Below are 105,000 nucleotides of genomic sequence, written 5' to 3' on the forward strand. Positions count from 1 at the left end.
AGCGCCTGTGTTTTCCATCACTACCCTCCATCATAACCACACTGTCTTTCTGCTGAGTACATTGCCCACCAGTCACTGGAGGTGAACATAATCGCACATTTAAAGAGCAGCAGTTGAAAAGAAATCAACAAATGGAAATGTGTATCATTTTGTTTCGTTGTTTAACAGCTTAATTTAGAGATAAGAGTAACGGCAGTTGTAGACTGCTTTCCTCTGGGAGAACAGCGCCACCGTCTGGAATCCCAGGGTTTGCTCAAATTTAGGTTTGTGTGGCGTGGTAGGTAGAAAACCTGAGGTTTTGCTTTTGTTTTAATTAGCATTTATTGATTTCAAGTTTTGGAAAAATGAGTTTTTTATTAGTTGAAACTTTTTTCATCCTGAGAGGTTCATGAATTTTTTTTGTCAGGCTAAAAATAACAATTGTCCTCTCCCCAAAACAGATCTGGGAACTTTGGATCTTTGAGAAATCGACTGTAATGGTACCAAATACTCACATGATTTCCATTATAGTTCATCTTATTATAAAATTAATATTTCCATAGGGGTTGATTTTGTATTTATTTTGTGTGTAATTTTGTATTTTGTATATTTCTTGACTGTGTTTTCTTCAAAACTGCTTGACTTTTAACTGGATGTGTAATCAGTTTGATGTTTTGATTTTTTTTTTTCTAGTCTAGTGATTAAGTAAGGTTCACAAGGGAAAAAAATAAAATCAGTCCCCTGAAACTGAAAATTTTGCCAAAAGAAAAATTTAAGCACTGCAAAAATTTAAGCACATAAAACATAAAACATCATTACTATACATAAGTTCATTGGACCACCAAAATATGGCACATATATATGCATACATGTGGATCTAATATGGCTCCAAACAATAGTAAAACTGCCCACCATTATGCAAAATTATGCAAATCCTAAGCCCTTCTGAAATTGAAAGCATTATATAATATTTGCAAAAATCCTTGTTAGGTTTATGAATGAACAAAACAACTTATCAAAAAAAAAAAAAGGCATTCAACACTGAACAATCGCTTTTCTTGTATTGTATTAGGATGTTTTAATCAATGGCCTTCTTGCCATTGTTTCTCATAATCACTCTTAACACTCTAAAGTTCCATTCAGTGGCCAAAATCAGTCTCATCCTACACTGAGCCATGTGCTCCCTCTGAAGTGGAGCCAAGAACAATTGTTTCCTGGAAACAAAGGGCCCAGCCTCTCCACTGTGTCAAAGGAACAGGCCAGCGGAGCATTCGCAGAGGGTCCACTAGGTCAAGCACCATTAGAGTAATAATGATAGGGAGAAAAGATTACCAAAAGATGGTAAGAGCAGAATTGCCAATTCAGAACACGTGCACAGGATGCATTTTGATAATGCTGAAATTGGACCATAGAGTTTAAAAATTAGATAAAGTTTGTAAATTACATAGTTCCCATCAATCCTCCTGTTACATTGTTTCAGTCTTCAGTGTTCCTCTTCAATGTTACCAATCCACTCGGCAACATTTTTCCCCTCACTATCACTGAAACTATACTAGACCTACAAGGCTCCCTGCTCAACATGGGTCCTTTCTATTCATCCATCTCATTAGAACATAATGAAGTAGGCATGATTGTTTTTTCCATGTTACAGACTGAAGAACAAAGAGACTAAATAGATTTTCCCTGAACCACAGAGTTATTCATTTAAAGTTGTGGTGCTTTTCCTCTGATGTGAATGACAGGTCACTGTGGCCTTTGATGTTGGGTACCACTTTGCATCTTATTATTGTTTAAATGCAAGAATCTTCTAAATAATGACCAAAACCATTTTGTAAGCCTCCACTGCCATACCTACTAGTTTTGGTTTTGCATAGTCATGTTTAAATTGCTCTTTCTTCAAAAGTCATTCAGTTTCTAAAAACTACTTATTAAAAATCAACTATGTAGTTTACAAACTATAATCTAATTTTTAAACTCTATGGTCCAATTTCAGCATTATCAAAATGCATCCTGTGCACGTGTTCTGAACTAGCAATTCTGCTCTTACCATCTTTTGGTAATCTTTTCTCCCTATCATTATTACTCTAATGGTGCTTAACCTAGTGGACCCGATGTTGTTCATTTCATCACGGTTTTCAAAAACAAAATGCAAAAAAAAAAAAAAATTAATGCTCATAGGGGACTCCTATAAGAAATTACAGCTTACCAGGGGATGAAGTGTTACACTGTTATTAAAAAGAACAAGTTGGACCTATATGCATTCATATTATCTAAGCACGTTATGAAATAAAAGGGCAATGTGCTTGAGCGATACTAAAATGTTTCTATTTATGTGAAACCTAAACTTTACATGACTACCTGCATATTGTCAAACACTTTCGGGTAGGCATCTCTGGAGGACAGAGGGGCACAGACTGATTTCAGCGTTTACTCTTGGGCTGTGTAACTGTTTATAGTCTTGCTATCTTATTTGTCAAGTGAAATGGAGCCTAATGGTAAAGGAAGGAAAAACTATCCTTCTACAAGCTAAGCATTGACCTAAAGCAAATATGCATAAGTTGTTTTCCCTTTCCGCTGTCACCCAGGAAACTGGCTCTTGGTGTAGCAGGTGAGCTAGGTAGCCATGCCAGCGGCCAGCTAGGCAGGAATTTAAAAGCTGTGAGCAGGACGATTTCAAGTAAAACAAGGAAAGCATGTCTCTGCAGGGTGGGTGAGAAGGTCCAAGTTCAGCACTGGTCAGTGAGGTGTTCGCCTGGAGGCAGTGCATGGCAGTTTGGGAACCAGATTCTCAGCCTGAACTCCTGTGTTCCTGAATGGCTCCTCCAGGAAGGACTTGCCACAGGAACCCAGCTATCTCAGTTTCTTTCTGGACAAGCTGGGGGTAGTAACTAAATCACAGAGTGAATGGTGAGAGCTAAATGAATTCACATCCATCAGCATATGATATTTATATCCCTATCTAATATTTACTGTCATGCTTCAATTGAACGGGGGAAAGGTAAATTATTTTTACAATAGAATGATAACCCGGTGGTGATGGCCCATGCCTTTAATCCCAGCACTCGGGGAGGCAGAGGCAGGCAGAGCTCTGGGAGTTCGAGGCCAGCCTGGTCTACAGACTGAATTCCAGGACAGCCAGAGCTGTTATACAGAGAAGCCCTGTCTTGAAGAAACAAAAACAAAAATAAAACAAACAAAAGAATGATAATCATTCAGAACTTAGCAGAAATACATTAGTGTTCTATTCTATCCCTTCTGACAAAGTAAGTGGCAGGTGTATCATAGGTCTAAATAGTAATAACAATAATAATAATAATAATAATAATAATAATAATAATAATAACAACAACAACAAAGGAGATAGCATGGAACATTACATGATATAGGGGAAAAACAAGTAGATCCATCTATAATTCTAGATGTGAAAGGTCCCTTTCTAAACATGGCCGCAGACACCAAGATCTCAAGATGACTCATCAAATGCATTTAAAAAAAAACCCTTAGCTCACACCCTTCCCCCACCATGAAAATTCAAAACAATTAATGAGGAAATAATGGATTGAATGCCTAGTGAAAGAAATGTAAATGGCCATGAGTGCTAGCACACAGTCCTCAGTCAAGTGCTGAGGGCAGGGGCAGCCCCACAGCCTCGGGGTGGGCATTGCTCATGGGGTAGTGATAACGGGTGTTGCAGTGGGAGAATATTTCCTGGAGGATTTGGCAGCATGTTTTCCAACCTTTTAAAAAATACATATGTGCCTTTGGGCCCAGCAATTCCATCCTAGGAAAAAAGTATCTGTTAAGTGCAGAATCTAAGAAAGCAATCCCCAAGTTGTCTTCATGGAAGAGAAAATGGATGTAACCTAAACACTTACTAGTGGGAAGTTTATGAGACATTCAGAGAAGACACGCCATGTAAAGTCCTGGTGCCAATTTGCTTAATCATATGGAAAGTGACAACGTTTATTTGAAATGGGAACAGTCAGGTGGCAAAATACAGTGATTAATATGACTTTGTACTATTAAAATATTTGTTGAATGTGGGCACAGAAAAAGGACTAAAATAATATATATTAGTGAATGAAAAAAGAAATAAAAAAGGGGAACATGACTACTCTTAGGTATGGATGGTGGAGGAGGTGATTTATTATAGATATGAGGGAGAACATAGCCAGAGGCAGAGACATCTGGGAGAGGCCACAGTGGGCATGACCAGCAGACTGAGCAGGGCCATGTGAGGAGAGGGGATAAGGGAAAGGGGAGAGGTAAGAGGAGAGAGCCAGGAGACCAGGAGGCCAAGAGGCCAGAAAGATAAAAGGGTAAAAAGAACCTGCATAGCCCAAATGTCTGGATTCTAGAGGGAGGAGCCCCTGGGGGAAGGACAGCCCAGCTCCTGGGCTGGAGAGTTCAGGGCAGAGGTGGGGTATGCCAGCCATACCCTGTAACATGTAGGGACTCAGGGATGCTGGGAGAACCTGGCAGCCTGGTCCTCTTTGAAATGTTAAGTGGGTGCCTCAGTCATTTGTCCCAGGTTTGAGACCTAACAATTAGTAAATGTTTTCTTTAACAGTTTCCCAGGGATTTTTGCTTTGTTTTTAAGGAATTTCCATATATCCCATATTTTATAGTGGTTGTGTAATCCTCTTACAGCTTTTAGAGGTTTCCATTGAAGAAACGAAGAAAGGACACCAGTGTGGTGTGTTCTCCTCGTCTCTGACGGCATTTAGACCTAGCGGCTGCTTGAATGTGTTTGGCGGACAAGAAAGGGAATGTAGAACGGGCAAGAAAAGCTATTTTTATTATAAATGTAAACACTTGCTACGCATATTTAACCTCTCAAGGCTAATTTAAATATAACCGTCCTGGTGATTTTTCTTTTCTGCTGAGATGCAGCAGGAAAGTGTTTACAGTTTCCTTAATCATCAGGTTTTTTAAAGGTTGCTGACTGGGACGATGATATTTTTGAATGTTCCATAAATAGGTGCACGAACTATACACCATACACGGTAAGGCTCTCTCCTTCAAGGCACAGCACTCATTTTTATACACCTATTCTGTGCCAGGCAGAGAGAGGACTGAATGCGTGAAGCATGCTCTCTCCCCTTAGAAGGTTTACTTTTCCGTGGAGTAAACACAGGGCACAGTTAACGCTGGTGTCCTGAAGGGATGGGTGTGAATCATGGGGGTATGAAGAAAGCCTGTCTAAGGAGCCAGGCAGAAGGCTCGGAGGCTACCTTAGCAGGGAGGCTTTTGAACTGGGCTTAGAGAGATGGAAACATTTGGGTCCAAAGGGGTAGGAGAAAAAGGACAAAACGTATTATGCTGCAAGATGTAATAAAAGAAGAAAGTCAGAGGGCAAACACACGCTGGCTGCAGTACTCAAAGACGCATTTATTTTTAGACTGAAATAGCTAAAAATTGTAATTTTACATTTCACAATATAAACAAAAACCGAAAAAAAAAAATCCCACTTCTCCCTCCAAAACTATTCTCTTTAGGAAGGTGGGGAGAGGCTTTCCCTGTCATGCCACTAAAAACCACTCAGGCACAGCACTGTGCTCTTCGGTGAAACAGAAAAAATAATACAAAACTGATTACAAGAAAGCTCCGCCCATCACAACTGTCTGGCGGAGTCGTGCCAAGCAGAATGGGCACCGGCATGGGACTGGTAGGAGACTTCATCATTGGAAGCGCTGGCATCATAGCCTTGTAGCTTACCGTGAGTGGCCTCACTTCAGGAGCAAGCACCGTGGGCATCGTCCCAGGAAGTGGAGGGGAGAGTTTTCAGAGATCTCTGAGGGGAACCCCACGAGCCTCCTGAGAATGGTCTAGAAGTCCCATCGCAGGCACCAGCTGGACAGACCCTGTGGTTAGAATGTGTTGTGTACTCTCTGTGGTTGGTCATGACACTGACATTTAGAGAAAGGACTTTGGAAGAATGGGGGGGGGCACTCTTTCCTACAGAACAATTTCTTTGATTTTGAACAGAAGGAAAAAGGGTCATGGACATTATTCAGGATGACCCCTACCCCCACTAACACCTTCACCAAACAAAATGACCAAAACACAAACAACAGCAATCAGGAACACAAAACCAAACAGGATTTTATTTGTCCAATTCAGACCTGTAACATCGTCAGGACTTTCTTGGTATACCACTTAAATGTCACCCATGCCAGTCATGGGCTGAGTAATCAGGGATATGCTAGCCATCAGGCAGGCATGGACTCCATTAAAAAAAAATCTCTAAGGGAAAGATCCAGGTATAGGTCATTATTTGATCATCAGAAGCATCTCTGAAAGCTTTGAATGGAGTGCAGATCTTTCCCCCACGTCTTTCCAACCTGACAGAATTCCCCAGAAAAGGAAGTCAGGGTTCAAACTCAAGGAAGGGATCTGGAGGCAGGAACTGAAGCAGAGTCCATGGAGGGGCGCTGCTCATCGGCTTTCTCCCCATGGTTTGCTCAGTTTGTTTTCCTTGTCATCACAGGACCACCTGCTTAGGGGATGGCAACACCCACAGTGGGCAGGGACTTCCCACATCAATCATTAACCAAGAAAATGCCCTATGGACTCTCCTACAGGCAATCTGATGGAGGCGTTTTCTCAGCGGAGGTTCCTCTTCCCAGATAACTCTAGCTTGGCTCAAGCTGACAAAACCAAACTCAAGTAGGACACCTAGCGATATCTCCTGGAAAGAAGCAGCCACCATTTTAGGGAGCTCTCTCTCTCTCTCTCTCTCTCTCTCTCTCTCTGTTTCTCTCTCTCTCTGTTTCTCTCTCTCTCTCTCTCTCTCCCCCCCCCCTCTCTCTCTCACTTTCTCTTTCTCTTTCTAACTATCCTCTAACTCTCCCCCATCCTGTTTCTGAGATCAATACCAATTCCTGTTCGGGAGGGGGCAATGAGCTCTCTAGCTGCGAAGGGGGTGGTGTTCAGGAGGTGTTGATCCAAGGTAGAGGACTTCTATGCAGAAGGCTCTTGGGGCTGCTTTAGGAGACTGTGGGAAAGTTCAAGCCAGCGTGGCACCTGGGGCTTCCTCTGCAAGACCATCTGTAGTCTGGTAGTTTGGATGCACTGACCTCATCTGCCACTTGCTTATAGCCAGAACGCTACTGTTGGAGGAATTTCCCAGTTGACGGAAGGTGTCCTGAGCCCAGGGGTTGAGATCATTACTTTTTCTTTGTGAGTTTCGTAGCAGAGAGACCACCTATAAGAAAAAGGATATAGCCCTATAGAATAGGATGATATTTCCAGAAAAGTCTCACATAGTAGCAATTGAACAAAATCTAGCCGGGCTGGGTAGTATGGAGGCCAAAGGGATACTGCTGGTTTAGGGCTTAGATGGCTGTTTCCCGAAGTCCTCCTGGAGTCCTCCATCGTCTCACAGGAGCATGCTCGGGAGATACGCTTGCTGGCTTCTCTTCAGGTGCAGACTGTGAAGTAACACTATGGATGGGTCCAGGAGTCCACACTAGCCACCTTACGGACCATAGGAGTGGATAAAATGACAAGGTCGGGGCCTTCCTTATTGGCACTTAGAGAAGGTGTCTCCTTGATTGTTTGACAAGAACTACATCCCCAGGACAGAATGGGGGGGGGGGAGATGACGACTCTGTGTCCCTCATTTCTAGACCTCCTTGTTTGAGTTCTGAAAGGACTTTATGGAACTTGGCTAGATGGGTGACATACGTTACCAGCTGGTTGGTTTCAAGATCATGTGACAAGTGCCTTGGAAGAAAAGGTCTGCCATACATTACTTCAAAGGGGGGCAATCCCAACTGCCCTGGGTACTCCTTCAGCATGTCAGGCTGAGGGTTGTAACTTTGTCTAAGGGGTCCGCATTTAGCCTCATTGAGTCTCTGGAGAAAGGCACCTGGGTCCCTTGCTCCCTGGTAAATGACCATCAGCTGAGAATCATCGAGAGGTTTAATCTTTGCTTTCATTAAGCTTTCAGAAATACAACAAAGTGCTTTCTGTCTCTATGACCATGGAGTCAATGACATCCCAGTGTGGATCACCCAAAGGGAATGCTTGAGCTCCCGTGGAAACTTAGGCCTGTGAGTCTCAGCTCCAGGCTGTGTAGTAATCATTAGCCAGTTATCCCCCCTTCCATTACCCTCTTTTTCCACTGAAGTCCAGGGCTGAGCTAAGATGACATCCTTCCAGGCCATGTATAGACACTGCTCAGTGCTGGGAGGCCTGTACAGATTGGTCAGGATTACCAGCAAATCTACTTAATTCCCTTTTGATAGCTTTAATCTCTACTAATAAGAGGAGGGTCTGGCCAGAGGGACTAAATCCAGCAACTGATGGGAGAACAGAGTCCCACAGCCAGTCATTAGACAGAGCTTGGGGAATCCTGTGGAGGAGGGGGAGGAAGGATCAGAGGAAGCAGAGAGCTCAGAGGAAGCAGAGAGCTCAGAGGAAGCAGAGAGCTCAGGGACACCATGAGAACACTGCCCGCAGAATCAATTGGCCAACTCAGAGAGAGCAGGGAGCCTGTAGGGGTCTGACCTAGGTCCCCTGCATCTATGTTATGGCTGCATAGCTTGGATCCCTAACAGTGGGAGCAGGGGTGGTCGCTGACTCTTTTGCCTACTATGGGACTCTTTTCCTCCTACTGGGTTGCCTCATCCAGCCTTGATGTGATGATATGCATCTGGTTTTGTAGTAGCATACCACACTGTGTTTGGTTGATGTCCCTGGGAGGCCTGCTCTTTTCTGAGGGGAGATGGAGGGAGGGAAGGTGGATCTGGGCGAGAGGACAGGTGGGAGGGAGAGACTGGGGGTTGGGGAGAGAGGGGAAATTGTGGTCAGGAAGAATTTTTTAAAAAATGAGATGAATCTAGAGTGTTTTACCATGAAGAAATAATAAAGGAGCCAGGCGGTGTTGGCACATGCCTTTAATCCCAGCACTCAGAAGGCAGAGCCAGGTGAGCTCTATGAGTTTGAGGCCAACCTGGTCTAGAGAGTGAGATTCATCACAGGCACAAAAACAACACAGAGAAACCCTGTCTCGAAAAAAAATAATAATAATAATAGGTAGAAAAAAAGAGAGAAGAGTCTGGAACTCCCATGATCCCCTGCAAGGGAAATATCTCTGTAGGTAGAAGTTTCTCTCCCACCTGCCTGTTCCCAAATACCCAGAAGCCGCTTCCCAAATAATTGACTCAGAGGCTTAACATGACTTATAAATGCTCAACCAGTAGCTCAGGCTTATTACTAGCTAGCTCTTACACTTAAATTAACCCATAATTCTTATCTATGTTTCGCCATGTGGTTCGGTACTTTTCCTCAGTACAACATTCTCATCTTGCTTCCTCTGAGTCTGGCTGGCAACTTCTGATTCTTCCCTTCCTCTTCCCAGCATTCTTAGTTTGGTCCCCACACCTATACTTCCTACCTGGCTACTGGCCAGCCAGCATTTTACTAAACCAATTTGAGTGACAGATCTTTGCAGTGGACAAGGGCATTATCCCACAGCATTTCTCCTTTTTTTTTTTCTAATAAAAAAGGTTTTAGCCAGGCAGTGGTGGTGCACACCTTTAGTATCAGCACTCAGGAGGCAGAGCCAGGTGGATCTCTGTGAGTTCAAGGCCAGCCTGGTCTCCAAAGTGAGTTCCAGGAAAGGCGCAAAGCTACACAGAGAAACCCTGTCTCAATAATAATAATAATAATAATAATAATAATAATAATAATAAAAATAAAGGTTTTAACCTTAATATAGTAAAACAAAAACAATTATTAATAAGAATTACAGTAACACACCTCAGTGGCCTCTGGAGGTGGTTGAGAAGCTTCGGAACTCCCCATAGGTCCTGGGGAGTCAGGGAGCCAGGTTAGGACATATATGGTTATAAGAGTTAGATAAGGGGCCCCCTGATTGCAGAGGCAGGGGAGCCAAACCACAGACGTCCTTCAAAGTAGCAGGACCTAGCTAACAATAGTGGACCAATTCTTGGTGGTCATGATGATGAAGAAAAGTTGGACATAGGGAACCTCAGACCAATCTCTCTGCTTTGTAGAACTGGTCCAGTCGAAGGGTACTTTTACCATCAGGGCTTCCCTAGAGGCAGTCACTTTTCCCCTGTCTCCCAAGGTGTATTGGGTTCATGCCTCCTAACAAAAGAAAATGAGTTATTTTTGTTTGAGTGCCTGAAGGTCAGTCTTCCTGGTGTTTGAGAAGGCAGGTGAGTGGCAACCTCAGTAACAAGACAGAAGAGGGAAGACAAAGAAGTGTGACCCCATTCTCAAGTCCACACTTAGCCACGGCTCACTCAGTCCCTGCCATCTCTGTTCCCTCCTGTGGTCTTTCTTAGGGCCATGTCACCTTTCGATATTTCTGATGCATATTCATTGCTCAACACACTGGCTTTACCATTTGATTTCTTGCAAGAAGAGTTTACAAAAGCTTACCCGTCACAGACAGGGTGACTCCTCAATGAGGAAAGTCCAAAAGCCATCATGGCTAGAGCAGGGGTATGTAATTGGGATGGGTGGGGGAAGTGGCCATAGTCCCAAGGACCATTAGAAGAGTACATGGCACAAGTAGTGGATGTCTACAAGGACACTGTTGGACACTAGCCTGGCAATATCCATTGACTTCCAGAGATCCCTGTCCATAGCGACTAGACCAGGGGCAGGTGGGTGACTAGGCCAGGGGCGTGGGTGACTAGGCCAGGGGCAGGTAGGTGACTAAAAAGCATCAGGAAATGATCGGTAAGTAGCCCCACCCACTTTGTGTACAGCTTTAAAGTAACAGGCTAGTGGAGAATACTGTGAACTTGATGCCGCTGAGATACGGCCTGTTAAATAAGTTGGCTGACTGTGAAAGGCCTGGAGTTTCTTCCTTTCTGCTCAGAGTCCCTTTACTCTTGACCTTCACATAGACGCCAGCCGAGAGGGAGCTAGAGAAGGATGCCTCAGGACCACGAAGGACTTCCTCGCTATCCAATCTTAAGAGCTGCTGCTCCAAGAAACATGGCACATATAGTGAGTCTTGCATGGCCTCAGTTGAAGGGCCAACCCCAGGGAAGTACAGGAGGAGCAATCACAGGAGTCCAGGCGTGGGCAGAAGAGCGAACTTCCCCACGGACCTTTCTCAGGAGTGTAGTCATGCAGGCAGAGGAAAAAGAGCAGCCAAGAATGGCAAGTGGAGAATCTGCCCTCTCCCACCCTTGGCCCTCAAGATGACTGACTGGTTCCTTGGGGTCTGGTCTCTGTGTGTCTTGGTTAGAAGTGACAATGCAATGCCCCGGATCTGCATTGAACACATTCAAGGAAGATGTTTCTGTTTAGCCATATGAAATCACGTGCACTGTTCTGTCAGAACCCAATAGCTTACTCTCCCCACTCCCAGTGGAGGTGGGGGCTGACCGGGGGTTCCAGAGGTGCTAGTTGTGGTTAGAGAAGGCCTCCCTTGAAAGGTATCCTCGGAGCACCAGATGGGCATTTCACGTTCCCTTCTGAGTCCTTTGAACCTTGAGTAGGATTTTCTCCACGTCCAGATGAAAGCCCCTGAGAAGTGTAATGGGAATGCTGGTGGTCCTCTAGGGGACTGATGGGGTTGTCCAGGGGACAGATAAGGAATCCAGCATTGGGGAAGACAGAAGATGGAGCCAAATGTTGAGAACACAAGAGTAACCACTTCATCGATGCAGAGAATGGTTCCATTTGTGGTGGGAGTCCCCAGAGCTGTGAGTGTGTGCTGGGTGTTTTATGGGGCCCTTGGGCCTCCCTCCCCTTTCCCCTTTTTGGTCCTGTTTGGGTACCAGCCACTGTGTCTTCCCACTATCTCTCCTGGTATTGTATTCTGGGAACAAAAACCATGACGTAGGAGGCTGCTCTTGTTCTCCCAGTCTACCTGTGAAGTTCTAACTGTCTCTCACCTGAGAGAGAAGCCTGCTTCTAAGCCTCTCAGAAGAGCCACCCTTTCCAAAGATGGGACAGCTTCTCTCGTGCCCATTGGCAAGGGCTAAGCTGTTCCTGCAGGCCAAGTTTAAGTCAAAAGTTACCAGCCAGCACTCAGGAGCCTGGCCTGTTCACAAACAGGCCTGTCCACCTAGGCTGTGCAATGTTTTAACATGTTTATTTTGGGTTTTTTGAGGCAGAGTCCTTAACCTTGGTTGGCACATGTACTCACTACACAATGGAGGGTGACCTTGAGCTTCTGACCTTCCGACTTCCACCTCTCAAGAGCTAGGATCACAGATGTGCACCACACCTGGCATTTCCCCTTCTTTCATTTCCCCTTGTGTTTCTCCTTTATCTTCCCTAATGGACTTTCTGTATGTTTTTATGTTTTGTCTTTAACTTCCTGTTTATTTTTTTAAGGAATTACAGACTAAGATGGCCAATTAAATTCATAAGCTTTGAGGTTATCTTTTTACTGAATAGAAGACACTCTCATTTCTACCAAGAAAAGAATGTTTATGTCAACAAATGGTGTGTCATTCAATAGCCAATAGCATGACCTGGCCTAATACCATGTCTTCTCTTTATTTTGAGTTTGGAGTTTGTTTTTTTTCTTCTTCTTCTTTGGTTTTCTGAAACAGGGTCTATTAGGTTTTGTGTGCATGTGTGGCTTCTGGATTTTGAATCAAGAGAGCCTTCCTTAATTAGGGTGGCAGAGGCAGGATTTGTGATCTCTGTGAGTTCAAGGCCAGCTTTATCTGCAGAGCAAATTCCAGGATAGCCAGGGCTACAGAGAGAAATTCTGTCTCAGGAAAAAGAAGAAGAGGAGGAGGAGGAGGAAAAAAAAGAAAGAAGAAGAAGAAGAAGAAGAAGAAGAAGAAGAAGAAGAAGAAGAAGAGGAAAAAAGAGAAGAGGAAGAAGAGAAGAAAAGCCTTGAAGACATAGAAATGGCAGTTCCTGGGTGACGGGTGACCTTTCAACAGGACATTACAAAGCCCTGTAAGTCTGTTTTAAGAAGTCTATGGTGGGTGGATAAAAGGACAGCCATGAGCTATTACAGTATATTAACTGTAGCCATCCAGGTCTAGTTTCTTTGACAAACAGACCTCTGCTCCTGAAGCTTGCCCAAAGCTGCCACAAACTACAGGCCAACACTGGGATCTTCAGCAAAGCCTTCCTTCCCCAGAGTCTCATGGAGAGAGATTGTGTGCCCAGGGCCTGAAACTACAGACACTTCCAAGAGGAGACACTTAGGCACAGACTTTTGAGTTGACATTCCCTAGACATATTTCAGGCTGCACCAGTAGACCGAGGGGGAGTGTTCAGGACTGTTTTCAATCCAGAAGCAACAGCTTTATATATGCCAAGTGCCAACGCAAGATTAAGCAGAGCTGAGTCCCAAAGGGCAGGATGACCCAAGGAAAAAGCTTCCTCAAGCTGACAGGGTTTTAATGCTCCATTTCATGTCTATATAAGGAAGCCATAGCTCTTCCTTCTCAAGCTGTCTTTAGTAACTACAACAGTGCAGTAGAATCTGCTCAACAAATCTGAGTTAAACTTCCCTGCACCTACTGAACACTGTAACCAAGTCTCTCTACCTTTGTCAAGCAATGTAATCATGTGCATCGGTCCATTATGAAACTGTTTCTCTGTGTATAACCTGAAAATTTGACTATGTAACCCTGGCCTGCCTTGGAAGAGCATCCTGGAGAATGCTGGTCATTTGACAGATAGGTCAAGGAGTGAATGTCTGCAAAGTCCTCCCCCCCCCCCAAACTGGCCTAGAACCAATCTTCTAGACCTGTAACCTGCACCCTTCTTCCAAAGGTAGGGTACTAGCCTTGTATAGGTTAACAAAGGGCACTTCCTCGTAGACCAGGAACCTCAGCTATAGGGAAATTCAAGTAGAAAGGAATTCTCTCAGGTATATAGACAGTACAAGTTAATGCCCTCATTCCTTAGGTTTACTTTCCTAGCTTTGAGCTAAACCTTTAAAGGTGTGGTCTACTGCCCCAGTAGCTAGTCAAGATTGCACAGTTGTAGATTGCAAAGGAAGCCTTTATGGTCACTTAAATCTAGTCACACCTATGCAGATAAACAGGCCAACCCTACTGAGAATAGCCATTTTATTACTAAGAATAATCTGCTTCACTTTTATTGCAACTAAAAGGGAAGTCAGAAAAATTGACTTTGAAAGAGGTTAAAAAAAAACTATTGGGTAAGCTTTCAGTGAACAAGTATGCATCCCTTCTGGACTATGGTATTCCGTGTAGCCTACACATTGTTTTTGTGCTCTGCTTTTAATTTTTTTTTTTTTTTGTCTTTGGGCTATTTTATAATCCTGTAAATTGTAGCAAACTGATAAGAGACAGAAACTTTTCCTGCCCAGAGATAAAAATGAATTCTGGTTGAGATATTAATAGGCTTGTCTTCCTTGAGAAGGGCAGTTTTACAATTACTTCCATGTCTGGTCTTGAATTCTTATTTGAACCTCCCACCTAGGGTTTCTGCTAAAATATTGAACCCAGAGCCTTGCAAGCATTTTTTTTTTTTAATGCTTCAAGTTCTTCTTACATCGTCCCAGGCCAGCCTCCAACGTTCCATGTAGTCTAGACTGCTCTCCTCCTACCTCATTCTTGAGGGTACTACCATGCCCAACGCTGTTACATCATTTTCAGACATCTTCTTCCTTAGTTATTAATGAGCTGAAGTTGGGTGTGGTGGCTTGTGGTCCTAATCCCAGCACTCAGGAGGCTGACTGAAGAGGATTGCCGGAAGTCTGAGGTCAGCCTGGTCTCCACAGTGAATTACAGGCCAGCTTGGGCAATGCAGACCTGCTCTTAAATAAATAAATGCAAGCTATCTAAATGAGGCGTGATTTTAAGTCATGTCTCCGGCATACAGGTTGCTCATTTTTAGTGTGTGTGTGTGTGTGTGTGTGCCCCTATGTGTTGTTTAAAGTCTTTATTTTGAGTTCTCTTTAGATAGGAGGTAATAATGATCTATGTTTATGTTCCTCAGAAACTACCCCCTTGCCCCCAGTATTATTGAGTAACCTTTTTCTTCTCCACAGGTTTAGAGACCACCTTTCTGGTACCATTTGTGCTCTCTATGGTGGCAATTACTTTTATGCCAATACCAATTGGGTTTTACTGCTGTAGCTTTAAGATGAATCAATAATTTGGTCATTTTGATATTGCGTTAAATCTAGCAAAGTAGAGCAGATCATAATTCAACTTGAATTAGTCTACAATTTACAGTAACCAGAATTTTTTTTTTTAAAGGCCCCATTATTTGGGCCTCATCCTTCTCTCCAGACTAAGTAGAACACATTAACGTCTCTAGTAAGCAAGCAAATAGGATGTGAGGGTGATGTGCAGTTTCCACAAAGCCCAGTTTATTCTCCAGGGGTGGGGCAGACCAACCCTAGCCCAACAAAGAATATGTTACAGAGGACAGAATGTGACATAACAGCATTCACACACACACACACACACACACACACACACACACACACACACACACACTTACACACACACACTTGGTGACAGTGGCAGGCATCAGAGCTATCAAATCGACTCATAACCTCAAAAGCCTTAGACGGTGTATAATCTGTTCCCTACACTTGGGCTTGAAAGTCATCATTACACTGCTTGCTCTTGTGACTTCAGTGAATTAAGAAGTTTATGGAGTATGGTGGTGTACACCTTTAATCCCAGCACTCAAGAGGCAGAGGCAGATAAATCTCTGAGATCCAGGCCAGCCTGGGCTACATAGTAAGTTCTAGGACAGCCAGTACTCTTTGTAGAGAGATGCACTGTCTCAAAGACACACACACAGGAGTAGACACAAAAGACATGTAAGTTTAATGGTATTAGCCTTATTCCTGATGAAGCTAGATTGGGCTACCTAGCTTGGATACCTGTGTTCCTATTTCTACCCAGAGATCTGTATGTGCCATTGTGGTTCTGGAGGATGGGATGTTGTCATCAACAGGGCAGGAAGAGACACAGCCAGCCTCATATGCAGTCACAGGGGAAAAAAAAGAAAGCCCAGGCTATCCTTACAGTGACTATTCACGTGAAGAATTTGTGTATTTCACCCTCACCTTGTCCATCAAAATCTTCTTAAGGTCCCCAAGAGCAAGCTATGGAAAGAAATGTGTTGACAGGATTCCCCATCTTGTGGTGGCTGCAACATGAACAGAGACCCTACTGCAACAGGACAGATGCTGGAAATGCTATGTATAACCTACTCTGATTCTGAAGAATGGAGAAACGTGTATATGCCAGACTGGGTGATACCATCAAAACCAAAACAAAACAAAAAATGTTTTTTTAAAGACAGTACCTTGCTGTAATAGCCCAAGATGGCCCACTTTCCATCCTCTTGTCTCAGCTTCCCAAGTTGCTGGGGTACAGGCATGTAACCATCGGGCCCAGCTGAAGTCTGGATATTAAAGAAAAACTTCCATGGTCTAAAATCACAGCATGTGAACAAGCCTCCTCCAGTAACTCACCAGCACACACGGTACTACTGCCCTCTCTACACCGCTTCCTGGGGCATCACACAAGACTCACAAGTACTTTTAATTCACATTTTAATGTCTGAAAACTATGTTAACACTGCATTTATAGAACATAACTTCTTACACTTTCTTATTTATACCACACCCTGAAAAAAAAAAGAACAACCCAACTTTATATGATAGACAGTGAACATTTTGTGACTTGTGACTCACTTTGGATGCCCACCCCAAATCATTTACAAGGTTTTTACATTAATAAAGCAGTGGTGTGCTCCGTGTACTGAGTCAGAGGGAGTCTAGGACACACTGGACTCTAGAGACTGTATTACGTACCAATGGTTAAGATTCCAGTGGTGGTGGTGGGGACAGACAAGACGGTCTATGTTGGCATCAACATTAAAAGGCAAAACATGCAAGACCTCCAAAAGCTTAAATAACAGGATGTTTTCCTTCAAATCTGTGCTCATAAGAATATTCAGCCCTCCCCTCAAGGATCCCAAAGTTTGGGAAAAGGTAATTCCATTTTGGAAAATAAAACAAAACAAACCCTCCCTAACTTCTGTTTTCTTAAACTCTGTGCAGTGGCATCAACGTTAACTGTGAAAGAACGTCATAGAGAAACAACTTCTCATTTGGGGGCATGACAATGGTTTTCTTCTAGATCGTTCTTATTTGTATCATCTAAATAACAGATCATGACACCAGCAGAAGAGTTCAAAGCAGCTATTTCTCAGCACTTCTTCTTCCAAACAACTAATTAAGGTTTTAGGCTCCAGGTTTACATTTACAGAACTATGGGAGAGAAGGTAAAATCCTTCTAATTCCCAAACAAAACCACTAACATCTATGAGAATGCGTATTTCTTATATGCAGGTACCAGTGACCTCTATTTCTGTGCGGCTCAACAACTGCAAAAATATACAGCCTCCTATGTATTTACAACATATTTACATACAAATGAAGGATGCCTCCAGTGAGCCTCGAATGCATAGATTCAAGCCTGTGTACAGTAGGCCCAGTGCTTTATGGTTCTTCCCCAAGGAAACCCCGAGAAAGACATCTGCATCCATGCGGACTTTGCATTATTCTTCAAGAACCCGCCTCTTTAGAGTCAGCATTATTTTCAGTCATTACCCACAACCCCAATTTGAACCCAAAGTCTTTATCACTATCAACAGTCCACTGCATTTTAGAGGAATTTGTACCCGTTGCAGAAGGAGTTCTCAGATCTGCCCTCCTAAGAGGAAACCACTGATTAATATTGCTAGGTGACTTCTCTTTGCAGGTGCCCGGATGTTCCCTTGACTAGGACGCCATCCTTAAAGCCTATCTCCTTTCTAAACGGATCAATGGGGCTGTTGCTCTAAGGCATACACTACGCATATGATCCTACCACCCACCTCTGCCCTACTCCAATTAACAATGCCATCTTGCCCTGTGCTCCACGGAGATAGGCTGGGCTCTGCCCTCCCTCACAGCCTTGAAGCTCCCTCAGCTGTGGACCTTTCACTAGAATTGTATTGATATTTTATATTTTACAATATCAGGACTGAACGTCCCCAGCCAGGGCTTTGTACCTAGCAGGCCAGCTCTCTACCCAACCACAAACAGACTGCTGAAAACTCAGCATTTACAAAAAGGCATTTTAATTTACCTAAATTCTGTAAAGCCTCAATTTGATGTCTCCACGGCTGTAAGAAAATGTGGGTGCCTTAGGCCACTTTCCCTCAAGTGCAGGCACCCTGAGTTTTACTCATGTCCCTGCATTGCATTTCCAGCAGGAAGGGACACAGGTATGCCCCGCGCCCCCCGCCCCCCACCCCCCAAGATGTCTCCTGCATTTGCAGAGATACTGGCTGGAGTCCTTTTATACCTTTTCCAGGTCCTGGCTCTGATTCCTCACCCCAGGAACTGCCTTCCGAGGGCTGACTGACTGGAGAATGGCTTAGAGTGGTACCCAAACTTGATGCCGAGGGTGTCACCTGGAGTCTAGACCTGAGACTTGCAGAGAACAGGTTGCTTTGTCCATGGATTCTGGCGGCGCTGAGGATTTGCATTCTGATGAGTCTCTCGTGGCCTGGGGGCCACAATTTGAGAAACACCAGCTTGGGGGCCTGAGTTCAACTCCAGAATTCTTGGCATAACTGTTGGAGGCATCCTCGGAAACACGGAAGCAGCTCACCACAGACCCTGGTCGTCTGCAACCCACTCCCACAGTGCTCTGATGTTTCTCAGTATGGTCCATAAGTATACCAGAAAGTGGATAGAGACCTCTTTGTACCTTCCGTCCGATCACTGAGCAGTTAAACCATGGATGAAACACAAGACATTAAAAGTGCTGGGTGCTGGTCTCAAAGCTGAAACCTGGGAGAAGCTATGATGTTAGTGGCCGAGAAGGAGGTGGGCGAATTCTAGGAGCGAAAGGCCACAGAACTGGAAGCAGCCAGGCCAAGCTGGACAGTCTCAGAGAAAAAACAAAAGGTGGTAGCTAAGGAATCCCTCTTCCTCCTCCAACACCACCCTACCAGCAGGGCTTTGAACTTAGTTCCTCTAATGTTGCAGGAGCCCAGGCTTCAGGCCACTGTGGCGGAGCCCCAAACTCCACATCCAGCAGACACTGTGGCAGAGACGAACAGTCTGGATTCCATAACAACAGGCTGTGGCTTCCTCTTGGTGACTTGGATTCTCCCCCCCCCCCAAACCCCACCTCCGTTCTCTCTGGGGATCTGGCTCTTCTGCAGTCCTGTTAAACTATTCCCTTTCGGCTCAACTCTGGGCTTGGCAGTCTTTCCCAGCTACTCTGGGGGCTTCATCTTCACATATAACCCAGTTACAGAAAATCCATTCCAGGTGACAAAGCTTTGGAATATGTGCTCCCAGGGACCTGGGGACTGCCTGTCCATGCCTAAAAGATGGGTGTTCTTTCTGCACACACTCCGCTCACGCTACTTCTAACCAGCAACACTAAGCTAGGAATCTACAGTAGTCTGTTACACTAGTCAGAGAACAGTTCTTCACCCAAAGGATGGAACTGGCCCCGGTCAACAGTGTGGAGATCCTAGGTGCCAAAGGAAAGCACTGCTTCCTGTGGCGAAGGCCTACTACCCTTGGGTCTACACATTTAGCAGGAAAATGTCTATTGCATTTGACTGTTGAATTCTACCTAACATCTGACACAGGTATGTTTTGGCTACCAGTTCATTATTCTGAGCAAGAGTAAGAAGAGTATACAGGGAATACCACAGACACCATGGGATTAATCTGTGGTACCCGACAATGACAGTAAGGTCTGTAACATTCAAACAAACTCAGGTACATATATAAAGGAGTTTAAAAACAAACAAACAAACAAACAAACAAACAAAAACCCACGTATCATAGACATCAACAACACGGTGCTTCCTGCAAATAAATATACTGTAAAATAGTACATTAGTTTTATCAACACATAAAATCCAGAGATCCCAAATCACAACACATCCCAGAGTTAATGATGGTTTTTGAATTCACTTCATGAACGTAAAATGAATGAAACGGTTACAGAATGAGTTAAATAGAGGGTAGTAGAGTAGGCAAACTGAATCAATGTATTTTTTAAACAGTGCCAAACAAGCTACATAGGTTGGTGAATCATCTGTCATTCTCTGTGACACAAAAAGCATTTCCACAGAGGGCAGAGGCCACTGTGGGTTTTACCCTTTTCCTGTCTAGGCCTGTGTCCAGTTGCCCAAACTCAACGTGGACAGAACTCTGAAACACTACCAAGGCGATGATGCAATGTAGGAAATAACTTTTCCTTCTTCCCCAAGAGGATGGTGGCAGTCCTACCTTACCTGTGGGACTTCAGTATATGAAGGGACATCTCTGGGTGTAACTCTCATGAGATGCCTTCCCAAAGACCTTTGGGGATTTCAGTCAGAAGGAACAGTGTCTGCAGCTGAGTGTCTGGGTCCTCTGCCAACTCTCTGTGTCAGATCCTACCTGTCTCCAGGTAAGAAATGTGTGCTCAGTATATATATAATTTTATCTGAGAACTCAACCAGAATACCTCTGGCTGCAGTACAAGCCCTGTCTGCAGAGAGTGGTCACCGAGCACATGCACTTCCTTCTGCAGCTAAGCTATGGGCAGCCACGGGTATGCCCACCAACAGGGCATGCTGCTCTGGGTTCCCTCGCTGCCATGTCCAAAGCTGCTGTCGTTGCTCTCTGCTCCCCTTGGGAGGGGTCAGGGAGAGAGTACAGGAAACCCTGCCCTCCTCAGTCATGGGATAAACTGAAGACACACAGATGGGGAAGAGCTGCTTGTTTTCCCCAGCAGGGACAAGAGAGGACACAGTGACTTCAGAAGTTCTCCACAAAGACTATCTCAGAAGCTTTACTTTCAAGATGGGATGGAGAATTAATGGAGAATAGAAATGAGGCTTATTTAAGGTACAAAAATCCTGTTATTTGTAATAACCTAGATTTATAGATATAAAACACGTCTTTTAAAGACTCCCCTAAAGTAAACTACCCAATATAAAAGAGGATGACCTACCTACCCTCGGTCATCCTTAGGTACACATTATTCTCTGTTGCAAAAAGCTGGTGGACATGACTAAATGCTGCTGGGTGTGTAAACCAACAAATCATCTCCCCCTTCAATAATATGGGTGTAGACAGAGGCTATCTGCATCGTGAGTAGTTCCTTAGGCATTTTGGGAGGTCTCATTTGTCACCATGGGACCCCACGCAGGTGACTCAGCCGAGTAACTGTGACACCAGATGCCGGGGAGGTGGGGGGAGGGAACAAAGCTTCATTTGTGAGCTCTCCCAAATGTGCATTTTAATATCTTCCCACAAGTGCCCTGCCCACCCCTTCCCAGCCAGACACTCCCAGGGAATAGCTCCGTGTAGGAGCAGGATAGAGTACCAGCAGGTCTGGGACAGCCCATGTTGGGTGATCAGAGCTGCCTCAAATATTGGGCATGCTCAGATGCAGCAGTGGCACGCAACTGTCTCTCAAAGGATTACCCCTGTGTGCTATGTTAACCAAAATAGGCAAAGTATTTATGAAACCTTTTTTTTTTTCCTGAAACCTTTTTTTTTTTCTGTAAAGCAAAATAAATATATACAATTCAAGATTATTTTCTCTTCTAAAAAGATACAGATAGCGTGAGCGGGAACATCAGTAGGAAAACGACTTTAGAACCTTGGTGTCTAACAAATGAATACACCGGATGATCGTGTTTCCACAGTTCTAAGAGACTGAGCAGAAGCCACAAAACACAGTAAGGAGAGGGAAAGGTGAGGACGACATGAAATCTGCAAAAGATAAAATCCACAGCCCCTACGTGGCTATCCCGGGAGGACACAGTCATTCTGGAAGCGGGTCTCCGTGTCACAACCCCGGTGTGGTTGTGTGCCTCTCTCTCTGTCCGTAAACTTGCAAAAGAAGTGGCGAAGGATGGGTGGTGAAGAGGCGGGCGGGAGCAGGAGCTGGCTTTGCCCGGCTGGTCTCAGTGGCCTTCGTCACTGCCAGATGAGCAAGCCCAGTCGTAGATGACCAGCGGGATGCTGATCAAGGAGAACAGGACCCCCAGCGCCAAGAACAGGGCCGCCTGCAGCGACAAAACACGGGTTATTTCCTATTTCTGGTGTAGCCAACCTTTTCCATGTGTACCTGGAGGAGGAGAACTCTCTGCCCTCCTCCTTTGTGCTCTGGGGTTTTGGGGAGTTCCTTACAACCATGGTTGAACTTTGAAGACTTTCTTCTAAAACTGGGTGAAGGAGGCCCTGCAAAGATGGGTGAAGAGCAAACAGGCCTGGTCCTCTACACTTTACACTGTCTTCTGGGTCAACTTGGGTGTGTCCATGTTACAAATGGCAGAGTCTCCTTATGACTTCCTCTCTAAAGAGATTACAACCGAATGAGCTGGGTGTGGTGAGACACGCCTTAAGTCTCAGCACTCAGGAGGCAGGGGCAGGCAATGTTGCTGAGAAGCAAATGTTTCTGTTTGTAAGAGTGTAACACATGGTGACTTGATCTCATTGTATTGGCGAACAGGGCAAAACTAAGTTACTTGAAAGGTTGATGAAGGTTACAAATGGATCAGACATCCCAGCACCCAGGACATATTAGCTTACACATAGCTTGGCCTTGATGGTGAACTTTGCTGGGGTTGGGTGGAGGGCTCTTGAGAGCCAGGGGCTGGCCTGAAAACTGGAGGGGAGGCAGAGTGAAGGAAAGGATGGTAAGTGGTGGGGTTAGTGGGTCTAACACTCTGCTCTTCCTTCCCAAACAGAGCTCCCATCCACTGCACTTTGGGAGACCCAGTTTTACTTTGGGAGCACACGGGAGAACCTAGAGAACTCGCAGACAACAGGGCTCTGCTATTTGTAGCTTCTGTCTTGAGTGGGTTTCACTACCCTGTGAGGACTCTCTGCATAGGGCTAGAGGATTTGGGACTCATGGCTTTGAGGATAATTCTCCTAGGGAACTGGGGTTCTACCAGCGTTAATGACCCGGCTCCAAAGCGCACAGTGAACAAACCCTTGTTTGCCTCTCCTCTGGGTCCCTAGACTAAGGTGATGTAGGTGACAGCAGGGCCTGTGTATCTGGGAGGCGGCTGAGAAGCCTTCTCCAAGGCCAAGCAAAAAGATACTCCAGAGGACTGACCTTTTTACCCCGATTCCCCTCCCTGTCCATGCACACCACCCTCAAGGTGTCCTTGAACATCACCAGATCCACAAACAACAATCCCGACACAGAGAGGCAGTTCTGAATCTACATCTGCTTGCTCCGAAGCACCCGTCAGGTCGTAAAGAGACCCTCTATGCTAACTCCCAACACTTTGTATGTAATGCATCGCCTGTGTCCTGAGCTATGCAAGGGAGGTAACGGTAAGAAACCGTCTGGGGAAGGCAGATAGCATCAAAATGTTTTGAGTCCTTGCTCACTTCCCGTCTCGATAAAGACAAGGCACTACTCTCCTGAGACGCAGGGTGAAAACATCCATTCCTCAGCTTGCTGTGCCATGGGTGAGAACATAGGCGAAGCCCACTCGGAGCCTGGAAAAGATACTGTGAGGATGGAAAGGGTCCAGATTTGAAGCTTTGGCTCTCCCAAGGGGAAATCTAAGGGGTTGACACTCCCTTCAACGCAACTGTAGGCTACGTGAGGAGCCCGTTTACCTGCAAGTCTAGCTGGGAAACTAATCAGAAATATTAGAGTAGCTGGCAGGAGACATACCCAGATTCTTTGAGTGCCTTTATCTCCATCCTGGTTTGTGATTTTTAGATAAAGTGATGAAGGGAGAATGAAGATGAGCATATTAGCAGATGTCACTCCTGTAAATTAATAAAACAATCATTTAGGGCCATTATTTCCAAGTTGTAACCATAAACAGCCCCTGTGTGCCAGAAAGCGACTATACCACCGTACCTACGACTCCAAAGATATCCTTCATGGAGGGAATAAAGATCACCAACAAGTTGATAATCACCAAGAGGATGATGGTCACCAAGACGTGGCGGCACAGGTGGAACTTGGTCTTCTTGGCCAGTTCAAATAATGACGAGCGAACCTGCAGGGAAAGCAGAAACCCCTGAGGGCTCCAGACATTCGCTGACCCTCCACTCTCGGCAGAAGAGCTGAATTATTTACCGGTGCATGGAAATTGTCAAGAGTTTTCTTAATGCTCAGCGAACTTAGAGCTGGCGTAACAGTCTGAAGGTATATGGGAGCTTGACTCCAACTGTTAGGCTCCTCCTGTATGACACAGTAAGCTTTCCTTTTGGGTGGGCTAACATCCACCTGGGTGGTCTCTGCGGTAAGGTGACACGGGGAGGCAACCACTCTATCGATATTCTTGTAAAAGGAGGAAGATGAGAATTCAGATCGAGCGCCTGCATGCTACGCTAACATATGGATGCCACTCGCTGCCTACCAGGCAGAGACTTGGGCTGAGCCAAGTGTCGATGACCAAAAGGCCACCTATGGTGGGCCTTTTCTGGAAATTAGATCCTGGAGTCAGAAAGGTAGTCCAAAGACCAGCGTTTCTGCGGTTACCCTGAGGCCCTTTACTTACTGTGAAGAACAACACGGGTACAGTGAGGATGACAGCCACGATGACAGCCAGCCGCACGGTCAGGATGAGGATGTCGCCCTTGTGAATGTCGTACTTGTGAAGGAGGTCTGACTGCACCTTTTCTGAAACGAAGGGGTGTCAGAGGGCTTTTAAAGGCAACTCGAGCATTGCTTAACGACAGCTCCCCTGAGCAGCCAAGCCTCCATAAAGAGCAACAGGGGGGGGGGGGGGGAAGGCTTGGAAGCGTCTATTTTAACAATCTAGAAATTCCAGTGAGATACGGTTATAACACATGCACTGTTAGTTAAAAGGGGTCTAAAGTCACCGCTATGGGTGGTGATGGTGCACGCCTTTAATCCCAGCTCTCAGGAGACAGGGGCAGGTGGATCTCTGTGAGTTCGAGGCCAGCCTGGTCTACAGAGTGAGTTCCAGGACAGGCACCAAAACTACACAGAGAAACCCTGTCTCGAAAAACCAAAAAAAAAGAAAAAAAAAAAGAGGAAAAAGAAAAACCTGCCTAGTGTGGAAGACCTTATTTGTGCTAACACACACACACACACACACACACACACACACACACACACACACACACACACACACACACACACGGGAAGCCTAAAGCCCTTCGTACCTGGGAGCTCATACCAAAGACTGCCAGTCTCCCTGCAGGAACGATGGGCCACCCAAACACCTCGCTCCCTGTAACTGAACTTCCAGGGGCCACGCAGGAGAGGGTAAGCTACTCAACCACCCTGGGGAAAGAACCCTTCCCCTTCATGTTCATGGCTCTCACGAAACAGTCTTTAGTGCACGGGCTCCTTGGATTCTCCTCAGCTCCCAACTCTAAGAAGTGTTATTTCAAAGGCTGTTGATCCTTCAGTGGCAGCCTCCAAGGGCATGCCAACGCTCACTCTCTTGACAAGTGCCTGCCCCCTCGTGACTCCCTTCCTCCAGGGCTTCTCCCTACACCTGTTCTCAAGGTGGCGGGCAAGGAATTCAGACTGTAACCAGTCTCTGTCCACTTCTGAAACGGGACTGGAGGTAATAATAAAAATCTCTCCAAATTTAGTGTTCTTTACTCAAAATGCATAACTACGTATAAACAGCTGAGCTGTCACCCCCTAAGCGTATAAAAGGACCCTGTGTTCTATTACAGGTGATAAAATGAACTTATAAAGAGGACTCCAAACAGAACAAGGTAACTCAGGCCTCGACTATGAGCCCTCCTCTCTCTCCCATCACCCACCAGCCCCGTGACGCGAGGAACCTCCTGACAGCATGTGTAATAAAACGAAAGGCAGTGGATACGTCCTTCTCTGGCAGGTACCATCCACTAGTGCTTATGAAATCAATAACCTTTTTTCCAAGCTGAATTAATCTGTAAACATGTTTAAATTTTATTTATTTTTTCGGTGAGGGGCGCTGGGGAGTCCTAATGAAGCATTTAATAGAAAAGACAGTAAAGTCAGCTTCAATAGTTCTCACACTATGACTCACGGAAGGGTGACGCAAAGCTGCAGGGTCATCAGATGAGATGCCGGGGCAGAGAAAGCCACCACTACCCTGACAGGGTCAGCAGCACAGACGGGACACAGTTTCTATCTCAATGTTCACTGCTAAGTCATTGCTATCCTTCACTGTGGGGCACCAAGTCCCAGTGAACAATTAGCTGCTTTATTTTTAATTAACGGTGAGTGTCATGAGTGTGGGCTCGGCTTTTTTTTTTTTCACTTTCGGCTCTTCTCTCTCTCTCTCTCTTCTATTAATGGAATCCGACCCAATTTTCAGTGTCAAGTAGGGAAGCCTTCTCTGATGTCGTTTTAAATTTTCCTAAGATGGCATGCTTCTAAAATACAATTTCTCTGAAGAAGAAAAAGCTTTAGAAGAGGGGCTGGGGACTGGGGATTTAGCTCAGTGGTAGAGCGCTTGCCTAGCAAGCGCAAAGCCCTGGGTTCAATCCTCAGCTCCAAAAAAAAAAAAAAAACAAACAAACAAAAAAAAAAAAAAACTCCAGAAGAAAATATATTATTTCTCAGTGATTATTCTATTGTGCAGCCTGAATGAATATGGAAGAAGCCATCGCCATTTGCTATGAGGAAATAAAAAAACACCATGAAACCATACAGAAAACGTTTTGTTGTGCCCTTTGGTTTCAGTGTGAAGTGACTTCAGTATTGGTTTTCCCGGCTATTTTTATTTATTTATTTATTTATTTTGGTTTTTTGAAACAGGGTTTCTCTGTGTAGCTTTGTGCCTTTTCCTGGATCTCACTCGGTAGCCCAGGCTGGCCTCGAACTCACAGAGATCCGCCTGCCTCTGCCTCCCGAGTCCTGGGATTAAAGGCGTGCGCCACCACCGCCCAGCACTTCCCGGTTATTTTTAAATACAGATAGGCACTCATCAAGGGAAGTTACTTACCATAAAATGTCAAGTACCCAAAGATGGCGGTCAGGAAGTACATCACAAACATGGCGAAGAAGGAAATATTGGAAACCATCTGCATTTTTTTCTGTGATCGGCTAAAAACAAAGACCAAGGAATTAAAAATTATAAATATATACATATACATACATACATATATATATTGCTGATTCAAAGTGTCAGAGTTCAACCTGAGCCAGAGACTAGCTTAAGTTCCCTCCTGTAGGGTTAGTATATTATTCCCTGACCGGCTCAGCTGACCCTCTGCAGTAATGTGGCTTTTAGATAATTCTTTAATAATAAATGGGAGCTTGAAGGCATCCAGCCCTGGATAACTCAGGAGTGCCCTTCCAGGTGCTTTAAAAAAAAAAAAAATAGCCACTTCTTATCTGGAGGGTGGAATTTTTAAAAAAATATTTGATTTCCCATGCTGCAGAAAAATTTCTGTACCATGCACAGAAAGATCCAAGTGTTCTTCTCCCAGTCCCAGAGGTAGAACCTGACCCCAGGTCTGCTGTATGGGTCCTGCTCAGCATGGCTCAGCCTCAGGGACACACCTGGGCTTTGCCTACCTCTGAGGATTCAAGAGGTCTCAGCTCAGAGGGTGGCAGGCTCTGGCTCTCAGGTCAAGCTTCATGACCCTTCAAGCTGGCCCGCTCAAACAGCGACTCTACAACCTGTGTGGCTCTGTGCCAGTCACAGCATCTGGTTAGGTTGGCGGATAGCTGAGGTGCCATGGGGAGTCTGGAGGACAGGAACACTGGGAAAACCACAAACTAAATACCGATCCTCAACTAAATATATGTAAAGATATACTTAAATTCTCTAAGGTTAGGGCCACCGGGGAAGAACAAGGTGTGTGTACATAGATGCAGGCACTTCAAAATATAGCCGTGTGTCAGTTAGACAGGAAAGATAAAGACTGAACAGGAAACTCAATGCCATGTGCTAAGGGACTTATCAAAATGGGAATGGGCGGCATATGACTCCCTTCTTCTGAACTTAGACTATGGGGGTGACAATCTTTACATAGAGTGGGTCTGGTGACAGTGCGCTGAAAAACGAACTCTCACGGAATTCAGAAGCAGGCCTTTAGCCCTCTCTGAGACAACGAAGAGGGTGAGGCCATAGGAAGGCAGTGTGGTAGCACTCTGCCGGGGACGCTGAGACAGGGGGATTGTGAGCTTGAGGGTAGCCTGGGCTTCCTAATAAGTAAGATCCTGACTTAAAAACAACAAATTCACTTACAAAACAACCCCGAGTAAAGAAAACTCATTGCAGACACTTGAACTCCCAAATAACACGGTGTTTAGAGAAAAAACAAACTAAAAAGTCTAGGAATCGGGGGTGCTGGGGAGGTGACTTGGTGTCTAAGAGCACCTGCTGTGTAAGCAGAAGGGCTTGAATTCAGGTTCCCAGACACCAAGTAAAAAGCTGTCATAACAACGCATGCCTGCCTGGAACCCCAGGGCTTGGGGGTGGGGGATGGAGGGTGGGGTGGGGTGGGAGGGTGGAAGGTGGTACTGGCTGGCTGCCAACTTAGATTCTGTCTCAAGGGAAAAAGGTGGGGACCATGACAGAACCTGAGTGTATGCAAGTGTGGTGCCCGTACAACCACACATACACACACACACACACACACACACACACACACAAATAACTAATTAAGGCCACATGGCGAGTTGCTTTCTTATTTACAGCTAAAAATACTGCAGATTTCGGAGTGCCCTTAACGTAGAGCTTGCTCAAGAATGCAGCAAACTGAACTGACACCGGGTGAGGAATCCCTGTGTATTCTCACACAGAACTTGGCCATTCGTAGGAGGTGGGCAATGAAGAACAAGGCATGAAAAGGTAACGGATCTTACTCTTTGAGCTCGCTGTAGATCGGCAGGACAGATGGGTGGCAGACAAACGCAAACGCAATGGTGGGCAGAGCATACACCGTCTGTCCGAAGGAAAAAAGGAGACATTCAGGAGAGACATTCTTACGACAAAAATGATGTTGTATTCCTGAGCTGTCACATTCAGCCTGTTTCCCTGGGATTCTGGGATGACGAGATTTTTAGGAGGGTTCTGGTCCCCAAATGAAAGCAGCTTTTCCACGAAGGTTCATCTAGTAGAGCCACAGGGCCCTTCCCGTCTCCCAGGGTGAGTGTCAAACATCCCAGCACATCTGCGCCATGTTCCTGCTGCAGTAGCCGGGTAGATGGGTCTCTATGGCAACTGACAGCAAGAGGCAGGGCATTGCTACTCTCCGACGTCCTTCACTAACTGAGGTGACTTGCCCACTGCATTCTTACAAAGAAGGTATCTAAGTTGAGTATGGTGGTGCACACCTTCAATCTCTGCACTCGGGACTCAGAGGCAGGAATGATCTCTGAGTTCGAGGCCAGCCTGGTCTACGTAGTTGAGTTCTAGGACAGCCAGGGCTACATAGCGAGACCCTGTCTCAATAAACAAACAAACAAACAAACAAACAAACAAGATGGTATCTAGAAAAAAGTTAGTTCCACAGCTTACCACTTCAGCTTTATTTTTAGAACCAAGAAAGAAGAGATCTATTAATTTTCTTGGAAGAGATATTTTTGAGCACCCAAACCCAGCTGCTGCTTCTCCTCCTCCTCCTCCTCCTCCTCCTCTTCTTCTTCTTTTTGTTTTGTTTTGTTTTTCAAGACAGGGTTTCTCTGTGTATTCCAGGCTATCCTCTAACTCAGAGATCCGCTTGCCTCTGCCTCCCACGTGCTGGGGGCAAAGGTGTGTGCCACCACCACCCAGCTCAAACTCCGAGAGAAAGAAAGTTTCCCTTTCCAGTAACATATTGCATGCTCTAACTGTACCAAGCACCTTCCAATGGGAACCCCACGATACAAAAATAGGACCCTCATTTTCACACGGGCAGTTGGAAGCCCCCCTGAGGATTCTAACCTGTGTGACTGACTTGCAGAGGCTGCTACTGTCTTCCAGGCTCTAACCAAACCCCAACAGTATGAAGGTCTTTAGAGTACACAACTGTGGTGTTTTCTCTATTACCTCTACACTGCAGCAGTGGGCTGAGGGCATGATTAATCAAAGCCCAAGGCAGCACGCCACACAGGAAGAGAGATGTGGAGACCACTACCCAGAGAGACTGTCACAAGGATATGAAAGTTGTCCTAAACCAGATAGAGGGTGTGACTTTGAGCATGTGCGTGTGCGTGCAATAGTGCTGTGTGTTTCTCAAAGGTGTACAAATGGATTGTAAAATACAGAGGAACAGTGCTGTGTCTTCTCTTAAAGATGAATACATTCCAACAGGTGACCACAACAAGCACAAGAAATATTGCCCTTAATAAAAATGCTCATGTTTATTTTTAAACTCACCTTTGAGTTGAAGGTAACGTATTTTGGCGTACACATGTCAGTTACATTGGCACTTATTGTTGCGTTTTGTTCCATATTCATGCATGGAATTTGAAATTTTTTGTAGATAACCTGGTATTGAGAAACGCAATCAACGGAGATTGTGTTAAGACCAAATCATGAATAACTATCACAGCACTTTGAACAACATCAAAACCACAGGAACTGCTTCAATCATAACTTACCACTATTAGGAAAAAAACCATGCAGCTCAAGGAAAATCCACTGGTGTAGCCAAGATACCCTTTTTAAAAAGAAAAATATCAATTACTATTTTACTAATGTAATCATGAGTAGTTATTATTATTAAAAATATCAATTACTTGTACATATTGCTTCAAGCATAGTTTGGGACTTCAACACTATGTCACATATCCATACAAAAACAAGATGTATCTTTTCACAGTGCTATTTTATTTGACAAAAAGGATAATAATAGTAATAGTAGGGCTTTGAATAAAAGCATCATAGTCAGCATGTTGATTCCAGGCATCCCTGGCACATTCCAGGGCACAGATCTCAGCATGGGAAGAAGGAGCCTACTGGTTTCGGCCCTGTCTCTGCGTGGGTGCACTCCAGTGCTAAACCTATTTACTCCTTGCCCCTCTCCCCAGCTCCTTCCTACTGTGGGAATCCTGAATGTTACTGATAAACTTCTCTCTCAATAAGAGGCCAACACAAGTAGATGTGAGCTTCTGGGAACAGAGCAGTGGTTCTCAGCCTTCCTAACACTGTGACCCTTTAATGCAGTTCCTCATGGGGTGGGGACTCCCAACCACAAAATTATTTTCGTTGCTACTTCATAACTGTAATTTTGCTACTGTTATGAATCACAATGTAAATATCTGTGTTTTCAGATGGTCTTAGGTGACCCCCTATGAAAGGAGTCTTTGCTCCTCCCAAAGGGTCACTACCCACAGGTTGAGAACCACTGAAACAGAGCACTTGAGGGTCTTACTCCTCTTGGAATGCCAGGGAAAAGTGGTCACCACAACCTCCATGATGGCATTGGCCTCCCAGGAGCTACATTATTCTTATTCCCAGGGAAGGGCCGTTCTCTATACTAACTGGAGGGACAGCAAAGCCTACAGACATCCAGAGATCAGAAAAATAAGTAGTCAAGAAAATCTACTTATAAATTTCATATATGTTGCGCAGCTCTGACAAATCTTAGCTAAATTAAGACCAAAAATATAAAAAATAAAAAAATAAAAAAATAAAAACCTTCTGTGAATCATAATTATTTTTGAGAGAATATCAATCCAAACTTTTGCCTTGAATTAGCCCAGATTTAAAAAATGCATCTTAGAGCCTTAGGAGAGATGGAAATCTGGCCCCATTATTCACTGTATGAAATTCCCATAACTCCAGGCATGCTTATCTCCAAATATAAGAGTAGAAACAAATGTCAAAACCGAACGGATGACTTGGAGATCGTCTGCCTTTTTTTTTTTTAACTTTACATTTCTCTCTTTCTTCCTTTGGTGGGTGAAGTCACCGAGACTGGCTACACTCTAAACTGAACTGTCATTTCTAACACTTGTGTTCTGTCTTGATCTTAGATTTGAAATTTCTGAGTATGAATGGCCAGGATATTAAACACCACAAACCAGCTAAGGTGGGAAGATTTTGAGTTTCAGACTTGGGGAGACACTGTTTCTGAATTCACAGGAAGGAGGGTGGGGTATAAGTCAGTAGAGTAGAGCACCTGGGTAGCATGCGCCAAGCCCCGAGTTTGATCCCCAAAACCATGAGACAAAGAAGAACGGAACTTTATAGGGGAGTTCCAGTTTCTGGACTTTTCTCAAGGTAGTCTGTAAGCCGTGCTATTGAAAACACTAAGAGTCCATTCCAGTCCCAGAGCTACCATCCTCAGAGCTCTGGCTCAGTGGAAAAGCTTCTCAGGAAGCCACATCATGTTTTCATTTTCACATTAATATCAGGCCTTTTAAGAGATTCAACTTATGGTTTATTTTGTTGTTATCCTACTGAAGGCGGGCAAAGGTGTTCGTTTTCTAATGGTTCAGATTCATCTGGAAGCAGAGAGCCCGAGATAAAGGCCGGATCTTTGCTCACCCAGGTTCTTCAGGAGACACAGCGGGAGAATTATACCAAAGGTTACCATCACAACCAGGACGCGACCATCGACGTACCAGGCTCTGAAAGGCATGGAAGTGGCTAGGTTACAGTCTCCAATTAGAAAGTGACATCGTTTCCCTCAAATGTAAAATTTCACAATGCATTTTAAGGACTTTTAAAATCACTGCCTTTTATTATTTTCTTTTTGAGGACTATTCATCAAAGACTTTAACCCCACCGCCACTTTACTACCGCCTTATCCTCATGTGACTAACGCAGGGGGCACTTCCCCTCTGTCTCCCATTGGCTAAACGTGGCATTCCTAGGAATTATTTATGCGGCTTCAAAGCCAACTTCACAAGTGGCATTCTGTCAGATTACAACTTGTCCTATCAATTATTTAAAGAGGAAGTCCCCTTTGTTTTGTTTGGATGGCACCAACAAGAATGTCGGCGTCACCACAGGTGGGCATCCCTCCCTCCCTGAGCCTTTGGATTTGACCTTGAATAGAACATGGGGAACTACAGCTTCTACAGTTTCCCGTGAGGGAAAATGGGGAGAACGAGGCTGTCAAGGACTCTCAGACGAGGGGTCAAATGTAATGTTGTGCCAAATGTTGCTGGCATCGCTTCCTAGGGTGAGCTACATTGTTAATGATGTCAGTTCATGGAAATTATGCTCCCCAAATGCCATGGACTTTCTTTCAAAGAGAAGGTAGGATTTTCTCTTTTTTTTTCTTCTTTGTATGTCCTACTTCTGTGTTTAAAATATTCCATATGTGTTCTCTTTCACAGCACATAGAGAGTCCAGGCTCCCTACCATTTTCAGGGTGTCAGCCACAGTTAAGTGGCTCTCTGCTTCTTCCATTTATATTACCACCTCCCACCCCTCCCAAAAAAGAAAAACAGGCTTAGGAACATTTTAAAACTTTCATAAAACAAAACTTGTCATCCTTCATTTAAGCCAGTGGTTCTCAACCTTCCTGATGCTTTAACACAGTTCCTCGTGTTGTGGTGACTCCCAACCATACGGCTATTTATTATCATTATTATTTCCTTTTTTGTTTGTTTGTTTCATTTTTTGAGACAGGGTTTCTCTGTGTAGCCCTGGCTGTCCTGAAATCCACTCTGTAGACCAGGCTGGCCTCGAATACACAGAGATCCACCTGCCTCTGCCTCCCAAGTGCTGGGATTAAAGGTGTGCGCCACTACCACCAGGCGTATTATTTATGTATGCATGTATGCATTTACTTATCTAAATATTGGACATGCGGGATATTTGGTATGCGACCCCTGTGAAAGGGGCATTTGACGCCTCCAAAGGGGTCGTGACCCACAGGTTGAGAAACACTGGAGCAATTGGTTTCATTACATCCCACTCGAGAAGTAAGAACAGGTCGAGAGCTTACGAAAATGTCTCCTCCTGTCCCATGAGGAATTTTATGGCGGAAGGAAGTTCGTTCTTTACTATGAAGAGGTAGCTCAGCATCGCTGGAGAATGAGAAGAACGGGAACAAGTTCGAAAGACAACACCCACAGCTCTTATCACAAGGTCCCGGAGCGGCGGGCAGCTGCCCCAGGCTCACCTTCCGTGAGCGCAGGTAACATCAGCGCCGCGGCAGCATCTGACTCCTCCCTCCGCTTCCCTGTCCACGGCCACGCAGGCCACAGGACTCTGACTGCCTGAATCACATTAAATGGCACGTGGACACCCAACCCCCAGCATCAGAAAAGCCAATAAGAGCCAGGCACGGCCGAGTCCCACAAGAGAAACAGGCTCTTACCGCCAGTATTCTGTAGCGAGGTGGCTCCAAAAATCACCAGCTTCCCCGTGGTGCCAAAGACTTGCTCTCCCAGCTTCTCATAAACCATGCAGCCTGTTTACGAACGGAATTTGGGAGTACAAGAAATGACAAAGCTCCGAGAGCCAAGACAGCGAACATCTCCTTACGCTGGGGGCTACGCTTCCCCGTGACTTTGCGCCTTTCCCACACCCACACCGTGGCACTGGAAGGGTTAAGGCGCCGTCATTTGAACCACCTTGACATGTCTACATGTCAGACGCCAGCACTGTTTCTCCTTCGCCATGTTGGCCTCAGAAATATTACAAGGAAAGACTGGGTCATACTGGGTGGGAGAGCACCACATTGGCTCCGTGAATCTGCTATGTAATATTAAAATCAAGATTTGATTTTTTGAAGGCCCTCATGTTTGAGACCAAAAAAAAAAAAAAAAAAAAAAAAAAAGATTTCCTCTGAATGAATGTGCTGCACTGATTAGGCTAACAGAGAACTGCCTTCTATTTGAAGGGGGAAGCCCACCCATCCTTTCACCCCAACCTGTTTCGCCACCCCAGAGTGATGCCTTTATCTGTAGGGGACAGTGGTTAATGTGGAAGCCGGTAACGGGCCGGAGTGTAAGGATAAGCCATGGTGGGGCGCTTGGCCTTATTAGTTAATTACCAGCTCCAAGGCTCAGGGAACTTCATGGAAGAAGGGTTGGAAGGAACGGAGAGCAAGAGGCTAGGGAGGAGTGCAGCCAGATGTTGTCTACTGACATGGCACAACTGTCACACTTAGGAACTCACGGCTGCTGTGGTTGTCTGCACAAGACTGGGCCCAGGAACATTTGATGACCAACCGGGAGGGCCCAGGAGGCTCCACCCCTCCCCGAGGGACTATTGGCAGTTAATGATTGGAGGAGGGGTCGTTTTCCTGAGTGGTTATAGCCCCCAATAGTAGCCTTCACTCCAGTAAACAATCTCCCACTGAAACTATTAAATTCAGTGGGCCACATACAAAACTAAGCAAGGGCGCGCTTGTTGAGAAGGGTTCCAGTTGGGAGAGGTGGAGAAGAGAGGGAAAAAAGGGGGCAAAACTACTAAAATTCACTATATAAATGCATGGAACTGTCAAACACTTTTTCAAAACTCGGGAAGTATCTTCATAATATCCCACCAACCCCACCTGTTTTAAATATAACAATAAACTTAAAACGCCTAATAGTCACTACATAAGAGTGTTCATGACAGGTAAATACAGTTCCAAGACATGCAGCTGCCCAGAGAAAGAAGCAGGCAAAACTGCATGAAGAGAATTTTGGCCGTTGCAAAATTCTCAAGTGGTCAACCAGCTCATTTAAAAAAAAAAACAGTAAATTTTTAAACCAATTCACAAAAAAAGAAGAGAGAGAGAGAGAGAGAGAGAGAGAGAGAGAGAGAGAGAGAAAGAGAGAAAGAAAGAAAGAAAGAAAGAAAGAAAGAAAGAAAGAAAGAAAAGCAAGCTTATCCTTCTTAATGGCAGTTCATAATTACAAAAGGTTCACAAGCAGCAATTTAGGTCAGGCTATAATTAAACCTTTGCTCAACCTCATGTAAGACTAGTGTAGACAATGGCTAGACCCTGAATTTATTACAAAACATTCCAGTCATCTGTATACAATAGCTGGCCAAGGTGGCTTCAGCTAATGTAAAAGTCAAAGTATTCCAAACACGAGCCAGTGTCCCCAGATAGAAAATAAACACTTCAGGTGTTACATTGCCCAGAGAACTTGAAGTATCCCTAGTAGCTTGCTCACTCCCACAATGCCTTGGGAGTAACATTTTCTCCTTGGAATATGTACAAAAGAACATAAAAGGCCTGTTTACTCAAGACCTTGTAAGCTGTGATAGAAAAACATAGGATCTTTGCTCAAGGTTCACCAAGGCCTAAGGAAACAGTGAAGCCTTTAAAACCAAGTGATCCCAAACTAGAAAAACAGGTACAATCGAGAGATCATTGTAAATGATGCAATAACACATTGTCTGTGAGCATCCTGCCTTCACAAAATTGTACATCTCAGCTTACCTGTTTCCTTGGAACAGATCAATAGTAGGTTTATTGAGTATATAGACAACAACGTCACTGAAGTCAGAAGTATCCTATAGCAAAGAAAATAAGTATTTAGAAAATGCATTTTAGAAGGGCAAAGCTCTCCTTCTGGTTAACATGACTGGTTAGCATCAAATTAGCTGCCTGCTTAAAATCCTCATGAAAATACTTCTCATCGGAGTCCAAGTGAATGTCCCAGTCACCATCTGTGATGTAATTCAAAACCCAACTACATGAGGACATTCAGGTGACACCACTGTAAGATCAGGTTCTGAAAGCAAGCCTTTGTAGCCTACGGCGTGAATACTCAAGGGTTACATCCGGGGCGGGAGGGATGTGTGTGTGGGGTGTGTGTGTGGGGGGGTTGCAGACGGGGTGGCAGGGAAAGATGTCAGTGACCTTAGGAGAGTGACCATGTGATTTTAGCAGACCTGCTTGAGTTCCTCTACCTCTCATTTCTCATGTATGACCCAAAGACACGCCAGATAATGACATGACCTATCACTCGAGAGCTATTCCTCAATCTGCGCATTATGCCATTAATTTAATTTTTTTTCCTTTGCACCTGGCTCCTCTTAGATAAATGTAAACATCTCTAAAATGTAGGGCATTCTCACAATCAAGAACAACATGAGAACAAATTCATGTTTTTGTTTTAGGACACCTGGCTCATTAACAGACCTTTCTCAAGAAAAAGGGTATTTAATGATGTGGGAGGTCACACAGAGTATTTCTAAAGCACTTAGGTAAAACAGACATGATAACTGAAAATAAACCTTGCTTATTGAAAAAAAAAGAAGAAGAAGAAGAGGAAGAAGAAGAAAATACAATTCCAGTCCTCAAACAAAACCACCTACTTCCTCATGCAGGGAACAATGCCTGGCATATATTGGCCCCACGATAGCCTTAGCATAATTAAAAGCAGTTATTTTCCTAGTAAGTGCTGTTGAGAAGCACTGGGCCCCTCCGGCAGTTCTCTGTGAGCTCAGGCTCCCAAAGCTCCCCCACTGCACACCAGTGGGCCTGCCACTCTGGGGCCTGAGGCTACCTCTTCTGCCTCTCTCCTTCCCGGGGCAGGATGGCTGTGCTCTCGGATTCGGCAGCATTTTGTTTCCCCTGCACATGGCATTGTCTTGGAGAGATGACTAAGGAGTTCACGGTCCCCAGAACTGATGGACTCCAGAAATGGATCCAGAAACAAGAAGGCCAAGTTCCACGGAGGCAAAACAAACCCCAGGAGAAAGAAGAGAAAAAAGTGAACATTGGGAAAAGCTAAACCACCCTGCTGACGGAGGGGGACTGAGGTTATTTATGACGGTTGAGACAGTGCATTCAGATTTACATTTATTTGGCAAAGATCCTTGCCTGAAGTGGGTAATGAAGACAGTAAGTCCCTTGTGGTCTCTTCTGTCCAAGGGACAGGAAGGTACCAAGAGCATTTATTTAACCAACCCAGGAGTTTGTAATGGGACGGGATTTGACTGGTGTTAGGAAAGGAAGACCAGACAGTCTTCTAAACAAAACAAACTTTGAAGAAACAAGCTTTGGGTTTGATTGACCATCAAGGGGCAACTTCCACACCACATGTGACAGGCCCAAGGCACAGGGTAACCTCGACTCCCTTGTGTGGACAGGAAAAGTACCAACTCGGGATCTGTCGTGTGCTTTTCTTGAATGACATGGACCATGTAGGTAGTGTAGAGGAGCCATTACCACCCACAGATCCAAGGATGAGGGGTAGAAAGCACAACCTTGTAAGAGAAGGATGCACCTACCCAAAGGGGTTGGTTATCAGTATCTACAGAATGACTCAAGGCGTTCTAGGAACACATCCGCTCTCTCATCCAATAAAGAGTGCCTGGGACCACACAGCTCTGGCACACAGTCTCCTGTCTCCACTCTGTGAACCCCGTCTCTCTGTAGATGACACTCAGTGGCCTCTAGGAGACAGGAGAGGTGAAGAACCTCTTCAAAAGCACCTGTCACACCTCTTCCTTGTTCAAGGAGAAGTATCAGTCAGGGAAGATTTTTCATTTTGGTTTTTGTTTTTGTTTTTTGAGGCAGGGTTTCTTTGTGTAGCCTTGGCTATCCTAGAACCCATTTTGTAGTCCAGGCTGGCCTTGAACTCACAGAGATCTGCCTGCCTCTGCCTCCTGAGTGCTGGGATTAAAGGCATGCGCCACCACTGCTTGGCAGATCAGGGAAGATTTTAGTAAAGTGTCCCCCTCTTTCCCATACCGGAACTCAGCAGGATGAGGTGAACCCATGGTGGTGACAATGATTCACTTTCTTCTATGTTTAGTGACATAACACGGCACCCCGCAGTCAACAACATGGAATGTCCTGTAGCCTTTGCCTCAAGCCATCCAATCTCTGGAGATTCTCTTCTTCATCCTTCCTAAAATACATCCCTTCTTTTTTTTCTCCCCGCTCCTCCCCTAGGGCAGTATTACCACATACGTAGTCCAACCTAGCCTTGAACTCATGAACCTCCTGCCTCAGCCTCCTGAGTGCTGAGATTTCAGGTGTGACCTACCACATCTAGCCAGATCTTGCCTATAACTAAAAACCGACATAAAACCAAACCTGGGGCTGCAGAGATAGCTCAGATATTAAGAGTACTGGTTGCTCTCCCAAGAGGACCAGGATTCAATTCTCAGTGGCCACATGGCAGCTCATAACCATTTGTAGCTCCAGTCCCAGGGGATCTGAGGCTCTCTTCTGGCCTCCACAAGGCATTATATACATACGGTACACAGATATATAGGTAGGCAAACACCCACACACAAAGTATTTTTTTAAATTTCTTTTTCTATCAGACCACTAAAAAGCATACTGTATATGTAAAATTCCAAGAATGTAGGCTGCACTGAAGTCTAGCAGCTAATTTAGCAGGGCACATCTTTTTGTTTAGATATTAGAAAGAAGCAATGTTTCCTAATTGATTCTACCATACCTAGAATAGTATGAAACTCAAGTTAGAGCTACTTTAAGACCTCAACACCGTGACACCTGAAAGAATGAGCCAGGAGGAATAAAGAGGAGAAATGTGTGTGTGATCACTTCTCTGAATGCTTAGGTTTCCAGCCTAACAATGACCCTATTTGTCCAAAGAGTCGAACACATAATTATGGTTTCCTTCGAAGACACCAGCCACCTAGAAATCACTCCAGCTCCACACCACTGGGGAAAAGCTGGTTGCATGTGATAACTGAGCTGCAGAGGTATTGCTTATCCAGTCTTGGATCATCTTTGCCAAAAAGGGACCTAGAATGTCTAAGTGTGTATGGACAGGTTGGGAGCCGGGGCAAGAAAGCTGCCACTGTGAGGGACATGGTTAGTTTGAAGAATTCTTGTGTTAATAACACTTCAAAGATGTAGTGTAGGAAGCCAGATACAGTGGCACAAGCCTGGAATCCCAGCACTTGAGAGGCAGTAGCAAAATGATCAGGAGTTTAAGGCCAACCTCAGCTACTTAGCATGTTCAAGGCTAGCCTGTGCTACTATGAGACAGGAATTACGATCCCCAAATAGAGACCTCTTCCCCAAGCTGTCGTACAGGAATAACCTAGGAGACTTTGTTTCTCCCAACAGAAGACCGTTAAGAAACAGAATTCTAGGTGGTGCACGCCTTTGATCCCAGCACTTGGGAGGCAGAGATGGGCGGATCTCTGTGAGTTCAAGACCAGCCTGGTCTACAGAGTGAGATCCAGGACAGGCACCCAAACTACACAGAGAAACCCTGTCTCCAAAAAGAAAAGCAAAAAGAAAAAAGAAAGAAAGAAACAGAATTTTAGGCTCCTGGATCAGAGCACAATCTTCAAAGACTGCCTGGCATTTTACCCCAGAAAGGAGATCTCTTTGCTCTGTGCCAACAGGCAGACATCCGAATCAACAATGCCTCCTGATGAGGAATGCACTAGGCAACCGGTTCCATTTCTAGAAGTCCTGTGTGTTAGAAATGAGGCTGAGCTGACATGGCTGCAATTATTTCTCCATCGGGTCTTCACTTTCCTTCTGGGCCCGTCTCAAGCTACCTGACCTCTAACGGCTTTTCTGCTGAACAGCCCTCCCCACTGCCATGCTCTCTGACTTAATCAACTCTGACCCTTTCTTCTGTTCCTCTTGTAAGTATCTGGGCTGTCTACACCTCAGCCAACCTCAAGGGCTGTGTGCTGGGACAAACACAGAGACACAATGTCACTTTTTGTCTAAATGGTGCAAAGCATGATGGGATTTTTTTAATCCTCTGAGTTGAACAACATACATTAAAAACTAGCCCATTTTGTGATTCATTTTTCTGGCAGTCATATCAACTTCTTTGTTTTTGTTTGTCTGTTTGAGATTAGGCTGAGTTTACCTGGCCCTAGCTTGTCTATCAAAGAGCAGAACTCCACATGTGCACATACTCCATTTGATCTCTCAAGTCTCCTCCTTACCCTCTACTGTTCATCTCATCTGCTTCCTGTCTTTTGTGTGCCTTCCTCCAAACAACCGGACTGCACGTGGCACAAGGTGACCTGAAATAGCCACCATAAGGCAACTGCCTGAATCTGCAGGTCAGACAGGCCGGTGACCTGTCTCCCATGCCTCACGTCTACCCAGCAGTAAGGACTCTTGATTTCTACTTGCAAGCATGCCCAAAGGCCACAGTCTGTGGCCAACTCCCTTTTCCTGCTGAGACCCCCCTTTCCACTCGGCATCCAGAATCTGTTTCCTGCCTTATCGCTGTACCATGTGTTTTCATGCCTAAATTACAAGTCAGGCAAGGATGGTTTAATTTACCTGTTCATACTCAACACCAATGAACAACTTTCCTAAGAATCAATGAACTCACAAATAGGATCTTGTCTGCAAGTTACGAGAGACTATACCAATATCCTGGTCAAATCAAGCCACACCTATCTACCTAAGAACAGTCCTGTGACCTGCGGTTCCCACTTATCTCAACCGTTGACGGTTGACCACGAGCAACTGTATGTAAATGGGCTGTTTAATCATTTACTCCAGGATGTTGTTTGAACCCTCCAAAAGCACAAAAAGAATCTTCCCACTTTTAGTCCCAGGGGATACACCTGCCCTCCACAATCTTCTTAACTACTGTGACAGTGTTCTAAGATACATTTATTCTACTTTCTGCTAGAAAATTTTAAGTCATCTCAGTGAACTTCTAAGTACCTATTTTCGTGTGTGTGTGTGTGTGTGTGTGTGTGTGTGTGTGTGTGTGTGTTCCTGCTTGTGCAGATGCACGTGCCTGTGCGTACATGGCAGTCTAGAGGCCAGAGGACAATGCAGGTATCATTTCTTGGAAGCTGTTCACCTTGTTTTTGGAGATAGAGTTTCTCAGGGAGATAGAACTTGCCAAGTAGGTGAGGCTGGCTGGTCTGCAAACCCCAGGAACCTGCCTGTTTCCACCTCACCAGAGCTGGGGATTACAAACTTGAACCACCACAACACTTTTTTAAAACACAAAGCAAAAACAAAACAAAAAAACTACCCCAGGTTCTGGGGATTGAACTCGGGTCTTCGCACTTGTGTGGGATGTACTTTTTACCGATGAAGCCATCTTCCTAGACACCTTTAAATTTTTAAAAAAGATTTATTGTTGTAATTATGTTTAATTATGTATATATCTGTAAGTAGGTACATGCACATAGATATTGGTGCCTTGGAAAGACCAGAGGTGTCAGATTTACTGGAACTGGAGTTACAGACAATTGTGATCTGCCAGATAGGGGTGATGGGAGTTGAACCAAGGTTCTCTGGAAGAGCAGACTGTGCTCTTAACCCCTAAACCACCTCCCCAGCCCCACCTATTTTTAAAAAATGTATGTCATTGTTTTGAATCTCACTGACAGGGCAACAACTCCTTAGACTTCTATAACATGTAAAGATTGTATAGATAGGAGATGGGGAGATGGTTCAGTGGGTAGAGTACTTATGTGAGGACTAGAGTTTAGAATTCCAGAATTCACCTGAATGGTAGGTAGGTGTGATAGTCTAGCTATACCCTAGTGCTCCAGGGGCAGAGACGGGATTTGGAGAGCAACCTGACTCTCCAGACTAGCTGAACTGGTGAACACTGAGTCCAAGGGAGAGACCTTGCCTTAGTATCTAACGTGGAGACTGACTGAGGTAGACACCCAATGTCAGCACCTCCGGCATCTACATGCATGCATACATACATACATTCATACACGTGCATGTGCAGCCCTGACACACATATAAACGAACACACACATTTGAAAAAGATTGTACAGGTGACCTAATAAACACCACTTTTAAAGTTTATGTGGATAAAATAGAAAGGTTGTAACAACAGAAGGAACTAGAATATTTACAGTGATTAAATATTCTATATTATGATCATGGTGAAATTACCAGTGTAACTGGGTAAACTTCCTCTTTAAATTGGGAGATTTGATGGTCAAGTCCCCCTGAGCCACCATCACAAACAAGTGTGTCATGATACCTTAGGAGAGGTGACACTGCATTGTGAAGATCTAATTATACAGCCAAGTGCTTCCAACACTCCCACCTCAGCAGCTGAGCCCTTGGAAGAGAGGGAGATAAAACAGCAGCCACAGCTGTGAAGCCAAAAGTAGCTCAGGTGGGGGGTATCTGGGGCTGACACCCAGCTGAGAGCTTGTACCTCCTCCAGGACCAGCTCCTCTCTGAAGAACACATTGCCCTTCCCTGCCACGCCTTGCCAAAGTCTGCACCACACTGCGGAATTACCCGGAGGTCTTGACAAGGTGAATATTCTATTGGGCAGGTCTGGAGTGGGACCTCAGGTTCTGCATTCCTAACAAGCCTCCCAGAAGCACCCAGGCTGGAGGTGCACGGACCACATCTGCAACGGCGAGACATAAAGCCCAGCTCTGGCCCTGGGGCATACACATCTCAGCTGTTCCTGATTCTCATAACGTGACACATCTATACACCTGCCACACTGTCTGCAGAGAGATGCTCTACTACTGGGAACAGGAAAGAATATAATGAAAGGAAGCACCCATTGCCCAACCACCACTGCTGTGAGACACTGACGGGCTCTGTGAAAAGCCAGACTGTGTCTGTGTTTCTGGTCAACTCCTTTAAGTTTCCTTCCTTCACGCAGGTATATATGTAAACATTATTTACACCCCTCCCCCATGCCTCTGCTAGGCTTTGAGAATCACCACACTATGTAATCCCCCTTGTCAGATATTCACTACTGAACTATTGTCCATTGTTAACTGGCTGGGCAACCCACTGTACCATGCTGGTATCTTCCATGCTGTCATGAGGGTGGTGGCCATCAACCTTGCAGCCCACAGGCTGGACAGTTCCCAGGATGTCAAGGGTTCCGGAGAGTTCTCTCTCTAAAGATTCAAGTTGTATTTATCAGGCAAATTTTGGCCACCTCATTAAAGGTGTTGTTTCTGGGGTATCTGGGGTTTCTCTGTTGCCTTCTGTCTGCTGGAGGTTTTTCTGAGGGCTCCGAGGGTTACCAGGACAAGGTAGAAATCGCCACCTCACCCTCGCCTGTCTGTTCTGAACGTTCAGTCTTACTGTAATCCTCACTCACTGTTTGCCTGTGATAGCCATTCTCGGGAGCCAAGGTGACCTTGGTGCCCACCTCATCAGGAATGCACATCGGATGCACAGCCTGCATCCCGTCGGAGCTGAACCCCGGTGGTGTGGCGGGAACACCTGGTGGTCTATCAGTTTGGATTTAGTACCATCAAGGAAAGTGGCATGCTGTTGGCCTCGTCTATGCTGACAACCAAACAGCTAATTCTTTCCCTTTTAAATCCAGGGAGCAGTAGAAAACAGCGTCACCAGCTTCGATGAGGCAGGCAGCATAGCTCACACAGAAACTGAACCAAAGCAAAGGCCGTCTGTGGGACACGGTCTGTTTCCCAGCAACCCACACCCCTCACTTAAAAGCTCAGTCCGTCTGCTAGCTGAGGTAGAATATTTGTAAGAAAGTTATTTTTGTTTGTTTGTTTTTGTTTTTTGAAACAGGGTTTCTCTGTATAGTTTTGGTGCCTGTCCTGGATCTCTCTCTGTAGCCCAGGCTGGCCTTGAACTCACGGAGATCCGCCTGCCTCTGCCTCCCAAGTGCTGGGATTAAAGGCGTGTGCCACCACTGCCCAGCTTTGTAAGGAAGATTTTAAATGCAGTACAACAGAATTGGATCAACCAGGAGGAAACATCCATTGCTTTCTGGCCATTCACCTTCCCCCAACACCACCCCTCCTCTGCTGCTACTGACCTCTAGTTCGTGGGCTTGTACCTCTAGTCCCCACCTTTCATCTCCGCTAAAACCCCCCCCCCCCCCCCCTGACCCCCGCTCTTCTGTCATATCCCTATTCAGACTGGAGTCTCTGTTGAGGAGAACTGGAAATAGCAGGAGGGCAGAGGGCACAGAGGACCCAGCTGAGGGCAGAGACCAAGAACTGAAAGTGATGCCTGGCTGTCTGGTGGGCAGGCTCAGATCTGGGGATTTTCCAGGCTCATGCGATAGAGATTTGGGCATGGGAAAAGAAAAATGGGGGGTGTTTTGGGGTTAAGGGTCTGCAGTCTTCCCTCCAGAGGACCACGGTTCGGATCCTAGCACTAACATCAGGTTGCTCACAACTGTCTGGTAATTCCAGTTCTGGGAGATCTGATATCTCTGGCCTTCCAGTCACCTGCACTCATAAGTGTATACACATACACACACACACACACACACACACACACACACACACACACACACAACTTTCACACACATACTCATATACACACATACACAGACACTCACACGTACACACACCCTCACTTACCACCTTCCCCCACCCTTTAAAATAATAAATCTTTAAAACAGGAAAACTGAGTATGGACAAGGGATGGATGTAAGTGAGGGACCCTGACATTGAAAGTGGTTGGGGAAAGAGACGCCGACTACAGGTTCTCAGGGGGTTCCAGTGACACAGAGGACTTCCTTCACTGGGAACTCGATAGGAAGGGCACACACATTGAAAGCAATAAGGACACGGGTTTCCAGTCTCTAATTCATATGAATATTTTAAATGTTTTGAAGAACTCAAATTCCTCTTCCATGCAAAGAAGTTTTTTAGACCTTTAATGTAATGGGATTCCCAATATAATTAATAAAGCACTTTATTGGTCAATAACAAAAACAAACTTTGGAGTGTACATCCTAAGCATGGTTTGTATTTCACTTCTCAGTGTTACCATCCCTGGTCCCATGTATAGGTCACTGAAGTAGAGAGGTTAAGTATTTTGCCCAAAGTAGCAGAGCCAGAGGATCAGTACACTAGGATTCGGTGGTGTGCAGTTACTTGTACTATTTACACAATGGCCGGAGGAGAGCCATGGTTTTAATAGGCTGGCCCAGGAGCACGCAGAAGTCAATCACCCATCCAACACCTTTCATGTGTTTCCTTGTAGACGAGTCTAAATTCTTTCACGCAAAATTGACCTTGAACTAGCCCCACGGTGGGTTAGCTATTTTTATCTAGAGAGCAAAATCCATCTCACTGATGTCTGAATCTAATATCACCCTACAAAGACAGAGGTGTTCAGGAGAGACATGAAGACAGAAAGCAGGGGGCCTGAGGTTGGAGGAGGAAATTGCACTGGCTAGAAAGCAAGTCACTCCTTATGATCACCTCCCATTTTTCCAGCAGTGGGTAGAGGACTGTGGTTTTGTGTGGGACTTAATGTGTAACTGTTGACATTGTCCTAACTTCTCCTCCTGATTCTACAAGGACAACTGGCCTCTCTTCTCTTCAAACCTAGATGTTTACCCTTTAAAATAACGTCTCTCCACCCACCCACTTTCAGCCTCTGAAGATGTAACTTTTCATGACAGATAAAGTCCTCATAACAAGTGAAATGATTTAGACTGGGTTTAGATTCCAGTTCCAGAAACCTGCTGGATGTGGGGGGCTCCATCTACGTGTCCTTCCTCACTCCATTTCTGTGGGAACTTGCACATATGCCCATGGATACAAAGTGGACCAGGAGTGCACAATAGATATGACCCCCAGGAATTGTGGTCACCCTAGAAAAGCCAGTTAACCTCTGTGAATCTCAGTTTCTTCATCCATAAATGGAAGGTGACAATGTAACGTTTTTGGAATTCTATAAAATCATGCATAGTTTATGGCTGTCCTCTTTATATTCTTTTTAAAAATAAAGGCCAGTCTCAAGAAGATACTGTGATGACGTTATGTCAGCCACTGTGTGCCAACCCTTGACATGGATGTTGACCTCTGATGCCATACGTTTAACACAGAGCAAAGCAAAACTAACTGGACTACACAGGAGCAGTTTTCCTTTTTATTAAGTTGGCTATTGCTCTAGGAGATGAAACTTAACTCAGCTTTGCAAACCCGTATCTCCAGACTATATTTAACCTGCCCTGCTGGGCCGCTACGGTGAGCCAGAGTTAACAAAAAAGCATTCCATGCATCGTGGAGCTGAATAATGGGGTAAAGACTAAAGGCCACATAGTTGTCTCTTACAAGCTAAGAAAGATACAGGGGGACAAGACAGAAGCCATGCTATGCTCTTGGTGGACTAAAGCACTGGAGGGACCGAGTCTAAGTAAGGTGACGTCTTGTGTGATGCACAGCGCACAGAAGGACACACAAACACACAGGCTCCCATCACACAGAGACCCAGAGAATCGAATTCTTGGAACCAATTTGTCAGAGGCATCTCAGATGACCCAAGTTAAGCAATCAGTGTTCAACTTTTGGAAATAATGCCTGGGACCCATCTCCTACACAGGCCAGCTCCCTCTGTTTACAAAACAGGCCCTCACTGTGAGTATTTCACTATTTCTGAAAAGCTTCTAAAGCCAATGAATTTCAATAGAGTTCAACGGCTCTAGCCCTGTCCTTTCTACATGAATTCCAAACGCTGGCAAGCTGACTGTGCCCCTTCTCCCCCTTGAGTGTCATTATTCCCAAACAAGGGCCTCTGATGCCAGCGGGTTTTGCTGCCAGCAAAACAACATTTTTCTCTTCAGATCATTTCTAAGGAACCATGACTATAACTCAAAGAATTTTAAAAACAAGTAACCAATTGACAAGAAGGGAGATGAATCTGACCATACCCATGGACCTCCTAGGATCATCCGGAAGAGCGAGGTCTCCTTGTTGGCTTCCATTTAACCACTCCATTTTTATATTACATATTTGTCTTTCCTTAAAGGGAGTGCCCAGAGAGGATGACTTAGCATTAACAAAAAGTAATTTGATATGTAGCACATAAACCATCCTCTGCTTAAGGCAAAATTATGGTGGTTCCATCACTCCACCTTTTGGGGATATATACACGAGTACTAATGACAGTTTAAGAACAGATGGATCTTTAGAAAGGTGGACCACAGTCTTTGGTGGAATCCGTGATGTTTAGCTGAATACCAAATGACGAAAAGTTCAGCTACTTCTTTGAAAGGGCTCTGTAGACGATCTTAAACTGACTGAGGGAAACCAGGCAGACTGTGTGAAAGCCACCGTGGTGGTCTAAGTGAGAAATGTCTCCTCCAGTCTGGGCATTTGAATACTCTGTCTTCAGTTGACGGTGCTGTTTGGGGAGGTTTAGATGGTGCAGGCTTGCTTGAGGACTATGCCACCGAGGGCGGGCTTTGAGGGGAAAGCCTCCTCAACTTCCAGTTCCTTCTTTCTACTTCACATTTGTGGTAACAGATGTGAGCTCTCCTCCACGCCCACCACTCTTTGCTCCACTTCCCCATCATGGTGGGCTCTTAACCACTCTAGAACCTTAAGCGCAAATAAACCCTTTGTTGCCTTGGTCATAATATTTTCGTCAAAGCAGCAGAAAAGTACTCGAGACAGCCATATGCAGTTTAGAGGCTTATTGTTTTGCAATGCACTTTAGGCATGGAGGTTATCTGCTGCTGCTCAGAATCTAACTGCCTCAGATGCGCAAATTGCAACATCCATCACTGCAAAGCTCGTTCCTTCATTGTGGAGGATCCTGATCTTAAAGGAGCATTAGCAAGATCATCCCGGGATGCTGATGATTTCATCATCCTAAAGCTACATAATTAGGAAGTAAATAGTAACTGACCAACATCCATTGGTAAGGCTGTATTTCCTCCAATACATTAATAACACATCTGGTTCCCATGGACGGCAACAGTGAGGTGCCCTGTTTCAGATCCCACAAGCCTAGATGGAATCCTGGCTCCCCATAGTCTAACTCATGGTCACGGATAGTTTTAGTTACTAAGCCTCAGTTAAGCTTGTGGGGGTAGTTCAGGGGGTTAGTTAAATGGAACTAATACTTAACCCATAGTATTGGTGGTTGGGATTAAACAGGATAATATGGTGTGCATATTTACCTTTAGTTACTGTGCAATACATGATATAAGTACTTAGTGACTACTAACCTAGCACTCTAGCAAATACTGACTACAAGGTACTTACTCTGCCAGGCACGACTGGCACTGTCTGCATCCTTTCTCACCCACATACACAGATACACACACATGCACACAAATCATACACTCATTCACTCCTCATAGCAGCCCTGAAGTCCTAGGGGCTGGTACCAATACTGCAGCTCCTCCTACACGCCACTTTGAAGAATGTGGTTTTAGAAGCCTTACCTTTTTTCTTTCTACAGTCACTACCCAAAGGAAACAAACTTTTCAGAGAGAAAAACCTCACAAATCTCTGACGTTATAACCAAATTAAAATCGGAAACTATTACTTTCGCACAGACTACAGTGTTCTTTGAAAAGTAACGTGTGCAAAGGGTTGCTTACAGACTCACTGTCTACAGTGGACTGGGATTTTTGGAAGTTATCATGGATCATCTGTTCTTCATGGTTTCCAGTTTAAGTGCTGGGCTAGGGAGATGGTACAAAAGATTAAAAACAAACAAACAAACGAACGCCTCCCATGCAAAGCTGACAACCTAGATTCAGTCCCTGGAGCCCGAGTAAAAGCCAGATGAACGGCATAGATCTGAGGGGCAGACAGTGAGAGACGGGGTTTCTCTTTTATGTAGCCCTGGCTGTCCTGGAACTCCCTAGGTGGACCAGATTGGTTTCCAACTCAGAGATCCACCTGCCTCTTCCTCTTGCATGCTGGGATTAAAGACCTGCACCACTCTACCCAGCTCAGTAAATTCAAAATGATTACAAATTTAAAGGTAATACTGTTAAAATAAGAAATGGTAAAATGTGCTAAGATGTTATGGAAAAGGATAAAGTTTGTTTCACCAGATTCTGTCACTTAAGAAATACTTCATTTATTTAGTGCTATGGAAAATAATATCTCCTAAAGAGATTCAACTCCTATAAAATTTATGCCTTTAACAAAGATACTTAAAAACGTAAAAATATAAAATAAACACCATCCTCCCATATTAGTATTAATGGAATTGTATTTTTCGTTTTTAGGGAGGGGCTATTTGTTGAGACAATATCTTGCCATATAACCCAGGCTGGCCTCCAACCTGCCTCAGCGTCTCCGAGTACTGGTTTACAAGCAGGTGCCACTGGTACTGATACTCAGCTCAATACTGACTTTTTTATTATTATTGCATTTATCAACCTAGTTTATTTTAGGGGCGCACATCCCACAGTGCACATGTGGGGGTCAGAGGAAAACTTGCAGGAGCTGGTTCTCTCCTTCCACCAGGGGGTCCTGGGGCATCAAGCTCAGACCCTCAGGGTTGGCGGCAAGTGCCTTTACCTGCTGAGCTGCCTCGCCTGCCTTCAATACTGATTTCTAACTCTTGGTTTTGCTAAGATGAAGATAGGGGGATGCTTATAAAAAGACGAGAGATAAGGAAGAAATAACAGTGTTTATTTCTGCAGTGACTCCTTTGTCGGATCTCCTGGGACAAACTGGATTCTGTGATAGCTTTAGCCCATTTCATTTCCTGCAGAAAATGAATCACTTCTTTAAGCCATACTTTGAGAATCCTCACCAGCATACTTCCTGTTCCCTGAATGTAATGTGTGGGGTTTTTGTTGCTGTTGTTGTTTTTGTTTTTGTTTTTTTTTGGTTTTTCGAGCCAGGGTTTCTCGGTGTACTTTTGGTGCCTGTCCTGAATCTCGCTCTGTAGACCAGGCTGACCTTGAACTCACAGAGATCTGCCTGCCTCCGCCTCCCAGGGAGTGCTGGGATTAAAGGCCTGTGCCACCACTGCCCGACCCCTGAATGTAATGTGAAGGACCCCAAATTCAGCAAAATCCCAAATTTAACGGTGTTCTTCTAACAGGGCAGAACCCGTTGAGTTTAACTGAATAAGATATGGTACATGGTAACAGCAGCCATTATGCTTGGCCAAAAACTAAACCTGAAGCTCATCCAAGAAAAAGAAATCACACCAAGACGTTCCCAGAGGGCCCAGTGAAGAGCTCCACACCCAGCCGCTGGGTGACAGGGAGGAGCCTCCCCAGCTGAGGCTCTAAAGCCCAGGCAGTCTTGGACTCCCCTTCCCTGCTGGCCAGTGAGCCTGGATCAGAGCCCTGGAGCAGCTGATGCCTGAGCCTCCCTGGGCTTGCTGGCTGTGAGCAGCAGGAGCAGCGGGCTTTAAAACACATCTGCGCTTCCTTGTTCTGAAGCCACAAAGTCCCATAGTCTGTGAGAAACTTCTGCGTCTTTCTACACCTGCCTTCAGGAGAGTCCACCCTGGGGTGTGATAGGCTGCTCTTGCTCTCCAGGTGTGTCAAATACAATGACTCCTAACAGCTTCATCCAGGGGAACCCGCTCCCTTCTACACTAAGCACCATTTACTCAATCCTTAGCTTCTTCCAGTGATTAAAAGGCAGTGGATGAGATCAGTCATCCCTGAGCCAGTATAATTAAAAATCATTGATTTTTCTAGGAATGGTAGATTGGGTTCAAGGATTTACTCCTATTCCCATGTGAAAGCCCACTGACGGGATTTTGTTTTACTTTACGCCTTCATTTCCTATTAAATTGCTAAGTCAGTCACACATAAGAAAACACCATTTTGGAAGAAGAGCAGACAGAGCAGGAACCTGAACTGATAGACGAGAAAGCCAAGGCCAATCTAGATCATACCAAAATCCTCCAAAGGTACTGGCAACTTTCCTAGAAGCCAGTGGCAATGGGAAAGTGGGCCAAAAATATGCTGAGTATCTTTAATTTCCTTGAAGAAGCTGCTAGACACCCCCCCACACACACACACACGCCACCACAATTATATGCCATAAAGATGCTGGTCAACATATGGTATCAGTCCAGCCAGGCGTGGTGGCGCACATCTATCATCCTAGCATTTAAGTGGCTGAGGCTGGAACAGTGCAAGTTGAGGCCAGCCTGGACTATACAGTAAGACCTTTCTTTAAAACGGACAGACAGACATAGTATCGAGGAAGGGAACAGGCATGGATTGTAACGCAATCTGGACATTCAGGAACACATGCGTGTCTGGACATTCTCCCTATCCCTTTGGTCCCCCAAAGATGGCAGCCATGGCCATGTCCTGCAGGTAGGATAATCTGAACAGCCAAAGAGGAGCATCCTACAGAACCCACACTGGTGGTCCCTGGAGGGAAGGACCTCTTGCAAGTATCTCAAGGGAAGCTACTACCTACAAGCCCTACACGTGTGCTGGGCTCAACTTCACCTCATTTTCCCATTCTAGACCAGGGCCGAAATGGAAGTACCACCTGACGCTGAAGACAATATGAAATGGAAAGCTGCATCCAACCAATGAAAGTCAACTGGAAGCACGGGGCTCCATCAGCAAATAGAGATGGCAGGGAAATGGCCCAGTTTACCCAACAAATGAATCCCATGGGATTCCCATGGGAAACCCACATAAATTAAAAGAGATTTAAGGCACATCAGCCAATTGCATTCTACAGACCTTATCTGAATAACCTGATGGTTTCTGTCTGTGGTGGTACACACCTGTAATCCCTGGAGAGGCAGAAGCAGGCAGATCCCTGTGAGTTCTGCAAATAGCCAGGGGTCTACATAGTAAGACACCATCGCAATAAAATAAAAACTACAAACCAGAGCAATTTTATGTTCGTTGGGTATATTACGGAACCATTACCTGTAGGTTTTAGCTATGATATTATAGTGTTTACATTTTAGAGCTATACATAGACATGTCTGTGAATAAAGTGGTGTGGTGGCTTGGTTTTCCAGGAAATCTAGGGGTGGAGCTGACCAAACACAGGTAGTTGTGAAGGGAAGGGTACATGAAAATCTTTTACTCCACTCCATGTTTGAAATTTTCCACAATGAAGAAGAATTACTGTTAGAGTCCTCAGAGAACCGGCTGAAACCATGCAAAGAGCCAAGAGATCCTGGAACAGTTTAGAAAGCTTCTCCAAAAGAAAGACTAGCAGATGTAAAATAACCAATAAAGGGTGGAAGGAAAATTGATAGTCTAGAAAGGACAGTGAAATATCGTTAGAGGTGGTGGGGGGCGAGGGGGGGAGATACATCCATACACAGTCATGTAAGAAAATGTCCCCAAATGGAAGGTCATGGATTGAATTTCAAAATGAAGAAGAGGATGGGGTGTGGTGGTGAATGCCGTTAATCCCAGCACCAGGGAGGCAGAAGCAAGCAGATCTCTGTGAGTTTGAGACTAGTCTCAATAGTCTCCATAGTGAGTTCCAGGATAGCCAGGGCTATGGAGAGAGACTCTGTCCCAAAAATAAAAACAAGAAAACAAACAATGAAAGAGACACCCCAAGGGCCTGACATGACTAAAGAAATGTTCATGTCAAGGCGCCACCGTGGACCTGCAGGACAGTGGGGACAAGGACATGCAGTGTGTCCCCGGTAAAAAGAAAACCCAAACCAAAACACGTAGAAAAGAAGTGAGAAGCACATGGGACCTTGTCACAGGAAGGCCAGGCAGTAACCCCTTCAAAATCCTGAAGGTAAGTTGTTGCTAACACAGAGGGCTCTGGCTGCCCAGGCTGCTAATTAAAGACACAGGTACAACATAAGCATCGTTCAGAGGCCTGTTTCAGTAACAACGGCAGGGAAGTAAATCCAGAAAGAGCAGGCGATGGAGACAGGACTCCAGAGACTGGCAGAGAAGAGAATTCCCAGAAGTAACAGAGAAGGGACCCCCAAACCCGAGAGTCTCTCCAAGCATTGGTCCCATCAACAGGGAACTAGTGACAGTCCATTCCCCTACGGCTGACACACAGACTCCTCCTCCCCAAAGACCTGGTGCAAATCAGAGCTACAGGAGCGGTCATGTGGATACTTAACACTGTGTCCACACAACGTGGTGTGTTAGCAGATTTTGAAGAGGAAGAACACTGGGGCATGAGAGGGCTCAATGAGTTCAGGCATTTGCTGCACAAAAACCTGATGACCGGAGTCACATCCCCAGACCCTGGAAGGGTGGAGAACCAACTTCAGAGCTGTCCTCGGACCTCCACATTCACGCACAAGCCCCTACACAATAATACTAATAATAAATAGTTTTAATGTAAAAAGAGAAAAATCAAAGGAAATTGATGAAATACACATTTCTGAATAAATAGATAGATTGCATTGGAATGACTGAAAAGTCACAGAGCCATGGGGCTTTAGAGATCGGCAGGGCTGTAGGACACTCCTAACAAGATTTCCTTGTCCAGGGAACCAAATCTCGGAGGGACCCAGACAGCTGCTAAAGACAGCACCAGTGAGGCCGAGGGAAGCAGAGGCAGGTGGATCTCCAGGAGTTCGAGGCCAGCCTGGTCTACAGAGTGAGTTCCAGGACAGGCAGGACTATACACAGAGGAAAAAAAAAAAAAGACAGTACCAGTGTGGCTAAGAGGAGGTGGGGGGCAGGGCTAACACAGATGCCTCATTTGACATACAGCGAAAATCAACTGTAACTACCCAAGCATGTCTGTGGCATCTTCAGAGGTTCAGAGTTTCAGGAAGAAAAAACAAACAAACAAACAAAATCACCATTAAAGTATATTGTCCAACATCACCATTTTACTCTTAATCCTGGCACCTGGCTCATGATACATATCACATATACATATGAATTGGCCAGTTCAGTCACTGCTTCCAATAAAACAAAGTTCCCACTGAAAAGGACCAGAGGAGCACAGAGCAGGCCAATGTGGTGTGTGTGTGTGGGGGGGGGGGGACACGGGGAACGGGACAGACGACGGACACACCTCCCAGACACCTGAGTTTGAGTGTCAAGAGGCAAGACATGTGACAATTTTCCAGGAAGCACATTTTAATCAAGTTCCAACTGAAAATATTTGCCAAGCCCCACCTAACAGTTTCAGACAAACTTATGCAAACAGAAAATTCCCCATTTTCACTGCCTCTGAGGAAAGGTGGACACCCACCGCTCGTCTCCAAAACAAACAATTCCTTGGTACATCTGGGATAGTTACCACAACACATTTGCAATTACCTTCGAGCACAGTACATGCTCCAAAGCAGCTGAAATACCAGGGTGACGAAAGTCTGGGTTAAACCTGTTTTAATATTGCGACCATGTGGCTGAGATTTACAGTGACAAGTAGAGTCCAATAGTAACAAATACAAAAAGGTTAAAGCTAATTTTGAATGTTTCAGTCCTTACAAGCGCAAGTTTCGGCATTTTGATTAATAAGAAAGAACTTCTTCTTTCTTGTAAGCACTAAGTGTATTCCTGAAAGGCGTTCAAACAAACCTGAAAGTATGCACTGGCTCCTTAGGCAAATTAATAAATAAGCAAACACATAAAAACTGTTGAAAAACATTTCTATTTCTTTTTGTGTGTGTGATAAAGGAAGTGAGTGTAAATGAGACTTGACGGCTCCTGGGTATGGTTGAGAAGGAGGTTTTTATTATAGGTAAGAGGGAGAGGACAGCCAGAGACATCGGAAGAGTCAGGCTGAACCAGGCCATGAGGTAGGGTGAGGGTGGGGGGATCAAGAGAGGAAGAGAAAGAGACAAAAGAAGAGAGAACCAAGAACGGAGCCCAGAGAGGGCACGGCTGAAATGGCAGGTCTACACAGGAGTGAGAAGCTGGGGGAAGGGCAGGGAAGCCCCCTGGGCTGAGGAGGTTTAGGGCAGGCGGTGGGTGGGGTGAGAAATTCTGGGAAGAGCCACAGGTACTGACTGAGTGAGCTAGAGGCCAAGCATGATCTTTGGTAAACTAAGACACCACCGTTAGCCACTTGTCCTGGGTTTCTTTGGGACCCAACAGGAAGCACACATACACAGATGTAAAATAGAATGCATGGTCATGTCAATACTCACAGAAAAAGGAGGATTCCAGTGTTGGCCAGGGCAAAGGCAAGTCCCAAAATCCCACTGCCCATGATGGCATTGCTCAGGTTGAAAACAGACATGCCCAGGGAGGTCGTTCCTGGGATCTGAACAGCAGAAACAAACATCCTCACTAAGCATACAGTCTCAAGGCAGTTCTTCAAGCCAAAGCCTTTCAAATGCTACCAAGAACCCAGACAGAAACAAAACTACAGAACTTTCTTTGCAGTCTGATTTCTTTTAATGGGTAGTATGAGAAAACGTAGCCAGCGACACAGTAAGATTCAGTGCTGTGCTATGTGAACTAAGGTGCTGTCCCCTATGCATCTGAGGTGTACCCCAGGGAGCACATATGCTTTTATACTGCAGGACACGCACAGAACCACTGTCCCCATGGTGTGGCTAGAGTCACCGATGACACTTACGTATTCATCACATTTCCTCTTCTCCAAATGGCTGTTGGTGAGACTTCGTCTGCTTTCGCGGTCTGAGATGAACTTGCTGCAAAGACACACAGAACACCTTTACCTTTATGCTAGCAACTAAGAGTTTAAGCAGCAATGCTAAATGATGTATTTCCCAAAACACACTGCACACAACAAGCTGTCAGTTGGATGCCTAAAATCGTCTTATTCAACATCTCCCCAAAGTGTGTGTGTGTATATGTGTGTGTGAGAGAGAGAATGTGTGTGTGTGTGTGTGAGAGAGAGAATGTGTGTGTGTCTCTGTGTGTGTATGTACGCTCACACGTGCTCTGTGCATACACGATCTACATTTTTTTTTTTTTTTTTTTTTTTTTTTTTTAAGATTTATTTACTTACTATGTATACAGCATGTTTGACTGCAGGCCAGAAAAGGGCACCAGATCTCATTACAGATGGTTGTGAGCCACCATGTAGTTGCTGGGAATTGAACCCAGGACCTCTGGAAGAGCAGTCAGTGCTCTTAACCTCTGAGCCATCTCTCCAGCCCCATTCTTCTTTTATTAAATAAACTCTAAGCCTTCCTCCCAGGGCAGGTCCTTCTCCTCACTCATTTTTATCTCTCACTCTACTATCTAAAAAGGCAACAATTGCTTAACTTTAACGAGATGAAAGATTACTGTAAGCTACAAAAGTGCTAGACATTTTGAATCATTTTCAAAGTAAAGCAAAACGCCACATACAATATAAGCTTAGCTTTTAGGCAGACTTTTCGCTAAGTAGAAAATCAGATAAAACCAAGACTGCTTATTCTATGCACCTGGCATTAGAAAGAATACTGGAGGCAAGGATCCTCCCAAGCTCAGATCCTATACAGTACAGGGTCATAAACAGGAACCTCTGCTCCCTTGCTAAAAAGACAGCAGCTGGTCCACCAGCAAATGCTGAGTCAGCACCAGCTCTGGGCAAGACACAGGAGCAGAGACGGGGGCTCTGGGAGATCTCTTGGCTATCAGGGTCAAGACTGGGAGGTTTTGGTAGAGCAAGTCGGCCACAGTGAAGAGTCAAAGCTGGGGACTTAGGGAAATTTGAGGCACTCAAGATTTGAATTCAGACTCTGACTAGGTCCAAGGGCCTGGGCATGCCACCTTGGGATGCTCATGTGTAAAATGAGTCACACTCTCACAGCAGCTGTGGGAGGATGCAACGGAAGTAGATCCAACACCCGGCTCAGAGCAGAGGCAACAGAGTCTTCAGACCCAGGGGAAGAGCTTGAATGGGGATGGGTAAGATGCAGATAGCAGACAAAACCCCAGCATACCACACAGACACAGCTACACAGAACATAAAGCATTCTCAAGGCTGACACCGTGCATCCGGGGTGAGTTTCAGAACTTTTATCATCTCAACCTGCAATCTGTAAAAAGTCAGCCTTAAAGGAGAGCTTCTGTCTGAGAAAAATCTACACAGACAAACTGATGCTTGTATCCTTTTCTTGTTTGTGTGCAGACCTGCGTAGGTGTGTTGCCGTGCGCCCACGGCACGTGTGTCCCAGTGTGCGTGTGGAGGTCTGAGGGCACCGCTGTGGAGTCGGTTCTCTCCTTCCATCTTTACATGGATTCCAGGGATTGAACTCAGGTCAACAGACTTGCGCAGAAAACGCCTTTACCCACCAAGCCATCTCATTGGCCCCTCTTCCGGCTAGTTTTAAGTCAACTTGACACAAGCTAGAGTCATCTGAGAGGAGGATCCTCAATTGAGAAAATGCCTCAGTAATATCTGAGCTGTAGGCAAGCCTGTAGCACACATTCTTAATTAGTGGTTGATACGAGAGGGCCCAGCCCACTGTGGGCGCACCACCCCTGGGCTGTTGGTCCTGAGCAAGCCGTGGGGAGCAAGCCAGTAAGCAGCGCTCCTCCATGGCCTCTGCATCAGCTCCTGCCTCCAGGTTCCTGCTCTGTTTCAGTTCCTGTCCTGACTTTCCTTGATGAACAGTGATGAGGAAGTGTGAGCCAAATAAACCCTTTCCCTCTCAACCTGCTTTCTGGTCATGGTGTTTCATCATAGCAATAGCAACCTTATCTAAGACAGCCCTGCTAGAGAAATTCAATTATCTAGCCATCGCCAGAGTGAATCACAGTAAATTCCTCATTAGTAAATCTAAAGGGACCTGAATCTAATTTAAAGAAACATCTTTAAACGGTGCTTAGAATTTTACATATTTCTTTTGAATAATGCTACATTTTCACAATTAAGATTCTTTTAAATGAATTGTGGAGTCGATCTTATTTATCTACCTTTTCCATCTTTAATTCAAGGGACCTGGTTCTGTTTTGCTATCTGTTCTGGCATCCATATATCCAAAGAGTCTGGAAGGTTCTGCTGGAAGACCCACCTCAACTCCCGTCCCCTCTCTCCCCAAACCCGCCCCTTCAAAGCCCGCCAAACACAGCTCCCCCCCCCCCCCAGAGGCTCAAGACCACTCCCACAGGGGATATAAGCTGCATCCCAGAAAACAGACTCATGGTTTTCCAGTCTCTTGTCCCTGTCTCCTCTCTGTGGGGCCGGAGAATCACTCAGGAACGCTTTACCCATTAAATCAGGGCTTTTTCTAATTCGGTCTGATCTGATCTAATTTGGATCGCTGCGTCAGCGGAGAGGCTTGTCAGGATGCAAAAACCTTTCACTATCACCTAAGTTCATATTGTTTCATGAGAATCAGCCAAAAGGCTGCTATGTATGCACATATGACAGATTTACCTGCAGACCCTTGCTTCGTAGAAGTGGCCGTCCACAGACCCTGCTTTGCTTAGGGAAGAAAACACCGGCCTCCTGAAACCTAAGTGATCATGTTCCAACTGAGAAAGGACCACATCCACTAACACTGGTATAGGAGTGTGGGGATGTTCAGAACAAAGATAAGGGGTCCGGAGAAGTCAAAAGCAGTGTTGGGTAGAATACTGGGCAGAACAAATGCAGAAGCCAGAGAATCAGAATTGCTTGTTCTCAGCGGGGAGCACGACAGGCTCTTGAGATAACTGGCATAGCATCGCCCCTAACGCTTCAGGTGGCCCTGATTTTGTCCTCAGCATTTTAAATCTTTCCACAGAACGAAGGCTTACAGGTCTGGCTGCAGAGAGGCAGGAAAAGACAGCCCAAGGGCATGTGGGTGTTGGGCTTGTCCAAATAAAGACTCCTGCTCCAGCGACACTAGAGACTCACCCAGGCTAAGTTTCATAACAAACTCGGATCTGAGGTAGCCTGGTCCAGCAGGTCTCCCATTTGCCTTTCTTACGGAGAAGGCTTCTCTTCCAAAGAGAATTTCCATTGTTTTTTGAAACAGAGGAAAAGCCCAAGCACTTTTTTCCCCTACCAAATAAATCAAAGCACTAATAAATAAGTCTGACAGAGCTGGGCAGAGAAGAGAGGGGTGTGGGAGCGGCCTGACAAGAGGCAGCCAGCGTTGCACGACGGTATTCAACAGGCTCCAACTCTTGCGCAAGTGGAGGGGATGGATGCTGAGGCCTCTGCAGAACAAGAATGGCACTAACTCACAAATCATAGCCATTAAAATACATCAAAACACCGATTCTGTCTCTCCTGCCTCACTTACTGAAGCATGACAGTAGATTGCTCAAATACCTCTGCTGGTGTCGTAGTCCTTTTCTGTTGCCGTGATAAAACACCATGCCTAAGGTAACTTATAAAAGAAAGCATTTACTGGGGGCTCAAGATTCCAAAGGGTCAGCATCCATGACCCTTTGGGTGTCATGGCAGCAGGCAGGCAGGCAGGCAAGCAAGCACGGTGCTAGAGCAGTAGCTGAGACCTTACATCCTGATGAGAACTGACCGGGAATGGTGTGGGCTTTTCAAGCCTCAGAGCCCACCCCCAATCACACACCTCCTCCAACAAGGCCACACCTCCTAATCCTTCCCAAACAGTTCCACCAACTGGGGACCAAGTATATGAGCCTATGGGGGACATTCTCATGCAAACAGCCACAGTTGGCTTTTCCACTGGGCATTTCGAATGTTGGATTTGGTTTTGCCCCAGTGTTCCAATCACAGCTTCCCCCTATGGCTCAAGAGGATCCTCCCAAGTTCAGCTGTGGTGGTGATCAAGACAAGTAAAAGCCAGGCGGGTGGTGATGCACACCTTTAATCCCAGCACTCGGCAGGCAGAGGCAGGTGATCTCTGTCCCCTCCAGCCAATTCAGACCTCTCAAACTGTCACAAGTTTTCTGACATTGTAGTGTGACCTGACTTTCCTGACCTATTTTCTACACTGCCTGTACTCATCCAGGGAACCAGGTGATTCCCAGTGTCAGTGAGCTCCCAAAGTGTGTACCTTCCCACATGGGAATTCAGAAGAGCCCTCTACTAACTAAACAAGCATCTTCTATTAGTAATTAGTAATTAGTAACTACCTTAGGCTACAGGAAAAATTAGCTATATTAAGTTGGGAGCATTTAATTACATTTATTTATTTATTTATCTATCTATCTATCTATTTATTTATTTATTTATTTATGGGTATCGTGTGTGTGTGTGTGTGTGTGTGTGTGTGTGTGTGTGCATGCCATCTGTGTGCATACACATGTATGTCATCAGCATGTGAAGGTCAGAGGTCAACTTTGGGAATTGGTTTTCTCTTTCCACCAGAATTAGAACTCAGATTGTCAGGCTTGGTATTGCAGACTGCAGTTGTTCTCAACCTGGGGGCTACTGACAACGACGCCTTTGGGGGAGTCAAACACCGGGCATTTACATCACGATTCATAACAGCAGCAAAATTAGACATGAAGTACCAACGAAAATATCGTTATGTGGGGGTCACCACAACTTGAGGAACTGTATTAAAGGTCACAGCATGAGGAAGGTTGAGAACCACCGCTCTAGAATGAAGTATTTAAAGGAAGTCCCTTTATTCTCTTTGTTGCTTTTTCTTCTCTTTGGTTTTTAAATTTTTACTTTGTATTCCAGTAAAGTTAGAGAGAGAGAGAGAGAGAGAGAGAGAGAGAGAGAGAGAGAGCGAGAGCGCGAGCATGCAAGCCAATCTTTCTTTTTGTAATGGAAAATTCCACTCTGACAGCTAGGTCAGACGGCCTTCACCACAAGTTTTATCTCACCATTTTTTTTAAAGGCAACTGACTATTTAACATCACTGACCCCTGGCACTGAAATTGACACAAAACTTCTTTTTATTGGCCTAAAAAGTACGGGGAGAAGCTGTCTGTAACAAGTGATTTCAGATACAAACTTATTATTAAAAAGAGTCTACACTGGGTCAGTCTGTACCCATAAAGCAGCACTTGATAGACCATCAAGTACTCAACTGCTCTGCAAATAAAACAAAATGAAACAAAGCTTTACAACCAATGACTTCAGTGACAAAACCTTAAAAAAGGACTTAGGTGTCATAATCAGATACAATGTGAGAAGAAGCAATGTAAAGCTGTTACCTGATATTAAAAATAAATGAACAGCTGGGCAGTGGTGGCGCACACCTTTAATCCCAGCACTCGGGGGGCAGAGCCAGGTGGACCTCTGTGAGTTCGAGGCCAGCCTGGGCTACCAAGTGAGTTCCAGGAAAGGCGCAAAGCTACACAGGGAAACCCTGTCTCGAAAAAAACCAACAAATAAATGAATGAATGAATGAATGAACAGACTGGTTAAGAATGTGTTGTGCGACAGAAAGATAATCCTTGGTGAAGGCATTCCCCACCCCCAGGCAAACAGTCGAAGAGATGGCTCAGGGACTCCTGGAACACACCATCCCCCTGGGACATTAGTGCTGGTACCACCTCTCCAGACTCAAGTGAGCAGCTATCAAGGACAAATGGGCACATCTTTATCCTTGAACCCTCTTCATCCAGAAACCATTGTTTCTGGCAGTCTTCACTCTGCCCATGGCTAGCCACGTTCACAGGGCCGATGGTAATAATCTTTTTTTTTTTTTTTTCTCCTAGCAACTTGCCTTCTTCACTTCCTCAAGAAACAGATCCCTGAGGTCTCCAGGATGGCAGTTAACCAAATGCTTCTTCACCCACACCTCCTTCTGAGCATGAGCCCACCGAATCCTGACTCTCCCCACTCCCCCACATTGTCCCTTACCAGGAAGAAGTAGCCACACTTGAACTGGCCCCCATACATACCCCGAAAAGTTGGGATGTTGGGAATCTCCACTCTGGCCCCTCTCCTCCCATCCCAGACCCTGCCCCGAAGAAAGCTCGCCAAGGATTGCCTCCCTCCCCCATGGTCAAGACTACGCTTACAGAGTATTTAAGACCCGATCCCTAGAGGTGGCATGTGATTTCTCTTCTCCTTTCTTTGCCCGAGAATCACCTGGGGGTACTTTGCTCATAAAACTTGGACTGCTAATGGGAGATGGGGAGATAACCCTTGGGCCAGAATCTTAACCATCTGGGTTCTCACTGGATTATGATGCTGGGTTTGAGAATTTGCAACACAAGAGATGAAAAAGAGGGGATGGTTGAACTTAAATACTGGTTCCCGGACCTCTCCCTGATGTTCGGATATTCTACAGAGAAAGAGAAGGGAAGAAGAAACAGATAACAAGGGATCAGGGCCAGGGTGGTGGCATCAGCATGTAACACTAGCAATCAGGTGGGAGAAATGAGTTCCAGGCCAGCCTGTGCTACACAGTGAGTTCCAGTTAGCCTGGGCTACAGAGCAAGTCCCTGTCTCCAATATATATATATGGCAGCATTTATCAACCTCTGGGTTGTGACTCCTTTGGGGGTCGAATGATTGCATATCAGTTATCACACGCATCAGATATTTACATTATGATTCATAGCAGTAGCAAAATTACAGTTATGAGGTAGCAACGAAAATAATTTTATAGTTGGAGGTCACCACACCATGAGAAACTCTATTAAAAGGTCGCAGCGTTAGGAAGGTCAAGAACTACTAATTTAGGATAACCTACAAATATTTCACCAAACTTAGGCCGGCAATAACAGCCATCATTAAAACCAAAAGCAAATCATTGCTCCCTGGGGTGAAGAAGACAGAGCGCTGGCCAGAAAGAGGGTTGTAGTTTTACTGATACAGACACTTCTCAGTCTAAGAGGCTTAGAACTACCAGGCCAGACTCGGGCCAAGGGCTTTCCATGGATGCGCTCATCTATTTTCATAACAATTAACTGGGCTTGGTACTATTTCAGAGACATTAAATGATCCGAATGAAGTTACATTGCTAATTCCTGAACTGCTGAGCTGGAGTCGGAACCTCAACAGGTGCCTACAGGGCCAGTGTTCTTAATCTACCAAATTTACAGCCTGGCTGATTCCTGACAGCCCTGGAGCTTGTCTCGGGGCGATAGGTGAGTGAGGCTCCCGGGGAAAATCAGCAATCTGTGAGAACACCAGGCTTCAACACAGATCTAAACCCAAAACTATGCTGTCTCTCTCCATCCCATCATCCTCTTCCTCTCTGTCTCTTCATCAACCGTTTGCTAAGTCCGCGATGTCTCAGGTATGCTGATAAGTGCAGTAATATCACGATGACTGAGATCATCTTTCCCAGGGAGCTCAGACAGAGACTCCAGTAAGAGCTGGCTACTCAGTTTGGTTCCCAAAGAGCAGTTCGGTCTTGCTAGACATCCAATCTCAGGACCCACTCCAGACTTCCTTAAGTAGAACCCGCATTTTAACCAGCTCCTCAGTGTCTTATACACACATGGAAATGTCTCTGAGGAAGGTCTAATCGGCTATTTATAAAGCTGGTCATCCCAAGCTTAAGCTTCTCACTAGCTGGGAAAACTTAGGACATAAAAGAAACAGCTAGCTTGGATAGAGGAAGCATTTATTTGAATGCGTAAGTGGCCCGACTCTACTCTTAATTAAAGACCTCAGAAAATGATTCTTATTGTATCTGGGGAAGTTTCCAGGTACAGCTATGAGCTAGATAGCATGTCGGCCAAAATCAATACCATCTTCAGTGTGTTCTTTAGTTCCCGACAAAAGGAGGAGCTCCATGCTTGGGAACTTTCTTCTCTCAGATTGATATAATTGGCCCCACCTTCCCACAGAATGTGAGCTAGCTACAGGCAGAGCAAAGGGCAGGCAGAGCAAAGGGCAGGCAGGCTGGAAGCAAGGGTGACGGATACACCAATGAAGAAATGCAGGTCACTCAATGGGACCTTCAATAAAACTGGCTGGTTTTTTGTTGTTTTGTTTTTTAACATTTGTTTACTTGCTTCATGTGCCATATGCTGTGTTTAATTGCCAGAACCAGAAATGAAGTAAGGGCCAGGGCTCTAGCTCAGTGGTCAGGCCCTTGCCTGGCCTACACAAAGCCCTGAGTTCAATTCCGAGTACAGCCAAAAAGACCCAACAACAACAAACTGAAATGAAGCCAGAATTCTGAATTATGTCAGTAAAGGAGAAGAAATAAAATGAGGTTTAAAAAAAAAACAAACCCAAACCCAAACAAACAAACAAACAGAAATGCAAGGCATTCACTTTGAGAGAGTGGGACAAAAATTCCATGAAACGTCAGCCAAAGCTCTCCTGTGCCAGCTGTGGCTAGTCACCGTCTGTGGGGAAGTGAGCTCACCCCTCAGGAGGCCCAAGTCTGGGTGAGCAAGGGGGTTCCACCTACTGCAAGTGGCACTCACCTAAAAACCCAATACTTTGTAAGTAGACCTTATAAACTTCAAGGGTAGACTCTAAGCTGAATGTTATAAATGACTCCCTTTAAGGTCCTCAAGGTAACACTGCTTGGAGAAGGAGGCTGTGTTATAAAATCAAAATGGCCTACTTACCACCGTTGGGCGGAGGTCAGCAGTGGTTACAGAATGCTCCAGGAGTACAATGCACAGACAACATGCAACTATTAAAGCCTAGACTTTTAACCAAAGGCCCAGCGTTATATCAGATGCAGAAGGACAGAGGAGAGAAACAGATTTAGACTGGCCCAGACGGTCCCTTGAATCTCAGATTTCCCTTCATTTGAGGACGCCCATTTTGAGCAATGGTCTAAGGATCCATGGCAATACAGGCAAAACACTTAGATTCAAGAAATGGATTCAAGCTCTGTGAGTTCAAGGCCAGCCTGGTTTACATAGAGAGTTCTAGGTTTACACAGCTCTTGTCTCAAAAATAATAGCAATAATAACAACAACAACAATAATTATGGTGATATTTTGTTTGTGCTATAACAAATAAAACTTGCCTGGAGATCTGAGTGTGGAGCTTACCACTAGAGGCCAGGCAGTGGTGGCACACACCTTTAATCCCAGCACTTGGGATCTCATGCCTTTGATACTTGGGAGGAGGGAACAGGAAGTGGTATGGCTAGGAGAGAGGAAGTGATAATTCCAGGTGGAGACAGGAGCTTGGCCCTTTCAGTCTGAGGATTCCTAGAGGATCTTTCTAGAGGCTGGCTGCTCTGCTTCTCTGATCTTTCAGCTTTCACCCTGATATCTGACTCCAGGTTTTTATTAAGACCAATTAGAATTTGTACTACAAATAAAAGCAGTAATAATAGTAATAGCAGCATAGCAGTTACGGGGCCAGAGAGATGCTCTGTAGTTAAGAATACTTGCTGGAGCACCCAAGTTCAATTCCCAGCTCCTAGGTTAGGAGGCTCACAACTGCGGGTAACTCTAGCTTCAGGAAACCTGACGCCCTCTTCTGGTCTCCACGGGCAATTGCACTCACATGCACCTACTACATGCACATTCTCATACATAGAAATGAAACGGAAGTGACTATTAATGATCACTCAAAAAGGCGGAAGGAGTAAGTAAATTTGATTCCAATAAAAAGAAGCCTCACTTAACACTGTACACACACCGGGCAGTAATGAGGAAGTGTCTATATTGGGAGGCTTAACCTTCGCTACAGGAAGGAAAGGGAACTGTGTAAATAATGACAGTCCTGGGCTGGGCTTTCCATGGCACGATATATCAGGATGTAGTTCAGACTGTCAGAAATGGTTTCCACAAAGATGCCTGCTTGTGGCTATGTGCTTACCCTCCCATCTCTGTTCCCCTGTGGCCTTAACAAAGTGTACCATTGACAGCATTCTAATAAACAGTCCTCCAGGACCGGTGAGATGGGCCACAGGTAACCGGCACTTACCACCAGACCTGACCACCTAAGTTTTATCCCTGGAATCCACATGCTGGAAAGAAGGAACCAACTTCCTCAGGTTGTCCTTCTTACCAAGACATCACCCACATCCAATCGAGCTTTTCTGAAAGGAGTCCTGCAGACGCCAGTGTCCTGGGAGACTGAGTCCCCACTGACTCCTGCAGAGGGAAGGCTTCCTGCTACGGATCCATAAAAACCAGATAAGAAGTCGCCATGTCCTGGGATGATCTCAAGTCATTGAAAATAAAATTTAAAAAATGGTTCTACCCTGATAATTCAACACTCCCAGATTCAAGAGTGGGAAGGACTTGTCCCAGGCCAGCCCTCTCCCCTCCCTGCTCTCTGTGCCCTCTTCCCATCCATTTTCTTTCTCACGGACTATTTCTGTCCCACAGTCTTTCAGGAAGCCAGTTGGGCCTATCGATCACTATTATTATCTAAAATCCACACTTCAAATGCTGTTCAGAATGAAGACGCATTGTAGTTGTCACTCACTCATAGAGATACCACACAAATGCAATTGGAGGGTTTCTTGATTCAAATGTGTAGCAAGGGCTACAGCGGCACCCATGTGGATATGAGATGTGATGAAATTCTATAGCCTGTCTAATTCACAGGCATAGAGTTTTGAGAAGTTTCGGCTGGTTGGGGTCCAATGTACTTATGCGTGTTTATTAGACTCAATTGAAAGGTTTGAAAAGATGAATAAATTACTTTCCTATTCCCCTCGTCTGCTATTCCAGACTACGTCCAACAGATGTCACATAAGAAATTCAAATTGCATCTTCAAATGAAGCATAACTTTAGTAAATGAATAATTCACGAGCCTTAACTGAAAACCGGAACAATTTTCTGAAGTCACCGTTCACTAGGTGGCACTTATGGAAAAACGCTCACCTATTTATCTGGCCATTCTCTACCTCAGTGAAGTCATTAGAGTCATTGCTGACGTTGTCGTCTTCGGGCACCGTCATGTTCTGTAACTCCGTCAACTCGAGGCCACTTTTGAAATGCATCATACGCAGGCGTCTGTCGTCAAAACGTCAGTCCAAATTCTCCTGCTCTGAGGGTCTTTAGAAGCAGGGAGCAGCAAGTACAGATGCTTGAGACCCCTACAACAAAGCAAAATAAAGGATTATTACACCGATAAAAGGCAGCGCCCGTGACATGCAAAGCATCATTGAAAGCAAACGGAAAAGTTAGCAAAACTGCCACTTTGAGATTTTGCTACCAGATGTATTAAAACAAGCTTATCTCTAAATCTTATGTCTATGACACATTTCCCTCCATTTTCAACTATAAAGTAAGTCATGTCCCATGATCTTTAACTCACATTTATAGACATCTCATGTTAGCGGCGGGCAACATACACTCTTTGATGAACTTGGGTTTAAAAATGAAAGTGAAAGGCCAGGAAGGTGGCTCAGCAAGTTGAGGCCCTTGCTACCCAAGTATCTGGGTTCAAATCCCATGATCCACAAGGTGACATGAAGAAGTCAACCCCTGCAACTGACTTCCGAATGTGTGCTGTGGCATACATGTCCCTCAACCATAAATAAACAAATGACTTAAAATTTAATAAATGAGTAATTGAATGAAAGAGAGTTCAGAGACTTTTCACGAGCTTGCTCACAGGGTACAAGTGCCTTCGTCCCAGGAAGCAATGCCAGTTCAATGAGAATTCGAATCCTCAATAAATGGTATCACTGGGAGATCTACCTACAGCCTGAACGAATTTTATTTTGGAATTTAGCAAATAGTTTATACATCAACTGCAAGAGATTAAATCAATCTCTTCAATGAAATCACTCCATGTCAGGGAATTAGGGAATTAAAAACTCATAGGCAGAGGATTTGGGTGAACCCACCTGCTACTCTATTTTCTCATCAGACATGAAAGACGATCAGAGGTCTTGCTTCCCTCACATGGACGGCTGTGGCACTAATTCCTGAGGCACCACAGAATGAACGGGTGAAGGCATGGGGACACAGCACCAAAATCCAAAAGGATAGCCACAAAGGCAAAGGAAACTTACAATGCAAAGCCAAACCATCAGTGGTAGCACAGGCTTGTAGACAGGAGGGCTGGAGGGACAGTCTGTGCTTATATAGCAAGACTCTGCTTCAAAATGGAGATGGGGAGGAGGAGGGGAAGGAGAGGGAGAGCCTGTAAGCATGGCTGCCTCACTAGACAATTCTCAGGTGTCATTTCAAGGGCATCTTTGAATGACAAAGAATGTCAAAAAGACACACCCTTAGAAGCTGGGCGGTGGTGGCGCATGCCTTTAATCCCGACACTGGGAAGACAGAGACAGATAGGTTAAGGTCAGCCTGGTCTACAGAGCGAGTTCCAGGACAAGCACCAAAGACTACACAGAGAAACCCTGTCTCAAAAAACAAACAACAACAAAAAAAGACATACCCTTAGAATCTAGGGCTAGATCGGTGGTTCTCAACCTTCCTAACGCTACCACCCTTTAAGACAGTTCCTCGTGCTGGGGTGACCCCAACCACAAAATTATTTTGTTGCTACTTCATAACTGTAATTTTGCTGCTGTTCTGAACTGTAATGTAAATATCTGATATGCAGGAAATCTGATATGTGACCCCTGTAAAAGGATGGTTCACCCCCACCCCCCAACAAGGTCGAGAACCACTGACTTAGATGAAAAGCTACAGGCAATTAATGGCTGTTGGGTGAGGGAAAAAAAATCAGTCTCCTCCAGGGACCAATGTCCCCCTCCCAAAACATTATCCAATCCCAGTGGTCAGCCATGAATACAGGAGCATTAGGACATAAAGGGCACAGCAGGCTGTACTTGCGTTGGCATATATGTGCATAACAGTAATAATTAAAGAGGTCATGAATTTGAGGAGTAAGGGACATGGAAGGAGCTGGGGGGATAGAGATTATGTAAATAACAATTACTCATGTATGAAACCCTCAAAAAATTAGGGAAATGTTAAAAAATAAAACTGGAGTTTCAAGAAGTTAATACAAGTCAACACATTTTCTAAGGAGTACCTCCTTGAGAACATCTGATGTACTACAGTCTGACTCTGAATAGCAAGATGACTGTGCCCTAGTTAAGAGAGACCTGATATGCCTGTGCTGGTGTCCTGGCTGGCACATACCAAGAAGCATTTTACTCACTGATCACTAATGAACCCACAGAAGTAACCGGAATGACACAATTTGAGGTATAATCTCTTGGCACATGGAAACCTCACAGTAATCCTTTCCCTTCTGGGTTCTCCCATCTAGAAAGAAATTTCTCTGGTGGCGGGTGTTTAAACTTCTTTTTTTTTTTTTCTTTTTGGTGGAGCTGAGGATCAAACCCAGGGCCTTGCGCTTGCTAGGCAAGCACTCTACCACTGAGCTAAATCCCCAACCCCGGGTGTTTAAACTTCTACAGCATAAGCACATTCTAATATCTCAAGTTCCAGGAGTCTCTCGTCCTGTCCTGCCGCATCCAGCACCTCTGGGAATTCAGGAAGCCTGGGGGCGGTGGGAGGTGGGGGGGGGGGGTGGGGCAACAGCTGAGTCCAGCTTTGACTGCTTTGGGGTCTTCAAATAGCGGCAGCGGCCGCCCCATCTTCTCTGGACAAAGCTGAGTGCATTTCATTCAAGCAGCTAAACCCATTCTCACCTCTGGGCCTCCTTTAAGGAAAACTGGCCCCCAAAGCACGCTGGGTAATCTCTAAACTCCTGACGTTCACTCTTGCTTCTAAAACTGTCTGATAGGCTGCTGAAGTGAGGCCACAGGCCTGAGAGAAGGGGATGGAATTTCTAATCTGCGTCAAGTGTTTCTCCCTCCAAACTAGGAGGTAGTGGGGTACCAGGCAGGGGTTTTCTAAGAGCAGAATATATTTAGTAAGAGATGTAGAGTTTAATGTTTGAAGTTAACCTTTCACATCTGTGTGTGTGTGTGTGTGTGTGTGTCTCTTCTGGTTGAAACACCATGACTATAAGGCAAGTTGGGGAGGAAAGGGCTTATTCAGTTTATACTTCCACATTGCTGTTCACATTGAAGGAAGTCAGGAGGACAGGAACTCAAACAGGGCAGGATTGGAGGCAGGAGCTGATGCAGAGGCCATGGAGGGGTGCTGCTTACTGGCTTGCTCATCATGGCTTCCTCAGCCTGCTTTCTTATAGAACCCAGGACCACCAGCCCAGGGATGGCCCCACTCACCATGGGCTGGGCCCTCCCCCATTGATCACCAAATGAGAAAATCCCTAACAGCATTTCCTCAACTGAGGCTCCTTCCTCTCTAATGACTCTAGCTTGTGTCAAGTTGACCCAGGAAACCAGCCAGTACAGTGTGTGAGTGTGAGTGTGAGTGTGAGTGTGAGTGTGAGTGTGTGTGTGTGTGTAGTATACAAGTATCATTAACTTGTCAGGTAGGGAAATGAACAAAACATGATGATGGTTACCAAAACCCCGCCCACTACACCTATGCAAACATCAGTCAGTACAAGTTCATCAAACAGGAAGTTGTCGAGGATATGAAGTAAGTCTCCTCAGAAGCCTAACATGTTCATGAAGATAAAAACTGGAGAAGAGCAGGATGAGGGCACACGCCTTTAATCCCAGCACCCAGGAGGCAGAGCCAGGCAGATCCTGTGAGTTTGAGGCTAGCCTGGCCTACAGAGCAAGATCCAGGACAGGAACCAAAACTACACAGAGAAACCCTGTCTCGAAAAACAAAACAAAACAAAGACAAAAAAAACCCACAAAAAACAAAAAACAAAACAAAAAAAAAAAACCAAACTGGAGAAGAAACAGAAACCACAAAGTCCGTCATGCCTCTCATCCCAACCTGAGATTGATTGATTGATTGATTGATTGGGAAATACTTGATGCTCAAATTATCCTTATTTGAGAACTCAGCAATGATGAAGTTTAAAAAACAGGACCTGAGACAGTGTTATAGAAAAGTTATTTGGACTGGACCATGACCTTCTTTTTGTCTCTGAGAGTAATACACACTTGATGGAGAGTCTCTAGAATAAACATAAGAGAAATTCCACCACCTAAAAATAGGCCACCGAGACACACTCATTTCCTCCTCCTCCTCATCTCATTCCTTTTTCTTTCTTGTCTCTTTTTCCATCTCTGCCCCCGCAACTTTCTCTTTAACACTGAGGATTTTAGATTGTTTTTAATCTACTTTTCTCATGGAGCACCAGACTCTAAGGGTTCTGAAGGACAGAAGTGTTTCTCGAAGCTGTTAGTTCCGGGGACATGGTTCAGGAGTAAATCACGAGAATCTGAATTCAACCCCCTGAGTCCTCATAAAGCTATGCACACTGTGTGTGTCTGTCCTCCCAGAGTTGGGGGTGGGGTGGGGACCGGTGGACACCCGGAACTTGAACTGATGAGCTCCAGGCTCAGTGAGAGTATCTGCTTCAAAAAATGAAGTGGAAAAGAGACTAAGGAAGGCACCCAAGGCTGACCTTTGACCTCCATGTGCATGCGAGTGAGGATGAGCATCCGTGGGTCCACACCGGTGCACACACATGAATATGTATACACATACACATAGACAGTATGCTTACATGCATAGGCAAGACCAAAAGTCAGTTCCTTGCTGACAAATAATACAGGTTTTGTGAGAAGCACAACTCTATATAAAGAGAGGAAAACACATCTAAGGGTATATGTTGTCTCTGCAAGGAGTGACGTTGCTGCCAGTGAGTCACTGTAGGTTGCCCAGTCTTCTGGGGAGACGCTGCCTCTCACAAGAACACCCTCAGTAAACCCGTCAAATAAAGGACAGCTACAAAGGAAAATGTATACATTCAAGAAAATGAGACTCCGACAGCCCACTGAGAGATCTTCTTCATGTGTGTTTTTAGGTGTTTGTTTTTGTTTTTTGCTTTGAGACTCAGTCTCACATAGTCTAGGCTGTCGGAGGATGACCTTGAATTTCAAAATCCTTCTGCCTCTGCTTTCCAAGTGCAGACATTACACTTGGGCATCACCATGCTTGGCTTTGAGATTTGTTTTTGGTTTTTGTTTTTTTGTTTTTTAATATATATATTTTCATTTAAGATATAATTTTCTACCGTGAATTCTGTCAACAAATACAAGTCTACATGATCACTAATGCCTGGTTAATGGCTTGATGCCCAATGGTACTCAAGGGTGCCCAATAATACCCAGTGGTGCTCAGTGGTACCTAATCTGTTACTGCTGATGCTCAGATGTTTGATGGAAGACACTAACAGGTAGAGATGGGGCCTGGGCTGAGACTTCTCAGTAGAAGTAGAGTCAATAGAGGTAGGAAGTAAAGGTTGGATTTAAGAAAAAAAAAAAATTTACAGTTTCCCTGAAAGATAAGAACTATCACCATTAAGGTAGCAGCACACTCATGTAATCTGGAACAAGACAGAAGGATAGTGAATTTGAGGCCAGTCTGGGCTACCAGAGAGAGCCTTTGATTCCAAAGAAATGGGAGAAACAAAATAAAACATCAGGGTCTGGGGAGGTGGCTCAGTCAATAAAGAGCTTGCCGCATGAACATGAGGACCCAAGTTCAGGTCCCCTTTGCCCAGGTGAAATCCTGGCAGCTTGCCTATGATCCCATGTATCCTTGGGGTTCACTGGCCAGCCAGTCTAGTGGAAATAAGTAAATTCTAGGTTCAGTGAGAGACCCTGTCTCAAAATATAAGACAATGGTCCAAAGAGATAAAGTGGGTCAAGCTGGTGGGTAAAGGCACTCGCCACCAGAAGCTGAGGACCTGAGTTCAATGTCATGTGAATGCACGCATGCACCTCCCCCCCCCACACATAAATCAGTGAATAAATACATATAATACATATATGTACTTCTTAAAAATTGTGAAGTGGAAATGACTGAGGACAACACTTGATGTGTACATGCACCTGCACATACATACACACACACAAGCCACAGTCAGACTGTACAATTACTTAAATAAAAAAACATCATATGAAGATCTTAATGTTAACCTAACTACATCTCAACATTTAAAATAGTTACAAATCACAGCTCACTCAGTGTAAAGTACTTTTGATCTTTACCACAAGAATCCTTGTTTTTTTTTTTAAAGATTTATTTACTTATTACATATACAGTGTTTTGCCTGCATGTGTCCTTGCAAGCCAGAAGAGGGCACCAGATCTCATTACAGATGGTTGTGAGCCACCATGTGGTTGCTGGGAATTGAACTCAGGACCTCTGGAAGACCAGTCAGTGCTCTTAACCTCTGAGCCATCTCTCCAGCTCCCAAGCATCCTTGTTCTTAAGGCAAGGATTATCTCGGTACATTTTAGCACAGCACTAAAGTAAAATACAAAGACTGCACTGTGTTATGTATCAGAGGAGGGAATACACAAATAAACTCATCTGCCTTTAAGTCACCCGGAACCTGCTTATGCACGCAAGGCCATCCTACATAAGATGTTGGTATGCCATAAAACATTTTGCATGACAGAGATCAAACTAAGAGAACAGAGATAAAATCCAGGAAGATTTCTGAAATATGCATGTGCATGTACTGTATGCATGAGGAAGAAATGAAGGAAAGACAAGAAAAAGGAGGAGAGATAAAAAGAACCTGGAGAGATCAGGACGTGAATTGTGTTTCTTAGACTGGAGGAGGATGTGAGGCACTACGTACTAATATGCTTAGTGCAAAGATGCAGTGTCTGGCTAGCTCGGTATCACAGGTGGTCGTGAGTTGCCTTGTGGGTTCTGATAATGGAACCTGGGTCCTCTGGAAGAGCACCCAGTGCTCTTAACTGCTGAGCCACCTCTCCAGCTCCTGCTGGTTTGTTTTTATTATGAAGAGCTAATGTGATCATAGGTATCCAAGCTCAGCACCTGGTAGGCATCCTAGGTCAACAGCTGGAATCAACTATAACAGCTAACTAAGTCAGCAGTTTAAGGGAGTGTTACCAAAGAGGACATGCCAATAGATACCAGATACATGAAAAGTACTCAGTACCACTAGTAACTGGGGATGCAAATCAAAACCACAGAGGAGGTACAACCTCACACCCATTAGGATGGTGCTCAGCAAAAACTCAAAGAGATAACAAGTGTCAGTGAGGGTGTGGAGAGGGAGAGGCCTTGTACACTGTAGGTGGAAACTTACATTGCAATTTCTAAAGAAATTAAAAATAGAACCACCATATGACCCAGCAATCCCTCTTCTGGGCACACACCCAAAGGAAATGAAATCACCACTTCTTGAGGATATCCGCACTCACATGTTCATTGCAGCATTATTCTAATAGACAAGACCCCCAAACCAGGGATGTGTCCGCCGACGGATGGATGCAGAAACAGTAACACACGCGCACACACATACACACATACACATACACACACATACACACACACACACACACACACACACACACACACACACACACGCACATGTACTGAGAGACAGACAGACAAGCACAGGCAGACAGATAGCCAAACAATGGCCTTATTCTTCCTGATTGTCTCTTATCATCACAAGCTGAGCCTGTTTACACACTTGAGAGTCCCAGATCTCTGCACTAACACTATAGTGATAAGTATCCAAATGCTACATGGGTCTATTTCAAAAGGCCTCAGATAGGCTAAACAAGTTAACTATAATGTCATCTTATATGACATTGTAACATATATATGTGATATATCCCATCTTTTAGTTGGGTTATCTTATCTAAATGTAATAATCCAAGGTTGTAGTTAATAATGTCACATATCACTGGGTAAATAAACAAGAAAAAAAAAACAACAACACAGTAGACAGCCAACCAATAGTAACTATTACACAGACTCTGATCATTATGAGCCCAGAATAGGGGCACACTTTGTAATCTCAGCACAGGGAGGCCAAGGCAGAGGTCTGCTGCAAGCCAGCTTGTCTACATAGTGAGTGAGCCCAGCCAGTGCTACACAGTGAGACCCTATCTCAAAGCAAACCACAACAAACAAACAAGCAAACAAAATCAAAGATCTGGGGCTGAAGAGATGACCCAGCAGTTAAGAGCATTTTCCACTCTAACAGAGGCTCTGAGTTCAGATCCAAGGGCCTATGTCGGGACACAGCTCCAAGGGATGTGACACCCTCTTCTGGATTCCCAGGGCACTGCACTCACACAGGCACTTACCCACACACAAACACACAATACACATAATTAAACAATAAAAGCAAATCTTAAAAAAAAAAAAAAAAACTTAGAGATCTAGGGCAGGCAAGATGGCTAGGCAGATGGACCGGCTGCCAAGCCCAATGACCTGAGTCTGAACCCAGGAGCTACATGGTGGAAGGAGAAAACTTACTCTCAAAGCTGTCCTCCGACTCTCCAATGCATGCCATGGCACCACACCTGGCACTGCTCATGCACACACGTGCACACTCTAAATGTAAACAAAACAAATATCTAAGCATGAGGGCGCATGGGATCCTTCAATTAAAAGTTTAATGTTGACCATCGAAATCTTTAAAACTTGGGGTCCTTGGGAGACGGGCAAGAATAAAAATGGTCTTTGAGACCAAGAGTGAGAGCTAGCACATCTCAGAAACAGGCTGTTTCCTCTCGTCTAAGGTCCCAGACCAGCCCAACGCCAATCGTTGGCGCTTCATAGGACCATGTATCATCCATCCTCTCTGGTCTCCTGGTTTCTGTCCTGCACTCTCAGAACACGGTACCTGCCATGTAACCTGTCCGGAGATGCTCTTCTTCCCTTCCAACTACCTCTGACATACCTGCCCTCATCTTCCCTAATCCGTTGATGCCGCCATGTTTGACCAGCAAATTCTTGCTCCACCATATAGGAGCTATGCCATGCCAGGTTAAGTTCTCTTTCCTCACTTCCCCATCTAGGAGATAAAGATACACTATTATCCTCCTCATTTGATATAACATTACCTGCTCGTATAGTTATTGTCTTAGTTAGGGTTTCTGTTGCTGTGATAAAACACCATGACCCAAAGCAACTTGAGGAGGAGAGGGTTTATTTCAGCATGCATATCCTGACCACAGTCCATCACGAAGGAAAGTCAAGACAGGAACCTGGAGGCAGGCACCGAGCAGAAGCCACAGAGGAACTTACTGGCTTGCTCTCCACTGCTTCCTCAGCCTGTTTTCTTATATAACCCAGGACTACCTGTCCAGGAGTGGCTGAGTCCTTGCACATCAATCAGTAATCAAGAAAATGCGCAAAAGACTTGCCTATAGGCCAACTTATGTAGGCCTTTTCCCAATTAAGATCCCTCTTCCCAGATGACCACAGCTGGGCAAGCTGACATCCGCTGGTGGGCACAGTCATAAATGCCATGGTTTAGCCATGCATCGTAGTTACGAACAGTGCCTGCCTGGTTCTGGCAAGCTAAAATGACTTTCCTCATCAAAGCAAATGGCTTTCCTAGGCCTTCTTTCTCTTTGACTCCTGACCTCTTTTTAGTTGCTTACCAGCTGCCTTCCTCCGCCTGCCCTAAGGGCAGGGGCCATTCTCTGACCCTGCTCTTCCAGCTCTCTGCACATTCCAAACTCCCATGGAGTGTGAGGTTTCATCCCACAGCACCTTCCAGGTCTCCTTTCCCAGTCTCTCACTATAGACTAGAATCCCTGTGCTATACTGTAACAAGACAAGGGATTTCCCTTCTAAACTCTGCTTGATGATGACCATGACCCTCCACACAAAACGTGGTTTGTTTTTTAATCTGTAAAAAGAGAGGGGTGGGGTGGGGGAGGAGAGCAGCTCTGTCAGCTCCTTCCTGCTCAGAAATTTCCATACATTCTTCAAGTCTCCAGCTGCCTGCTGGACCTGTCCACACAGATGTCTGCTGTCACCACAGCCACGGCAGAACGGAAGCGGAACACATCACCCGTCCTCAGTCAAACTTCCAACCTTTTCACTTTTTCACGGCAGCTGTGTGTGTCACTTTAAGACACCCCATCGAATCAGTCACCTGCACAATGCTACCTCTCCCACCTTCCCTCCACGCCACCTCTGGGGCCCTCCGCTTGCCCCAGGATTCTTCTGGAAAACATCTGCCTTGCATCTTTCTCTTCCCCCCACCGCAGACCGTGACAGTTCCAAATGTACACAGACGTGATTTCTGGAGCCTGGCATTAGAAGCCCCATCGCTCCTGGCCCTCTGTTTACTTCCCCTTCCACTGTGCTGGGCCTCTGCATTCCTGCAGTGGGGCTGCTCCCATGCAGTTCCCACTGGGCCCTGTCCACGCTCTCCCCACTTTCCATCACGCATGTGCAAACTCAAACAGGACCTTGTCCTCAAAGCCTGTGTTGCTTGCTTTTTCTAAGACTGTCAAGTCAACCTCTTCTGTAAAAGCTTCTCTAGTGGCCAACCTGTGGTTATTTATTTGTGATGAATTCATACATATATATCTGTTATGCTGATTACTCGTCAGCTTAGATCAGGATCCATATTTTAATAATGTTTTGTTTTCGTTTTTGTTTTTCAATTTCAGTTTGATGGGGAGAGGTATCAAGGTAACACAGACTTCATAGGTACAGAGCATAGTAGACATTCGTTAACACTCAAGACGATGGAAGTTTTTTGTTTTGTTTTGTTTTTTTAAGTTAAATCTGCAGACAGTGATCCTAACAAGCACAAATTCTCCAGAAAAGAGAAATCAAAACAAGAGTGTGAAGAGGCACAGGCAGCCCTGCTTGACCTTCATGAACTTGTTCCTTCATGTTGAATCTGGATGGGACAGGTATGAAAATACACTTAAAACCATAGAGCGCAACATAATCGAAGGTGTTTGGATCATATCCTGCCACTGTGCTGGAACGTTTAGGATATTCCATGTTGTTTCAAAAAGTCCAAAGAAAGTGTATCAAAGCTATCTGTCTCAGGCAGGAGCAACTTTGCCCATCAGGAGATATTTAGCAAATTCTGGAGATGTTCCTAGTTATCATGTATGAGGGGTCATTGCAGGCTTCAGTAGACCAGGCTAGAAATGGCTCTAAACCTCCACAGCAAAGGGGGATGGGATCTGGCTCAAAATGGCAGCATGCTGATGAAGTGCCAACCCAGTGTTACAGAAGGCTCACCCAGAACGAGCCCCGCCAGTCACTGGGGACATAGGGATAACTGCCCACTGCACTCTACCTGTGGTGTCCCGTACCCGATCCTACTGCTCCATTCTATGACTGTCCAGGTCCCCACAGTATCACCCAAGTTCCTGCTCTCAATATGCCCAAGCTACGTTATCTGTGAACTAATATCCACATTTGCATGTTTCAAAATGGTACTGATTTCCTTGAGATACAAACTCCGGAAGTGAAGCCAATATGTAACGTTGGCTGTGGGAAAACGGAGTCTATACTACTGTAAAATAATAATAACGATATAATAAATCAACATTTGAAGTCTAACTTCATGAGAACAGGGAATACACCAGTGTGAGCAGTAATACAACTTACACTCCCATTAACTGAATAATTACATGGGTTTCTAGAATCACTACAAAACATATGGAGTCAGAAACAACTCAGAACTCTAAAGAAAAGCGTGACTCTCCGCATACGTGTGTTTTGGTGTGTTGACATTTCTGATCACGGAAGCAGCAGGCAATAAATTGTGTTGTTTCTAACCCCCAGTTGAGCTCCGATGTCAAGTACTAACAAAATACCCTAGGAAAGACACAATTGTAGAGGGATTAAAAGCACCACAAAGTAGCATGTGAAAAGTGGATCATTTCGACGAAGATATCTTTAAATATGTACCTCAATCTGAAAAGAGGAAAAAGTCCCCAAGACACCTGGCCCTTCAAAAAGCCTTACCCTTTCGGAGGAGGGGATGGGGAGTGGGGTGGGGTCGGGAGGCTGGTGAGGAGCAAGAGGAGGAATGAGAGGGAGAATCTGGGGTTGGTATGTAAAATGAATAAAAAAAAATTCTTAAATAAAAAATTAAATACGCTAAATTAAAAATAAAAACCACGGGTTGGGGATTTAGCTCAGTGGTAGAGCGCTTGCCTAGCAAGCACAAGTGCAAGGCCCTGGGTTCAGTCCTCAGCTCCGGTTTAAAAAAAAAAAAAAAAAATCACATGATGGCGCAGAAAGTGAACAATTCCTTTTTTTCTATGTGGGTCACTGGAGGTTGAAGGAACTGATGTTCTTCAAGATTTCTCCCAGTTCTCACACCCTCTGGTTGATCTGGCTGTTTACAGGTCAACGTTAACTAAGCAGACGAACCTATGGAGCAGCTTCTCAACTGCCCACTCAAGACTAGTAGCTGTCATTCCAGCTGGACAAGGAACCGACCAGGAAACTTTAAAGAAAGAAAGAAAATCAGAGATAAAGAGTGACCTCACACACCATGGGTCTGTAACACCAGGGGTCTAATACACCATGTGTATTTTAAGAGCTCTCGGGGAGATCTAATGGGAAGCCAGCCTTCAGATCCACAGATTGAGATTAAAGACTAGATCAAATACAGCTAGTGTGCCCAGGCAGGCAAGGGAGATGAACACTACAGCGTATGCTCGCAGAATTCGAGAACATTAGTCTTACTCAGGTCCCTCCAACCTGCAGCAGGAATAAACCGGATTTTTAGGGTTTTGTTTAGTCTGAGATAGGGTCTTATCGAATAGCCTTGGCTGGCCTAGAACTCACTCTGTAGACCAATCCTGGCCTCAAACTCACAGAGATCATCCTGCCTCTGCCTCTAGAGCTCTGGAACTAAAGGCATGCGCCACCGGACCCACTGACATTCTTTAAAAGGAATGCTAGAAATCCATGTGTGAAGTGACATCCTAATTTTTATCCAGCAATTAACTCCAAATAATCTCAGAAGTGCAACTCACACAAGCTGTGCCCACTAGCACCCACCAGTTTGCAACCACAACAAAAACAAGAACAAGTTGAAGCCTACTCTTCCCAGTTCTGACCTCTCCCATCAGCCCCTCTCCCTCCACACCTCAGGCCACCTGCCCCTTTCCTTTCCTTTTCCTGTCTCCTCCATCACTACAAGGGATGGAAACTGAGATCCTCACATTACACCTTCACGTGAGCCTGGCTGTCTCGCTGGAAGGGCCTCCAGGCCTGGGAATAATACAGGCCACGCATTTGTAACCTGAGGCCGAGGCCCCATGATGTCAGCAACTGGATGGTTTAATAAAAATCAAAGGGAAAAGCCAGGCGAGCTCGTGTAGCTTCACATTGCTAAGATTTCACCAGGCAACACGCGCCGCCCTTGTGTACTCTCTGATGCTCGGTTTGTGTGTTCTGCTTTCAATCTAAACCACGACAGACTCGTCTCTCCCCTTGGGGTTTTGTTTCCTTTTCATTCTCCTGGCTGATCTGTTTTTGGAGATGGAGTCCACACATGCACTGGTAGAGTTTCAAAGACACAGGCTGAGTCAACTGTGGAGCTGGGCTGAGAAGCACTAACACCGTCTCCACGCCTTCCATTGGTAGTGACTTGTCCACAGAGTCTCCCGGCTGGTTCTCACTGTATCTTTCCAACTCTGGATGGGGACAGTGAGGTCTCAACCTGTTGACTGAGTTGCCCACAGGTTACTTCAACCTCACTGGAAGCGAGTCTCTCACTGAGCTACCTACCACCCCACCCCACCCTACCCCCATGCCATACTGGCTTCTCAATAACTGAATTCCTCCATTAATGTCTGGCTTGAAACCCATCATCCCCAGAAAATCAATAACCAAGCCACCAAATGGTACAAATAAGAATGTGTGAGTAACCTCATCTCCACCATCTTGAGTAAACCTCTACAATAACTCAATAACTACCACCAGCATCAGCTCATTTAATAAGTGAGGGGGAAAATCCTGAAGTGCAGAGAAACTCAACAAATTGGCCCCATGTTCCCGGGGCTGCTAAGCCTTACCATCTAATGAAACTGACAGATCTTATGAAAATGTCACTGAAGGTGGTCACTAAGCACTTCTAAAGGGCAGAAAAATAGCGCCCGGGCTAGGCTGTCACAAATACACAAGATTTCAGTAGGCATTCTCATCTGGAAGCTACATCACCATCGAGGCAGAAAAGTACCTAGGGGCGGGGTGGATTTGCATCGTGCCTGAGGAGAAAGAGAATGTCATTTGGCGGAGATGCAAAGAGGTGATGGGTCAGACGTTCTGGGCACCTGGCAAAGGAATTCAGATTTTATCTGTAGGCAAGTGGGAACTCACTGGAGAGCGAAGGCCTTACAAAAGCGCAAGCAATTTTAAAAACAGAAGAAAATGTAAGACCCTGAAAGTGCCCAGACTGAGCTGAGGCAGCAGCGTTTAGCATAGACAGGAACAACTGGGCAGCTGTTCCATTGCCTCAGCCGACTCCCTCACGCCTAACCATGCTGTGTCTTCACTTCAAGGCACCTCCCATTGCACAATTCCTACACCCCAAGAATCTACTCGGTGGGCTTGCACATTTGCAGACAAAATGACAAGTGGGGGCCGTTTCAATGGCCCAGTTTCTGCTCAAAAGTGGGGACTGTGGTAAAAAGCAGAGCAGAGCAGAAAGACTGCAATGTTTCAAGGAAGAGAAACAGGTTACCGGATACGGAAAAGGAGAGATGATCTACGGTATCGTTAAAGGGCTGGGTGAGCTGCCTGGCCAAGGTCGCAATCCAGCAAGAATTGATTAAGCAATCCCTCGATCCCTGGCACTGGAGGAGGAAAGACTGAATGAGCACGGAAGCAGATGCCATGGTTCCTCTCATCATAGTCTCAGGTCATGAAGCACGGTAAAACTATCCATAAACAACCAAAGTTCAAAGACTCAAAAGTATCTTTAGATCTACTTATCTATCTTGCTGAATTATAGTCAACCCCGGATACCGTAAGCACTATTTCTCCTGAAAGTCTTCCCCTAATTATTCCCATAACGGATCCACACTCCTCATTAAGAAAGGAAGACACGTGTCATCCCTCACACAACCCCTCCTAATGGGTTGTCCTATCTCAAGAATCCTCAGGTCTCATGATCCCCTCTCACTTCTTCCCGGCCTGAACACCTGGCATTTCTGTATGCGTTCACCCATAGCCTGTTTCCTGTTGAGAATGGACACGGCAAGGGAGCCGGAACTTGATCTGATTAGTTGCTGTCTGCTACACAGCATGCACTAAATTCAGCACCTGGTTTAAAAAAAAAAAAAGACAGCCCTGTTAAGATTAATACCTCCATCAAACTAGGCCGCTTCTCCGTTGCCTTCAGCCACACACTGAGAATTTAAGTAACTGAACAGCAAAGTCATTTGAGTCATTTGAAGGCAGAGGTCGCGAGACCATACCAGATCGGGCGGCGGGACTTGCCAGTTTCCTATAGGGTGAGTTATTTGACAATGAGGCCAGCCAGCTCAGGTTTTATTTCCGTTGTCCTTCTGACGTCAGAAAAAGCACGAGTGTAGCACTGTTTCTTTTATCAAGGTGACAAATTACAGCCTTGCTGGCCCTGCGTTCTGCAAACCATACATTTATTCCCCCCTATTCTATTCTAAGTTAAAAAAAAAAAAAGAAAAGAAAAGAAACACACGGAGGTGTCAGATCTTGGAAATGCATACCGTTTCCTAGCAGTGGGTCGTTTCCTCTCTTCCACGTACAACACCGTCTATCCGGCTGAGAATAGCACGCGATCCCCAAAGCCAGTCAGTGTGTGTTCCACCGATGGAACAGGCTAGCGAAAGCCGGGTCCACGCCGCAGAGCGAGACACAAAGGGCTGGAGTAAGCACTACCTTCCTCGGCCGGAGGCAGTTTGTGAAAGGCAGTCCACGGCGTGACGCGCTTACCGCGAAATTCCTTTTGCCGCCATATGCACTCGTGTCTAGTGCGAGCACACTGGGGCCGGAAAAACCCGGCGGCCGGCGATGCGATGCGCCGGGAACCGCGTGCTGTTCACAAGGGTGCGGAGGAACCCCGCGCCCAGAACCGGGCTGTCTGGTGGGTGAGGGCGAGTAGCAAAGAGATCTTGGGAGCGTTTTCCTCCCCGCGTGGAGCCGGCCGGATTAAAGCCTTTTGCCGCAACGTGTGGGGCCAGGTGCGGGGGAGGGGAGACCAGGGCACCAGGCTCTGGGTCCTGCGCAAGCAGTGGCCTTTTGTTCTCCCGCCCCAGTGGACCCGGCTCTGGCAAAGGAAGTAGCCTATCACCGGCTCTTCATTCTGGAAAGGACCTCCAGGGCGGGAGAGGAAAGTGAGTCACTGCCAGCATCCTCCCACTAATCCGAGCAGAGCCAGGGGCTGAGCCCGTGGAGGTGCATCCAACGTGCACCTGTTTACCGCGCTGGGCAGCCGGGCTCCAGGGCAGGCCCGAGACATAGACTGGACTCACTCACTCCTCGGTGTACCTTCTATCCCTCGCATCGCATGCTTGGTCCCTAAACCTCGAAAAGGGAACCCGATCTGGTGCCATACTCCACCACCATGAAAACAAGTCCAAAAAGTAAGCCACTGTACACAACGGTAGCATCTGGAGTCCCTGCGTTCCGGGAAGGGCACCGGACTCTGCCTTCTAGAAAGGAAGGCACCGCCGCGCTCTGCCCAGGTCCCCGAGACATGGAGGCTGTCCGCATTACCGCCTCCCCTTCCCTCCACGCCGCCGCTCCCACTGCCCTCCGAACGCACCTTACCTCGAGAAATAAAGGGAAAGGCGCCGCCAAAGTGTCCGCCCTTCCAGGCTGTCCCCCGCAGTTAGGTGTCCTTTGTGTCAAGGTCTGGCTAGGGAAAGGTGGCCCCTCGTCAGCAACGCTGGGCGGGGAGGAGGTTTCGGAGGAAGGTGAAGGGCCGGGTTGCGGGCGACCTTCAGGCAGAGTGGCGTGGCCGCGCGGCTCTCCCTGGCTCTCCTCCTCCCGGGGCTGATTGCATCAGAGTTCCCCCCCACCCACACTCTGCCCGCCAGCCTCACACTTACATCCACACGCCCGGCGCGGAGGGGCTCCAGCCTGACTCATTGGCTACCGCGGGGCGCGGCGCCCTTTTGCTTCTGCAGTTTGGGGACGGGAGCTCGGCCTTTCAGACCATCATCCCTCCCTGCCCGTGCGCCCTGCGAGCTGAGCTGCGTGCGGCGGAGAGCTGTGGGTCACATGCCGCTGCTGGTCGCCGCACCTTCGCGCCTCTCTCCCAGGTTGGAGGACGACAGCGGGGCCGACCCTCGTTGGCGGGGACCGAGCATCCAGGAAGTGCAGTGCGAGCGGATGAGCGAGAGCGGCGCGCAGATGCTGCCCCAGCGAGCCGAGGCTGCACCGCCGCCCAGCACCTGCCCGCGCCCTCCCGGGGGGCTCAGCTGGGGCCACAGCTGCGGCACCCGCACCCTCGGGGTTGGAGGTGGAGCAGATCACTCGCCCAGGCGGTGGCGGGGGGCTGTCTCTTGGGGTACGCCAGGGCCGCAGAGAGCGGAGTTGCATTGTGGGAAGGGCGCAGCGTGAGGGTAGCCCTGCGACCCCGAGGCGTTGGCGGGCTGTAGGACGCAGGGACACCTTTGGAAACCTGGTGTCCCGAGCCAGCGGGCTAAGGCACCTCCCCTCTCCCACTGCGACACCTGCAGTCCCCCACCCACCCACCCAGAGCAGCGCTGGGGACCCCTTAGGGCGCTGGGTGTAACAATGGCCCAAGGGGTCTGCGCCCATGGCCCTGATGCCCCAGCCACGTGACTCTACCCTTGGTGGGCCAGGGAAGGGGAACAGGGTGCAAGCCGCACCAGTCTCGGGTTCCTCTTCCTGCCCCACTCTTTGTCTGAGGTGCAGCCCCTTAACTGACTAGGCACTGGCTGCTGGCACAGTCGCTTCTTCTTAAAATGGCGACAGGAAATCCCACCTGCGAGCCAGCCAATGAGACCACCACCACCACCGGGAATCGGCAGGATGGAAGCCTAAGCCCCTCTCACACGGATGGATCCTGTGACGGGTCCGGTGAGAGACTCCCCAGTCTGGGCCATTAATAAATTTTAACAAAGAAGAGGCTTTTCTTCAGATACTGGCGCCGGGTTGAGATTCCCGAAGGCAGCACCCAGCCACCTCAGCCAGGGGTTTATAAAGGCAAAGAATACAAAGTTACAATTTGTTCTGCAAGCTTAATTCACTGGAGCAGAGCCAGCAGTTAAAAAAAAAAAAAAAAAAAAAAAAATTAACCCTTAGCAACCCTTAACATTTGGAGGTCTGCTTTACACTTCCCTTAAGCACAGAGATTTTAAACTTTTAAACATGAAGTTAGGCATCAACATAACGTTAGCCATTACAGCTCCGTCTTTCTGTTCCATCAAAACAAGAAAACGGCGGCGGTTGAGTCATAATTTAAAAATGAGTCTACCTGGATCCTTTCAAGCGGATGAGTAATGCTGTTTTGCAGTTGTTACAGATTTTCAGTTTCCACTGGAAAAAAGGAGAGGACAACCAAGATTTTAAGCTCCTTGGTGACTAAAATTCTTGCTTCCTTTTAATGGCAGTAAATGGTCCTGGTTAGTTAAACACTGGCTTCCAGAGAACCAAGTGGGAGGCGTGTTCTTTAACATGCCTGAAAACTGAAAGGTCGTTGGAAAAGGGAAGGGCAGCTGAACCCAGTACAGGGCAGTTTCTTCCTCAGACACAGCGTCTTTAACCTGGGCAATTTTGGTCCTGTTACTGCTTCTTCATATGCAAAATTTACGCATCAATAATAATCTGTAGATTTACACCAAAGGAAAAAAAATTCCTTCTTTTTACCTTTCTTTCTAAAGGAAGGTTGAAATTGATGGCTTTAAGTTACAATTGTAACTTCGAGTAAATTACACTGAGTAGGTCAACTGAGTCACAGCTCAATAAGCCTGTTGAAAGGTGTACGTTGTTAAAGGAAGATGTACACTCATTCGTGTTTCAGAGAATCTGATCCTGAGACTTTTAGCTCAGATTTTAGTCTAATTTGTCAGCTCCTGTACACAGACAGACTGGTTTCCTCACCGCTATCTGAATTGAATTTAATAGTTAGGAACCTGGCTCCTTCCATTCACCAGCTTCTGTGCTTAGCACTTCATACTTAATTGAATATTCACATTTAATCCTTTATACGCTTCAATTGGGTATTAATTGTCCTCTCTATAAACAAGAAAGCAGATTCAAAGAGGTAAAATTGACTATATTGACCAAAGTCAGAAAGTAGAGATGGGGAAGGGATTCCCACTCAGGTCTGATTCAAAATCCATTAGCAGTCCTTAGAAGCAAGACCTTTGAATGATGGACGCCATGATGGCTCCCTACTGTCTGCTTGCTAAAAAACCCCTCAGCAGGTGAAGCATTTTACACATGGTTTCTTATTTAATCCCCAGAATAGGACATGCTGTCTGCAGTCCTAATCCCTGATTGAAAGGTTAAAGAATTTACCCCAAGACCACCCAGCTGTGATCGGCACATCTAAATCTTAAGCCCAGATACAGTTATTTCTGTCTGGCTCTAAGATGTTCCTGGATTCTGGGATAGCCCTGTTTACACAATGAGGAGGTGAGAAGGGTCCAGGCCACTGCATTTCAGATGGGAGCCTCTGTTTCCAGTTTTTCTAGGCCCAAGGGAGTCAATTTGCCCTGTGTTAGATTTATGAGCACCACGTGCATTGCTGTTAGGATGTTATTTATCTGCCTACCTTTCTCAGTTGAGCATACTATCCAAAAATGATACTAAAGGAGCTAGGATATGTCAGCAGATTTTACCAAGCTGTCCTAAGGAACAGAAAATAGAGTTTCTTTGACAAGACTAATTTCAGCTTCATATGGAAACAACAATAACAAAAGATAGAATAAGTAAAACTATCCTGAATAATAAAAGAACTGCTGGAGGTATCACCATCCCTGATTTTAAGTCGTACTGTGGAGCTATATTAATAAAAACAGGGTATTGGCATAAAACCAGACCCACTGAAGACCCAAACATAACTTCACACACCTATGGACATCTGAGTTTTGACACAGCGGCCAAAAATACACACTGGAGGGAAAGACAGCATCAACAACGAATGGTCAGAGTGAATATATATAGAAGAATGCAAACAAATCCATACTTATTGTCTTGTGCAAAACCCAACACCAAATAGATCAGGGACCTACTCTAAGGCAGATATACTGAATCTGATAGCAGAGAAGGTGGGGAACAGTCTTGAACTCACTGGCCCAGGAAAAGACTTTGTGAGCAGAACAATGGTAGCACAGGCACTCAGAACAACTAATAAATACATGGGACCTCATGAAACTGAAAAGCTCTCTAAGGCAAAGGACACCATCACTGGGACAAAGAGGCTGGCTACAGAATGGGAAAAGATCTTTATCAATGTACACATTCAAGAGAGAGTTAATATCTAACATATATAAAGCAAAAACCAAGCATCAAGAAAACAAATAACCCAATCAAAAATGGAGCACAAAACTAAACAGAGAGTTCTCAAAAGATGAAACACAGACGGCTGAGGAACACTTGTGGAAATGTTCAACATCCTTAGCCATCCGGAAATGCAAATGAAAACTACTTTGAGGTTTCATTACAGCAGTCAGAATGGCCAAGATCAACATAACAAATGGCAGCTCATGCTGGTGAGGATGTGGAGAGAGGGAACCGGTGAGGAATAAACTTGTGCAGTCTCACTATGAAGGTCAGTGTGGGGGTTCCTCGGGGAACTGATCCATCTATACCACTCTTGGCCTATTCCCAAAGGACTCTACCTTCTAATACAGAGAGACACTTGCTCAACCATGTGCATTCCTTGCTCTATCCATAATAGCCTAGATGTCCGTCAGCACATGAATGAATAATGAATCTGGTACATTACACAATGAAATTTTTTTTTTTTTCAAAAGTCATGAATTCTCAGGCAAATGGATGGAACCAGAGGAAGAAAATCAAGCTAAGTGAGATAACCCAGACCCAAAAAGACAAATATTGGATGTATTCTCTTATATGTGTGTGTTAGCTTTTAAGTCTTTCATAGGCACACTACCATCTGCATATCCACAGAGGTCACGTATTAAGGACTAGGAGAAAGGGAAGCATCTCCCAAGCAAGGGGAAATAGAATGTATAGTTATGGAGAGAATGGAACAGAGGATTAAATGTAGAGGGGGAGAGGAAGGGGGAAAGAGAAGGACAATTAACACTAAGGGCCGTTTGAGGGGTCATCTGGGAACCTACTAGAAGCATCTTAAAATATACATGTATGGATTTTAACTGTCCCCTTGACTACTTCTGGAATTAACTAGAAATCCCAAAATGGCAGGGCATACCTGTCAGGAGTTTTTGCTTAATTAAATCATTTGAAGTAGGAAGATCCACTTTTGATCTAGATCTTTGAGGTAGGAAGACACATCTTTCTTAATCCAGATCTTTTGAGATGGGAAGATCCACCTCTAATCAGGGCCACACCCTCTGCTGGAAGCTGTAGCACAAATCTTAAAGGGTCTTATTAATAAAAAACAAACCTGAGGCCAGGTATTGGGGTGAATGCTGGAAGATCAGAGAAGCAGAACAAGCCACAGCCACCTCACCTTGCCAGTTCCTCAGCTGATCCTGTTTCCTCAGACTGGAAGCCTCTGAGTCCTCATCCAGAATGAATCTCAGCTGAACTGTTTGTTGCTCAAAAGCCTAAAAGCTTAACCAACCCTAGTTCCTGGTCCTCATGCCTTAAATACCTTTCTGCTTTCTGTCATCACTTCCTGGGATTAAAGGTGTGAGTCACCATGCCTGGCTGTTTCCAGTGTGGCTTTGAACTCACAGAGATCCAGATGGATCTCTGCCTCTGGAATGCTAGGATTAAAGGTGTGTGCTACCGCTGCCTAACCTTTATGTTTAATATAGTGACTGTTCTGTTCTCTGACCCCAAGATAAGTTTATTATGGTACACAATATTTTAGGGAACACAATATCATCACAGGAAGCCTATATAAAGGACATGGAAGAAGGAAGCATCACTCTTTGCCTGCTTGCTCTTGCACTCCATAGCAAGTCCATTCCACCCATTGCATTAGAGCCTAGTTCTTCAGGATTCCAGTGTATACGGAAGACCAGCTGAGATATCCAACCTCATAGACTGAACAAATACCAGATTCTTGGACTTTCTGCTCATAGGCAGCCATTGTTGGATTAGCTGGACCACAGCCTATAAGTCATTCTAATAAATCATATATATATATATATATATATATATATATATATATATATATATATATATAAAGAGAGAGAGATTCTTTAAGTGTTTTACTCTAGAGAACTCTGACTAATACATGTAAGTGAAAGAAATCTAAATGGAGTCACCAAATAGTGGGGACACAGCCATCTTTCACCATGAAGTGAAACTTCCAGTACCAAGAATGGGCTATATCAAGTTGAACAGTTGGCCAAAGGGGCCATGGAAATCCCCAAACATCTTAGGTTATTTCCAAGGCTATTGTTTGCTCCCCACAAACTGATGGTAAGCCCCTATTGCTGAAGACAACACTTACACATCTCGTTGAACATGGAGAAGTCAAGCTGATGCCTAACTAGAGCCTTCACCCACTACTGACTAGAGATCCAGCTGTAAGGTATTTTCTCAATTAGTGATCAGTGGGGGAGGGCCCAGTCCATGTTGGGTGGGGCCATCTCTGGGCTGGTGGTCCATCAGAAAGCATACTGAGCAAGCCAGGGGAAGGAAGCCAGTAAGCAGCATCCCTCCATGGCCTCTGCATCAGCTCCTTCCTCCAGGTTCCTGCCCTGCGTGAGTTCCTGTCCTGACTTCCTTCAGTGATGAATAGCAATGTGGAAGTGTCAGCTGAAGAAACCCTTTCCTCTCCAACCTGTTTTGTTTTTGTTTTCTGTCCTGGTGTTTATCACAGCAATAGAAACCCTAAGACAGGGACCCATCTAGCAATCACATGACTCTGTCTACAAAGTACTTAAGTATATTACTTAGTATAATAACTGCTCCATAAGTGGCATTTGCCATTATTTTGTACAGTTTGCAAAAACAAGCAGTGATGAATTTTCAACACCCAAACTAATAAGCACAAAGCATTCTATTGTGTTCGCCCTACACTGAAAAGGCTGCTAAATTCTCACTTCTATTCCAGTTCCTTCCACAGTGACAATGAGAGAGTGGGTATTAAAGACTATCTAGGCCTCCCCTTCAACATAAAAGCTTATCTTTAAGGTGAGAAAGCAGCCATCTGCCTTTATGGGTGCTGCTGTTACAAATTGATACAACTTTTTTGTGGGCCCCTATTTCCCCTATTTTGTGGGTTTTTTTTTGATTGTTGGTTGGTTGGTTTTTTGTTTTTGGATTTTTGAGACAGGGTTTCTATGTGTAGCCTTGGCTGTCCTGGAACTCAATTTGTAGACCATGCTGGCCTCTAACTCAGGAATTCTCCTGCCTCTGCCACCCAAGTGCTGGGATTAAAGGCGTGCATCACCACCACCTGGCCCTCAAATTGTTATCTTGGCCCCACAGCATACAATCCCTGTGAGCTTCAGAAAGTTACTTGATTTCTCTGCAGGAAATAACATTAGTTACTCTGTTAGCCAGCATTTGTTGCTGTGAGAGAATATCTGATAAAAACAACCTAAAGGGGATTGGGGATTTAGCTCAGTGGTAGAGTGCTTGCCTAGCAAGCACAAGGCCCTGGGTCCCTGGGTTTGATCCTCAGCTCAAAAAAAAAAGATTCACTTCAGATCATTCTTTCAGAAGTTTTAGTCATAGAAACGTGTGGTAATATGTATATGTATGTTTCAGTAGCTCACAGCTCATGTTAAATACTTAATAAATGACAATTCTTGTTGTAAAAACAATTTGACCAAAAGTAGGAGAAATCTAGGTGGTATGTATGCCTCTTCTATGTTTCTGGATCCTGGAAATGGTGTATAGACATATTTCAGTTAAGAAGAACACAACAGGCTTCAGAATAAACCAGATAAAAGGAAGATGTATGCTTGAATAATAGCCTTCCAATGCCAGAATAGGGAATTTATAAATGACATTCAAATGAAATACTCAGGTGGCTGGCCTTGGGGGAGCTCCTTACCTTCCGGACGCACTTAGACAGGCCTTGAGAGACAGGATGGTGGCCTGAGTGTTCTCAGTTCTAACCCCATGTGGTCACTCCTACTTACCAGATTGAGATGCCAAAGGTAACGTGGTACAGAGCAAGGATCTTCATCTAAGACCAGAGAAGTGAGAGTGATCACTGGGAAGCCATGAAAGACATCCAGAGAAGTCATGATGCAGTAAAGAAATCGTGAAATCAAACAAGATGAACAGCCAGGAGTATCTGGAACCAGTCACAAATGCACAACCTGGGTTTTCAGGGCAGGGTGCTCTGGGTATCTCAGAACAATGTGGGTAGGCTGCCATGCACACTTAGTGTGAGGCTAAGGTCTGCCTGGGAAGAAATGGGGTTTTGAGTTTTCGGTTGGAAGGGCAGCTTTGGGAATGGCTGCTTTTGTCTGACTTTCCTGTTGTCTTTCTACTGCTCGCTGTGTTTAAGGGGAAGGATCTATTTATAACTTGTATAGAGTAACTGTATGAAAAACGAGCTTCCATTCTAAATGATTGTTCCTAAAATAAGAAACAAAGTAATTTTCAGTGTGCTTGATTTTTATATTCGAGGCATAAAAGGCTATTTCAAAAACCACAAAGGGGGCAATTTTAATGAGAAGGATTTAAAATTGACGGTCTTCCAGGCTTCTGTACTGGCAGTTATACACACACACTTCTAAAATAAAGTGTTCCAAGTTTTCATTCAAATATAACATGTTAAAATTGAATTCTTTGTTCCTTTCCTCCATCTAAACTCTCTTCTCCAATAAACCTCCTCTTGGGAAATGACACTGTGTGGTCCCCAGCAGAGGAGTCTTGTCTCTTTGTCTCACTCTTCACATCTAATTCACTCTTTTAACCAACATTTACCAAATGCCAGGTATTCTGCGACTTTCTCGTGGAGCTTGGCGTTGTGTACAGAGACTGACATTACTCAGAAGATCCCACCCATGAATGCACAAATGGCAGAGGAGGAAAACCTCTGTGGAACAGAGAGACAAGCCCTGACCCAGGGGCCAGAGAAGACTCTCCCAGGGACATGACCATTGTTTTGACTCCACTCCTGCCTGTGCTGAGGACCAGGTGCCAGATACGATGATCAAGTGTGCATTTTTGAAGGAACGCTGCCAAAGCTGTCCTTCCACCTCCTGGATATTTTGATTTGTATTCCTCCACGGCAGCCCTTAATGACATCTTGACATCCTCTTGACAATTGTTAGCGCGCATCGCCATCAACTCAGTCTTGAGCAAATTCCCTCCAAATAGTCCACCTAGCACACTTCATCACTGAAAGCATCTCGATTACATCTATTCATCCTAATGTGTACATGTATGTATATCAACAATAATGCACTTTATTTTTCTAGTTATCATGTACATTTGACGTGTGTAAAAGTTAAAAATTCAGACACTGTGATGTTACGCTTTAGATTTATTTGTTAATTTTTTACTCTAACACTATAAGACATTTCCAATTGTTTTTCAGAGTTTAATATTTCAGTGGGAGAAATTTGACTCAACATATTTCATTTAACAGTGCCATAGAACAAGTCTAGTTCTAGATTTTTGCTTGTTTAGATTCCAAGGCTTAATGGCTGCCATAGCTAAAAAGAGATCTCCCAGAGAGACAGTGAGACCAAGAGAGACCATGCCCTGTGGGCTCCACGCTTTGAGATCCCAAATGGACAGTCCATTTCCCTATACTGTCTACCAGCTTATGAAGATATGTTTTATTTTAAGTCTACAAACATACACTTAGATGAGGGGAATTTTAAGGGGAATCTTGCTTCCTGATTCTGAATTTATTCTAACAGATTTCTTGTCCCATGTGAGCTAATGGACATTGTCTTGTCTCACATGCCCCACACTGTGCCACCAAAGAGCTCCTGGAGGGAGTGCAAGCTGACTCTCCTGTTCTTTGTTCCCTTAAGGGCATGCATGTCATCTTTCAAAGTGAGGTTTACGCAGAGCAATATTAAAAATCTGGTTGTCCACCATGGGAGGAGGTAAAACTGTACAAATCAGATAATCTAATATATAAAATCAGTCACCTACATACAAAGACACTGAAGGGCATCTAAGCATAGCGAACAGGAATAAATGAACAAAGATGTCATTTCTCCCTTGCTCCTTCCTCAAGAGACCTTGAGTGTTATAAGAACCTTCTGATGTATGGGCCATCAAGCTAGTAATGTGCGGTCCTGGCATATTTTCCTTGTAGTACACCTTTCAGCTCTTCCTTAGTATTCCATGAAGGCCTTTGAACTGGATTCTGTCTACTGACTTTTGACCCCCACAGCAGCTTAGAGATTGGTAAGCCTCAACTAGTTTGTATACTTTGGGAGAAGTTTGGTAAACGATAGCTGAATGTATGAGTATCAAATACCTTTACAGATACGTAGCTCTAATTCTTTCTGTATGCATTAATGTTTTAGGTCTTTCAAAAGAATGTATAAAAACATACCAACTATCAAATTTACATTTATCTACATTATCAAAGTTTAGTAACTTATACTTAGCAAACTTAGCAAGTCAAATAGCTATTTTGTGAACTGTTGTTTTTTGTTTTAGTTTTTGTTTTTACTCTTTGCTCTTTGGGGGCCCACCACCCAGCTCCCAAATAAATACATGGAGACTTATTCTTACTTATGACTTATGAATGCCTGGCCTTAGCTTGGCTTATTTCTAGCCAGCTTTTCATAAATTATCCCATCTACCATTTGCCTCAGGCTTTACCTTTCTCTATTCTTTTTTCTTTTTTTTTTTTTACCTTTCTCTATTCTATATACCTTTCTTTCTCTCTCTCTTTCTTTCTTTCTTTCCTTCTTTCTTTCTTCCTTCCTCTCTCTCTTTTTCTCTCTCCCTCTCCTTCTCTCTCTTTCTCTCTCTCCTTTCTTTCTTCCTTCCTTTCTTTCTTTCTTTCTTTCTCTGGCCCCTGGCATCCTCCTCTTCTTTTCCTCTTCTCGCTCCTCTTCTCCTTCTCTTTTCTCCTTCTACTTATTCTCTCTGCCTGGCAGCCCCGCCTATCCTTTCTCCTACCTAGCTATTGGCCGTTCAGCTCTTTATTAGTTGTTTAAGACAGACAAAGAAACACAGCTTTACAGAGTGAAACAAATGCAACATTAAAGAATGCAACACATCTTTGCATCATTAAACAGATATTCTACGGCATAAAAGAATGTAAACTAATGCCGGACAGTGGTGGCGCATGCCTGTAATCCCAGCACTTGGGAGGCAGAGGCAGGTGGATCTCTGTGAGTTTCGAGGCCAGCCTGGTCTACAAATCGAGTTCCAGGACAGCCTCCAAAGCTACAGAGAAACCCTGTCTCAAAAAAAAAAAAAAAAAAAAGAATGTAAACTAATATTTCACAACAGGGAGCTATAATTATTATTAACTTTTGGAATCTTATTTATTTAAATTTAAATTATAGCCTTCAAAAAAATCAAAAGTAATGGAGTACTACTCAGCAGAGACAAACAATGACATCATGAGGTTTGCAGGCAAATGGATGGATCTAGAAAAAAATCATCCTGAGTGAGGTAACCCAGACTCAGAAGGACAAACACGGTATGTACTCACTCATAGGAGGATACTAGATGTAAAACAAAGATGACTAGACTGCTACACAACTCCAGGGAGGCTACCTAGAAAATGGGACCCTAGGGAAGACACAGGGATCACCCAATGACAGAGAAATGGATGAGATCTACATGAACAACCTGGATGACAGTGGGAGTAATGAAGGGCAAGATTTGAGGGAAAGAAAGCTTAGGGGAGGTCCCCAGAAATCCACAATGATACATCCTCTGTAGACTGCTGGCAGTGGTTGAGAGAAAGCCTGATCTGACCTAGTCTGGTGATCAGATGACTAAACACCCTAACAGTCGTCTTGGAACTCTCATCCAATAACTGATGGAAGTGGATACAGAGATCCTCAGCCAGGCCCCAGGTGGAGCTCCAGGTGTCCAACTGTTGAGAAAGAGGAGGGTCTGCAAGAGCATGAATTGTTGAGCTCAAGATTGGAAAAATCGCAGGGACAAATAGCCAAACAAATGGAAGCACATGAACTATGAACCAAAGGCTGTGGAGCCCCCAGCTCGATCAGGCCCTCTGAATAAGTGAGACAATTGAATAGCTTGATCTGTTTGGGAGGCATCCAATCTGTGGGACCAGGACCTGTCCTTGGTACATGAGCTGGCTGTTTGGAACCTTGGGCTTACACAGGGACATATGCTCAGCCTGGAAGGAGGGGACAGGACCTGCCTGTACTGAATCCACCAGGTTTAAATGAATCCCCAGGGGTGTCTTGGTCCTGGAGGACATGGGAATGGAGGGGAGGGGCTGGGGGGAATGTGGGGGTAGGGGTGGGAGGGGGGAGGACAGGGGAACCCATGGCTGATGTATAAAATTAAAACACATAATAAAAGAAAATCAAAAGTACCTGTTGCATGTTAGATTGTTTTTCATAAGAAACCCCAGCCTGTGTTTAAAAAGCAGTATATGTAGCTTACCAGTTTTTTAGTATATAGAATTTTCCTGTAAATTCAGGGCTTCACCACCTCACAGTCTCTTCTAATGGAAAATGTGGCTGCTTTGCTTCCAGAATTGTCTGGATTGAGGCCAGCATTCTCCAAGTCACATTCTCAGTATGAAACGAACATCTGTAAATGAGTTCTAATTAAATGTTGTGCCTTAGAAGAAGAGCTGCATGCTGATGCTCTACTGTTCCTGCTTGCCATTACAAGTGCTCAGCGGCTAGGCAAAATCCTGGGGTTCAGGTACAAACCACTTAGCCATATCAATTTAATAATGAGCTCAACAACTCGTTCCTGTATCCAGCGTTCTTGTTTTAACAAACAGGGAGATGTATTAGTCTTCCTTCCTCTGTATTAAAAAGGGACAGGACATAAGAGACCTGCCGTGAGCACTCCACACTCATTTCTTTCTTTCATGAATTTCCAACGTCCTTTTTTTGCGGGGTTCTTCCTTTGAACTTTGTCTCCCCGGGACATTTCCCTTTGCATTTATTCTCCCCCCCCCCCCCCTCTCTCTCTCCCCACCATATGTGTGCATGTCAGACAAGGCCAGAAGAGGGCATCAGATTCCTGGCGCTGGAGTTTACATGTGGTTGTGAGCTGCTGAGTGTGAGTGCTGAGACTCAAACTCAGGCCCTCTGCTGGAAGAGCAAGCACTCTTCACCACTGAGCCATCTCTCCAGCTCCTGCATTTTTGTTTTCTTTCCCTTCTATATCTGCATCCTCTTCTCTGCTGGGGGTGAAGTAGTCAAATCATTTCATCTCAAAGAGAGGAAGGAAGGAGGGAGAAAAGGAGGAGGAGGAAGGGAGAGTTGCCTTGATTTTTGCACTTCCCTCCAGCTCTCCCTTCTTCTGCTGAAGAACCAAGTCTCACAGAATAGCTGAGGGTGCCTGCTTCTAATTCTTTACCTCCCAACCCACGATTTAAATATGCATACGCTCACAAAACTTGCTCACTGTAGAACATGTGGAAATGCATTAAAATGTAGAGAAGAAAACCACAGTCCACTGTTGTAGAATATTATTTTAAGGTGTGTTACTTTTGTTTATGTTGCATTTGTTTAACTCTGTGAACCTGTTACTGTGCCTGTCTAAAACACCTGATGGTCTAATAAATAGCGAGGCAGGAGAGAGAAATAGGCGAGAGTGGCAGGCAGAGAGAATATATAGTAGGAGAAATCTGGGATGAAAAAGAGGAGTCAGAGAAGGAGGAGGATCTGGGCGCCAGCCATCTAGCTACACAGCCAGCTACAGAGTAAGAGCTTTGCAGAAGTAAGAGAAAACGGGAAAAGCCCAGAGGGAAAAGACAGGTGGGATAATTTAAGTTAAAAAAAGCTAGCAAGAAACAAGCCAAGCTAAGGCCGGGCATTCATAATTAAGAATAAGCCTCCATGCGTGATTTATTTGGGAGCTGGGTGTCGGGCCCCTCCAAAGAGCAAAAACAACAGTCCACACATAACTACTGTTGATAGTTTTCACTTTGTTGGGGCGCTTATTTTTTGACACTAAAAGTAGCATCCGGTTTTGTATTAGGATGAAATATTAAATTGTGATCATTCCCCTACATAATTGAAAATTCCTTTGCCAGCATGTGTGAGGTAGAGACAGGGACAACATGAATCTGAGGCCATCTTGGGCTACGTAACCAGACTCCAACTAAAAATTCCTCAAAAATACAAATGCCGATAGCTACCGGTACTCAATTGTTTTATAATAACCCACACTCGCATTGGACTTCCACTCTTCTGTGTATGTGTATAATTCTTTGTCCAAAGCTCCAAAAGTAGAAATTCAGAGTTAAAATACAGGATCATTTGAAAATGTTTGGTACACTTTCCCGGGAAGAATCATACTAAAATCCTCACTAGTAATACAGGGAGGGTGCTGTGGAGGTGCATTGTGAGTGTTCTGAATTTACTCATTTTCATCACTTAGTACTTGAAAGAGTTTTGACATTTAATGTTCATTTGTTTTGTTGTTGGTGTTCTTGAACTTTAAAAATTTGACCTTTTAGGTGTTATGTTAATTATATCTTTAAGGGCTTTGTTTATTTTCCCTGCTGTAAGATCCATTTATGTATATTTCTTTCTTTCTTTCTTTCTTTTTTTCTTTCTTTCTTTCTTTCTTTCTTTTTTTCCTGGAGCTGAGGACCAAACCCAGGGCCTTGCGCTTGCTAGGCAAGCGCTCTACCACTGAGCTAAATCCCCAACCCGTATGTATATTTCTTATGCAAAAATGTTATATGTAAGTACGTTGATGCTTTATTTTCCTTTTTATGTTCAAATTTTTACAAGGTGGATGGAGGGAGTTTTGTTTTGCTTTTGGGTTTGTTTGTTTGTTTGTTTGCTTTCTATGGTGAGTTTTGAGAGAAGGTCTTGCTGCATGACCCAGGCTGGCTTTGAACTCTCACCTTCCTCCTACCTCAGCCTTCTGCATGTCGAAATTGAAAGTTTAAAGGTATCTTGTGCTGTGGTTTGAATGTGAAGTGTCCTGTATTGGCTCACATGTTTGAACCCGGCCCACAGCTGGTGTCTCTGTTTGGCAGGGTTGTGGGACCTTTAGGAGGTAGAACCCAGCTGTGGGGAGGGAATCACTGGGGCCAGGTCTTGAGGCCACTTCCTGTTCACTGTTTTCTTCGTATAGATGCAATATGGCCACCAGCCTTCTGTTCCCCTCCGCCATACCTTCCCTGCCTGCCGCCATGTCTGTCCTATTGGAATTGTCTCTGTCTGTAACTGTGAACCAAAATACACCTTTTATCCCTTAAAAATAAGGTTTATATGTTTTATGTGAATGAACTCTTGATTTTTCCCCAGACGTATACCCACATAATGTTCACTGAAAGTTGGTTTTAGTTTTTTCTTTAATTTTTATTTTGTGTATGAGTGGTTTGCCTGCATCCATACCTGGTGGCCCTGAAGGCCAGAGGAGGGTGTCAGAGATTCTCTGGGACTGGAATTACAGACAGTTGGGAGTCACCAAATGGGTGCTGGAAATGAACTTGAGTCCTCTGGAAAAGCAGCCAGTGTTCTCAGCTGCTGAGCCATCTCTCCAGGCTTTAGCTCTTAGGACTTCGGTGTTTGTGGTTTTTTAATGTTTTTCATTTTATTTGGTTATTTGTCTTTTAAGACGGTGCCCCTGCCTCCTCAATCAGGTGGTCTGAATGAGTGTCCCCATAGGCTCAGGTGTTTGAACATGTGGTTCCAAGTTGGTGGTGCTGTTTAGAGGGGTGTATATGTGGCCTTGCTGGAGGAAGCATGTCACTGGAGGTGGACTTTGAGAGTTTATAGCCTTACCCTACCCCCAGTTTGCTCTCTTTGCTATCTGTTTGCTGTGAAAGATGTGGTCTCTCCACCTCCTGAACCAGCTGCCGTATGTTGTGGAATATTCCTTTGCTCTGTGTGAAGATGTGTCACTGTGATTGGTTTAATAAAGAGCTGAATAGTCAAGCTAGGCAGGAAGAGGTTAGGCAGGGCTTCTGAGGACAGAGAGGTCTCAGGGGAGAAGAAAAACGGAGTCACCAGCCAGATGCAGAGGAAGCAGGACATGCAGGAGGAGAGGTAAAAGCCATGAGCCACATGGCAGCACATAGATGATTAGAAATGGGTTGATTTAAGTTATAAGAGCTAGTTAGAAACAAGCCTAAGCTAAGGCCGACCTTTCATAATTAATAAGAAGTTTCTGTGTCATTATTTGGGAACTAGCTGGCAGGATAGAGAAAGACTCGTTACAGCTGAACATCCTGACTGCCGTGTCCACCACTAGCTGCTATACCTCCCTACTGCCATGACGGGCTCAGACCTCATGTAAGCTAAATAAACTCTTCCTTCCTTTTGATAATGGTGTTTTACCACAGCCACAGAAAAATGACTACTGTAGTCAGCTTCCTGGGTACTGGGATTCTAGAAGTAGACCACCATGGTTGTCTTCCTTTACTTAATTCTTGAATCGATCCAGCAAGAGTTAAGACTCTACATGAATTTCTTCCAAAGCATTCTTTAAGGACCAATTGTGGAAACTTCCTTTTCCCTCAGTGGTGGCTCCTTCTCTAGCACGTGATTCCTTCACTCCTCACCCGACTCCTCTACCCACTGCTACCTAACCTTTTATTATCTACACTAGTTTATTTATTATGCCTTTGGGATGTGTTTTAATGTCAACTATGGCATATTTTTTTTTTTAGCTATTCTTGTCTGTTTATTATTCCAGATAAATTTAGATTCATTACTACGCCAGTACAACAAAACCCTGGAATTGAACTTTTGTTATGCCTGTAAATCAATTTAAATACACATAAAAAACATTTACAACAAAATATATAAAACACCATAAAAATCCCTTTATCAGAAATGTAGTTGTCCTCTGTTTTCATAAAAGTACCAACTTTGCTGATAGATTCATGGAGCCAAATGTAGCCCACTTCTGAACCGTCTCATATATTAATTCATCCTAATTAAAAAAAAAAATTTTTTTTTTGAATAAGGTTTCTCTTTGTATCCCTGACCATTCTGTAACTCACTCTATAGACCAAGCTGGCCTCCAACTCACAGAAAACTGTCTTCCTCTGCCTCCTGAATACAGGGATTAAAGGCGTGTGCCACCACCGCCCAGCAATCCTTCATTAATTTATAGAAAAGTTATTGTGCATAAAATCCTGTTTGTTCTAAATGAAAACTCAACGGCTGCAGCCATTATTGCCATTTTTAGTGGGTTGCATTTCTGTATTAGGCAAGCACCATGTGACCCCTTTTCTATGCTAATTCAACATCTACACTTGTGAGCATCCCAACCCTACAGGAAACCTAAAGACATGACTCTGCACTCGCTAAATGACGCGGACAGAGCCTTGGTCTAACCGACTACAGACTTTTGAAAACCAACAACCAATTAGGTGTCTGGCACAGGCTGAGTTCCCCAGGAAATAGATTCTTAAGCAAGATAAAGTGAACGTAAGTCTACGAGAAAGTGGTTTTGAGATTCAAACTTGAGTTAAAAAGGAAAAAAGTAAGCTTCTAGAAGAGGGAAAATGTGGTGCATGAGCTGGCCTTTTGGAGCCCAGTGCCTATTGTGGGAGACTTTGTGCAGCCTTGGTGCAGGGAGGAGGGGCTTGGACCTGCCTCAACTGAATGTACCAGGCTCTGCTGACTCCCCGTGGGAGACCTTGCCTTGGAGGAGGTGGGAATAGGGGATGGGTGGGGGGGGAAGGCTGGGGGATGGGAGGAGAGGTAAATCTGTGGTTGGTATGTAAAAGAAACAGAACATTTAATAAAATAAATAAAATAAAAAGAAGAGGGAAAAATCAGGGTTCAGACACCACCCCCGCAAAGCCCTCGGCCAGCGCTGTGGAGAGTTATGAGGCTGCCACCACCACCTCGGGGATGTTCTGAGCTAAGACAAGGGGGCACACACTTTACTCCCACATCACCTCGTTATTAGATGGAGGTGGTCCAGGGAGGAGGACCTGGGCAAGCAGCTTTCTTAGAGTAAGTTACTTCCATAAGAAGGCAGGAAATGAGACCTCGATGTCTGCAGCAAGGCCAGCCACTGTTCTAAAGGGGTCCGGGCAGGGACTCAGTGTCCACTATCCTGTGTGCTTAAGATGGTCCTTCAAATCCTCATCATCAACGTGTATCCAATGAATATTTGCAAAAGCATGTAGCAATCACTGAGACAAATACTTCTAAAAACATACCTCTTTATATTTTGTGTTGTGAACAGGTAAAGGGAGAAGTTTGAAGATTCTCATTTCTCAGGTTTGGCTAAATGAGAGGATTGAAGAGCTTGATAGAAAAAAAAAAAACCCGAATTTCTTTTTTATTTTTATGTGTGAGGATGTTTATCTGGTGCCTTCAGAGGCCAGAAGAGGGTGTTGCCTCCCTTGGAAGTGAGGTTACAGACAGTTGTGAGTCACCAGGTGGGTGCTGGGAACCAAACCTGGGTCCTCTGCAAGAACAAGTGTTCCTAACCATGGAGCCATCCGTAGCCCCAAATCTCATGCTATTTATTGAAATAGTATAATAAAAAGAATACAAGAGGCCGGGGTACAGCACTTGATCAGCACTCACAAGGATGTCGAGAAAAAGAGAGAGAGGAAGAGGAGGAGAGAGGAACAAGGGAGGAGGGAAGAGAGGGAAGAGGGGAGGGAAGAGAGGGAAGAGGGTTAAGGAACAACACCACGCACTGGACATAGAACAACTGTTGCTGGTATCCATAATAAGAAAAATGGCTACATTTTTCCTTCTTTCTTTACGAAACTGAATTGGAGCACAGGGGAGGGATCGTAGAGCACAGGGGAAGGAGCACAGGGGAAGGAGCACAGGGGAGGGAGAGTGGAGCACAGGGGAGGGAGCACAGGGGAGGGAGCACAGAGCATGGGGAAGGGAGCGCGGAGCACAGGGGAGGGAGCACAGAGCATGTAGGGATTGAGGGGGGAAAGATTGAGGGGCTGTGTTCGTGCCCACAGAAGGAATCCTGAGGATGGTACCATATCTTGGTCATGTTGGCTGGTCCTTTGCTTTGCCTTCACAACTGTCTTTGAGACCAACACTACAATTGTCAGTGGGCAGGAGAGAGATCTGAGGGGCAGAGTGCAGAGACAACTGAGCGCCTGGCTGGCTGTCAAGTCTCATAAGCAGGAGAGGGAGAATGAGCCGAAGCATTCATAAATCATCTTTCTAGAACATTCCGTCTTATCGTTCCTCACTTTAACGCTCATTCACAAAGTTCCTATCAGACACTTTATGTGAGAGGAGCAAAGTGCAGTTTCACTTACAAGTTGAGTCGCCTGAGAGAGGGAGCTCATGGGCCCTCTTAGTGGCCTGGGCATTAGCTGTGCTGTCTCGCCCCCCGTCGACACAGCAGAGCAACTGAAATGTCCCCGCCTGCCTGCTCAGGCTGACTAGATGCATGTCAAGCCAGCGTTCCAAAGACATGTAAAGTGTAGGCTAGGCTCTTAGGTGGAGTTTTGGAGATGAAATCAGGGTATGTCCGTGTGAACAGGAGATTACCTCCCCCCCTTTTTTTATAATGCGGGCTAAGTAAACTTGTGGGACATAAAGAGAATAAAAATTCTGGCTGAGATGGGTTGTGTTGACTTGCTTGTTGACTTCAAGGGAGAATCTGAAAGAGAAAATGAGCCCTTCTTTCATTTGGTGTGGGACCCCGACACCAACGTGGTGAGCTTTGCTGCCATGCCTAAGTCTAGTTCTGGCCGTGTGCCAGCCATAGTTGTGGGCAAGTTAATTAACTTTCCTAACCTTGAGTCTCTTCATTGTGAAATGGGGATGTATGATAAGAACATTTTGTGGATTCCATGAGACACAAGTTGATATTAGGTATCTGATATCTAAGCTCAGAGGTCAACTGGTGAGGCTAACACTCTCCTGGTATTGCTAACAATATTCCTATTGAGCGTTTGGCTGACTCTTCTATCTACATGGACGACAGTACACTTGCTGATTAAGGAAGTAGATGCTGGCACCAGACAGCCAGATGTCAAATCCAGGCTCTGTCGAGGGCTGGCTATGTGAACGTGGGCAAGTTACTCAACCCAGGGGGGGCCTTTGATCCCCTGGTCTGCAAAGCAGGGTTGCTGTTCACAGTGTGGCTGTGACAATTGAGTTCATGTATGGAAAGCCTCTAAAGAAGTACCATCTAGAAGACCCATGCTATATTAGCTGCCACCCCTCCACCACCACCATCATCACCACCATCATTGCTGGGGGTATCAGAGACACGAGCACCTCCAGATCAGCTGAAATTATAAAACGCACAAGCCCTTAGACAGGTACATGTTTGTACACCTGCTTCCCCCGCCCCCCGCCTGCGCCCCGACTTCCTTAATAGTCCAAGCACCAAAGTTCCTTCTCTGAGAAAATCAGTCACACACTGCTTGTTGACGGAATCCTTTATTTTCGCTTGTTCCCCTAAGAGACAGAGCTGATATCTGTAGCAAAATCTGGGGGTGGGGAGGGGGCATGAGGAAGGAATGGACTGTCTCAGGCAGCTCACAGCAAGGATGCTGTGGCCTTTCTTCTCCTCCTCCTACCCTCCACAGTCACTCAAGGCCTCTCCTGTGTCCAGGCACTAATTATCAATGAGCAGCAGCGATGAGTTCTTGTTCAGTTATTGGCTGCTCACTTTGAGTAGGAAGCTCACAGGGAGCTTCCTATTCTCTCTTTCTTTCTTCTTCCTTCCTCCCTCCCTCCCTCCCTCCCTCCCTCCCTCCTTCTCTCTCACTCTCTCTCTTCCTTCCTTCCTTCCTTCCTTCCTTCCTTCTTTCCTTCCTTCCTTTCTTTTTTTTTTTTTAAAGAGGGAGGAGCAAAGCCTGCCGCATCCCTGCCCCACCCCTCCAGACCTCCCTTCTCACTGCCTGTCCCACAGTAGTGAGAACTGCCTCAGGCTAGGCAGTGGGCCCCATCTTCTCCCTGTCCCCTCTCTGTCGGGACATGAGCTGACTCCCTTGACAAGTTTTGGCAAACAGGATCTTTTCCTTTTGGTTTAGGTCCGCCCCCATACACACCTTGGTGCTAAAGATCTAACCAGACCCTCACACATGACTAGCGATTGCTCTATCACAGAGCTACCCCTGCCTCCAGGCTAATAGAAAAGTGTTCTCATTGGGTACCTAGTCAGTCTCTGCCCACAGAACCTTTCAGTGTTAGCTGGAAAGGGGCCTGGCTGCAGGGCACATGAAAAAGAGGCTGACCGCAGGTTTAAGTGAGAGAGGATCTGAGCTTCTGGGAAGCCTGATGTAGTCCTGACTGGACTGGACTTTGGGTGGCAACTCAGGGGTGAGCTGGAGATGTGACCAGAGTTCCAAGCTGGGTGGCTAGAGTCTCCCCCATGGCACATTCCCAGTGAGAACTGCATCTCCGAACTTGGCACTAAGTGGTCTGTTTATCTTTATTGTCCTTTGTTCGGTGCTCCACCCAGGTTAGCAGAGGCTAACCCCTCTCTAGTCTGTTTTTCTTCTCTGTGTCAACACAAGTACTTCAGGGCTGACCCCAAGGTGTAAGGTCAACAATGTGCTTCAGATTCTCAACTCTGGTCCCCTCGCTGTGGCTGGCCTACGTCAAACCATACGTCACAGCTTTTGTTCTGGTGTTGCTCTGGGCCACCACCCTCCTGCCCAGGAGTCTCCAATGCAAACCCCCCATTCCTGTTCTCTTCCTCTCTGTCCAACCCATTACAACTTCCTAAATATTTAGAACTCATGCCTGAGGAAGGGGCCGACCTCCCAAGATCTCTCCAGATTAGTCTACAGTACTGGTGAACACAGGAGTGACCTGGATGGGTCAGGAGGGCAGCACAAATGACAACCTCTAAATGGTGGAGAGGAGCGCTGGGCTAGGGAGATGGGTCAGTGGTTACAGAGCTTTCTGTGCAAGTGTAAAAGGCCTGAGTTAAAGTCCCCAGGACCCACATAAA

General features: G+C 45.2%; 1 protein-coding gene across 5 annotated transcripts; it reads right to left on the reverse strand.

The window, feature by feature from the left end:
• Positions 1 to 16,475: 16,475 nt before the first annotated feature.
• Positions 16,476 to 84,394, reverse strand: Slc38a1 (solute carrier family 38 member 1). Of its 5 annotated transcripts, none has more exons than XM_036207832.1 (17): positions 83,931 to 84,394; positions 83,650 to 83,733; positions 66,958 to 67,172; positions 55,939 to 56,014; positions 55,505 to 55,620; positions 36,236 to 36,309; positions 34,175 to 34,267; positions 33,800 to 33,881; positions 32,389 to 32,471; positions 30,498 to 30,556; positions 30,274 to 30,384; positions 28,779 to 28,858; positions 26,908 to 27,008; positions 24,490 to 24,611; positions 23,844 to 23,985; positions 23,652 to 23,749; positions 16,476 to 22,020 (listed from the first exon to the last, which is right to left on the reverse strand). In XM_036207832.1, the coding sequence occupies exons 3-17, from the start codon at positions 67,077 to 67,079 to the stop codon at positions 21,919 to 21,921; spliced, it is 1,461 nt and encodes a 486-aa protein (XP_036063725.1). In that variant the 5' UTR covers positions 67,080 to 67,172; positions 83,650 to 83,733; positions 83,931 to 84,394; the 3' UTR covers positions 16,476 to 21,918. The 5 variants fall into 5 exon arrangements, with proteins under 5 accessions (XP_036063725.1, XP_036063726.1, XP_036063728.1 ...); XM_036207833.1 differs by having other exon boundaries at positions 83,650 to 83,737; XM_036207835.1 differs by lacking the exon at positions 83,650 to 83,733.
• Between the last annotated feature and the right edge of the window lie 20,606 nt (positions 84,395 to 105,000).

Source organism: Onychomys torridus, chromosome 16 (assembly GCF_903995425.1).
Source record: "Onychomys torridus chromosome 16, mOncTor1.1, whole genome shotgun sequence".
NCBI classification, from domain to species: domain Eukaryota; kingdom Metazoa; phylum Chordata; class Mammalia; order Rodentia; family Cricetidae; genus Onychomys; species Onychomys torridus.

What these genes read in the sequence shown, in the direction of transcription:
- Slc38a1 (XM_036207835.1), bottom strand. Translation starts at nt 67,079, where the DNA reads ATGATGCATTTCAAAAGTGGCCTCGAGTTGACGGAGTTACAGAACATG. An exon ending in GGACAGGAGGAGACATTTTC is followed by an intron (nt 32,472 to 33,799) that starts GTAAGCTCTCGA and finishes CATGCCTTTCAG; the next exon opens with AGCCTGGTACGTCGATGGTC. An exon ending in ACGTTACCTTCAACTCAAAG is followed by an intron (nt 28,859 to 30,273) that starts GTGAGTTTAAAA and finishes TCCTTCGGACAG; the next exon opens with ACGGTGTATGCTCTGCCCAC.